The sequence below is a fragment of the Gallinula chloropus genome, assembly GCF_964237585.1.
Source record: "Gallinula chloropus genome assembly, chromosome: 23".
NCBI lineage: Eukaryota > Metazoa > Chordata > Aves > Gruiformes > Rallidae > Gallinula > Gallinula chloropus.
In genome coordinates, this window is record NC_140108.1 from 8,080,198 (window position 1) to 8,196,822 (window position 116,625).

Below are 116,625 nucleotides of genomic sequence, written 5' to 3' on the forward strand. Positions count from 1 at the left end.
GCCAAAAAGATACACTAATTGCACTGAAGTAGGTGCCACAATTACCGAAGCTCATTAAGATGTGAATATACACCAGCCATTCACAATCAAAAACAAGAGGGGAAGAAAGGAACAGCAACAAAATGGGATAAAGAAAAGATGCCATCGATTGCTGATACTGAACAATCCCAGGAGATTCTTTTGTTTGGTTTTTGTGGGGTGGGGGTTTTTTGTATTTTTTGTTTTGTTTTGTTACTTTTTCTGCAACACAATTGCAAACCAGGAGGGTGTGACATGCAAGACAGTCAAGTTTCTTCCATTAAGTGTTCGACAAGGACCAAACTGTCCACCCACCCCCAAAACAAGCCCCCCGCCCGCCCCCCCAAGCCCTTCCCCAAGCAGAGTCTGAAGGCACTTCCTCTCACATGATGTCAACAAAGAATTCACAAGGGTTGCCCATAGCCTTCTGGAAGGACTGCCGGCTCCCCGTCAGCTCTGGAGGAACAGAGCCCAGTTCCCTCACGGGGGGCCCGCCGGGGGGTCCGCTCGTCCCGTAGACTTTGGAGCCCAGCTTGGGGAGGTTGTAGAGGGGGGGCACTCCTGGTGGCCCGTAAGAATGATGGCTGTGGTGGCTTCTCTCGCTGTGGGTGGCAGAGACGTGGCTCCGGTGGCTGAGCTGGCTGACAGGCCTCTCCCGACGCACGACGCTGGCGCCGCCGCCGCTGCGGGCAGTGTGGTCAGACTCGCTGCCGCTGCCCGCCGACTTGCGGTCCTTCTCTCTGCCAAGGGCCCTCCTGCTGTTCTCGCTGTTGCTTCGGTTCGAGCCGCTGCTTTTGCTTCCTAAAGCCCACGAGTGAAAAGGGGACAGACAGAGAAAAGGAGAGTCAGCCCACGTCTGCGCCAGCTCCTACCGAGACCCCCAGATCCGGGGCATGACCATCGGAATGGCGACAGGGATGACAGGACCAGGCCGGGACGTGCTGTCGGTGGCTGATGGGGCTTAGCAATGGCGATCGGTAGCTGACAAGGTTGTGCCATGCACAGGTACACGTAGACACCCCAGAGCTCGCACAGTGAAAGCAGCAGCTAGCCTGAAAGCCATCTGCTCCGCTGCCGCCCCGCTGACGGGGAGGGGGAGGAGCAAGAACAGAAGGAAGAAGCAGGCATTTGGGGTTTGACTCAGGCAAACGAGGTTCCATCTAATTGTAACTGTCTGGCTTTGGTATCTTCTACTGGCAAACAGTTTTGCACAAAGAAACTTGTTTGCCTTCCCAACCATCCTTGGTCCCAGTGGGCACGCTCATTCCCAGGGCTGAATCACCTGAGGTTAACAGATGTCCTTTCGCTGGCTTCAGGGGGTAGAGGAGTTTAAAATTCATCACTACAGGACTCTCTAGCTGGGTAAGTCTTCAAAAAAGTTACTTGTTGAACTGCTCTACAATGAATCAGCATCACACAGGATGTTCCCAGCAAAGGCTGCTGAATCAACGCACCAAAACAAGGGCTGCTGCTGGTGTGAAGCTGAGCTGCTGCTACAGACAAGGTCACTGAACTTTGGAACTGATTTTACAGGCAAGTTGAAGGCTGTGCACTGCCACCACAGGAGGCCAGGACGATGTCAGGAGACATTTCCAAGTCAATTATTCTTTTTAAAAGCCCAACAAGCCAACCCACCAAACACCTCATGAAGCTCATGCCATCTGAGTGCAAGACTGTCTCCCCAAAAAGGATCCCCAGCCGGTGGATCTGGGCACCAGCTTGTGAGTCTGACTGAGCCACTGAGTCGCCGGGGTCACTGAAAAAACGATTCTGAGCTGCTCCTTTCTTCAGCTACAGGCGACCATCACCTTCTGCCTGCTCCTGCTGATGTTTACAGCAGGCAAAGAGAAGAGACAGGAAAACTAGGCTGACCTGGCACGTACGGTGGGAAGGCTGGATGTCCCTGCACAGTGCAAGAAAAGCTGGGCACAGATGGGAAACACAGAATACAAAATCACTGGACTTGAAGTTAGTATTCTGAGCCTGGGACTCGGGAGTTGCACTTGCTGATCATTACCCCTATCAGCTCTTCTCTGCTCTGGGAAAATCCGTGTTCTGCTTTGTGCATCAAGTTTCTTCCATCTATAAACAGAGATACTAACTTGGGTTCAGCTGCCTCCATCAAATACTACAAAGATTCATTAAGGCAGAGCCTGTTGAAGAGGGAAGGTGTTCCCTGAGCTGCCATCTCAAATGTTTCATAGCAATCTTGTAAAGACAAGAGAGGAGAAAATACTTGTTAGCAGGTTGACCATTACAGCCTTTGTTCCAAAGAGCAACACTTATTATCTCCTGGAAGCACCTCTGTAAGCTCTCCAGTGTGACACACTGCTCACAGTGGACGAAAATCAACGTTTTATTTTAACCCTTCTGCAGCTAATATGCCTCTGCCTTTATCTCATGATGTGTTTTGATGTCATCCATCCAATCCCTGAAACCTTACTGGAAGTCCTTACTCCTTGCTGCAACCTCCCCATACTCAAGAAGTTATTGCCAGTTCCACAGCTTGTAGCTGAGTAAAGATCATGCAGGGGAGGAAGCAAGCTGCACTGCGATTCTCTGATTCTGTGACTCTTCCTCAAGCCTTTAAAAATCACCTAAGCCCTGGGTACCATAGGCAGGGACAGACCATGCAGCTCAGATGAAGTAAGCAGCAACCTGAACTGGAAGAGAGCCCTAAACAGAACTGCAACGTCACACACGACTTCGCTAGGTCTTCCTTGCCAGAACATCCTTCCAGCCTGTCTTGACCCCAATCTTGGGATTTTGTCTGTAACCACCTACTGCATTCATCTCAAAACCATGGGACATTCAATGGGCTCTGGAGCTGCACTCTTACTCACCAGATGAATTCACAGTGACAGTCTGACATCACATGTAAAAGAGACACTTCACAAGAACTCCAACTCTAACACTCCTTACTGAGTGTGACCAAGTGCTCAAGTGTCTTTCAGTAAGTAAGCAGTGGAAGGGCACTGGTAACATCAATCCAATCCATGTGGATTACCTCAGACTAATAAATTAGGAGCTGGGATTATTTATTTCATGAAGAGCAGTGAGGAAACTGGTGCTAGGATGTTCCCACCTGAGCTGACAGTACAGTATCTGATGCCATCCCTCTGTAGCTGCTGCAGCACAGTCACACAGGGGCAGACAGGTTGATATGCTAATGCCACAGCTACTGGACTACTGTGCACTGAGACAGGTTGAGTGTCCAAGACAATTAAAAAGAAAAAAAAGGGGGGGGAATAAAAAAAAGAAAAAACCAGCTAAACATTTGGGTCACAAGAGTCTAAATGATCATGCTGTGAATTCAGTATTATTATGGAGGCATTTGAAGCTTACCAATCCCCTAGAGTCAGCCATTCCTCTATGAATCCTTCAGTCTAATGCTTGCTCAGAACAAAACAATGGAATAACAGTTACAAAACAAGAAACAACACAGAAGTGTAGTTTCCAAAAGCAGAACAAGGAAAGCGCTGAAACCCTTCAAAGCTGAACACCTCAGCACCTTTCATAAGGCTCTCTAGCCAGTCAAACAGGTTGCATGGATAAAATACCATCCCTTTCCTATTCCTGCAGCAGAGAGTTAATATTCTACTGCCCACAGAACAGGCTGCCAAAAAAAAAAAATCATCCCATTCTTCCCAGCACAATCACTGTGTGGTTCTAAAACCTTTGGAACCACTGTGAGCTTCCTCACAGACAGGTCTGATTTTCAACTAAGGTGAGAAGCAATAGTGCTAAAATTGTGTACAAAGTTCCTGTTAGGAAATTCTTTTGTGCAATTTTTCAAAATCTAAAAGAGGAAGAAGTTATGTCTGAGTTACTGGGTGTTTACTACAAGAGAAAGAGGGAAAAATCCCTCACCCTTTATTTACTGGCAGCATTTCCAAATGCAAAAGTCACTCTGGAAGTGATTTTTTAAAAAATTAAAATCCCTACAGCCAAAAAATTACATAATTTTTAGTTAAGTTTTAAAAAAGAGCCATTAAATCAACCTAGGGCAGGAAAGGAGGAGGTCAGGTTTTTAATCCATGCAGTATTACCTTTTATTCCCATCATGTATTACAAAAGAGACTCTCCTCCTTGTGAGTAGTGTTTCAGCCCTGTAAAACATCTGACTGGCCACCTCATGCTTGTCTCACAAGCAGGGAGTGATTTGAATGAAGTGAAAGCTCAGAGCACCTTGGTTCTGATCCCTGTTCCACCACCGGCCAACTTCTAGCAGTATCAAGGACTGCAGCCCCACTGACCCATAACAGGGGGGCAAGAGTTTATCTGCTTTACCAGGGTGGACAATTGAGTTGTCAGTGTTGTCCTGATCAGCAATATCTAAGCAGGTTTACCACATGGTGCTGTTGGGTAGGAAAGCAGGTGCCCATGTCACCACGGACATGGCAAACAGCTTGGCTCCAGTCCCCTACTGATGTTTTCCAGGGGGTTGAGAACTACAGTGTAGCTACAAACAGCACATACTCTACTCTGTTCTACTGGCCTGGTTGCAACATCCCTGGCAGTTTGGATACAGAGCTGAAAGGCTAACCCACTCCATCACAAACAGCTTCAGTAAGTGCGGTCGCATCAAATCCATGCAGGAAGCATCCAAACCACAGGACAGGAGCACAGACAGTACGAAGGGACTCAAGCAAATGGTCAGGGATAATGACAGCTGTAGGAGAGAATACCAGACAGACCATCTTACCTTCACTTTGCTGGCTCCCTGCACTGCCACTACCATAGCTAAAGCCTGGGTCTTGGTACGCTGGTGGGAAACACGGAGGGGGCAGAGAATACTGGTAGGGGTATCCTTGGCCTAACGGCCAGGCAGCAGCAGGATGTGGAAGTGGAGCAAGAGTATCCTGATCCGAGGCTCCGCTAGAACCATTGTTAAGGTTCAGTGCAGCCATATCTGGAAAAGAGAGGAAAGGTGAAGTCTCTGTTCTTCCCCAGCAGCTGACTCCTGCATATTAACAACGACTGACACAGTACCTAGTGTGGGCAGGGACTAGAGGGACTGAGCCCCCAGAGTTCACTCAAAACATCACACACATCAATACGCATCACTGAGCACCAAGGTACCTCTGCAGCATTTCCCTATGTCAAGGAGGAACCATCCTGATTTTACAGGCTGGAAACACAGTGTGACTGACAAGCAGGGAGTCTGGAGCATCACCAGAAATAAATCCTGCTCTCTCCAGTCTCAGTGATGAGTCTGGAGAGAATCTACTTGATGAGTTCATTCTTCTCTTCCAAGTGGTCTAACTGCTTGATCTAACAGGAAATGTCAACCACTTGTCAGGCAAACTCAGAATAACGCCCTGTTCTGAAACACCCACTTGTGAAATCCCACAGGACGCCCTGGGTGCATCCTGCCAGCACAGAAGACGGAACACGTGCAGCTTTGCCCTTCACCCACAGGGAACTTACTGCCACAGAGGTCTCCAAAGACATAATAGCACTGTTCAGAGAAGGTGATTTTATTCACAGTGTGCCTGAGGTAGCCGTGTTTCAGCATGCTGCTGGCGTACTTTCTAGCCTCCCGTCGGTCTTTGAAGCCTTCCACGTGTGTGTAAAGCCAGTCAACCACATCTGCTCCTAAAATGAGGACAGGAAGAGGAGACACGAGACAATCCCAGCAAAACTGATCTTTTTTGGTTTTCTAATCTTCACATTTAGCACACAGCCCATTGGTACTACCCTGCCAGGTACAGAGCACTGGTGTAAGCATGGAGCAACCTTGCTGCAAAGAGCTTAAAAGGTTTTTTTCACCCCTCATCCTAACTGCTAACACAGTTACCACCAACCATCAATAAAGCCAGCCAAGAATTATCTTGCATCCAGCTGAACACTACATTATAGTGACACCAAATCCACAGAGAAAAACTTAGATTGTTCAACCCCTTGAGAAGTGATTAGGAAAGCAATCTTCCTCAAGAGGCAAGCGGTACATTGTCAAATGGCCTGGGTTCCAGTAACCACAGCCTGGACTGAGCAATGTCAGCACAGCTCAGGTCACGACAGTCAGAATCAAAGGCAGACTAGTTGTGGTAATTTTAAATGAAATTAAGATGCTTTCTTAAGGTTGTGTGGTTGTCTGGAACTGGAATTACAACTGAAGGGAATTGAAGAGGTCACAGATAAGGAAAAAAACAAATATTCATACAAAGAAAGTCCTTCAGCCTATTCCAAACCACCCCTGCCCGCCCCCGCAGCGTTCTCCCATCAGCTTACCTATCACTGCATTGGAGATGGTAATTTTTAACCACATCCTGTCCCGGATTTCAAGGCCTGAGTCTGGCAGCTGCATAACCTTGACAATAGTAGCCATGTCACTCTTCACAGTTAAGGGCGATTCTTCTAACTCTAAAAGGAAGAAAGGTGACATGCTTCTTTGAAACACACCCAGTCGGAAAAGAACTTCTCAGCTCCCAGTCTGGATGGAACGTTTCCAGAGCAGCTTCACCAACAGGTGGGGAAAAACCCCAGAGGTCCCCAGTGCACTCCCATCAATGGCATTATTTACAGCATCTGGACCAGTTCTTCAGCCTGCACTCAGTGCCACCAGTTTAGTCCCCAAGATGCTGAGTCCCCAGGTGTGACAAACCAGCCACACATCAGCACTGCACCCTCCAGCCCGAGGAGTCCCAGGACACTTTGGTTTGCCACTAAGAGCTCCTGCCCACACACCGTTCAGCACACTGTATGCAGAGCTCTGCAGGACAGGGGTTTTCACTCATTCTTTAACTTTTTGGGTTAGCTGTCAGCAATAGTACCCATCTGCATGGAGAGAGGGGAGGGTCATGGCTCAATCCACGTCCATTTGTGCTTTTAAGATTTGGACATCAGTGTAACTGGTGAGAATTGAAATTAGAAAAGAAAGGTGACATCATCAGGACAAAGGCTAGCCATTTCTTTCCAGGATCTCAGTGATGGCAGCCTTACAAGTGAACAATTCCCTTCACCCAGCATTGTTTTGCCCCACATCTTTCTTGCAGAACACTTAAAAACCTCCTCAGCAGCCACCACTGCTCCCCTGATACCTCACACTCTCTCAGGGGCACAGCTGCCCCACCACAGGCTTCGTATTTTCCTGATCAATTTTTGTAATAAAACCAGAGCAACGGGGCTGAGACTCACCCTGCTGAAGTGAGGTGCCCACTGCAGGAGTCTAGCTCCTCTAGAAGCTCCTTCTCCACCATATGCAGGGGCAATCCAATATTGAAAGCCCAGTGGTGTGAATCTGGGTCCAGCAGCCTACCAGCCTTCTTGTGACAGCTGGGCAGAACTCCACCATCCTGTCTATACACAGGAGGGCTATGTTCTTAGGAGACAGCACCCAGGCCTCTTACCTGCTCCCATCTTCTCAGGCCCAGAAAATTCATGTGGAGCATGTGTCCTGTGTTTGGAGCTCAGGTCCTTCCCTAGCAGGAATTCAGAAGCCCTCCTCCCCTCCCTTCTCCCAGTTCCCCCTATCACCCACCTTTCAAAACCACAAGGGAGCTGATTTTGCCCTTTCCCAACCCAAAATTTTGATAAAAGATACAAGCATGAAACAATGAAATCTGAAAATGCTTCTTTCAACACATGCACTGCAAATACTCATGAAAATACCCCAGCCCATCTCTGCACGTGGTTTCAGCATTTATAAAGTTGGAATAAACGCTGTCATTTTGCTTTTGCTTTAAAAGTTAGTTTGGTTAGTGGCAAAAAAGCAACATGTTTGTTTGGGGAGAGAGAAAAAAAACAAACCAACATTCAAGTAAAGTATGTGGGGAGCAATAAATTGGATTTGCTTGGAGACCTGTGACTGGCATTTAAAGAGCAACATCGGCCACATATCACTATCTTCATGGTCTGCTAAGTTACTGTATGAATATGAAAAATTCCAAGATGGATCTAAAGTGCACCCAGTTTGGTTTGAACTCAGTCAGCTGTGGGTCTGACTGCCCATGAGAGATCCTGGTAGTAAGAGAGGTGTATGCTCCAGGAAAACAAAGTCCTATCCCATGTAATACCACCCCTGGCCTGCATCCTTAGCTGACTGAGGAAGTACATGGAGCCCACACCAACACAGTGAGGGTGAGGGAGCCCTGGGACAGGCTGCCCAGGGGGTGTGGAGTCTCCTTCTCTGGAGAGATTCTGGACGCCGCCCTGTGCAATATGAGCTGGGGAGCTGCTTTGGCAGGGGGTTGGACCCAATGAGCTCTCCAGGTCCCTTCCAACCCCTGGGATTCTGTTATTCTGTGAAAGAAGGCTGAATTCTAACCCTCATTTCACGTGGGAAATTATGTTTGGTTTTCCTTGCCCAATAAACTTTAACAGTATAAAAGAGCACAGAAGGCAGCCAGTGAATATCAGCAAAGATTTCCTAAATGATACACTAACATTACTACCCAGTGACATCTATCTGTAGTAAATGATTTGAATTTATAGAGAAAGAGTCGAACGTGAGGAGGAAGCTCTCAGGTTGATCTGAGGGGATAAAGCTGGGAGACCTGCCTTCTGACTTTAAAAGGGTCCAGAAGCCCGAACGGGAACCCTGGCAGAACACCACTGTGTTAACTTCTGACCTCTGGGATAAGGTTTTATGCTCCCCACAAGCACCACACACGTAAAGCATTCGAGTTGTGTGGCGGCTGTCGCTTCCACGGTGCTCGTGGCTGGGGTGGGGCTGTGCACAGCTCTGCACTGCTGGCACCGAGCAGAAGACGCCTGCCCTGTGCTGGCCGCAGTGTGACTTACTTTCCGAATCGGGAATTGAGCTTGTTAGTGAGGAGCTGGTAGATGTGGTGATGCTCATGGAGGGGCTCATACCGTAACGGGGGTACGCTCCCGTCATGGCTGTGGTATGAGAGATCCACGCTGCAGGGTCAATTGGCCTCACTGGTTCAGCTGCAAAACAGTCAGAGAGGGGGAAAAAGACAAAGGGAATCAGGTTTGCAGTAAGCACAGAGACTCAGAGTAAGGACTGTTTTGGAGGTGCACAAGCCCTTTCCATTCTGACTGCACAACTGAGATAGCCCCAGCATGACTGCAATGGTCTTGAAAAATACAGACAAGATACATAAAGCCCATCTGAAGAGCCTGGTATCAGAGACGAGGGAGAAGTACTCTCGGAGCTTAAGGGGAGCCCCACAGCAAGGGATTTTTAATGCTGGGAATACAACTCAATTGTCCCCACAACCTGGATTACTACTTTTCTTCTGAATTACAGTGGCTGTTCCATTGCCTTGAAAGATGGTTCTTAAACCCAGAAATTATGTAGAAGAGCTCTGCCTGTATTAGGTAGTTCCTCAAAATATCCCACACATTACTGTCACCAGTTTGGCCAACAAGAGCTATGCTGCCAGGGGTAAGAACAGATGCACCTTCACTGAGGAAGGGACAAACTGCTACACAAGCTCTCTCTGCAGCAAATCTGAGATGTGTGATTTGTGGAATTTTGATTATTCTTGGTTTTCCTAAGGACTTTGCTGAGTGAGCGAGTCTGCACGAGGCTACTGCATCAATTCAACGGACAATGCTATCCTGGTCTTCCCAGGACCGGCAACAAGCTGGTTCCAGTATCCTATACAGAGCACTTACCAGTAGGAGGCAGCTGTGTCTGAGACATGAGCACAGACCTTTTACAGCTATTGTAACGTTTATTCAGCCAGAATTTTAGAACCAGATCATTTTCAAGAGGTTTTATGGAAATTAAACAGTTGCTTACTTCAAATTTTAAAAATACTCAGTTTTCATTCTTTCTAAGAAGTGGACATGTGGCAAACACCTAAGTATAGTTATCCTCCAAACTCTATCAGTTGAAAGGCTAAGATTATAGGGATATACCCACCAGAAAATTAAGAGTTTGATCCAAACCATGTGAATCAAAAGAAAAACTCCCATGAATTCAGTGGGCACTGGAGTCTCAGAAAGATAATCTTAAAGCCCCACCTCCTGAACTGAAAAGCAAACACCACAACCAAACTTGTAGAGAACAGAAATCTGTTAGATGCCAAACTAGCTGAAAATATCCTGGACCCTGAGGGCTCCACTGGAACCCAGCAAAGAACAGAAATACGTACTCACCCCTGGGGATGGTGAAATAACTCCTGGGAGTAGGGTCCCAGCATTTGGCTACTGTTAGGCTGATAGGTCTAGGAAGAAAGAAAACAAGTAAGGGTGATTCTTAACTTGCCCTACAGAAGTTGTAGCTGCAACAATGAACTCTCTGAAGCAAACTTATCCCTGTCCAACGTTTGCCAAGTAAATTCTGAGGATATTTTTGAGATACCTGTCCAAGTATTTACAGTGTGAACCAGTATCAGGATGGTTCTGGCTTTGCAGAGATCACGAGCACTACTGGTGAAATCTGTTGAGTGATGCTCACTCTTGTGATACTAAACTGCTCATCCTATAAACAAATAGTGCTCCTGAAACCAGGCAACACCCAGTTTGTGTTGGCTTTGTCTGGTACACTGGAACCAGTCTCACCTACTCATCACTCACTCTGAGAAGTTCAGCAGTCACACTGGTTGCTTACTGAGATCAAAATGGTGATTTTCTCCAGGGTTTAGCCAATTCCAGTCACTCCATATGGAGGGTAAACAGCAAGAGAGTTTGTAAGATGCTCACCCTGGTTTGGAGACGATCTCCCGCAAAACCCGCACTGCATCGTCATTGCTCATGTTCTCAAAATTGACATCATTCACCTGAAACGTCCCAGAAAGCAGAGGTCAGGCTTTGCAACAGGAAAGGTAAAGCCATTTCATTGCTTCTTTCTGGTTTTATTTGCCCTGTAACTGTTTCCATTCCATAGGGCAGCTGCAGAAACACTGTTTCTCAGATCAGATCACTGAGATTGACAGATGTCAGTGCTGGCAGCCTCTGACGTGTCTCCCAGCACCAATCAATTCTCTTAACTGGTTACTGAGAGCTGGTGGGACGACTGAGCTGAGTCACCAAGGCACAAGCCAGCAGCACGTATTTCTGGACACGGACCAACCTGCAGAAGCATGTCTCCTGGTTCAATTCGGCCATCTGCTGCCACAGCCCCTCCTTTCATAATAGAGCCAATGTATATGCCACCATCACCCCGGTCATTGCTCTGTCCTACAATGCTGATTCCCAGGAAGTTATACTTTTCTATACAGATAGAAAGTGGAGGGTAGGGGGAAGGAAAAAGCAAACAAGGTGATTTGAATGGTAATGAAGAGCAAACACCAGGCTAATTCAGTCTTGAAAAATCCATTCTCTCAATACATCAGCTGGGCCATGTTTGACATACAAATATCTCAGTCACCCCTTGATATGCCCATTCAGGGAAAGGCAGCAGGGAAACAGTGCTAAAGACATTGCTTTTTCATACAGGACACTGGAAAGTTACAGTAAAAAAAAAACAATCAGCGAGAGAAACACCACTGAAAAGACCTGTCTACACCCTGAAATTAGGCACCCAACCAGCATTAGGCAATTTTTTCCACACGTCAGAGTGACAAGAATTTGGTGCTACTGAAAGGTGCTGAATTGGCAGTCCTGCACGTTTCTATCTGGCTAAGCAATGAAAGGCCTGAGCAGCCAAAACGAAACCTCCAGTGCCCTTCTACTCTTAGCCTATCAACATCTGACCCCTTACCATTCCTAGAAATACAAGCAGAGCTCCACATCCCAGAGCTCCATCTCCTTCCTGGTGAAGGGGGAAGAATATTGGATTTGTTCCTGCAAAGGGCTCAGAACTATCCAGCACTGAAGCAGGAATCCAGGCACAGCCAACAGAGTAGCAACTCGCAGCTGACGTTCCCTCTAGTTCAGCTAGCATCCTTTCAAATCAAGCAACTTTCTACTGGCTCCAAAGGCTTCTACACTATGACAAAATACATCTATATCACTGGAAATTCATCATACAAAACAGTGCTTATTTTCTTACCCATGTTGAGTGTGACAGTGATGATATTTAAGGACATGGTAGAATCAGTGATGCTGCTGAACGAAGATGACTGCAAAACACAACAGAAAATCCTCAAGGTTTTAAATGGCTCAGAAGAAGACAATAAAATAGCTATTGAGGATTAATTCATCAGGGTCTAATTAATAGGTTTCCGTTTGGAAGGCATCCTGAAACCATTGTGACCACCTCAAACTTACTCTTCATTTAGAATCTGTAAAGAAAAAGTCTGAACACAACCCCTGCTTTCTCCAGAGATTTGTTTACAAACACACAGAGCAAGTTCCTGTATTTGTGCTGCCCAGCTACATGGCTGACAGGCACACATTTACATACACAAGTGCTGTGTAGTGTGAATGAGAACACCACAGCTCCTCCCTGAGGAGGAGTGAATAGCACATGATGCTTCAGGAAGTGAGAAGATGAACACTCCACCCCCCTCCAAATGAAATACCAATGTGCTCATCAAGTATCTTCTAAAACATTACTCCAGTTCTTGTGATAATATGCATGTGTACTCATTCTTTACTCTGTGAAGACTAGTAACTATAGGAGAACAGAATGGTTACTTCAAGAAGTACATCATTTGGACCATCCTCATCCTGCTACCATATGGCTGGCACAGAAAAGGGCAAGAGGAAAGTCCTGTGATTGTCAATAAATGTGGGGGTCTCCTTTCAGCAGAATGCAAATCTCAGCAATTTATATCTAACACCACAGACCCCCACTGCCCACATCAGGCAGTATCAGGCTGTCTTGCAGACGGTCTTAAAAGAGACAGGAAGTGCAGACAGGGAGAGGAGAGTCTTGACTCCAGTGCTGTTTGTCCTTCAAACGTCAAGAGATTTAGTCCAGGGCAGTCTGGAGCCAAAAGGAGCCTTTCCAACAGGTTCAAAAGGCACACATCTGTTCTGGAGCCTTTCCTAATTCACATGCTGCACTCAAAATCATGGTTCACCTCCTTGGAAAATGATGCTGCCAACCTTACCCTGTCAATCTGCCGCATCCTTTGTTTCCTCCTCCTGCGTTTGTGCTTCCGTATGAGCCGGGATGAAGTGCTTTGCTCAGTGGAGCTACTCAACCTGAGGGAAATTGAGAGCAGGTGTCACATGAGGCTGAACCATTTGCATTTCTCTGCACCCTGCCAAAACCAGGCTGATTCCCAGAAACACAGGAGAGAGTACATCACAGAGACGCCATCAGCTTACAACATGTTGCTGAATTGCTGCTCAGTCCTAGTGTGTGCTGGATCTAGGAGCACAGAGAAGATAGCAGCCATCCCACAGTGTGGATTAAAGAGTATAGTTTACTGGCTTTGCTTTCTTCTGGGAGCAGGACTGAATGCAGCCCACATCTCAACAGGCATGTATCACCCTGATTTAGCCACCCCAAGGTCAGAGGTAGCCATCCTGCACACCTTTACAGGTAAACACACACTGTAACAACAGCTGTACCCTACACAATGACTTTAATCTCTGCTCTGAGAGCAACAGGCAGCCTGGAGAATCTCTTAATAGTATTTCTGAGAGTCTTGCCATGGAGCTGTCACCTGCTGCTGCTGTCTGACCTGTTAACAGGAACTTAACCTTGGGCTTGAATTCCATGAAATAATGTAGCAGTTGACAACAGCTCAGTGACACAGGAACAGTGTATGTGATTTATCCTTTAGGTAAATCTAGCTTTATTTTGCTGTGAGTTTTTTTAGTCTCTTCAAACTTGTAGAATGTACCTGAATGTATCACATTCTACATGTAAATCCTCAGATTTAGGAGTGTCAGTGACCCAATCGTTCTCATTTTACAGACAGTTGACTGAAACACAGAACAAGATAAACAGATTTGGCCAAATTAATTTCAGGAGCCTGGAACAAAGCTGTACCAGTACCAGTACCAGTGTAACACCACAGAGACATCTCTATTATGTTAAGAATGGCAAAAAGAAGACAAAGCAATGCTTAATCAAGGTTTAAAAAACTCCAGCCCTACACAACACAAGTAACAGACACAACAAAAACAGTGCCAGCCTTTCTCCCCAGTCTCCATGACTCCCCCTCCCTTCAGAGACCTAGAAGCATGCAGGAATGCTCCAATACCTTGAGCAAAGCTTGGTACCAGCAAGCTCAGAAAGCAGCTTGCTGTCATGAGATTACAGCCCCCAGCACTGGGAAACCCACCTTGCACAGAGTACATGTGCTCCAGCCAAGCACACTGAGCTGGGTATCGCAGGGGATGAGACTGTGCTGAGGGTGTGAAGCTCCTGACATTCTCTTTAAGTTCCCAAAAGTATTTCAGGCATGTTAACCTCACACACTCCTTTCTCCCCTCCCAGCAAGGCAAATGAATTCCAAGAGCCAAGAGGTGGTATTTTCAAAAGAGATCAAACCCATGATAATTCTGGATCTGTGAAAACAGCTCACAGCACCTGGCTTGCTGAGGCTTTACCTTTGCAACAAGAGAAATAGAGAGGGCTCTCAGATGCAGGGCTCCCAAAACTGGACTTACCCAACATTCACTACTCTTTCTGGCAGTACTGGCAAAGACTGACACCGAAATCTCCTCTTACATTTTACTACCAATATCTTCCTCTCTCCTTACTACCTCTCTGATTTAATTCTCCTCTGGAACACCTCATTAGCAGGATTCAGCTAAAGCTTACCAGCACACAGAGTTCAGGAGAGCCTGAAGAAAGACAAGGCATGTTGCTCGCAGCACAGTGAACCTGCCCTCTGTTTGCCAAGGGCAGCAGAAAGAAAAGAGACAAAAGAACAGAGAAGCCTGGACACAAGTCAGGCAACAAGATGCCTTCAAAGGCTGTGAGAGAGATGTCAGCACCCTTCCTCCACTGAGCAGGAATCCAACGCTCCCACTGGCAAACCAGCCGTCTCCTCACAGGCTCTGTTCCCTGCTGTGGGCACAACAGGAGGTGTGAAAGCCCAGCTCTCCCACGTGATGAGACGACTTGCTGCTGGTTTTGAAGAGCTGAGCTAGTCCACAACAGAAAGGACAAAACCCTCAATATTTTATCTGTCCTTTTGGCTACTACAACCACACTTCAAAGTCTCTCTCAGCACCCAGGCAATTGGTTTCCACTGTCTGCACACAGATTTCACCTGCTGCCACATCACATGATATGGCTTTGTCTGGGTGTGCATCCCTCAGGGAGCATGCAGCACTTCCTCTCACCACAGTTTGAGAGTGGCATCTTCCAGTGGTTACCATGGATAAAAGAATTCATTGAATTCCTACATGTCATTTCATTTATTCAGTTTCCCATCACTATGTCCCTGAAAGGGACAATTTCTCTGGCCAACATTGCCTGCTGTAAAAAGCAATTTCAATTTAGCTCCATTCATACAGCAGAGAAAGGAAACTGAAACCAAAACTACCCTGAAAGCAGGAGATCCCAATGGGAATTCACCCACTAGCAAAGTTCTTCCTCCACTTCCCAGACAAGGGGTGTTTTACCTGGGTACAAGTTACTGAGAGTAGGGGTGGGAACTGGAGAGTTTCAGCAGAAGATTCTCTTATTTCTAAGGAATTTAGTTCTTTAGAAAAGCCACAGATCAGGTGTAGTTCAAGAGGACAGGCAGTATTTCAGAGAACTAACTACTCAGAGCTAAAACAGCCTCTCCCATCAGCTGCACAAAACTGATGGTCAGACAGCACTGTAGAAGCATTTTTGATGCTGAAACATCGGCTCCTACACAGATAAACACTAGAAAGTGTCACTTATGGCACTGAAGGTACCATCAGCTCATTCAATTCAGGTTTCTTACCCCTTCTGGGGAAGCAGAACAATGACTTAAATCACCTTCATCAGCCTACATGTATGGAGAAGGCAAGACAGCTTGTTTCAGCGAGACCCCCACCCTGTGTGAGAGCAAGTTTCAGGGTCTCTAGAGTTTCTGAAGGAGGAGTCAAGCCTGTATCTGCCTGTGAAACACTTCATTTCTTTCTGTGATTTCTTTTCAATCCATAGCTTTAATGTATCCTCTCTGAATCACTCACAAACCCTGTGTAACTCATCCTAGGAGTATCAGGATACTAAATAGCAACTCAAACCATGGGTAATATTTTCATCTCTGGAGTATCCCCAACAAATGAGTAAAAGTTAATGCTACAACTTGATGGGCAAAACAAGAATCAGCTTTTGCAAAAAAACAAAGTGCAAAGATGAAAAGCAAACCCAGAATCACAGCTACCAATTTCCCCCACCAGCTACTGGCCAACCCCTGCCTGCACTTCTAACAGAGTAAAGAATCCCACAGCAGAATTTTAAAAAAGAGTAACAATAATTTGTCCAATCTACATTCTGGAAAATGTAGATTACATCCATTACATGCTGGAAAAAAGGTAATAATTTGGATAATGAAAGCTTATCTGCATAGACTGAAAAGAACTAATGAACTAAAAGAACTTCTTATATGATAAATAAATGTAATAAATGTTTTAGTTACATTGAACTGAGAATAATAATTACAAGTTGCTGGCAATAATCCCACAGCTACAGATGCCCTATCTGCTGGACCCTTCTTTGCCTGACAGAACCCAGAAATAAGCCTGTTACTGCAGCATTTGCCATCACTCTGTACTCAAAATACCCACTGCCTGCAAGTAACACGGATGCTCCACTGTGTCATCCCCTGCAAACAAAGGAAATAAATTGCTGCACTCACACTACTGAAGGGTTCTGTCCTGTAACATCTGTGAACAGATTCATTCCCTGACACAAAATCCCTATTGTTTCTTTCAAACTGAACACCCCAGACCTGCCCTGGGCTGGAAGCCAACCAGCTCCTCTGCACTGCTCCAAGCTAAGCACAAACCAAACCAGCGTCAAACACCCGCTGCTGGAAAAGCATCCTCAGCCTCGCAGCCCCTTCACGTCCAAGACAGTAACATCTTCACAGCTGAGCTCTCTCAGTGATCTCCTCCTCATACAACCTCCTTTACAGCGCAGGTTCCAGCACCAGAGCTCATCAGGTGTTACCAAACAAACTTACCCCTCCAAGCTGCTGTTCCCCGGGCCGCTGTCCCCAGCCGATCCAGAGCATGCTCGATTTTCTATCTGCCTCTAAAGAAAACTTCTCCCTGCCAGCACAATCTCTCATCTGCTTGAGAACATCATCCCAGAAGACAACAGCATACCTTGGAGCATTCCAGCTAGCTGTTCTTCCTGATGAGCTGGCCTGGCAGCTATTCCCCGTGCCAAAAGCTCCTGCCCTAGCCTGGAAAGGAAAAGGCTGCGCAGCAGCTTCCAAGAGTCTCTTTCTCCTCAGGTCAGACACAGGAAGCTTTGCTGTGTTAATATAGAAAGATTTAGCTGGGTCTAGTATTATGTGCTTCTGTGGCCACCCTGACTGTGCTAATCCTGCTCTACCACATATCTTGCTGCCATGGAAATGATTACTTTATTTACAAGAAAGAAAATCAGTTGTGGGGTTGTTGTTGGTCTTCTATGGGGCTGATTTTCTAGGGAGGGAAGGAGGGTTAGAAGCCCTAAAGGCTCTAGGAAGGTTTTGAGTGCAGGCAGGTTAATTACTGATCTTGCCAACCCTTGAAGTGGATGATGTATGTGGAGTACAAAGGATCCAGAAGGCCAATTTTTTGTATCTTCAGGTGTTGGCAACATCACTGTAACAGCAACATAAGTTCCTGACTCTAACTCAGGACCAGATCTTAAATGTTCCTTTAGTTACCCTTTCAACCCTTTGGAAACATCCAGCCTTTAAACACAGTGAGAAGGAACTGCTGTTCTTCAACAGGTTTTCAAGCTGCAACTAACTGCAAGACCAAATAGATCCCCTGAGTTCAGCAAGCTAATCATCTGCTTGTAAACACAGCAAACGTTTGAGTGTCCCCAGGACTAGTTGTTCTTTGCTGTTTCCATCCTGCCAAGAATTTAAAAACATCACATTGCCCTGTTTTGCTTTAGCCACAGATCTCTGTGAACAGAGATCTCTAATCTTCTTGTTCTCTGCCAATTAATAGAAATCTGCAGTGGGTTTTCATAGTTCATTTGGATGAACAACAGCTCAGACAGTGTTCAGAGAATGCTGGCACTGCAGCCAGGAAAGGCAGGAATATTTGGATTGATTTTTACATCTTTAGAAGTAGGCATTCTGAATTGGCTTGTAAAGCTTTTACTGAACAACAACAACAGTATCTTCAGATATTAACAAGGATGTCTTGGAGAGCTTTTTTCCTTTTTTTAAATTTTTTTTTGCAAAAAGAAAGTAATAATTCACATTCTCTCTGTCTACACAAAAAGAAAAAAAATAATTAAGCCATCATAAATATATGGCACTGCAGCCTGCCTGTGCAATAGCATTAACTTTGATGAATTCCTGCACTGCTCATAGGGCTCAGACTCTGCAATTACACTGGAACTCATTTACAATTCAGATTTAGTCAAGTGCATACTTATTAGGCATCTGTGCTGAAGGTATTTTGTTACAATACTCACAGCATTACTTTATAAATAGGTAAAGTTGCACATTGCTTTGATCACTCTTGCCATTAAAAGGAAAGAACAGGAACAGAATTTTTCTCCTAATTGGAATAGTGGCTACAGGCAGCCTGGACAGCGACCCCAATAACTCGCTGTTTCTCAGAGCAGTGATTATACATAACAACCTGGTGCTAGTGATGAATTACAAGTGCTCAGATCATATGCAGCAGGAAAAAAACAAAAGGAAGGAAAATTTAAACATGAAAAAAGGAGGAGGAGGGTGAGGGAAAAGAAAAGATACAAATCTTCTTGTCTGCCAGTCAGCATGTTTCAGGAAAGCCCAGAAATACAGTCAAGTGGCTGGGAAACAGACACAAACAGTATTTAACAGCTCAGTCACTGTGGCAGTGCCCTACCTGCTTGTGTTGTCGTCATCATCTGAGTCAATGAAGCTGCTGGATTCCAGCTCACTGCTCATCATGGTGGAAGAGCTGTCATACCCAGGAGGGTGCTCACGGTGCCTGTCCAGTTTCGGGTGCCCGTTGATCCGAGGGACTGTGAAACAAACGGAGTAGGGCCAGGTGAAGAGCAGGGAGCAAGTGGCACTGTGAGTAGCACGACATTCACTGACAGCACAGACACCTCTGCTGGAGGATCCTTGTGCTCTCTGCAGAACCTGGTTCCACCCAACAGCTGAAAGGCTGCGTTCTGGCTGGCCCACCTGCCTCCCCAGCTTTTTCCACAGAAATAGCAGCACAAACGGGAGCTCTAATGGTATCAGAACATCCATCAGAATGGCCATGGGAAGGTTACAACAAGAGGAAAAAGCAGCAGAACACAATTTGAGTTTGGTATGGATAGGCTTTACACAACATTCCTAGGTGACCTGTATGAATATCTCACCCATAACACCCCCTGTCCCTTGACCTGTGTTGCACATTCCTGTCTCCATACCCACACCACCTCATCTGGGCAATACAGACACCACAGTCCCCTTGTCGTGACCACTCCACACACCTAAGATGCTTCAGAACTTTTTCTTACTAATCCCTGGCTGTGCAAATGTTGTCAGACACACTGAACATCATTTACATGAAGGCAGCAGTGATTCATCTTTTTTAGAGAGTTTCTGGATTTTTAGAGAGTTTCTGGATTTTCCTCTGTAAAGCAAAGTCCTCTGCCAGCTTCCCTTCAGGGACCTCTCATTAGAATACCCATAACCTGCAAGTGCTCTATGTTGCCAAGTGCACTCCTTTCCCTGAAGAAAGGAAGGCCCAGCTTGGGAAGGCACTTTGTCAAAAAAAAAACCCAAGTAATCCATCCTGCAGAGTCTCTGAATGTTCATCCCCAGATAGTCACCCACACTTTAAAAAAACCTTTCTATGAACCCCAAAAACCTTTGTATGAACCCCAAAAACCTTTCTATGAACCCAATTTTTTCAAAATCTCTTTCATCTATAACAAAATCATGGGGAAAAAAGGAGAAGGGAAAAGAGATCCAGACTCCAAAGTTTAGAAAACTGCACTTTTCAGGAAATTAAGACAGAGAGTTCTGGTTTTTAAGGCTTGCAGCAGATAATCTAGAAGGGATGGAAGTCAAAACATCAGCCATGGAGAAAACTGACTTACATTTCTCCATTTGAAAAATCTCTTCTTTTCCACTGCTCTGCTTGGTTTTGCCTGCACTCCTCTGCTGTTCAAGCACTTGCACCTTCTAACAGGAATCCCATCCATGTTGTGTGATAACGCTGATTTAATTTGGAGAAGCTGACACTAAACAGAGCCCTGATATTAAAAACAAGCCCCTGTCAAAAGCAGCTTTCCCAGCTCGATCATTTTTCTACCCATCCAATGACCTGCATTTTATCCCCATTTAACTGGTATAAACAGGAAGGAAGTTTTGGCAGCATGCTTCTCCCATCAGAGAGACTTTATTTACATTTGGCTTTGATTATTATTAAATATACAGCCCAGAAGGTTGCCAGCATGATTTTGCAATCCTTCTCTGCCCAACTAGCCTGTTGATGCAGGTGGGGAGGGGAAGGAGGGCACCTCTGGACATCAGTGAGTGGGCTGTCTCAAGTGCTCAACAGAAATCACCAGTCCCATCTCCCCCAGCCAGGTTATGACTGTCAGACAGTTCAGATTCTTCCTTTCATCCCAAGCGGGTGCTTTATGAGCAGACTGCTCTTCTGCTGACTTCAGGCAATTCAGAGCCATTTGCCCAATATCTGCAATAGATAAAACTCTGTCTCTAACTCAGCTGATGGGTTTTTCATGTCTCTAACCACTGGACATCACGGTCAGCAGTTGCATGTTGTTTCAGTACTAGTAAGAAGCTCCCCAAATCTGAACTGGCTTCCTGCTGCCATCCTGAATGACTGTTCCCATGCTGTTTCTAAGCAATCTTCCTTCAAAATCTACCTTTACATTTATGGCACTAAAGGATAAGGTAATTCAGCTGTCACCCAGCTTTTGTAGCTTCTGTGCAATGCCACAAGGACTGCAGCATCTCAGCTGCTCTCAAGGTTCTGCCAAACATTTCAGAAACAGTTTCTTTGACTGGGTCTTCAGAACAAACACAAATCAAATACATTCTGGCATTCATCTCTTAGGGTAGGGCATTTAAAAGAGATGATCCTTCCAAGCAGCATTACAAAAAACCTTTTCCACATTTCCCTGAGAGTTTCCCAGTCACCTTTCTTGCCAGTTGTTCCTCACAAGCCTAAGGAATTAGGACAAATGCAAGATGATGATACTTTGTGTGTAAATGAGCGTTTGCTTTCAGTCTCATTAATGGCATAAGGCTTAACATTACCAAGGTCTCAGCATTCTCATGCGGCGTTACCACAGATGCTGTGTTACCAAACAGGCTAAATTAGTACCTCAAATGCTAAATTTAAAGCAGATTTACCATATTTGTTCAAGATTCTGACCTGAGCTCTTCAATAAGTAAATGTTCTCTAACATCATCCTCGTTGGTTTCATCATGTAACTTGCACAGTGTCCTGGTGTTTTGGATTACTTGGGTACGAGTGAATCACTGTGATTTAACCAGTCTCTATGAAGTTTTAATGCTTCATAGTGAAGAGCATTTTGAAAGCAGGAAAGTTCACCATCTCTAGGGTTGAAGTAATCTCCTTGCACCCCATCTTCCCCCACGCTGTGGCTGCCTTCAGCCACACAGAAAACACTCTGAACCTTCCCCCATCACAACTCTTTATCCAGGCAGGGCCAAGCCAGTTCTCTGCTGTCCCGGAGCCGTGCCGGCAGTGTGATCCCTCACCAGCCCCCACCCACCCCCAGGCAGCACAGGGACCCACGGGCGGTACTCACAGTCCTGTGGGGCTGCAGCCCAGCTCCCTGCTCTCTCTGCCCCCAGAGCAAGCAAGCCACACAAAAGGAGGCCACTGCATCCACGGGCTCCTGCAGTTACCTCCGCTGCATGCAGGCATCAACCATGGAGTTCTTCCAGCAAGGCTGGAAACCACTCAGAGAAGCAAAACCCTCCCAGTGAATCAGTGAATGAATGCCTGCCTGCCCTCAGGGGGGTGGGCAAGCTACATCTGCTCCTTGAACAGCTTGGGACAAGTCACTCTAGCGGAAACAAGGCTGTCCTTAAAATCAAACAAGTAAAAAGGGCAGCCCTACTGACACAGAATCTGGAGTTGCAGAGCATCATGTCTCCAGGATACAAAGAAAACACAAAGCAGGTGGTTTAGGACTGTCATGAGAGATTGTGGAGATGGACCAGACAGAATAAGCCAAAAAAATCTTTGTTCCCTCCCATCCCAGTCTAACAGGGAAGGGAAGCAAATTTCTCACATGTAAAGCACTGCCAAGGAAATCAGCTTGCAGCAGCAGGCATCATACACCACTTGGAAGCCAAAAACCAGATTGAAATGGCATTTTATATGGTCTTATACATACACAGTCTGTCTGCCTGTCATGCCTCCACTGGACATGAATTCTGCTGCCTGCAGCAGGACTGTACCTGCAACACTGCAGTCGGCTCCCAACGCTGTATCAGCTGAAATCTGCTGTTTAAGCCCATTACAAACAGCCAAAGCAACAGTCAAAACACTGCTACCACAGAGTTACCCCAGGGAACGGAGAGGTTCTTGTATCTGCACTTCCTGAAACACAGTTTCTACGTTTTTCTCTGTGTGTCAGACCCAGTCCCACTACAGACGTGCAAAGGAAAGACCCCAGCAAAGAACAAACCTGCATCTAAATACCCTTTCTTTCTATTTTCTCCTTTAACTCTTAACTTTTCTGCAGTGATTTATCAAATATAAATGTTATTATATTATTACAATAATTAAATTTATTAAACAGATATTTTTCAAGGCTTCTGGTTAGCAATCTGTTGCCCTACTTGTGTTAATTACAACTGCAATTTATGGCTCTTCTGATATAATTCAATATCAACCAAAACCAGAAGGGAATTGTTCTTTGAGCACTGCAAAAGGTTCGTTTCATTGTTCCCCTAAAAGCCAGCACACAGCTGGGTGCAGCTGGAACTGGCCTGGGGGGACAGACTGAGGTGCAGAGAAGGGCTTCTAGAGGCACTGATAGCTGCATCCGTATTCTAGACAGCCCAACTAAAATACCCCTGGTATTAATGCCTCCTGTTTACCTTCTTTTTTCCCAGCTATATCTTCTCTGTTTAAATTTTAAGCAGGAAAAATGGGTTCAGCTTCACACGTTTCCTGCCTGACCTACATCTGCTTTCACAGACAGGCTCCTGCGCCAGAGCTCCCGCTCCAATAGGGAAAAGCAGCTTTTCCAGTATGCAAATATACTTCAATTTTAACCATATTTTATAATTCCACACAGCACCTGGTGGCCTTGAATTCGCAGAAAAGGTTTCCTGTGTAATTAAGGTGTGCATTTAAATCCATAAAGCATTTGTACTCTCTCTGCCCAATTCAAATTCCTTTTCTGAAGTTTCCCTGATCAAGGCAATATTGGTGGGGGGTGGGGAGTGAGAACCATTGTTGTAATTGAGCAAGTACATTCAGAGAATCACAGGATGTTAGGAGTTGGAAGGGACCTTGAAAGATCATGAAGTCCAACCCCCCTGCCAGAGCAGGATCACCCAGACTAAATCCCACAGGACACATCCAGGCGGGTTTGAATGTCTCCAGAGAAGGAGACTCCACAACCATGGTTTTATATACACATAATCAATATTTATATAAATAGGTCTATATTCACAAACCTTGCTTATAAGGGCTTTAGTCATAAACTACTCCCAGGTACCCAGGTCCTTGGTCTCAGTGAGACTCCTTCTCTGCTCTGCTCCAACGCCCGTCCCACTAACAGCCGGGGCCCTTCTGCCCCGACCCCCGCTCCCCCTTGTTCCTCAGAGGGCAACAGGGTTCCCTGAGACTTCTGACACAAGCCTTGCAACGTGTCACACAGGTTAGAATAAAGCATAGCCTGGGAGGTTCAAATACGTCCTCCTTGACTTTTATCAAGTGCTGAGTAAGCCCTGCCCGAGGGACAGGAGCACATCCAAGCACTACCCCAAGCAGGCCCGGAGAGCGGGAAGAGCAGAGCCCCGTCTGCGCGGGGAAGGCGGGAAGAGGTTTCCCTGACACTGCAGAGAGAGGTGAGAGTGTCTCAAGAAGCCACAGCCAAGCCCCCAGTTCAGAGAAAACCCAGCAGAGCCTCCAGTCCCACCAATGCAGCAAGGCTGTGGCAACACTAACAGGAGAGGTGTTGCAGGTTCCCAGTGAGACTGGTGGCCCCGTCTGCGCAGCGCGCGGCTGCGTGCAGAGCGCGGTCACTGCCACGCAGGCAGGGAGGTGACGAGCATTAACTGTCCACTCGTGCTTGATGCTTGTGCCCACCCGCCTGCTGTACCCCCACATCCTGACCTGCCTGGTGCGCAAAGCCACAGACCACAACCAGCATCACCCCTGCAGCAGCAGCTGGAAATCTCCAACACCTCTTTGCAAGCGCTCTGGGGATGCACACGTGAGCCCATGGGAAGGGCACGGGTCATTACCCAGCATTCTTCAGCTGCCTGCACAATAGTTAAGTTCACCCCCCAGTGTTGAAGCACCAATGTCAACACTTGACATCTGCAGACTTGTCAGAAACCGAGCAGGAGCTATAAAACATTCTTCAATGCCAAAGAAAACTCGTCCCTTAATTACCTCCCTAATTAGAGCATCCCCAGCCCCCCTTCCCACTCCCCCTCAGGAATCAGACACCGGAGTTTTGTTCAGGCAGCAAGGGGTCCCATGGACATGTGCATGCAGACCTCCCCCGTTCCTAATTAAGATCCTCACTCTACTTGCACGTATTAAGACTTTGTCAACTTCTGTTGCTCTACGAGAGCAAGCAGAGCTCTGACACACTGACAGCTCCACTCTCTCACACTCGTTTTATAGGAAGCTGACGCCAGGGACAGACTTGCTACTAATTAGTGTGAAAGGTGATCAAGAAAAGACATATTCCCCGATTCATACAAACCCCTCTTTGCATACAAAACCTCTTACAAAAAAAATCATCTCCACAATGTAATTATCATTATACCTTAAACTACATACATACACATGTACACAGAGAAATCACCATCCATGCTCATCTCTGCTTGATCCACCACTGTTTCCCCAGCTTTACTGTGCATCCATGGATGAGGATCAGCATGTGTGTAAGATGGGAACTACATCCCTTCCTAAAGCTGTGGTTTAGGAAACACAGGGAAGATAACACACAAGGACTCCACTGCTATGCAGAACACTGGGGCAATGAAGATGGGTTTGTGGGTCTAACCCCTAATGAGAAGGAATAAGAAGTTACCTACTACTAATGGTACCTGTGTTAATTCAGTACTGAATATTATTTTAGTCTTTCTGAAAGATAAACCATTTGGGAGATAAAATTCTCATCTGTTCATGGTGGAGCTGTGCAGTGGGGGACTGGAGGGCATTTAATTGAAAACCAGTGGCTAACTTTAACAGGAGCTTCTGCCATGCTCTGAAAGCAGCAGTGGTCCCTCAATGCCAGGCTGGCAGGGGAGAGGTTTTTCTGCACAGCCCACAGTTGGAATTCTGCTTTTCTACTTTGGGATATTTCCATTTTACCTGCATTCCCAACAGACCCTTGGGTTTTGCTTCCCTTCCCTTCCCTGGGCTTCCCCCGAGTCAGAATGAGAACCTCACTCACTTAAGCCTCCCAGTTCCACAGTGGAACAAGCTTGCTTGGCCCACACAGGTTTTAGCTCCAGGTGTCTGCATCTGTGCATACTGTTTTATCTTGTGGAACCAGTACCTCTTGCCCTTCACCAAGTATCCTGGGATATCCTCATTGTCAGGGTGGGGGTAATTCTTTGTCATTCACCTTAAACTGATGCTGAGCTCAGTTACACTCCGTGGTACATGTCCCTGCACTGCTTGGGTAGCTGGCAATACTCTTTATGTATGTTTTGGCTACTCTGTGTAGTAACACCTATAGGACAAACCCGTGAGTAATGCAGAGCTCCAATGAAGAACCCTCTTCCTGCCTCTGTGATCTACTGGAGCTGTAATTTTGGTATTATTTAAACAAGTCTGTACAGGAGAAGATCAAACACTAACTGTTCAGCTACCACTGTTTCATAAGGACAAGTGAGCACGCAGCTTCTGCCCCGAAACAGCTGCGAACCAGGCGCCCCAACCTTCCTGCCCTTCCTCCACCCCCCTTGTCCCATGACTGCTCCCCCATTTCACATCCAGCTGTGCTCCACACAAAGACGACATGAAGACTCATGAAAACAATGACTCTGCTGATGTGTGACCATTGTTAGGAGGAGGCCTCAAAACTCTTCTCCAGAATAGGGGATGTTTCACTTCTTTCAACCTTGTTAAGTGGCAGCTCAGGGTAGGGTGCTGAACTGTGCACTTCAGAGACACACATCAACTGAGAAGAACACACTGGTGGTTTTGTGTCTTCAAATAAAACTTCATTACAACCACAGAAACACTATGGATACTGAATTATAATTATTTTCAGATCACTAAGGTGGCAGAAACTCCTGTGCTCAACCAGCACCACACAAGCACATCAGACTATAGTCCCAGACAAACCATTCAACACCAGCTGCTCTGCCCAAATATCCACAACAAGACACACTGGCACCAGTTTAAACTCACGTTAGACACAAATCACCTTTTAACAGTCTTCCAGTAACAAGTTTTGAACACGACACTATTAGAAGATTCTGCCTCTTTCTGTGATTTCCCAGAGGAATCTGCAGCCAGGATCGTGCAAAGACAGCTCTCTGCTCCACCCACTGAGTAATCTTCCTTCACTCTGAGTCAGTTACAAGCTGGAAGGGTTAAATCAAGAGAGAGACACCTGCTTCTAACCCACAGTGTATATATGACTTCTGGTTTTCTAACTGGAGGCAAGTACTTCAGTGGGTGGAGGTGCGAATAAAGCCTCTGATGGCATCTCTTGGGCCCAAGTATTCCATATTCTGGACCATTTTAAACTCAATGGGTGGCACCTATTAATTCTTAATTAAGCCTGGAAATTCTTGTCTGGCAACAAATGAAAAAAACAAGCTGACTTTGATGTACAGACTAGAAGCAAGAGATGAAGTTGCAGAGTTTGTATGTGTACTCTAGGTGTATTTATCTATAAAAGGAGATGCTCGAGCCCTCGTGCTGCAGTTATACCAGCATGAAACACCACCATTGATCCAAGCCCACAGAAATCAACAGAAATTATTTCAAAGGATTTTGGCTCAGGTCTTGCAATGTGAAACTACTGAGACTCTCAAATTGTCTATGCTGCAAACTCCCACACATTGTATAGATAACATGTCCTACCTTTAATGAGCCAACGGGGAGAATGGAAGCAGCCTAGCCATGACAGCACAGAGCTCAGCATTGGGCTGGTTTTGACTCTCCAAGTTAATCATCTTTTAATACTACAGAAAGGTCTGTACACAGTCAAAAATCATCTCTCTGCCAACTTCACTGTAGGTTGCCCAGACTGCTTAGAAAACGCTGAGCTTCAAAGGGTTTCAAAGCAATTATCAAATTACTCCATTAAAATAATAATAATAGTCCCTGAAAGCACACAAGAATGCAGACACACTTCTCCTCTGCGGGATTCACGCAGAAGAAGTTGTTGCTCTGACACATTATCAGAAAAATCCTTCTCTGAGACTCAAATGGGACTCACCCTCCTCATGTCCCTCGCGGTTCCTCCGTCGGTGTCGGTCCCGCCGGTGGCTGATGACTGACTCTGTTCCTGTCTCATTGTCCAGCCCGTCCCGGCTGCTGGCAGCGTTGGGGCTGTTTGAGAACAAAAAGGAACAAACAGTGGAGTCATCTCTTTTGGGTTTTTCTTTCTGATAAAAAGCAGTTGCAATCTGAGCATGTTGGTTTAGAAGCCAGAAAGCTGTTCCACAGATCAGCTGCAGTTTTGCTGCAGCACTGTAAGCTCCAGGTCCCTTCCACATGTCCTCAACTGTTTGAAAGCTGCACCTCATTAGTGCTGTGCTGGCATCTCTGTAAGGCCCAGTGAAGGACCACTGTGAGCATGTGAGCTTTGGGAAAAAGCAGAAAGATCTTGATGATGATCTCAGTGGCCAGATTTCTTCCACTCTGCTTTTTTGAGGGCTCTGCTGAGAGTCACTTTCTCACTACTACAGCTAGCCAGAACAAAAGGTTTCCAAGAGGAGCAGAGAGTTTCTCCCCATGGTTTGGGGCCATTTTCTGGGATGAATCTAAACCAACAGCAATGATGGCTCCACACTTCATCTTCCACACGCTGAGGAAGGGCCACTTCTCAGTTCACATAAACCAGACTGGATTCCAATAGACAAGTGAAGCCTGCTAGCCAAGAGCAGTGGCTGGGACAGAGCACACTGAATATGTAACACTGCTTATTTGCAACCATCTGTTTCAAAATCTCTGCTGAGATAAAAAAGATCAGTCATGTTAAAAGCTGAGTTGGCTGAAGGAAAGGGGAAGATGGAGATGCTCTTTTCCCCCTCCTGACCAGAACTGACTTGGCTATTTAGTTTTCCCCTCAGACTCAGGCTCCTTTATGTATCTCTGCTGTTCTTCCAGTCAAGAAGGTACCTCAAAGTGCTCACTTGGAAAGAAGAGAGAAAAACCTCTTGGAGTCCTGGCAAAGGCCACAGCTCATGTTAACAGACTAAACTGGGGAAAGTGAGCCAAAGCTCCTGAAAATATAGCAGGACACGATCAGTGAAAGATTTTCCTTACAAACTCACTGGCCATACTCCTCCTCTCTGTCCCACAAGTGCCACCCAGTTATAAAGGAGTCCCAATTCACCCCCTGCACCTGTTACTTATGCCTGACACATCCTCCTTATGCACACAGAGTGTCCTGGAATTCCAGGAGGCTGGAGCACACCACCACACACCTTTCACAAGGGCACTAGGCTACCAATGATCTAACCAACTGGTCCCCTGGGCTTCTGTGCAGCTGGAGGCAGAATTGGGGTGTGTGTAGGCACACCATACAGTGTGACACTGCAGAGGGCTGCTGAAAAGCTGTTGCACACCCACACACTTTGCACTAGTGAAATGCACTGACATGCCCACGAGAGACATGAGGAAACCGAGGCTGTTGTTCAAGGAAGCCACTGGCTGCACATTTCAAGCCCTAAAGAAGCCAACAAAACCCAGGGATGTATTTAAGTGTCATCAGTGTATCTGCATTTCGTGCTTCGGTCCAGTGCAACTGAAAAGGGAAGGAGGGTGACAGTTCCCTACGGTGACCCTGGGAGGCTCCCGGACACCTCAGCAGCACCATCTGGTGACTACTGCGGATACCTGCGGCTGCTGACTCACCTACACCGGGCGGTCTGGACCCTAAGGGAGGGTGCAAAGGGAACGTCACGCTGAGCTGTTTCCTCTCTCATGGCTGAGCCAATTCACCTCACTGTTCAGCGCAGTCCCCCAAGAGCTGTGTAAGAAAGGTAGCTCAGAGGTCACTATTCTCAACCCACTCACACGCCTCCACCACTCAACCAGGAGCAGCCTCATCCATTCAGATAAACATGGATTTGGCAACCACTAAACAGCAGCAGTGGAGCACGAAATACAGGGTGAACTTCAGGACCCTCATCAAGGAGGAAAAAAAGCAAGTGTTCTTTGGATCTAATCAGAGATGAAGCAAAATATCAGTGTTGTCAGGCAGCTAGTTGGGATTACCTGTTCACCCCTGAGAGCAGCTCAACTTGCTTAGTTTATCCAAGAGAAACAAGTAATTTCAAAATACCTTGGATGCTTTATTGCTTGGAAACTGTAAACCTACAGAGGGTGTGTTTTAAAATGAAATTCTGTTTCACTCTTAGAATTAATGGCTTCATGCAAGTTAACTGAGATACTCTGCTTGTGCTAAGGAAATAAACTCAGGTCATCAGTAGAGTCTCTTCTGGGTTGAGAAATACAACAGAAAAAGACACCACAAAACGTTAAGACATTTACCTGTAATGAGAAGAATCAAAAAAGGCATTAGAGAGAGAATAGGTTTTAGCCCAGAAGACCTCTTCACAAGCCAAACTGTCTACCACAGTTTAAACAAAACAGAAAAAAAGGAGTGGGGGAGAGAGAGAAGGAAGGTGGTTTATCTAAGAACAAGAGCACAAGCCAGAAAGCACAACCTCCAGGGTTGCTACTGCTGACTCAGCACGACCTGCCTACGTTACTTCAGCCCTTCAAGGATTCCCAGATTTGCCCTGTCATCTGAAGATACCATCAGCTGCAGCACTGCACTGACTGACAGCAAGCAGACACAAGGTGTTTACAGCCCTGGGGGAGACTGCAGGTGCACCAGCAGCACACAGCTCCCGTCACATGGGTCTGAGTACACAGAGATACCTGCAGTGAGTGGTTCCCCAAACACAGCCCTGTCCCTAACCTACAGTGGGATTACTTCTTTCACATGAAGTTTACTGTGCAGCTGTCACACGCAGGTGTTGGTCAAGAAGACAAAGAACTAGTCCTGTTGGTGTGCCACGTGACTGTGCTGTACAGGCCTCTCCCAGTGCACAGAGCACAGCTCATGAACGCAGGAGGGCAGCACAGCCCCTGCAAGGCACACAGACAGCAGCTCCACAGACTTCTGTACCCTCTAGAAGGCATTCATCTGCAGGAGACTCATACACAACACTGCGGGCCCTTCCAGGTGATAGGCACCACAGGTAAAAGCTGGAACTGGAAAGGTGCTGCCCTCACTAAAAGGCATCTTTCCTTGCTGGAGCTGAAATGCTCTGAGAGGTGGGGGAGCCACCATCCCTGGAGGTATTCAAAACACATGCAGCTGTGGCACTCCAGGACATGGTTCAGTTGACACGGTGGGACTGGGTAGACAGCTGGACTTTGTATCTTAGAGGTCTTTTCCAACCTCAAAGATTCAGTAGTTCTATAAAGCAATGGACACAGGGAAATCAAGACTCTGGTTCCTTTCTCCAAACACACACTGAGACCACAGGTAGAACCAGATCCTGGTTTAAATCCTCCCTGTGCAAATTCAGACAGTCTCCAAGAAAATGAGGGCATTCTGAGGAAATACACAGGCTCTGCACACCTAACAGGAATAACAGGGCTACCATGGAATCAGATGGCTCCCAGCCTGGCTACCCACAGCCTGGCTACTCGCAGCCCAAGCTGCTACCTTCAGCGTGCAGTGGCTTCATTCCTTATGTATGTTTTAGCTCCTGATACCAGTGTTGTGCTGGCTCTGCACACTACATAATTATACATAACGAGCAATAAAAGGTTGTCATCCATACACTATGAAAAGCATGTTGGACTCTACTAAACTCTTCCACAGTGGGTCTCAAAACGAGGTATTTAGGATACATATATCATTGTTAGAATAAGAGATGTATTCTATACAGGGTTTTTGTCTTCACATCCCCCTTTTAATTCCTCAGTTCTAATAAGTATATTATTTTTCTAACAATAAATAGCTGGTTTGCAGCAGCAAGGAGAAAGGTGGGGTAGAGAGAGACAGATACTGTACTTTTTGGTTTAAAATATATTTTAAAAGACAACTGGTGCTTACTGGAAGGATGGAGGCCGGGAGTCTCCAATGCCACCTGTTCTCTCAATGGGAGGTGGAAGGTCGGTGTGGCTCTCGGTGCACTGGGAGCCTGTGTCAGAGTGGGAGCTTTCAGCCAGGACCAGCTGCCAACAGAAAGAAGAGAGTTACACACAGCCCTGCAGCCTCAGCACCCCGACGTGGGGTGTGCACTGATACTGTGTGATCTGAGGGGAACTAGAGCAAAGGTGTGTGCTTGGTGCCCAGCTGCAAGGTACAACTCAGGTAACACTCAATCTGAACACATCCCCAGGCAGGACACACACAAAGCTCCTCACAAGCACAACTCATTTTCTCCTCTCAGAACAAACGAGCACACCAGGCAGGGGGTGTGTGTGTGTGTGTGTGTGTGCTTGTGACTCAGCACCACAGAGCCTCCTAAGCACACAGGGCATCCGTGTTCCTAGCAAAAGGCATGCAGGCTGCAAGGCTGCACACTCAGCCTGGTGACAAAACCAAAAGGAAGAGGTGAAATCTGACAGTGTGACACCCCAAACATGGTGTGACTTTGTACACAGAGACCATCAAACCCCCCATCTGGTCTGCACCAATGACCACATCTCAGAGTTGTTACCCATCTGAATTACAACCAAAACCCCTGACTTGAACTAGTGACCTAGAAGTAAAAAGGTGTTTGTATATCCTACTGCTACTCCCCTGAGACACCTCACGACACAACAAGGTCTCACCTTCCCTCTATTTCCAGCTGTGGAAGAACTAGCCCTGTAGAAGATATTCTAACCATAATTAGTTAATTTATCAGGGAATAATTCTAACATAATCATCAGATAGATGCCAGCTGTTAAAGAAGGGGATGGAGAAGGAGAGGGAACAGGATAGGAGGGGACTGGTGTTCAGGATGCAGTGTATTACTCCATAAACAGGAGAAGGCAAACACACACAGCCTGGCAAAAAGGAACTGCCTGAAGACAAAACACTTCCCCAGCACCACATGGAGCCCACTGCATTATTCAAACTCTCTTATCACCAAAGCAAGAGCAGCAGAGGAAACACTGAAGGGAAAAATAACACAAGCTTCCTAATAACTTGGTAATTAAGGTTTCTTTCTTTCAGGTGGGGAAGTTAGCAGGAGATGTTTGGAAAGCATGTTGGCATTAGGGAGATGCAAGAACGTCTCTGAGCTTGGCTCATCCCCTGAGGAGTCTCTGCACAAGGCCTTTCACTAACAAAATCAAACCAAGGCACAAAAATGAAGAGAAGAAGAGCACAAAGATGACACTGTGTGTAATGCACCCCCTCACACTGGAAACTGGACAGAGCTGTGCAAACAGCACCTGGCCTGAGCTCTCTGGAAGCAGCAAAACATGTTCCTCCTTTCTGCTGACAGCAACACCTCTCAAAGATGTGCTTGGTACGAAGTCAGGGATGAGCCAACAAGACAAATCCTTTCCAGATTTCAGGATATATTCTCTTTGGTACTTTGCTGCTCCTGGAAGAAGAAGTCTTGGTGAGCAGACCCCATTACCAAGCCATGCCCACCACACCGACTGAGGCTCCACATCATCTCTGGAGCCTTGCTGAGCAGAAGCAAAATCCACAGCAGCAAAACTCACCCCCTTCTGTGAATATTGTCCCTGGGCTGTGACTTCCTGATGGATAAAGCACTGGGTACCCTCTCTGTATTGACCATCAGTGGGATTAGGGTCACAAGCAGCCTCAGGCTGTGCCATTACCATCAAAAAGGGAGGAGGGCAGCAGAAATTCCCCACACTGACCTTCCAGCCACATTCAGGAAACAGCATGTTTTAAACTTCAATCACTTCACTACCAGATATAGAGAACCTGGGATACATCCAGAGTCAAGAAAACAGAGCAGCACTATTCCTGTTTCCAGGATTTGTTGCACTAGAGAAGAAACCCTGCAGAAGATGACAGCACACACAGCAGGATTCTTGACTGCACTGGCCTGCTGACCCTTCCCAAATGCCAAAAGCATCAGAAAGGCAGCACAGGACACAACACTGGAGCACTGGACTCGGCTGGGGCTTCACCGTGATGTAGCAGCCATGGCTCTCACCAGGCACCTCACAAAATGCCTTCAACCTGGGGAAGGTGTGATGGTGACTGCAGAAAAGGAACAACTGGGGGCTGAGGGGGGGTTTTCACTTGTCAGAATTCACGTCACTGCCCTGCTAGACGTGTGGGCAGGCAGGACTGCTCCCCCCTTTGCCATGCTGGCTGCGAGCTCCTCATTTCCTCCAACGAGTGACTCTGACTCATTAAGTGTCCTATCAGCAGTAAGATAAATTGCATTCTTTTCTTTGACAAGCTATGGCAGGAACAAACCCCTCCAATGCTGCACCACGGAGCAGATCACACACCACTGGGCTGACACATGACAGACTCCTCACCCTGCTCCCCTGGGAGAAGCCGCCGTAACCCCGCTCCCCGGGCAGCCGCCAGCGCTGGTAACTGCATTTCACCCCTCAAGCTCCCCATGCAGTGGTGAATGGCAACAGCACTTTGATCGACCTCTTATCTGTGCTGGCACTGGGAGCACAGCTGTGGGCTGTGGAACTGCTGCTGGCTTCCACCCACCCAAAGGGCTGCATTGCCATGGGAAATGGGGACATCACCTGCGTGCTGCACGTGGAGGAAGTTCAAATGAAGGTGTGTGGAACTACCTGACTCTTGATTCAGTTCACTCCATGATGCTGAATGCTGTTTGCTTTTCTCAAGTGAGGTCCTTCACCACTGAACCTCTCCCCAGACGCAGAGGGAGCCCATCAGTCCTGCCATGTTAGGCAAGAACCTTACGTTCTTCAGCATCCCCAGTGATTCCCACACAGCCACCTCCAATTCCTGACAGGCAACAGTGTGCTGTGCAGGTGAACTATGCTGCCACAGCAAAACATGCAGCCTACTCATGCTGCTTCCCTTTTCCCAGCACCACCAGCACCTGCTGGGAACAGATACCTTGGAACTCATTTGCAGAAGTGTTTGGTCCTCACTGCTCACCTCAGCAACCAGACCTCCAGTCCAGAGTCCCACTGCAGGCACAGAAGCAACCTTCACACCAGTCCATTCTGCAGGTTATAAGCAAATTCAAGCAATGGGAGAGCAGTTAGTGGGAAGATGGCCAGGCTCTCTAATGCAAGCAAGACTTGAGCTCCCCAGTCTGAGCCAAGCAGTGACATCGAGCCAGTGAATGTTTATGGTGTCAGGAGAAACCTCTTCTTCAGTTACTGCTACTGATCTCCAGTGAGCCCTTGGATCAACCATTTCACCTCTCTGTAGCTTTATTTCCCTTTCCCCCCACACCCCATTTGCTTATGCTTTTCACCTAATTACAGCCAGGAATGCCCTTCATGGCACTCAGCACACAGCAGAACATCTTCAGCTCACCAGGCATTAGCATTAAGCCAGCTCAAGGCATCTGGCTGGTGAGCATTCATGGCTGAAGGCACCAGACAAGAACCTGCCTAGGAAGGGAAAAGAAGGAACACTAGTACTCTCTGCTTCCATATTCTCACCTGGCTGAATATTTATTAGCCTCCCAGCATGAAAACTACAATATTGAAATTCTCACTCCTAGTGAGAGCAGCAGCAGTTCTTGGTATTCCTCTTGGCTCAGGGAGAGGTGAGGGGACTGGTCACAGTAATTAAAGAAACACCCCAAAAGAGCCATTGGTGGTTTTGACAGTAACTTCAGAACAGCCATGCACATCTAAAAGCTGAAAGCAATTATTTCCTGTAAAGTCAGAGGCATCTCAAATCCCAAGTCAAGGCTTCAGGGACAGGGACCGTTCCCCACAGGAAGGCTGCTGCTGAAGGACCAACTGCCCAAAAGGACCTGCTGACACGGCCCTTTATTCCACCAGGAATCCTGTCCAAGGCAACAGGACTCCACATGAGGTTTAGCTGAGTAACAAGAACTTATCTGTGCAGATAGATTAGGCTTCCCCCTTTTTTCCTGCTGAAAATTACCGCTCATTTGCCTGGGGTTTGCTCCAGCCACAGTCCATGGATACTCAGAGAATACAGGATGAAGGTGATAAAATCAGAAGCAGCAGCAGCCTCAGAAGAATAACTTTAAGAAAAGTGTGACTGCCAGGTAAAGGGTGACCTTCAGTGTTCAGAGACAGACAGATGCAGACTGGGTTTCAAAATAAAACCTGTCAATTCTGTATGTGACTTTATCATCCAGCACCTGCTCTCATTTTAGAAAAGGCATTGTATCTTCCTGAAGTCAGCACCTCAGGTCACTCCCAGGTTCTGCTAAGCTCTGGAGTATTTGTTTATGGCACAGTATAGCAGGCTAGCTGTGAGAAGTTCAATTTCACTCACTGACACTTTGTAGCAAGAAATCTCTAAACACAGGATTACCTGTCTCTTGGAGAATGGTTGGAGTAAAAATGGGAAGGAAAACAAAGGATCTGCAAGCCTACAGTCCAGGTCTCACACTTCCAGGTTTTTTTAGCAGGTTAAGTGTTTTTCTGAGAGCTTACATGTTCCTCACCCCAGTTAACACCAGGTCCCTGTGTGCAACACAGCTATGGGAAGGCCTGGGTTGAGCATACCTGCTCCTGTAAAAGACAGCAAGTACTTCTGCCACATCACTAATGATGCAAGATTTCCTTACCAGCCCTCCCTCCACCTGGTGCTGATCACTCAGAAACAGGATGGCACCTTTCAATTAAAACCTGGATTCAATCTGAGAATTCTTGTGCACATCAAACCACAGCCACCCAACACTACTGGAGCAAAGAGAAGACTGTAAAATCAGAGAGCTCTGCAGCCTCCTCATGCAGCACATTGCTTCCTCTTTTCTTCAAGTCCCCCATCCTTCACATTAACTGGTTTGCTTCCTCCCCATCCCTTTCTCATATTGACCCTAGTACTCCAGCACTGCTGCCCCTTAGAGGGGTTTCCTTCTCTCATACAAGGACTCCAAACCTCCCCTAATAACTCCTGCAGGTACCTTACAGCTTAGGAATGTTTTCAGTGATCCCACCTCCCTTCTTTATAAGCTCTGAACGTGATGGGGAAAGATCTACATCACAACATCGTGCTAATATCCTCTTTGCTTTGGGTCAGGCTTCATGCACAGCTCTCTCTTTTCTCCTGTGTGATAATTCAGTCTATCAGCAGATCAATGAGGGTATAAATCATCTGGGAAGAGAAGAAACAGGTCCTGAAATCAGTTCATGTTATAGGTAAGAAAGGAACAAAACTGTTTCTGTGGATTTCCATTCCCTGTGCTGAGCAGCAGCAATACACTCTGCAAAGATCATTTAACGACCCTGGAGCTCCTGTGTTGCCTTCTATGGGAGAAGAATAAATGGCTCTACCCAACAATTTTAATTGCAACTGCAAATACAGCATCTGAAAAGCCAACACACAAACAGCACGAGCATTATCTGTTGGCACTGGGATAACAGAGAAGGGAAAACCCAAGGAGACAGCCTGACACAGGGCTCTGACATCACTGCTAGCCAATGGGAAAGACTGCACATTCCCACAGCCTGGCAGGGAATCGTTCCCAGATGTTGCAAAGCCTTCCTAAAAAACCCAGATAACAGCCAGCCCACCCTGTGCAAACTGCTGCTCCCAGCTGGCAGCCACCCCGAGCCAATTCTGTCCACGTTCCCAGTTTCCACTGGGAAGGCTGTCCCTGAGCCCTGCAGAGACACCACAAAGACACTCTGAGCTTCCACAAAAAGCCTGAGGGTAACGTGTTCTCTTCCATATTTGCCCAGATTGCCTGGTCAGGACCTGAACCTGAAAATTCAAAAATGAGCAAACAATTCTGCTCAGGTAAGTGGTCCCAGAGAACTCCAATTATACCCTGAGAAAACCACCCCCTGTGCTCTCTGTGTCTGTGTGTGTCTCAGCACAAGGGGCACGTGGATCAGCTGCTTTTGGCAGAAGATGTTTCTGTAAATTAGTTTATTGTAATAAGCACTAGATGAAAAATTCTGCCACACAATTAATGCTGGTCTCTAGAATTGGTGAAAAACCTTAAAGTCAACCACTGAAAAGCAATCTAGTGAGCTGTCCTAAATTATTTAGCCCTAAAAAACAAAACCAAACCAAAACACCAACAAACCCCACAAAAATACCCACCCTGAAATCAAAAGGACAGGATCTAAGATGCAGAGGGGAAAAAACCAAGCAGGGCACAGGAGGGATGGGGAGGATGTTTACACAGCTAATGAGAAGCAGTGATTTTAATTCAATACTAATCTAGCTGTACACTGAGTTCCCAGGGCAGCAAAAACAAGCACCAACTAAAGACCTGCAGATCCTCCCCTGAACATTTCCCCCTGTGGAAATCAGTCCTGCATATGACACCAAGATCAAAGTTCTTACCTGTGACAAATAGAAGGATTCAAATGTTATTAAACCAGATGAAAATCTCAAATTTCTAAATGCCAGTCATCATGTAAACTTCAAAGTAGCCACTGCATCAGTCAAGAGGGGTGTGGGGGAGCAGACAGCTGAGCTACACTGTGTGTGGGTAACGCTCCACTTTGAAATACGTGGTCCTGATGTGGAATACAGGCACAGACACTGCAGCACATGCAGTGGGGACAACAATTACCACAGATGGTTCCCTGACAAAAACCCAAGCTGGCTGCTACCAGCTGATACACAGTTTGTAACACAAAGAAAAGCTCTGGCCCCTCCTGAAAAAAACCAAACACTAAACAAACCTGAAAAGGGAAGAGCCCTACCCAAAACAGAGTTTGTCCTAAATGTGAAGACCAACTTTGCTAGCCTTGAAAAATATGTATGCAATTATCTGTTAGGTTCCAGTGAATAAGATATTAAAGGGTTCAAAACTGTGAGCAATTAACTTACAGTACGATTTACATAAAACTCCTCCAGTAATTAGCAGCAAATAGAAGCAGATAAGCACTGCAATTTTATGGGTGTTAGTGTGGAAACAGTCATTTGCAATTCATAACGCAGGTCAGATGCGGTGTTTCAGCTGCAGAAGGTGCAGTCTGTGATTCCCAAGAGCAATAAATCCAATCCAAACTGGTGGGATACGTAGGAAAGAGGCTAAATCCTTTGAAGCAAGCTATCCATCCATCTATCTATCCATCCATCTATCCATCCATCCATCTATCTATCCTACCTGCACCAAAACATGCTGCCTCTGCCTCAGCTGAAATCGATGGTTGATAATGCATTACATCATATGCTGCTGAGCAGCAGTCTGAAGAGCCTGTGTTGGTAAAGCACTCACAAAAGGCTCTACAGCACTAATTCTCTGAAACAATTAATTTGAGCATCTAAATTCTGTTTTCCATCTTTGCAGTAGCACCATTCCCACTGTGAGCGACTTGGCTACAGACTCAGACTGAACTGATTTTTGTGTGCTAAGTTCCTGGGTTGGCATTAAGAATAAAAACTATTTCACTCTTTATCATTGAAACAGCATTAATTCACCTAAGGAAGAAAAGCAAATTGAACTCGTTCTTCTCCTGAAGACATAAGAGATGAGGGAGGGTCTGTGTTCTGGTTTGGGAAAACCAGGCTCATCCCCATATTGACCATCAATGGCAGCTGAGGAACTGCCTCACTCTTATCATTAAAGAGGATGATGGAAAAGCTCCAAAAAAAGCAGGGAACCCTTCCACAGCATCACAGACTAATAACTGACATTGCACCAGACCTCTGGACATTGCCTAGTCCAACCTGCTCAGAGCAGGCTCAGTGACAGCCAGCTGCTAAGGACCTCCTTCAGTCAGGTGTTGGGTATCTCCAAGAACGAAGACTGTGTGACAACCTGGGGTTTGCCAGCCTCAGAGTGAAACACTTTGGGTTTCTAAATGTGTGAATGGAAATGCCTTTGACTCAGTGTGTGCCTGCTGTCTCTTGTCCTCTCACTGGTGCTGGGGAGCAATCTGGCCCTGCCTTGCCTACTCCCCCATCAGGTATTGATACACATTGGTATGATTTCCCCAAGCCTTCTCTTCTTGAAGTTAAACAGTCCTGCACTTAGACATGTCCTCAGCAGTGCTGAGCAGAGAGGATTACCTCTGCCAAAGACCTGGCACTGCTCTTCCCGATGCAGCCCCGGATGCTTCTGACCTTCTCCGCTGCAAAGGCCCATCCCTGGCTTACAAGCCACTTGCTGTCCACCAGGACGCCCATGAAAGGTTCAATAAAATAAAGTGTTATGGATTTTAAAAAGCTGCTTTCAACTCAGACTTGCCTATACACTCATTCTAAAAAACTGGAGAGAGGGAAGGTTTTAAGGTGAAGTAAACAGACTATGAGATACCTGCTGCCACTTGCAGGCCTTCTACGTGACCTTGAAGGAAAGAAGAAACTCCCATAAAAGTTTCTGTCTCTCAGTTCCACCCATAATGTGGATAAAGCAAATAATGGTGACATTCAAAGAAAATACCAGACTGAGGTCTCTGGATCGGCAACCGTGTGTCCCGCTGTGCACACAGACAGTGCTCAGCACAGGGGATGAAAAGGGAGCTGATCTCCACTGCAGCCTCCAAGCAAAACTGCACTCTTAAAAATAGGAATGGGTGGGAAGATTGGAAACAAGGCACCAGTCCTTGGAGCAACGATTCTGCCTTTGGAAAGCAGCCAGTAACCTATACTGGAACAGGAATCACAAAAAACTGAATTAATTCTTAAAATGAATTTCAGAAATTGTACTGTTTCTCTGAATTTAAAATAGTAACAGCCACAGAATTAAAACATAACATTTAACTCGTGTGTGTGTGTATGTATCTGTCCTTGTGCTGATCTTACTCTTCTTTCTATTCTCCTGGTTTTCAGTTGGAAAACAGAAAAGGTGTATATTTTCATCTTTCATATTATTTCAGAAGCTGGGAAAATAATTCACCTCCCCACCCGAGATCAAACGCCCTTGGGTTTCTGGTTTGGAGAGGGAAGGAGGAAGATGTTAAAGAACTGGGATGTAAAAGCAAATTAAATGATCCACATCCTTATTCATGTGGAATAGTTTAGGGTCAGGGGGTTGTTTTTGCTTAAACTCCAGGAACACTGGCCCTTGTTGGAACAACCCGAGTCCCACTTTGCTGCAGAGAAGAGCCCAAATCATTCGCAGGGTTGAAATGAATCACCAGTGTTTGGAATCACAGATGCAGAGGAACTAAAGCAGAAAGACAAAAACAAACAGTACCACACTCCTGAATGCACTGGGAAGGAGACCCAGTGCAGGGACACAGAAGGCAATCCAAGTACCAGCCTGCTGTTTGAATTAATATTTATCAGTTCAGCAGCACGGGAGGAAAGGGAAGAATCAGGGAGGGAATGACACTTAGGAGCAAACACGGTGCAAGCCTTACATTCTGAGAGGGAGGAAAGGGGTTCTCAGGATCAATTTGCTCTCCTGATAAGAGCTACTATTCATTTCTCCCCTCTGCTTTTAGAACAGATGCTGCTCTCATGCTATGGCAACGTAAATGACATCTTCCTAGCCTGGTTTTATTTGAAGCTTTCGGGATGCTCTCTTCAGCTTGTTAATTACACATGAAATCCCTTTCTGTGCAATCCATTCCCACACTGTCAGCACACCATGCCACAGCCTGCAGTGATCCTTGGACTGAAGACAAAACCAGCACCACCAGCATTCACAGCTCAAGCCTACCCTGAAAGCAGCACACAGAGCAGCACTGAGCCCTGCTCTCCTCTCCAGCCCCCCAAAGGAGCAGGGACCTCGTACCACACTGGTGGCCATCAGCACAGACACTCAGCCACGACTTGGGCAAGTTAACACCACCCTAATATTTAGTTCTCACACAAGAATGGCCATAAGACAAAACACTCATTAAGAAACAACATTGTGCTTCGTCCCAGGGCGCTCTAGGAGGACGGTTGGGTCTCAAAGACCTTGGCTTGTTTCATTATTTGTTTCAACATTAATTTTATTCCCCAGTGCCAGAGATTTTATTCTGGAAAATGAGTATTTCTTTTGACAACCAATTTACTCCTCCATGGAGCAAAACATATGGGGATCTTCCTTTCTTTGTGAAGGCAAGTGACAGATCCCTGATGTGTTCATTCCTTTCCCCAGCACCTCAGATTTGTATCAGAGTAACTCTGGGTTGAAACACTCACTGATCTTCAGACCAAGGTATCCAGTTGCCTAACACCCACTGCTGGGTGGAAGCACACTGTTCTACTGTTTGACCAACAGCTCTGAAAGTCACACTACTGGCTATCAGTCAGCTACTGCTGCTGAGTGAAGAGGTTGGAGCACAAAGGCCAAAAACAAAGGATGGAGGTCCTACCAGAAAAAAGTAGTTTTTCCTTCTGAATGCATTTCCCAGAGACAAAACAGCCAATTAAGAGAGTACAGACTTAAGGGCAAACATTTTCCCAATTTTTAAGACCTCCATTTACTACAAAATCTACTAAGTGTTTAATATTCTGCAGACATTTGGGTGTGTAGGAGGACTAAAGTCAAGTCATGCATTAGAGAGCTATGAGCTTGACTCATACTAGTTTCAACAACAGCCAAGTAAATGTTTTCACAAGTCCAGCCTTATTTCGTGAGGTTTTACACCATTCTTGCAGAGCTGCCAACCAGATTCAGGGGTATTTAGGAAGCAAGGAAGAGAGACAACAGTGGGAATGAAAAGACAACACAACATGTTACTGACATTAAAGGTTTCATGTCTAAACCACCTTTTCAGCCCTGCACACATCTGTGGACTTCACTCTAAATTTTGAAATAGATTACTTAAAGGATGCCACAGATATACTGAAAAACTAACCTCTCCTTCCATGTAATTTGAGATTCAAGACACTTCTAAAGATCAGGATCCATGTACCAGCTGCCCTGCTGTATCAAACAACATACAGAGAGACGTGAGCAACGTACCCAGGACACCACTCTTCCGTTGAAGCAAGGTAACTTTGCATTGTCGTCTGAGATCTCCTCCTTTACCACCCTGGGGAAAGAAAACAAAACACAACAGGAAGAAAAATCAAGAGCTTGAAATCACATCAGGTCACAAGGGACAGTGGTTTTCTTAAGTGGTCCAGAAAAAAATACAGATTTTTACTAAAATGTTGGTATCAGCAACTCTTCTATGCTTAAAGAATACGTGACTACTAGAACAAAGGCAGCAAGTAAAAGCAGAGACCAGAGCAGTGCCTTTCCAGACAGCCACCCCAAACTGCTTGGCACAAACAGGCACTTTTCCCACTTTGGAGTTCTCCATCTCACCACAATCTTTAAAGATCTGATGGTGATTCCCATCCCAGTGTGCTGTGCAGGCTCAGTGTCACAGACCACAGATCCATCAGCAAAGAAAGGACTATTACCTCCATCTCCTAGGCTGCATTTGGAGCCAGGATACAGCACCTTCCCCACACTGAAGAGTTGTGGGCAGAACTCAGGTGGTCAGAAGCACAAGTCTGAGTTCCTTCCCCCAGCCCTTGCCTTTTTAAACAGATCAATGCCATACAGCCTTCAGCTTGATGCCATCCTGAAGGCTTCTTGATAACAACCTTAATGCAGAACTCAAACCCTGATAATTAAGGGGAATAAGATCAGCAACTTGTTTTACTAGAATAAGGATTTTCAGTATTTTTTTATTCTGAAGACACAGTGACTTGGTATCTCAGAATCAGTGTTTCTTTCAACAGTTTAAGACTGATCATAGCCAAATATAACTGACACAACTATTAAGAGAACAGAAATGCTCCATTTCATTGGAGTTAATGCCAAGCCTCTGATTCAGCAGCAACTGAAATGTTTCTGTTCTTCCAACAAGCCAGTCATAACCACACAGATATATATTTATAGCTACAAAAAAAAGATATTCTGAATTCTTCAAAGGATTCAGTGCTCAGTCATCCTCCTGGAAAGTAAACTGATCGCAGTTTAGGTCAGCAAGATCTTTATCAGGTCTGCTGGAGGCAAAGTGACTCTCCAGTTCTCCTGGAACTCCTGGACCAAGCAGCTTGCAGAGGTGAGCACATCCCAGAAAGCCTCCAAAATCCCACCCAGGGTCTGGAAACAATGGCACTGTTGATTACACCAGAATCACTCTGGGATTCATCCAGATGAAAAAAGCAGGTTGAAAACCAACTAGTGGTGCAGTACTACCAGGAGTAATTACTTACTGCCCTAAGCACTCTGCAACAAGCCCCCAGCGAGGCAGCTTCTAACACTACAAAGCACTTACTAATGTCATCTTTCAGTGGGACACTTCAGACCATGCTTGTAGGACTGCTGCTTGGACCTGGAGGGTCCTGCAACAACACACTCCCCTCCTGGACACCAGGCCAGGACCTCTCAGAACACGGGTTACTGTCTTCACAGACACAGGCATTGCTGGTGGCTTCTGAAGAGACCACCAAATGAGGCATTTTAAAGGTGTCACCTTTTCAGAAACCAGCCTGAGTGGTGGTTTAGTTTGCAACCTGGGCTTCATGCATAGTTTACATGCAGAACCAGTGAACTCTGCTAACCCTGAAGCCCTGACTGCAGGATCTGGTACAACAGCTTCACTGCTGGAGTGCAGCAGTTTCAGTGGAGAGATGCAGCTCTGAGCCAGTGCTACGATGGGCTCTTTCTGGCTGATGATGATCCACATGACAGGACAGAAATGGTCCATGCCATCCCTTCACCCCCCAATCAGACATGAATCCCTTCTGCCTAGAAAGCAGACCTTAAGGACAAGCTTCCATCTGAAAGCTTTTTTTATTTGATCTGCAAATTGGAGCAAACTCCAAACCCATCATCTGGCAGAGGCAAGGCAGCCCCAGGCAGGGCAGCACAGAGCACCCCACACTACCCCACACCCCTATGCAGCAATCACTGCAACCTGAAGCCCTGCTCAAACCTCCCCTGAAATGCTCCTGCAGCCTTCCCTGTACCCTGAGTCCTGGGCACTCTTCTAACCCTACAGGCAAGGGCTGGAGCAGGGCTGAGAGGCAAGCATCCCAACACTCACCTCATTCCCCTTTCAGGCAGCCTCATGTCCAGAAATACTTCCACACAGCACAGCAAGTTTGCAGGTCATTTCAACCCATTTTAGTCTCTTATTCAACAAGTAGCAGTCCAGGACAGAGGGAATTCACTTGATCCATAGTACTCTATTTGTCACAACGCTCACAAGCCCATAGCACCCTTTAAATTCAGAGCCCTGCTCTCCCAGTTCTGCCTAGACCCAATTAAACCATGGCTCTACAGCAGCCCAGACCGACAAAGTACTTCTGCCAAGTCCTGGGAGTCACCTGTCCTGTAAAGGTTTTGTTTCTTCACTGTGAGCTAGGGGTATTCACAACCTTGGCTGCCCAGGTCAGGGAGAACTGGCCAAGGAGTTTGGTGGGGTTTGGGTATGGTTTGGTTGGGGTTTATAACATACAGGTTGAAGGTACAGAGCAAACTAATAGAAAAATCACTCAACTGCAAAACCATCAGGTTTGCTCTAAACCATGAGGCTTTACTACTACACGTTGGTGTCAATACTCAAGACCTTATTTTTACTGCCCAAGGGCTCCACCCAGAATTGGGCACCTTTTGAACAAGGCACTGTACAAACACAAGGAAAGGTCTTCTGGCTTGATACGGGTAGAGAGGAGAGAGGGTGGGATGTCAGACAGCAGATTCCTAACAGAAAGAGGTTTCTGGCCTCAAATGCCTACACAGGGGGACAGGCACAATTTGGCTTTGGCAATCTCTAAGCTTTAAAAAAGCCAACCTGAAGTCTAGTTAAACTCAATAAAAATCTGTGGTTCCACAACCACATTTTCCTTTATTTATGTTTTTGTCTTTCTTGTTGCTGTGGAAAAAACCACAATAACCACAAAGCAACTGACTCTGCATGGAACAGTGTCATGGTAAGAGGGAGAAAAACACTGGCTAGGAAGGAGAAGAGAGCAAATGGACAAAACGTTTCTTTCCAACTTGCTTTTGGAAAATTAGGAATAAATAACACCACCACTAGTACCTGCATTTCCACATTTTAATCCACTTTTCAAAGAAGGATAAATCCACTTTTAAAGAAGGAAAGAACATTCTCTTCTTTCTCCACCATTACTTGCACTGTTAATGGTTACCAGTACAATATTAGGCAGCCTTCACCCCTTGTATATTACTGGAAAGATAAATGTGTTAAAATATTCATTTAACTCCATATGCATCTGTCCTCCCTTCACCTTCTGACAACAGGAAATTATGAGCAAACTCCTTTAAATCAACAGATAGTCAATGTTTTAAAAACCTCTGACAGTTCAATGAGACTCTCAGACCTGTAAATCTGGAGCTGCAAAGTGTGTGTGCAGGCAGGATTTCAACATCTGCACGGGTGTCCAGCCCCAGTGCAGTCAAATATTACCTTCTGTGTTTCGGAGAGCCTTGGATAGAACACTTACTCAGCAAAGATCCAATTGCAGGATCAGCAAATAAAGATGCTGCAATCATTTTATCTTGACAGCTGCATGTTTGAAGAGACAGTATTTCCCCTGCCCCCATAAGAAAATGCTGCACCCCAGAAGCCATATGCAGGAGGCTCTGCATCCAGCTCTAAGATTTAGCAAAATTCAAGCATTAAATGCATAGAGATGATGAGGTTTCCTCCAGAGCAAAGGCTTGGGGGTCTTTAAAAGTGACACAGGCAGTCAGGATATCCCTGCAATACTGCACAGACTGGTTCTGGCTGTCCTCGTGATGGAAAACCAGCTCGCTGAAGTCACCACTTGCAAATCAACACACCATCACAGCACCAGCCTTCTGCTGCAGCTGAAGGGAACAACTTTCAGATCTGTTGCAACTTGAACTACTAAATACAGCCTTGAGCTATGAGGCAAGAGAATGACAGACTGTAATTCCCAGCTTGCTTTGGGTAGCAATCAACAGTGCCAAGAACATCAAAGACAGCAGCAGCCACTAATTTCAAGTATCACTGGTTTACAAATCATTATTTGTAGTAAAGACACAGCTCCTTTCACTTCTCAGGAAGGGGAAGCAACAGAGAGAAGGGAAGAAAGGAATATAAATGGTTGCAGCCATATGCTCCAGTCTGAGGACAACTCTGTATTCTTTTGCTCTACAGGAACTTAGAACAAGGGCAGAGGGAGCCCCAAACTGCTGCCTGCTTTTGAAACACACTCCATCCACCAGGAACTAATATGCACAGCAGCTTTAGACCAGGGTCTTAACACCCCAAGTAGTGGGTTCACAACCAAGACCCAACTCAAGCTAAAATGGCAATGAAGATGAGATGATGTGTTTGATCTGCCAGAGACCTACTGAGGTGAAAAGTCTATAGGTACTGGATGTGGTCCACTGTGGAGATCTGACACTGGTGCTGTCACATGCAGTCATGGATGGAGCTACAGTTTGATAACAAGAACACTGACCACCTGATACCAAGGAGCACATCCCCTGCTCTCACAGTTAACGCTGCCCTTCACAAGAGGGGCTATTTGCTTCCTAGGTCCCATCCTTCCTCCTGCCAACACTGTGCCTCTGCAGCTGCTGGAACACACGCTGTCTAATCCAGCACACACATCTTCTGCTCACCCAGCTTATGAGCCACTCTGGGTCAGAGAAGAGAGCAAATAAACACCTACACAGACAGAGCTGTTTACAAAGCTGCCTCTCCATGCACACCAAAGGTTACAGAGCTGCTCAGCCACTTCCAGGTACCTCAGGTCACAACAGCTCCCAGCAGCAGATCTACCCCAAATGAACCCGCTGTGTTCCAGCCACACACCATCCTCCACTGCAAAAGGGAGGGAGGGGAGACTCTGCCAGCACACTAATAATTTAGACAGAGGTTTTGCTTCAACGTTCAGAGACACGTAACATTTTCCTCTTTGTGGGACTCCAGAAAAACATTAGTGCACGAGATATTACATCTTTTAATGTAATTAAATGCAGATTAATCTAGATCCTTTAGTTCATCCTTCAAATCCATCTACCAGGTAAAATAACAACAGAGAGGAGCAACCCACCCCAGGTCATACATCACGGACACCCCCAACCACCTGCTCCACACTGACAGCAAGACCCCTGCAATCAAACCCCAGATCAATACAGTCTTCACTTAGAAGGAGTATGTGCAAAAAAGGGTGGGGATGTGTGGGGAAGGGAACGGGGGAATAGTTTTCAGAAGTTCACATCCTCTGCTTTATTTGACTTAGAGGAGATTTAAGAACTAATTACTAAATGAAACAATCACTGCTGGTAACAGCCCCTCCTTCCTCTCGCTTCCTGGAATTGTGTCTGGATCCTCTGACTTTGCTTCCACCCTACTCTGCACAAATAGGTATTTGTGCATTTATCAAACACAGTCTTGTTCACCCTCCTGCACCTCACCTGTTTCTGTGACCAGTTTATACTCCTGGTTACCCTCCAGTATCCTGACTTCTCCTCTTCCTCCACACAGGGTTTTAGCCCCAAGACCAAGGACTGTTGAGGCTTACCCTCACTCTCATCTCTCTGCCAAGCTCTTTGCTGCCTCAGAATATATGCTGACTCCATACTAAGAAAACCAAGTGAACCCCACAAACCTCTAATGACTCTCTGATTCATAAGCATTTAGGCAAGTGGGTATTAACCGCTGGGTCTGACAGTGTTGCGTGCACTTGCACTTTGATTGCATCATGCACACCCCAAGAGCCTTTGTCTCCAGAATGAGCAAGATGATTTTTTTCTCTCTACTCAAAAAAATGAGGCTAACAAGGAAATCCTCCTTTGCTTGATTCACCAGCTGCAGCCCCAATCCTCTGAGGCCACAGATATGGGAAATGCAGGGTTGGCACAGCAGTGTGACCCCTACAGATTCATTCCAGGTTCATGTGTACCGTGCCACAGCGCGTGCATCATGACATATTTATGCACAAGATTAATCCCACCTTGTCACTGTGGTCATAGTCATGTCTTTTCTTAACTCATCCTTATTGTCCTTTGCTGATGGGAAGACAAGGGAAGGGGAGACAAGCTCCATCCACTACTTTCTGTAACTTGCTTAAAGATCCTTAGAGAGAAGGTGAAGTAATTAAGCTATTTTTTCTGTGCAGCTCTTCAACAACTCCTGTCACCACAAAGGCAGATCAGAGATTATTCAGATGTTAGTTTTGAATCCCAGAGTCATGCAGGTTGGAAGAGAAATCAAGGGGTCATCTAGTCCAGCCTTGTCCTCACAGCAGGTTTAAGATGTTCAGGGCCACATCCAATTAAGACTTGAGTACCTTGAAGGATGGAGCTTCCACAAGCTCTTTGGGCAACTTTATTCTATTTATGAGCATCAGTTTTCAAATAAAATCTGTCTAAATTAGTAAAAGTATAAGCAATCATAAATCCACATCTGCAAGGAGTTAATACTAAGGGAAGCTATTTGTAAGATTCTACTAACCACTCTGGCAGATTCTCAGCTCATTCAAAAGCAACTCTTGCTTTGGAAGCTCCCAACTTCCACTGTGGTTTGACAGATATCTGCACACTGGACTAGCAGTCAGAACTACAGTAGTAATATTAAGCTCCACAGATACTAGCTGCTCCAGAGAAACTCTCCTGACCAAAATGTCCATTGAAAAAAAGGAAACAAAAAAGAAACAAAAATATTTACAGGTCTTCAGGAAGAGCCCTTTCAGAGTAAGATCCAGTCTTGTTAAACTACCCCAGCATCTTGCCTGGCAATATCACACCAAACTTCCATCTAGAACATCAACATCTCTGTAGATCAGACTGCTTACTAACAGTACAAAAGCAAATGACAGGGAACAGCCATTTTTAGGAAAACCCAGGTAAATAAAGAGCTGTGGTTCCTCTGAGGACAGCTGAAATTGCAGAATGCACACAGCAAACCCAGCAGCACACAGCTGACACGCTCAGAAAGGGAGAAACCTCTCACCCTCTGATCGCATGACAAATTGCAGCTCCATGACTGGAATCCAAGGCTGCAGCTCTAAAAATAGTCTTTCTGAAGCCGATTACCACTTCTGCTTGAATCTTTAATGCAGAATTGAAACTTTGGGCTTTCTGCAGCTGAGGTCACAACACAGAGAGCCTTGAGCCACCCTTCGCCCTTGGAGCAGTGAATGAGAATACAGCCACCCACTGGATTTACAGGCAAGGCTTGGCGAGCATGTAATGTTTATTCTGGAGGTAAGAAAGAAGGGAGGAGGAGAGAAATCCTTTTGCTGAGCAGATAGACACCATAATGCCGTGCAGCACAGAAGGGCTCTGCTCAACACAAAGGACCAGCAGGCTCCTGTGATGCACAAAAGCCTCAGATCTCTCCTGCACCCCACTGAGCTGCTGAGCAGCAAAGCTGCTGCAGCACTGAGGCAAACCTGCCCTGCCCCTCTAGGGAAGGTTCATGCCAATCACTCCTCAACATCCCACAGAGCCAGAGTGGAACCAGCGTTCTCCTTTTTAGGTTGTTATTCATAAACAAGACTGACAGAGCTTTGCTTTTCCATATATGCACTTTTGCATGCCAACTCCCACATAAACCTGTCAAAAAGGAATAGGAACATGCTACCCACAATTACACTAGAAACGACACACCCAACACTGGAACAAAACGCTCTTCAAAAACAGGTATCCAGCTTCAGTGCAGGCAAGAGCTGTCCTGGCAGGATGGCTCAGCATCACCTGCACAGGTTCAGCCACACCAGCTCAGTGGCCCTTCACATAAAGCCGGTTGTGAAAGCCGCTCTCACGATGGCCCCAGGCCAACCTCTTGTCCCTCCCCCATGCACACTCGCTCCTTCTTACAGGTTCTATAGAAATAACATCAAGAAACTGCATCGTGTGTAAGAAATTCACCTCCTCCTGCACAGATCCCAAGTGCATCCAGAAACACGTTCTCTTCACTTCTGTGATCAGTTGCTACTCTCTGCCACATGTTATGAATAACACTTACAAATCTAAACACACAGCCTCAGTGATTCTGTCTGCAATTAACAGCTAATGCTCCTGTATGTTTATACACCAGTTATATCCTCTGCTGCATCTGATCTTCATCACCACACTCAACACTGTTGCCCACATCACTGCCTCTCCCCTGCTTCCTCCACCTGCGCTCCCCGAGGCACAGCCCGCGGTCTGTCACACCCGCCTTCCACAACAGCAGGGATCACTCGAGCTGCGGGGAAAGTTTTGGCACTTAGGCCCTGTACCAGACACTGACCTAAGCTAAGGCAGATGAAGGAAGAGCTACTGCATCCCCTGGGACAGAATCAGCCTGAATCTGCCCTTCTCAAACATTGTTGGGGCCTGGAACAGGCTGCCCAGGGAGGGGGTTGAGTCACCTTCCCTGGATGTGTTTAATAAAAGGGCAGATGAGGTACTTAGAGATCTGGTTTAGCACAGGACAGGAATGGTTGGACTTGATGATCTTAAAGGTCTTTTCCAACCTGGTGATTCTGTGATAAAGCTTCACTTTTCCTTGCAATGAGCTGTGACTCAAGGACAGCTACATTGGTTCAGGCTCCACTCCAGCACCAACCCACCGTATGACCTTGAGGACATCCCTTGGCCTATGACAACCCCTCCCCTACAAGAAAATTATGGAACCTTCACGTTTTTAAGTTCATTGACAACTACTTAAAGAGCCATCTGAGCAGCAGAAAGCCTCATTACTTGGTTAGAGAAGTCCAGAGCTCTGCTTGAGCACAGTCCCTGCACACGAATCCAAGAAGAACAACAGCAGCATGTGAGAGGGAGGAAAGCAGAGATTACCAGCATTACAGCTGCCTCAACTGGGAACAGGGGAATTCTGATCTACAGCAATCCAGTTTAGCCATCTGCATCACACTCAAAACACTTTTAATGGCCTATCAGTTGTTACCAAGCACAACAGCCTGACGCAGTGACTCACACTAAAAGGTTCCACGTGTTGTGAACCAACTGGTACTTGGGCTCCCAGCCCAGATCTGTCTCATCCTTCCATTTCAGCCAGGTGCAGCCCAGTCCGACTTGTGCTGGGCTGCAGCCCCTCACTACAACTCCTTCCCAGTATCTCAAAATATCCAAATGTAGTGCAATCCACAGTATCTATGAGGAATGGCCTCCAATCATGTATTTTAACAGTCAGTTATAAATATTTTTAAGAGCAATGGCACATAGGGAATACAATCTGTTTCTCTGCTCCTTAATGAACAGTATTTCAGAGGTTGTGCAGATGCTTAAGGTGCAATAATCCCACTAAAACACAACCATTTATGGCATTATATCTCGTTACCTATCGAAAGCAGTCTATTTTGATATTAGCACTGGTAGCCCCAATTGTGCATAGTGTTGTCCTCTACTCCATGATGAGCTACCCTAGCATTACTCTTAATTTCATGCACAGAGAAGCCAAGTAAATGATTGACTTTTAGAGTCTTAAGACCTTAGCATTTCTTTTCATCAGTATCATCTACTTGCTCAGAAAAGGCTCAGGCTAGATCTGGCCAAACTGCTCACAAGCAGCAAAGCACTGTAGCCACACTGACAGCCTTCCATCTTTTCTATTATTTCCCTTTTTCCTCTACCCCCTCATGTTATTTAGTAAATTATTTATGTGACTATATTACAGTCTCATAGGTGTTAATGAATCTATTCTTGCAACTCTCCCAAGGGACAGACACTTGTCATCAGCTCTGCCATAAAGTCCCAACACAAAGGGACAAGGTCAGCGTATTTGTGACCTAAACCCAGATTTCCACATCCCAGTCCAATGTCTTAGTTATAAACCAATAAATATTAACAGGCCACACAAAATTAAATAATTCTCAAAAACAATCTAGGAAAAACACCTTAAAAAGAGAGGCTTGTGCCAGCAGCAAGTTGGTTGTGGAATGCCCATCTGAAACACTGGCTCTGATTTTGGCTTCCCCAGGGTGCAATTATCTTCAAACCTCCGGAGCAGGACACTCAAAACAGCACTTAAGAGATGACATTCACTCAAAGTCAAGGCAGAGATGCAGCCTGTTGAAAATGAAAGCCTCTGCAGGCTGAAGTCAGGTCACGACCTCGCACACTGAGCGCTACATACCAATGCATTGAGATGTTGTGGTTTCTATCGCGCAGCCCAAGCCCCATTCTCCAGCCAGTTCTGAAGTGAGAACCCACGGGCCAGGTTCCTGATGCTTTTAGCAGATCATCAAGAGCTCTCTCCTCACTGAGGAACAGCAAGAGAGGCTGCACAATTTGTAAGGTTAGTGGCCCCTCCACCTACCACACGCTACCAAGAAGCTCTCTGGTTCTGTGCAAAGGGAATGCTGAATTTGGTACAGCCTCCCTCAGCACAGACTGACTGAAATACACATCAGTGCACAAAAAGCATCACTTTGCAGCCACTGCTGTTGGACCTCCAGCCAGAAGTGTGGGTATCTCAGCTTGAGCCTGAAATTCAGCTGCTTGGTACTGAAATGGACAAAGGAGCACTCCAAGGTACTAAATCCAAGTTAGTTTTAACACTGCTAGGTCACACAGCAGTGTGTCACACAAATGTAGAGTCCCCGGGTTACACATGGGACTCTGGTACTTCCTCAGGCTTCCAGACCACACCTCAGCCCAAGCTGCCCCACATTATATCACTGGCTTCCCACACTAAGAGGATTCAAACTAAGACAGGGACACTTTTTGCTGTCACACATCCAAAATGGCACACAGACAGCCCCTCAGCCCATGGCTCTTACCTATAGAAAACTCAACTGGCAGGGTCTGAGTACTCTGATGGGTGACAGCAGGAGACATAAGCTACAGCCAGATGCAGCAGCATCCCTCTGTCAGCAGTGAGGACCGATCAGTAGCTGAATCAAGGGCTGGTTACCAGGTCACTCTGAAGAATCACTGCACCCAGAGCCAATGGCTGCTGGGGTTACAAAAGTGTGGAACTCAAGTAGACACTGAGTACAAGACATCTGACAAGCTGAGCAGCAGAAAGGACCCAGCTGAAAAGGTAATGATTTCAGAATAAGGGTGGAACTACAGGGCGATGCACCCATACAGCCAGCAGAAAGAGCCCAGCAGAACTGAGTCGGAGCACTGCCGTCCACTGATGGGTCTGATCCAACATTCATCAACATCCTCAAATTCCAAACACTTCAGTTTTGAAGGTGAAAGTCACTCCCAAGCTGAACATAAGAAGAAACACTCCATTCCAACTGACTCAGCCTTAAATGATGTATCAGCTTCAGCACAGGGGTGGATATGACATAGGCAGAGCTAGCTGATAAAGGGGGATCATCTGGAGGAAGGGCACAGTAAATTATTCAGAAGGATGTTATGAAGACATAAGGAGTGATATCCAGACCATTGTTTCCTAGGTCTTTTCCAAAATCCCAGAAAGCTACTACGCAACAACCCGTAACTCTTACTCAAAACACTGACCCCCAGTAAGAACTGAGCCCACAGGCAGCAGATGTTTCTTATCCTTGTGCATTTGCACACATCTCCCAGTGGCCAAGCACCCACGCAGCGATTTGTGCCCCGAGTTAAGACCCTGTTTCATAGCAAGATTAATAGTAATTCTGCAACTTAGGGGCTCTTTGGGGACTATTTTCAGCAGAAAGGCTGACATTTACATGCAACACACCACAGCCACACAAAGAGGCCACAAGAACAGCCCTTGTTTCTCCGCACCACGCAGACATGACAACCCCAACACATCACATGCAGCTATTAAAACAAGTAAACCAGGCGACTAACCCTCAGCAGCACGATGAGGGGTTTGGGCTGAAGCAACCCAAAGTCACATGCTCTCATTCACAGAGCATTGCCAGCATGCCTCATCTGCATTACTACATGACAAGCAATCCATCTGCAACACCCCCCATCGTGCACCATAACTTTATAAATCCATTCTCTGTCCTAAAGGGAGAAGATACAGGTGCACAGAAGCAGGGTACTTCCATCTCAGAGCAATCCAACTGCTGTCACTGATAACGCTGGCATGGTCACACACAAACCAGAGCACTTTGCTCTTTCCACTACCATTACTCTGGCATTAGTGGCACCAGCACAATCTCACAGCATGTGGTAATATACATAAGCAACACATGCCCTTAAAAATGTGACGCCAGTTTATCATTTCTTCACTCAAACACCATTTTAAAGCTAACCACATTTTCATCCAAAAGCAATCTCTGAATGTCAATGCATGATATAACAAAAATCCCAGATACAGTCAGGTCCTCACTGTAGTAACTCTGTGTATTAATTCTGCGGAAAATTAGATGTCCACCCTCAGCACGTGCTACTTTAAGAAGATGTGTGTCCATTTTGCTGATAAAACAAGGAAGAGGAAAAGATCTTCCTTTAAGATTGTGAAGGACAGGTGTGATGACCCTGGCTGAGCTGTCCTTCAAGAGTAAATTCCAGAGCAGTGAACTCCAGGAACAAGCCAAAGGACTATGCCTGTAACCCTAACCCCACATATTCCTTTCAATATGGAACTAAGCCCCTTCCTGGACAGCTCCACTAAACACCTGGAGTGAAACCCCTCGAGACAGCAGGGAACGACACACTGCTGGGAAAAGTGTCCCCCTCTTTTCTTCTGGTCACAATGACTTTAAGTCCTTCACAAGGAAAGCAAAGAAAGAAACAAGTCCAACACACAGAGCATTTTTCCTAATCAACTCCAAGTAAAGTGAGTTTATTTCTACCATTCTAAGTAACCACTGTATATGGCAGCAACTCCAGAACCCTCATTACAGCAATTCGTTCCCAGTGAAGGTGTCACACAACCACGACAGATACTGCCAAACACCACAGAACAAGAAATGCTAAACATACATGAGAGCAGTCCAGATAGGAATCAATTCTTACCCTCTGTGAAACGTTCCTTTTGTGCTCTCTTAAAAGTACCTCATTATGATAATAAAGCTGGGTCAAAAAATAGCCACAAGTGTTAATCAATACCCCACAGAAATATGTTTTACAGACAGGTTAAAGTAACTGCTAACAAAGAGATGAACAGCAGTGTAGTTACATGAGAAATAACCGTATTACCCAGCAGTGGCCACAGTTCTCCAAGACTCCAGATACCTGAGGAGAAAAGCAGCTATTCATAAATTTATTTAGTATGGTCCCTACGCAGAAACCTCAAACACTTATTATAGATAATATCTCTCTCCCCCTAGGTTATTTGTCTAGACATATTTTAATTAAACAGCATAATTCTGGTCACTGATGTGGTGAAAATTATTTAGTTTATTTTAATGAGGTCTTTTGGTCTGCACTGCTCCAGCTTCCAGAAGCATAACTCACAGCCCATGACAAGTTACACATACGTTGTAATGGATGTGATAGCACCTATTGCCTCCAGCCCTACAGAAAACACAGGCACAAAGGTGGAGACTGCAATCTGTTTACCTTCAAAGCACATGCAAAATGGCAAGTCTCCCACAGAATTACACAGAAAACCCAAGAAGACCACGTATCCTTTTCATTCTGCTCCTGTGGGAAGCCACCGGAAGCCTTCTCTTGTCAGTCCTTAGAAAGGGCACAGAGATGGGTTTGCTGCACGTTCCCAGACCCTCCTCAAGTCTCAAAGGCCACCCAGGAGGGGTCTAACACGAACCCACTCCATGGCTGTGTCAGCCACTCAACCCATGGCCTGGACAGTCTCTGGGGACAAAGTATTTTGGTGTTCAGATCACAAGATAAAGCTGTCACTGCCCAAACTCCTTTGAAGGTTAGCTCCCATGAGGAACAACATGCTACTGGTGCAGGGGAAGCACAGCCCCAGCCTGCTAACGCTTCCCTGGAACAGCATCCCTGGGACAAACTCCCAACATAATGAAAAGCTGAGATCAGATCTCTGACATTCAGACCTAAATTCCACCCACATTTCAACTTCAAAGGACAACTGGACCTACAAGTTTATTTAGGCACTGAAAGAGATCTCCAGCTTGTCACAAAATCCCAAGCCAGGTACAAATGAAGGAACAGGTAGTCTTTGGATCCATGTCTATATGGGATGGGGATCAGTCTTTAAAGACTGTCACCATGATAAGTCAAAAAATGTTGTTTTCACCTTCATGTTGAAGGTCTCACTTTTGTACGATACAGGCTTTTGAGTTTATAAAGAAGTATTTCTAGCAATTCTTGTTCAGTGCATCTTTCCAAGACTGTACAGCAGTACTGCAGGACACAGACTCAAAAAAACCCCAAACAAAAGAGCGGCTGCAATGAGAAGAGCCCACAATGCTGTATTTCACCATTTCCTCACGCCCATCACAGCCCTTCCCATCCCATCACCAAGCCCTTGATCCTCATTAATACAGCAAGAAGCATTTCCCAACAGCTCTTAAGGACATTAATTTAAGGAAAAAATCAATTAGGTAGGTCTAAACCACGGAAGCACTCTGTTAAGGTGCCCTTCACAAGACCAGGCACAGGCTGCCAAGAGCCGAGATGCCTGCACTAAGAACTGGTGCTCCTCCACACACTGCACAGCGGTGACTATTACCCAGCCACCCTGAACAGACAGCTCGGGAGGGGCCCCTATTTACACAGGAGGTACAGCCTTTCTACCTGCCCAGCTCTGCCTGTTTGGTTCCCCACCTCCCACTCCTTAGGAGTCATTTCAGCAATCTAAGAGGCTGCTCAGAGAAACAACCCGGATAAAAGGTGTTCAGATTTTAAGCATCACAGGGAGAGAACTGAACCTTTTCCATATGCAAAGGGAGAAGCAGCAAAATGCAAACCCTTCATCCCAAACCTGCCCAGGCCCAAGCACATTTGACTTCTAAATGAGCAGGTTTAAGTACAGAATTCAGCAGAACCTCTGCCTTAACTTATGGGTGTATTAGTGAGGAAGGGAGGGGGGAAACAGGGCCCAACTGCTTTTTTGTTGTTGTTGTTATTTAAGCAGCATTTAAAGCCCTCTGAAATGGAAAGCAGACTCATTATCCTGGCACCATACAGAATGAGATAAGCCTTCTGCAGGGAAAACTACCATCTGAAACACCAGATGAAAGACTTACTGCATCTTTTCAAGCTGATGGTAAGTTGAGGCAGAAAACTGAGTGGCAGGGTTGGCAACTGCACTCAGGTCTTCCAAGGGCTGGGTAATCCCCTTAGCCACAGACAGTCTTCTGATGAGTCTCTGTCACTCTTATGAGTGTGGCATTTCACCAGGAACTGAGCATGACAAAATGCAAGCAATGTCCATTCAGAGGAAACTCCCATTTTTAATGTGTAACGAGTAGTCCCCCTTGCCTTCATTACCTTCATTTTCCAAACTTCACTGAGAAGATTGCTGCAGTGCTTGCAAGCAGCACTCTGACATGCTGTTGGTTCCCCTGGATCTGGTGATTCGCTTGTCCTCACTGGATGACGTGCACACACACCCCTCTGGTTGTGCTTAGCAGCTTGTTGTACATCCTGCAGCAACACAGCTCTTGGGGGATCTAACAGTGCTCACAACTCTTATCTATTCCGGCTGCAGAACACCTCATGGGGACATCTGTATCTCCCACAGGTTTCAGACTGGCAAATACCACTCCAGGTAGCACTATCTTTTAAATTGAACATCCTGGACCTTGCAGGAGGTTTGTACATACTGACACTGGACAGGGTGTCCCAGAGGTGCTGCCAGAAGCACCATAATTGGCAGCCTTTAAGCTTCACTAATACATAACCTGACTCCCTGGGGAACTCGGCACACGAACTCTGGAAAGCCACATCTCCTGGGTGCAGGGCACAGCTGCTTCACCATGCCAAATGGTGCCCACAATAGATTCTGACTGGCTGCATGCACTGTCATGTGTCATGCAACATCGCCAGGGAGTGGTTGATGAACACACTGGTCACCCCAAAAAGAAGGCTCAGTTTGAAATTTGGGAAGAAACGACAAGTTCTTCCTATAGCTAGAGTTGTTAGGGTTGTACCATCCACCTTTCATCAAGTTCAGTATTTTCCTGCCATAGGAACTCCTCAATCCATTGGGCCTCTGATGAAGAGGCATGTCCTGGCCCCACTTGTACAGCTGAGATTTCTAACCCCCTTCCCCAAGGAACAGGCAGGGCTCCAGGAACAACCTTTACTGGAAAGGCAGATCCAGCCAGACTCTGTGTTTATATTAGGCTGCCTAATACTCAGCTTGGGACACACAGCAGGACTGCAAAAGATTGATTCCAAATCCTATTAGAGAAGCAAAAGCTGTTTGCCATATCAAGTTCAAACTAACTTGAAGTGGCCAAATTCACACCATAGTGCCCACAAACACCAAAATCATGAATGCCAACTGGGCTACAATCCACAAGTGAAAGCAGCTTTTTTACAGGTCAGACTTTCAAGTGACTCAACACCAACAGACGATAACCCTGGCACAGATAAGCTGTGAAGTTTGATTTTGCTGCTGGTTTTGTTACAAGCAGAGAGTGGCTGAACAGCTCCAACTCCAGCATCCCACACCACAAATCCGGAACAGCTCCTTGAGCTTTCCAAATCCTGTTTTTGCAGAAGGACACGGATAGCATCTCTCAAGAGTAAAACCCCACTTTGTCATTTCCTAATTCCGATTTCATTGAGACATATATCCTGCTGTTTGGCAAAGCCAGATAAGAAGAGACCCAATCCCAGTGGCTCTGTAATCTGCCCGTTCTCCTATTACAGCAGAGTTCCTATCTTCACTCATTTTCTGTCAGAGACTAGTGAAGACCAGCAGCTCTGTAACTGCAGCAGTTCCCAATGGTTAATCCAACCAACCAGAGGCTGATTTCTTAATTAGTGATCTCTGGAGTCTAAAGAGAGAAAAAGAAGCTATTAAAAGGAGATAGCATGGATGGGGGCGGGGGGATGAACTTTGGAACATCGACTAGTTGTCTAATTTTGCCCAAAGACACCCAGTACCTTATCCACAAGCAAAGCTCTAGCTGTTGCTTTTAAAACCAGTATCCAGCCAGCCACAAAAAATCCTTTTAGAAGTCAGTCTGTCTCATGGGGAAATCAGAAATACACATTAAGCAGCTATCTCTTCTACAGAATCTTAAAGTGGGCTAACAGTTTAAGATACCCTGGCAGAATCTCAGGTATATATTTTAACACAGGTATTACCTTCTGACCGTGTCCTGAGTCACTATTTTCAGAAGGAAATCCATCCATAAGAAAACACAGCAACAAAAGGAGGCACTGTCAGGCTCTCAGAACCCATCGCTGCTTTCCTCTGCCCTGGCAGCCACGGCTCCCCAGGAGCACGGAGCCCCCGCCCCTGGAGACACAGCTTCTTTTGATAACACAGGTTTAAGGAAGGTGCAGCTGTTGCATCCTGCCTCCACCAAACCCTCTGCAGAATGCTGTCTGACACCTGCACTTACAGCTTCGCACTTGGGAGAACGACTCCTGTCAGCAAAGGAGTACTGCATTTCCAAGAGCTGGTTTTATTCTGCATTTCACTTTCAGTATTTGTTATCCTTAGAGAAAAGAATGCTTTAGGGTTTCAGGAGCTGACACATCTGCACGTCTCTATTGTTTTTATTTATTTTCCCTGGCTACTTTAAGTAAAATGAAAATATTGTCAAGAACAAGAATATACGAATGTGAGAAATCAGCAGCCTTGGCAAGGAAAAGTAGAAGTAGTTCCACGACTACATAAAATAAGGTTTTAAGAGCTAATGCAAGTTTTAAGAGCCAGGTTTCTGTGAGCAGCTAGAGACAGCTGGTAACATTTAGTAGTGTGCCTTTCATGGAGTAAAGGACTCGACCATGTGCCAGTAGTGCAGTTGACTTCACACACATCTACAACTTATACCCAAATGCCTGAGATTTAAAGGACAAAATGAAATTGTTCAAAAGGAAATATTTGAGGCAAACTCTCAGAACAAATACTGAAAATCAGAAACACGTGTACTCAACATGTGCAGCACTGGACACTTGTCTGCACCACACAGCCTTTTTTAGCTGCACAGGGGACTGCTAAGTTGAGGACAATGTGACATCAAGTGTCCTCTGAGGACAAACCAGCAGAGGTGTTGACTGGAGTCAATCAGAGGAGACTCTCCAGGACAGAGAAAAGAAAAACTAAACAGTCAACTCAAAGAAAGACTGAATGGACTCAGAACCCTGGAGAATGAAACGTTCCATCCATCCAACACGCAAGGACAGCCAACACCTTCCAATCCTTCAAGCCCCAGAGGACCCAAACAGACACATTTCCAGAGACAGATTCAGCTTTCGCCTGTCTGTCGAGGCAAAGGATGGTGCTGGTCTGTCTACCACTGAATTCCCAGTCACTGGATGCTGAACTGACTGCTCAAACAATGCAACATGCACAGCATTGCTTTCCAACCTAGAAGCCCACCCAAAAGCCACCATCACCTCACCTAACTGGACCCCTAAGGTCATGAACGTTCAGGAGAGTGTCCCACGTGCATTTCCTTTGGGTATGACATCGCTCCAGAGAAATCAAACATACAGAGCTCTAACTGTGATAGACAGAGACAGGCTGTCAAAACCCACCACATCCAGAAGCAACCACTGGAAGCAACCTTTACTGGGTTTGCCAGGCTTGGCTAGTGTCATGGTTTCACTGTGAATTTGCTCCAGTATACCCCAGGCCACTGTCCCAGACCATGGGCACACCAAGTGATTATAATTTCTACTCACTCATTTTCTAGTAGGTGTATTCCATGTAAGGAAAAAAGCAAAGTTCTCCCTTAGAAAGGATGGAACGTTACACCTGAAGGGATTTCTTTGACATTTTGCTACTTTGGAGCATTAGGAAGGGATGTATTTCAGTTTAGTGCATCAGTGTTTAACCAGATTGCAAACTTTTAATATTCCTGAGAGATGATCCAGAACTGGTACAATACAGTAATCCTACCCTTGCCCCTAAATAGGTTAGGCTGTACTTTAGTCTAGATTCCCTAGACTGCCCTCACCCAGCTTTGCTAGTGCTCAACAGCTACCACTGGAAATAACAGCACAATGGAACTTCTTTACCTGAGATGAGAAAAATAAGTGTATTTACTCCAGTCACTTTATTGACATGCTCACACCTATCATATCTGTGTCACCATCACCATTACCAGTCTGAAAAAGCTTTTAGTAAATAGGAGCTGATTTGTGAGCATAGGAAAAGGTTCTTCTACCTAGCACTTCCCTTCCTCCGTGGCTATCAGGAGGAGGAATGCAAGAGAACAGAGCCTCCTAACACCTTCAACATCCATGAGCCCCTCCTGTCAGGAATGAAAATCCCAGTTCTCTTTGCACTGCCTGGCTTTAATCAAACTAAAGTCAGCTTGGCACTACAAATGCAAAGCTGCCCTGCAGCAAAGGATAACTCACAGTAGCATTATCTGCAATTCACTGGCTTACTGTTAATTTGGTATGAACGGGAGGGTGGGGGGAGTGTTAGCAAAGACAAAAATAAGCAGATGACAAATTTGCTTATTAACCACACTGAATAAGGGATGTATTTAAAAAAAATGTAAGGAGGGAGGGGGGATGAAAAGCAGGATGTGAAAGGAGGAGGAGCTGAAACACACAGCTAATGTCAACCATGAACCGCAACCCCTGCTGAGACAATCTGAAAGACAGGAGAGGCAGGCTTGTAACATGAATTATTCCATTTCTCCAGTTCAGATGCATCTATCCAATTTCCATTCACCCTACAGGGAATTCTTCCAAGTTAGAGACCCGAACCAGCACCCCCTCTGCACTGAGAGCCTCCCTTACCTTCACCCACAGTTACAGGGACCCACGGTGCAGGAGCCACGTGAAACACCAGGGAAGTGCCAGCAGCGCTCCAGCTGCAGCTCCAGCACACAGGCTGCAGGGACATCGCTTGGCTGAGCTTTATTCCAAGTACTCAGAGCTCTCTGGAAGGCACACTCTGTACCATTTCAGGACTGGTTTCTAGTACCACTGAAGCCAGTGAGGATTTTTGCCTAGACTGAAGCAAGGAACTGGTCAAGCCTGTCTCCAAGCACTGCACCTGCTCAACAGCCTCAAATGACTACGTATCCCCCACGTTCCCCCATGACATCACAAATCCATCCTCTCCCTTGAATTCAACAGTTTAACTGGCACCTCAAGTTAGAAACAACATAGTTGGTCCAGACATTTCTAAATACTCACCCATATCTTGCTGTCCCTTGCTACCACAGTGCAGCTTTCTCCCTCAGTGAGAGCAAAATGCCATTAGGGTCAGGCACATCTTTGCCTATTTTATTTCAAATAAAGAAAAAGTTGGTCATGCATCCAGAACTCTCTCCTTGTCTCTATACACAGCAAGTCTTCGGGCTCAATTAGTTTTGTTCCATTTTCAGTACCTTTTTACAGTTTAGGTCTATAATTAAAATAGGTCAGAAAGTACAATTGGAAATAAACATCTTTAAAAAAGCAGCCCCAAAAAGTCTTGCAAACCCACTCTGTCAGTCTTTCGTTTCTTCCTGCATTGGCAGAATGGCAAATTATTTCTATTTATTCATAGAACTTTAAGAATTCAACCACAATAGTAAATTCAATGGAAAATATGATGTGGGTACAAATGGAACAATCACTGAAGCTGGTCATTGCAAAGAACTTTTATTAGTGACTGCCAAAAAGCAAAGAGAAGGGAGGGGAGAAAGAGCCTCTCTGCAACTCAGTGAAACAAAAGGAAAGAGAAATCTGATAAGAAGCCATGCATTTACACTGGTGTGCTTCTCTACATGAAAACTCAGCATTTATGCTAGTCTGCAGCAAGCCAGGTTTGCTCTGATCTGGAAGTTTTTACAAATCAGAAGTGAAACCTGAAAATAAAAGATCCTATTTACTAGTTTCCTAGGCAGGTAACTTAAATTAACCTAGGCACAAGCTGAGCTGGTTGTAATGTCAGGGACTAGATCATTCACTTGAGGTCAAAGACAGAGTAGCTGGAAGAGGGAAGATTGAACTCAGACCACAGATCCCAAACCAGTGCCTCAACCTACACAGTCATTCTGCTCTTCACACTCAGGGGGAAGGCAGAGAGAAGTCATTCCAATATTGTGGGTTTCAGATATTTTAAGGCAATTTTCACACCTAAGAGCTCTGTTACTTATATCCTTTCTGTTCCTCTTGACCTGTATGTGATGAAGGCTTAGTTTTAACAGCCCAAGAGTTGTTCAAACAGCAGCTCTTGTACAGCTGGTAATAAAGTGTATTTGCTGCTTGCTTACTAAGGGTGTCCCAAGTGCATCTACTTCCACAGCTCAGAGCTCAGAAATGCAGAGGCGGGTTAGAAGTGAATGGAAATCCGGACGCTCCCTTTCCAGGCAGCTCCTCACACGCTGCTGAGCAGCCTCCAGAGCACTGCCTCTTCCAAGAGCACAGATCCCTTAGAAACAGAATTACCCAAACCCAGCAGCTTTCCAGAGCACTGGATGGACTCCAGACCCCAGTCATTACAGCTGAGAGTGGCAGTTGGTGGGAAAATGCTGTCCTTGTAAGACCTGCGGGGCCTCGGTACCTAAATCCCTTACCACAGCCCTGCCAAGTCCGGTCGGCCATCAGTCCCATTCCAGTCAGTACCCAACAGATTCACCTTCATATCACAGTCACCCTCTGCCTGTGGCAGACACAGGCACGTTCCCCTTGCAAACCACAAGTTCTCAGACTGACCAGGCATGCATTGTCTTCACCGACTGCACCACTGCCCTCCAAAGCCAAGCATGTCGATCCTCACTCCACCTGCTTGGCAGTAACTTTAAAAAAGACAGATGCTTTCTTCTGCAGAAATCATGACACAGGCAGAAGTAAACCCAACAGCAGGCGACCCACAGCAAGCCAGTGGCAGAAGGTGAAGGGGTTCTTCCTATCCTCAAGCGTTTCCCTCCAGTAACTGAGTGCACTACATAATGTTCTGCATGCTTTCAAGTTCCTCCCAAATGATTTTCATACTTCTGTCTTACCAGGGCCACTGAAATAACCAAAAACGATCATTATTCCCTCAGTTACTTACATTTCACATGGAAATAAGCCACAGCAGAATCACAGGGCAACTATTTAGGTCGATCCTTCCTCAAGCACTGTAAATTCCTCTGTATTTGCTCAGCAGCTTGTCTCCACTGATTAAACTGTACAGCAGCGACTGGCAGACAAGCCTCCAGCAGTCTTGTTTGAGAACTGGGACCCCAAAACGGCATCAGCAAAATCACCAGTGACATCCTTCCCCAACACATTCATTAAGCCACGAGTTTGTGCTTAATTAATTTAGAAAAGGGCATTCCAGTGGCAGGCCAATCCACATGTCCTTCGTTAAAAGGCCAGCAGTGACCAGACAGAAGCAGCAGATGCTGTGCACCACAGCTTTTCCTGCATGTATGCTTAAAATCTCCTCTTAGGTCTGATGCTGAAACAGAGCTGAAGGGTAACAGAAGCTGCAGATCATCCCACATGCCCCTGCTCACTACCTCCACAGTGATACTCGTGAAGAACTCACCCATCCACGTTAGTGGGGTTGACAGGAGGACGCTGGCTCATGCCCAGACGTGTGTTTTCCTTCAGTCAGCACAAGAGGAGGGCTGCACTTCTGAAGCAGAGCTTTCAGGACCCAGCTCACTGGTTTTTATTGACTCTAAAGCTCAGCTCCAAAGAGTCAACTGAGCTGAACTGGCCACGACCAACCACTCTTCCCTCAAACCCATACATTCTCAGCGTTCCCTCCTCTCAAAGGAAAGTCTCCAAATCTAGGCTCATTTATATACTGTTAAGTATTTATACCCAAACTCTAGGGTCTTAAGAGCTTAGAGCATTTCAAGCTGTTTTCAGAAGTGCTTGCAATCCCACCAAAGGGACCCTAAGGAAGCAATTCCATCCAAACAGCTTTTGGTATCCAGCAAAACCTGGATAAATATACTGGTTGGAAGAGTCTGTTGCAAAGCCCATCAGAATTAAATATTAACTATTTCTGGGTACCATTGAGGGGTCTGAAACAGTCCCCTGTTGGGAACTATGAGGAAGACAAACAGTACAGAACACCTGTGTAAGCACACTGCTATGTAAGAGTAGATTTGCTTCTGAGATTTAAGTTAAATAATAAGCATTCAAGTGGTTGACTAAATTAGGGTTTAAAAGGTCTGAGTGTCACCAGTTTCCACAAGCTCTATGAACTGATGCTTGGATAGCACAGCAAAGGGGCCTTAGGAACTGCCCCTGCTCCCAGCCCTACCTGGCCACAGAGACATTCAGTCAGACCCACAAAGATCACCCAGCTCCAAACACACAACTATTTCTGTTACTGCAAAGAGGTAAACATCAAATGAAGCAGCAGCAGTGAAAAACAAACAGGCTCCTGAAGTACCAGATACCTTTGAAAGAAAGCCCAAAGATGACCAAGCAGTTCATCTCCATGATCTCTGTTTGTCAGGCAGAGATGTACAAGGCTGGGAATTCTGGATTTTTCAGCACAGGTGGGAGTGTATTTTCACTACACTGTGTTCTCACACAGACACACACACAGACAAAAAATCAGACAGAAACAGCCTGCAAAAATAAAGATGGTTAAGGATATCCTTTTCTTCCCTGTAGAAACAAGGATGAGTAAAAAATGGCCTATGTATTTTCCTAAAACACTGTATTTCTACTAGACAAGGCAGTTGTCCACCCACAAACAGATGCAGGTTTTGGTCCAAGTGCTATCTTTCACCTCAAGGTTATTATGATGTTTCAGAAAACAAAAAAAAATAGCATCTAAAGGACCTTCTCAGGAGACAGCTGGATGCTGCTCCTAGAAGTGCAGGTATTCTGGAGAGCAGACAGGACCTCTTCGTTTTTCTCTCCAGAAGATCATCTTTCTGCCAGTTTTTGGAGGGTGTGTAAGGAGAGGAATGTTGTTTTGTGTACAGTCTGAAAGTAAAAAAGGGTCAGGAAAAAGTGGGAGCTGCCATGAACTCAGAGGGGAGAAAAAACATCAGATGTTGCTACCAACAGATGCTGCTTCCTTCTGAATATCTCTTATCCATTTGCCTCTTTTAGGCACATTGATTTTCAGGCCAACTAAAATCACAATGAGAAAATATCTTCCAAAATACTTTAACTGGCTATTGATGGGCTGCAGCTCACACAGGTCTGCACCACCTAGGAGATTTCAGCATGTTTGAAGCTAACCTAAGGTTAGCTCTGTATCACAGCACTGTGTGGCAGGGAAGGCTTACAACTATGATCATGCGAACAGAGAGCTGATTCTTTCTCAGCTCTGCTTTTTCACATGGTCCATTGCACCAGGGAGGAAAAACCATGCCAAAGCAATTCCAGAGAGCACTTATCTGGTACAACTTCAAGTCAGTCTTCACAAGATTACTTTGGACAATACAGGTATATGCTTAGAGACTGAGGATCAAGACAGACTGAGTGTGGTACTACTGAGAAAGGACATTTTTACAACTTTCCTACATTTTATGGTCAGTACCATACTCTTAAACAGGCCTTTTGATTCAATTACTATTAGGTTTCCAACTGCAATAGTAGCTTTCTGAGCTGAACTAACAACGCAGACCAACTGAAAAGCAACATTACCTGCACTCATTGCTAAATCTGAACAGAAGAAAAATAAGGCCAAACAAAACCCCCAACCTGTCTTGGAATGCTTGGGTAAGTGAGGCCAGACTGCACATCTGAACACTAATGGTGAGATTTTCAGGAATGGTTTGTCTCCAACTTCACTGGAAGTAGAGTTAGACCTATCTAAATGACTGTGAAAACACAATACATTTTGCTGGGATGAGAAAAACAGATGAGTTTAATCATCTGTCCAGATTCAGCACTCCAACCAAGTGAAGAAAAGCAATCACAGATTAAGCAAACAGTAAAACTGATAGTGGAGACTGTCAGGAATGCTTCACTCCTCTAAATTTTCCCAATCCACCTACTCAGTGTATCTTGTCTGAAAACAGTCAGTTCCTTGGAACAGAGGCTGTGCACACTACATCTTGCAAAATTCCTAACAAATAGCTGTGCCTGAACTGAATTCTGTTTTTCTCATTAGCTGCATGTGGAGGGATCTCAAACTGGTGGCTACTGGAGGCCACAGAACTCTCACATTTACTCGAGACTACCAGAGAGCAGGATTCGTTTGCAGACCACACATGCACCCCGTGCAGGACTGTATTAATTACTGCCATGGAATAACACAATTAAGAGTGCATCAAGCAAACATTTAGCCAAAGGCAAAGCAGCTGTTTTCTTTATAAATAACAAGACTACCTACAGGACCAAGTAATATTAACCTCTCTGGATTCAGTGCTGTGTTCGTTTTTATCAGAGCCCATTCACCCCATCTCCATTACTCTGCACAGTCAAACGACCCAAAACATTCCAACAGAGGGTTGGAAACAGCACAGCTTGCTCCTTACACAGCAGCCTGGGTCCTGTCAGCACAAGGGCACAGCTACACTTTAAGGAACAAAGGATAAATTAGGTTTATCTGTAGCAGCCAGTCACTGAAAGGACACTGTCACTTTTTCAAGGCTTCTTCTCAGTTCTCTCTGGGTGTTTCAGTTTGTAGGGTCCAGCACTGCTTCAGTTAGTGTGGATGTCAACACAAAAGAACTAATCAGAAGTTACTCACTCACCTTGGGATTGTCTGGTGGACAGAGGAAGGACAAACACTGCCTTTAGCCCCAGTACTCACAGAACAGATGGTCACATCACATGGAAATGCCAAGCCATCTTCCTTTTCCCACACTGACAATAGGAATTAAACTCTTCCAAGTACTGCCTTTACTCAGCAAGTTAGTACTTGTCACTTCACTTCCTCTTTCTTAATTTCTTTCCAAATAAAATCCAGAAATCTCTGCATTTTAAAGAACCAAAAAGCTAGCCAGAACAAACTGCAATAGTACCCACGTGGAGAGTTGCACTGGATGAGTTGGCACCATCAACTGCAACCATCAGCTGATTATACTGCATGTTCCCCTCCCATAACATGAGGTGCATGGAGAGGTACACACCTGCTAAGGAAGAGGATCAGGGTTTAACGTCTTGAACATGCTTGATTGTATACAGGACTGGCCTCCAATGCTGCTGATAGCACTGCTCCTTTCTAGCTCACCATAAACACAGGGGAGGGAAAAACCCCCATCTCTGTCTTGTGTAAGTTTTAAGGAAATTTAAAATAAAGAGGCTTGCCACTCTGCAAACAGCAGCTGAAATCCCCAAGTTATTTAACACGAAATGAGATGGAATAGAATCTTCACATTCCCCTGTAAACACAGCTCACTGCTGTAATTGCCAGTAATCATCCTACACATTTACCCAGGAGATGTTAAAATTGGACCGAGTAGCAACACAACAGTGGACTTGCTATTCATTCAACAGAAACATTAACAAACTGGGCCCCTACAAAGAATTTTAATAGCAAATCAGATCCCTGCCAGTACCAAGGCATTCAGAATTGCAAAGGAGAGACAAACTGTAATATGAAGTGAGTTACTCGAGGTCTAGTGTGTTCTGAAGGCAAATATCAGCTGCAGAAAGGCACAGATAGATACCCTTTCCCCATGTCTATTTACAAGGAATGACTGACACAGAGCAGAGAGTGAGAATTAGTCAGAACTTAAAGAGGTGAAAAACAAAACACCATTTAAAAGAATTTCACATAGTGATGAAGGCAGAAAATCTCCTATAGATCATCTTGAGTACAACCACCACCAGTCTAATCAGCCAAATACCCAGGAACCCAAACTGCTGTGAAAAATAAGAGAGAAAGGAAGTAACTTTTATTATCAGGACATCCAAACTGAGACATGTCCTGATTCCTAATGAAGATAAAGGCCAGAGGAACAGGGAGAGAATTCTAGCAGCAACACCAGGTACAGAAAAATCACATTCTGTGTTTCATAAACACCACCCTGTCAACCTTTCCACCCAGCACTGCAGCACAACAGCTGAAATAAATGGTTGGTGCTCCTGAACGATTCTCTGAAAGTACTAATCAGTGGTGATTGACCAGGCTGCTCATAGTCATGGTAACACCTACCAGGCTGCAGTTAAAGCCCAATCTCAAATGCAAGCATGAACAAGGCTTGAAGGTAAGCAGCATCCAAGTGAAGGGAGCCTGCTGTACTGATCTCAAATATAGCATGGAAATCTTTACAGGCTTTAATACTGCATGTTAATTAATTCCTCAGTTCACAGTTTTAATCTATTCCATTGCTATTTATGGTTGGTTTCAGAGTGCTGAATGCGGATCTCCTCCTGGTGCATCTGGATCTCCTCCTGGTTGCCTGTTCACTCTCCTGTGGCAAGCCAGAACGGTGACAATCTTTTAAATATATATATATAATTAAATAAATTCCATTTAATTCAACCTATTTCACTGGCAAATTTTAATTAGAGCTAGAGCCAACCCACAGATAAGTTGCTGAACTTGAATCCTGTAGCGGTGGCTGATGTTCCCCACAGCAGCACAGGCTCTGTGTGTGTGTATCCATCCTTAAGCCAAAACAACTCTACCTGAGCACTGGGGAAAAAAAAGACTCACAAGACTGTGCACACACTATGTGGAGGAGTTCATTAAATGAACAGTAGTAAACTTGTTTTTCTAACTTGTCCCACTGCAGATCACTAGCCACAGGAAGCAGACCAAACCTAATGTATCCCTTTAGCATGTTTTCATAGCATTAGCTTTTAATAAATATAACATACTCCACCCTCAGAACAGAGCAGTCCTCAGGTTCCAGCAGAAAAAGTGGTTGTTTTAAATATTTAGATTGCATTACAGTTGGGACACTAAAATAAGCAGTGGCTTGTACTGCAGACAGCTATCAGAATCAGCCTGGCACACTATGCACAAGCTGACCTAGCATGGCTGCAAAGTCCGAGCTGAGAGCTCTGTCAGGCCAGTGTTCCTGCACATACTGTTATTATTGGTACCAATAGTGCTTTCTCATGTCAGCAAACAGAAAAGCACCCCAGTGACAGGTCCTGTATAAACACAAGTAATAAGATGCAGAGTCTCCAGAAGGTTTCCAAGTTCCAGCAGAGAAACTGTGGAAAAGCCAGGGGAAATCAAGGCTATTCTCAAGCACCTACCACAGCCCTTGGTTCAGCTCTACTCCTCAGTGGGTGCAAGTACCTCACTGAGTCCAAGCCTGTATCTGTAGCTAAATACAGTGTATTTCTCTTTCCCAAGTCCCAATTCAGAGCTTTAACTACACAACTATCCACGTGCTTCCAGGAGGTTAAGAGTACTCCCACCTTTCTGCAGGTATTAATGAACTCTCCCTTCCAGTCTCAAGAATTCTCCTTCCCCCTGAATGTCTTTATGTGGTTGCTGCTGATCCAGATACTCAAGTCTACACCCTGCTCTTGGCATTCTCTATTTCCAGAATATTACTCCAGATTTATTTGACTGATCCTAGCTGAAACTTGGGTCTTTACTCCTGAGCTCCTCCAAGGTTTCTGCAATGTTTAGAGGATCTGAGTGTGCAAACAGACCATACAGAGTAAAATGAAAGCTGGAAAGAACCTTGACCAACCTCCTGTACTGTCAAGTCAGAGGCAGCATTCTAAGTCATTAGCTGTCTCAGAGAGATAATAAAAATCCAAGCATTTTTCTCAACTCAATCTACTAATTTTTTTGAGGAAATCCTTCATTAAGAAGCATTCTCATCCCACCACAAGTTACACATTCAAACTAGTACTGCATTGTTCATGTGACAGAACAGTTCAGCTGGAAACTGGCTCAAAATTCAGTGCATTTTGGAGAAAGGCTCTCAGTGACTTCACCAGGTTTTGGATCAGTCCCAAATAGACCTTCAGGGCTGCCTCACACCCTGCTGCAGCCTCCCAGAGCAAAGCTGGCAGCAGCAGACAAGGAGGGTCATGAATCTTAGCCATGGGCTGTAACATACCTTGCATTCATTTTCTTGGTCACCCATGCTTGTTTACATTGCAGGGAACAGCTGTCCCAGTGTGACCTGAAGACAACTCTATTACACAATCATTCCTTCCTAGCCTACAGACAGGCAAACCTGGCCAAAAAGGGTACAGGATAAAAAATAAAATTAAAAAAAAAAATCTTTAAAAGAAGCCCATTTGTTCACCATCTGTTCAACCACACTTGCCATCCAAAAGGTATTTTCAGTAAACATGGCACAGGAATTTGCAAAGGTCTATACAGTAAATTGTGTGGCTGCATTACCAGTTGAAGCCTCAACCTTTTTTAACCCTGTGACCAAGAAACTCTTGGCTTATTTTCAGCCTAACTGTATCTCAGATCCCTGAGTATCTGCTAGCTGATGAAACTGTTTGAGAGAACAGAGAAAACACAGAGGGTTAACAGAGAAAGGACACACAGCTTCAGGAAACCTGCTCAAAATAATTCTACCCTTGGGGAACTACTTCCTTACTGATTTGTCCTTCCCCAAAACACCCTGTTCCCTCAATCACACTGAGGGTACGAGAGACTAAACAGGGAGGAACCAGAGATGCACGTGGGAAAACAAGCACACAGAGGGAGATTCTGCATGGTTGCTTTGTAGAAATAATCTTGCCTGTATTTCAAGGCTAGAAGCTGCACTGCACACTCTGCTGCCCATCAGTCAGGTCAGTAACGTGGACATTGTCTTGAATTCCAGCTGCTCTCTAGACCCTCACACCCAGCTCACATTTAGATCCTGCACTCTGTGCAGTATTCCTGAAACTTTCCATTTATACCCTAAATTACTTGCCAGAGCGTTGATCACAGCATTTGCCTCAACGTCACCTTGCCTAGTTCTGATCCATGCACTCTGGGTATCAATCCTTGTCACAGAGCTGCAAAGATCATTTTCCTAAACTGTTATTTTTAGCACATGTCCCCTCTGCACATTAGTCTACCAGCTCCATGTTTTCTGATGCAAGTATGAACCACTTGCCTTCATTCTGTTTCAAAAAAGACAAACTCCTACCTGTAACTGCCCTATATCAGCCTCTGTCACCTGCTTGTTCAGCTTTCAAACAAGTATGGAGGTAGGCATCCTTTCATGCTGCTCTTTAGTCTTGAGAGGATCTCCTTAAAAACACCAGCAAAAATACCTCATTAAAATCTTTGTTGCAATAACTACCAAAAAAACCCAACCCCATCAGCACAACCCCAGCCCAGAACTATGGTTTTACTACTACATTGCACAGCAGAGTTCCCCTGAAAGGCAGAATCCTACCTGCAAGGTGGGTTTGGCCAGTGTGCTGCCTGATCTCTGAATAAGGATGGAAACAGGTTTCTAAGCACAGAACTCAGCCCAAAACTCTTCCCTTGAGCTCAGTTAGCTCAACCTCTGCAGCACCTGACTGGCAGAAAGCAGGCAGAAATAAAGCTTCCATGGTTTTGTCCAACATTCCTTTGCTTGCTGGATTGCTACAATTACATTTAATGAGAGCAGAATTCTGCAAATACAACCTGCAGAGCAGCTGGGGTTTAAATTATACATGTCCAGTGCCCAAATGGCACTCCAAGCATCAATTCCCTAAGCCTCATTTATAAATAGGCAACTCCTACTTTCATTTGTCCCCATGAAAAGTATTTTGAGGGTGGTTTTTATTTAATAACTTGTCTCTTAAAGCTTTTCAAATTAAGAAGATCTTCTGCATCTCCATTGATGCTTGCCAATTAGGACTCCCATTTCTCAGTCAGGACTCCTCTTAGGACATGGGTGAGAACAGAGATGGCATGGTGTGTCCATGAGAAGACTCAGGACAGTGCTTATCTTGTTTGTCTTCTATCAAAAATTGCTGCCCTCAAACCATAATCCCAATCCCAAACCAGACTCCTACCACTTTAAATCCCAATTACTTGCTAGTTTGCAATACACTGAGTACCAAGAAAATCAAAACAGCTGCACCTAAAAGTAGAGTTTAAAAGGAAGTTCTTTTGCTGATACCAAAGGAATGCCTAAAAAGCCACTCCTCAAAGTACTCCCTAAAGAAGTGCAATCAAAAGAGTATTAGTTCACACAATGGAAAGAATGAGGAGTTGAACCTCACCCAGAAGGATGGCAGAACAGACACACTGGGTATTCAAGGGATAAAGATTGCAGGGCTGAAGATTGGCTTGCCTTTCCTCTCCTGCAGCACAACAGACACCCTCACCAGCTCCTGCCCCAATGGCATCTTGGCTGGACAGAGCCAAGGAAGCCAGAGCAACGCAGGACAGAGTAGAATTATCAGTATGAGCTTTGTACAGGCCACTTGCTCTGAGTCTCTCCTGCTCTAATCATGTCAGAGCACAGCATCTTATTCTTACCAGAGATGAAAGAGCAGCATGGAGTCTCAAACTAGATTATTGTACAGCAAAATTAAGACAGGTAATTTATGGGAATGCCTGGGATTGATAGTGGTTTCCAATAAAAGCTCTGGAAATGCCAAATATTTATGGACAGATAGGAATTCCTCTTATAGGATCTGTCACACAGAATCAATGTGAATCACTGAGATCCAACACAGTTTATGCAGCTGTCAGACCTTCAGTCGTGACAGCCCAGGCATCGCTAACTACAGCTTCATTTTTAGCTGTATTCATTATTTATCATTTTTCAATCATCAAAGAATGGGCTAAATTGCATTACACATCACTGCAAGGATGTGTGTGGCTGTAATCTTATAATCCCCAGTACCAGTGATCGGAAGTGACCTCTGAGCTCTTCCCCTGAGAGGAAAGAAGCTGTAGGCAACTCAGCAAGTTGATGACACAGCTGCTTGTCTACAAAACACTTATCACAACATCACCTTTTCTAAATTTCACTGCTAACAGGTACTATCACATGAACGGCTCTGATCCTGCACCGTCCCTGCTCAGTTTTCCACCAACTAGAATAAAAATAGAAGCTACAAAGCACCTCCATGGGGTGAGGGCTGAAGTCAGAACACAGGCAGACATCCTGCACCCTAAAAACAACGTATGTAAGGATGGAGTGGGCAGGAAAGCCTGGGCTTTCAGAATAAGGACAGGCTCATCCCACCAGGAGTTAGCACAGAAGGCACCCCTACCAATGAAAGGGCACGGGAAAAGGGGTTTTTACGTCACAGCCACACTGCCAGGGAAATCAAGATGGAAGTGTCTGCTCCTGCACCTTCTGGGAAGCAGTGCTGAAGGCAGGCTGGTGACCCAGCACAGGGACACAACACTCAACTGCTTAATCTCCTAACACAGCCCGGTAGGGCTCCACATCCCAACCCCAACCCCCCTCAATCCTCAGCAGCCCTATCTTCCACGGCTGGCAGCAACTCCACACCCCCACCGTTCCTGAGCACCATTATCCATGACACGACTGCAGGATCCAGGAAAGGCTGGGCCCTAATTACAACAGCATGTGCAGCCTTGCGAAGTCAGTTCCCGATCGCTGCCTTCCCAAGGAGGCTCCGCTTCTCCGGGAAAACACTGGCTTTCCTGACACAGGCAGTACTCTCACTCCAGCAGGACTGACAATGGCCCTGCCAAGCAGCACTCCCCGTGCCCAATCCCAGCCCCACACACCTCAAAGGCCAGAGCTGAACAGCACCAGGGTTAAACCCAAAACCTTGCTGCAGTCTAAGCCCAAGTACCACGTACAGAGCACACAGAAAGGAGCTGCTTTGGAGGGCGTTTTCAGGCACGCAGAGTAGACATTAGAAGCACAACAATTAGTGGCAAATGCCTCTATAACTACCTATTGGTAACAATTTTAAGTCAGCCTGAGGACAAGATGATGAAAAAAGCCCACATTTGCTATCAACACAGACAAGATTCATAAAAACTTTCTTCTAATTCCTTATTTTTGTCAAGTATTTGGGTTTCAGGGGAACAAAAATTTGGTTGTCAAAAGAAAAAGGAAACAAAAATCTGACTGACAGCCTATGAGCCTGCAAGAGTCCCTCATCTACAGAGTTACCTCTGGCTGCCTCCAGACAACACAGTGCTGCCCTAATGCACTCAGGAGTGGTATTCAAGACATTGTTTGAGAGAGATGGAATAGACAGGTCCCGTCCTCCTCATCCACCTGCAGCCCTTCATCTTCCAGCATCCCCATTTCTAACACAATGCAAGAACAACAGGCAATTTCACCCCAGTTTTGAGACTAACACAAGAATCCACCACAGGGTTTACATGACTAACTCCATAACCTGCTCCAAGATCAAGAATGGCCCAAATCTGTTAGAGATGCTCAACATGCCTCAGCAGTTCATCTTTTCCAGTTCTAAATTTCTGAAGCAGTGGGAATCAACACATGTGCTGCCCCAACAAACCTAACGTCCTTTACCGAGGTTGCACCACAAAGATCTAGAGCTTGGATTTACAGGACAACTGCAGGGTATGTGTCCCTGTCCCTGGAGGGTGAAGGAGAAAAATTTATGAACAATTTCAAAGACCTTATTTTGAAAACAAACAGTTTGGATAGTTGTTTCCCAGAAGAATGTTTCCACAATCCAGAAAAACAAGCAGGTAATACATGAACCCTCCTACAGCAACAGGCCAATACTAACAACTCGCCACATAAGAAACACGTGTCAACAAACAATATCCACATCCCACCATGGATAAAAACACAATTAACATTAAAGGCTTCAGGTGTCACGGGGCAGAAAGAGGCTACACAACATGCAGAAGGACGCCTGGGATTATCGATTTCACCAAACACCAAATCCACACCTCAACCATGGCGCTAAGCCAGGGCAGTGTAAATGTCATAGAATCACAGAATCCCAGCCTGATCCTTGGAAGGGACCCCAAGGGTCCCAGAGCTCCAACCCCCTGCCACAGGCAAGGCCACCAACCTCCAGGCCTGGAGCTACACAAGGTTGCCCAGGGCCCCATCCAACCTGGCCTTGAACACCCCCAGGGATGGGGCACCCACCCCCTCTCTGGGCAGCCCCTTCCAGCCCCTCACCACTCTCTCTGCAAAGAACTTCCCCCAAGTTTCCAGCAAACCTGCTCTCTTTCTTACTGGCAAGGCATTTAAGTACTTAAGACTGTCTTGCCAGTGACAGATGCATGTACAAAGAGAGTGATTTGCTACAAAAGGATTAGTCCATCCTGAAAGTGACCGTCTGGCAACCCCCAAATGGGGTTTTATTGGTTTCAATAAGCCGGGGGCAGCAACCGCATCTGTGTGCGGAGACTGCAGCCGTGTCAGCCACCTCCTCGCTCCGGCCAGAAACGCGGCCCTCACCATCACAAAGGTCGTTTGAAAGTCTGGCCCTTGCCTCGGCTGCGAGCCGGAGGCCCCGCCGCGGCCAGCCGGACACGCACCCGCCGAAGAGCCTTCGGACCACCGGCCGGACACCCTGCGGGTGCCAACGCCGCAGACCCAGAGGCGCAATCCCGGTTTTCAGACCGATATTTCGGCACCCGCTTCACCTTCCTGCCAGCGCATCCGCCGCCTGACCCTCCCGGCCCTGGCGAGGCGCTTCTGGCTGCCCCAAGCCCGGCGGCCTCGCCCCGCACGGTGACAGCTGCTGCCGGCGGCCGCTGCCCCGCGACAGGCTCCGGCCCGGCGGGGAGCGGCCGAGGGCTCCCGGCCCAGACGCGGCCCGGCGCGCCGGGCAGGCAGCGGGGGCGGGCAGCCACCGAAGCACCGGCCGACAGGCCTCCTGGCCTCGGGGGTAACGCGGCGGGGGCTGTCAGCTCCCGGCCGGGCGCCGGGCTGGCGACCCGCAAGGCTCCTGCCGGCAGCCGGCGGGGCGAGGGCGGCGACGGCAGCGCCGACCCCGCGCCCGGGGGAGAGGGGAGAGCCGGGCCGGGCCGGGCCGGCCGGGCCGCCATGTTAGCGGCGGCACTCACGGCTTCCCTCGGGTACCGGCGGCTGCCGCCCGGGCCTAGCGCCGAGCGGGCGGCGCGGGGCGGCGGGCAGGGCCGCGCCCGGCGGCGGCTCCGGGCCTCGCAGGCGGGGGCTGCAGCGGAGCTCCCCGGGCCGGCGCCGCCGGCGAAGCAGGTGTCTCCCGCCCGGGGCCGAGGGAGGCTTAGAGACCTCCCCTCGGCTGTCAGCGGGACGGGGCGCAGGGGGGAGAGGAGGGGCAGGGTCCCCCGCCCGCCGCCCCCCGCTCCCGGCACTCGCGGCCCCCGCCGGCCCGCAGCCGCTCACCCGAAGTCCTGGTCCATGGACTTGAAGAAGAACTTGTAGCTGTGCACGGGCCGGTTGCTGAGGACATTTTTGAAATCGGCCAGAGTGACTTTCTCCGGCGGGACGGGCAGCTTCACCAGGTAGGGAGTCTCCTCCTCGTCTATGTGGTAGATGATCTTGGTCTCCGCCATGGGAGAGGGGGAGCGGGGAGCAGCGGGCAGCCGGCCCGGGCCTCCGCCGCCGCTCGGCTCCTCTCACGGCCTCCGGCCCAGAGCCGCCCCCGACAGGAAGGGAGCTCCCAGCGCCCGGCGCAGGGGCTCCTCGGCCGGGACTGCGCTCCCTGCACTGCTCTCTAGCTGCCCGACCCGGGAACGGCAGCCCGCCGCCGCCCGCCCCGCCTGCATCCTCCGGCCGCCGCTCGCCGCCCCCCGGCCGCGCTCGGCAGCGGCCGCCGCGACCCCCCGTCCCCGCGCCGGCGGAGCAGCGGGTGGGGTGGGCGGGCGGCGGGGGCGCGGGGCGGCCGGGCTGGGCGCCCTCCTCCCGCCACCGCCGCTCTGCCCGCGGGCCAGCCGCGCGCCCGCACGTCGCCCCCTGCCGGCGCGGCGGCACCACAGCCCGCAAGAGCGCGGCGGGGAGCGCTGGGCGCGCTACGCTACGGTACGGGGGGGCCCGGCCAGGCACGGCCCGGCACTGGCAGAGACGGTCCGGCCCGATATAGCACGGCCCGGCCAGGCACGGCCCGCGCCGGCCTCCCCGTCGCTCCGCCCCGCCCGCGGCCGCCGCCTCAGCAGCGTCCCGGCCGCCGGTAACGCGGGAGCCGCGCCGGCCGGCGGAGGGGAGCGGCCCCGGGAGCCAGCGCCAGGCACGGCCCGGCCCGGCCCGGCGGCATCACCGCCTGCTGCCCGCGCTTCCCGCCTGCTGCCCGCGCTTCCTGTGTGCTTCCCAACGCTTCCGGCCTGCTGCCCGGCGCTTCCCGCCTGCTTCCCGGCGCTTCCCGCCTGCTTCCCGGCGCTTCCCGCCTGCTTCCCAGCGCTTCCCGCCTGCTCCCCGGCGCTTCCCGCCTGCTTCCCGGTGCTTCCCGCCTGCTCCCCGCGCTTCCCGCCTGCTAGCCGTGCCACTCGGAGGCCACAGGCGGTGCAGATGTGCCCGAAACCCGATGGATGGCACCCATCAGCCAGGGAAGATGCCTTGCAGACTGGGCCCCAGAGACACAAACCCCAGCAGCAGGACCAATCTTTATATCCCTTTGCTTACGTACATTCTGCAAAATCACCTGGTTTAAAAACAAAAGGGGAAACGGATTCTGGACTTGCAGCACTGGGGGGATGTACCAGCAGCTGGTGTCTGGCTGAGCCACACAGAACCTGTTCACAGCCTCCTGTCTGCCCGTGTAAACACTCCACACCACGTGCAGGCTGCCAGCATGGTGAAAAGGCAGTGGTGCAGCTGCCCTTGTCTCTGGGACAGACTCCACCTCGCTCTACCGACTGCCACAGGCAAGAGGAGATCGCTGCAGAGTGAGAACTGGACAGGGAAATGATCCAAAAAGAGAAGATAGAACTGCAACCACGCAGTTTGGATGTGCTTCACGTGAAGATGCTGCAGACTGGCTCCCAGCCTGGCCCGTGCCAGCAGGGTGCAATCCCAGCCAGTTTACACTGCTCGTGGATCTGGGCTAAAAGATCCACACGTGATTTTTCCTTTTGTTCTTCCTCTCCTTGCAGCCGACCTCGGGCACAGCCAGGCTGCTGCAGACCCGTTCAGTGGCTCACCAGAAATTCAAGACATCAAACACTAGAGGGAAGCAGAACCCTTGCAGTCCAGCAATCTGCTCCCAGCCTGCTGGGCAAAGCTCCCCAGGACTTTCATTGCTGCGGGATTCAAATACACGTAGCCCTGTGGGGAAACGACAAGGGGCATTTTCAGTGACGCTTCCAAACGAAAAAGGGACATTTATTGAGGAATGTGCATTACAGAGCGATACTGTCCTGCAGGGCTGCAGGAAGGAGACACTATGCACCTCATAGGGGAGGGGAAAAGAGGAGACTGGATGGCAACATCAGTGTTGATGGTGCTCCACAGGGACTGCTAAAAAGAAATTAGAAGAATGCAATGGAAAACATTAACCAACGTTGTTGGCAGATGCACACAACTTATGGGATTCATAAGAATGAAGAGTGTCTCCTCCAATTCCAGTCTCTTTTTGTCCAACTTGAGTCTATTGATGACTGTTCTGTTACTGCTACCTAAAGTCTGCCCATCTCCATGTGACCCTGTAGTGATGGAAGAGTTATCACCATGAGTAAACTCTGTTTCTGTCCTCTCAAGGTCTCCCAGCAACAGCAAACCTCAAGTGCAAATCGGATACTCGTGAAGGATGGCATCAGCCTCCCTGCCCTGGCTGCAGAAACGCTGCAGGCACCTGCCTCAGAACCCAGCTGGGCTTTAAAGCAACGGTCAGAACAGTGGAGACTGCTCTGCAAAGACATGAACTGGTAATCCAAAGGGCAACAGCTTGAGCACTTCACATCACTGAGTGACAGCAAGCTGCTGTTGATGAAGTGCCTTCTTCTCCATCACGGGTTGGCTGTAGATGGGTCTTCAGAGGGAAATTTTCAGGAGACCCTCTGGTGTCTGAGCAAAGGGCTCTGGCTGTGGAGGGAAGAAGTGATGCCTTCCAGGCAAGGCTCCCTCTTTGCTGAGCTACACACCATGTGTTGGGTTGGAACACTGGAACATGAAATCACAGCCTCCCACACTTTTTCCTGGAGTCATCTTAGTGCCAGTCATGGAGAACCAGTGGAGCAGATGGGATAGACTCTGGAAGGGCTTCACTGTTACCATGTCCAGAGAGCCCCAGTGGACCAGCAGAAAGGAACAGGGCATAAAGCATTCATGACACCCAGCACTACCCAAGGCTGTGCAGTAAGACCTCACTCTTCAGTGCAGCTGCCTGTTTTGCCAGCTCCTCCACGTGTACAGTCCCTCTGGATTAAAGAGGGAACCAGGCAGTTTGTACACATACAGCATCAGGAAAATACCAATATTGGATTTTTTTCTTAAAGCAAACCCCCTTCCACTCAAGCTCCACATTCCCCTAACAAAGAGAGAAAACCAATCCCACACATGTCACCTCAGCCCAGCAAACTGGTGGCATCTTTGGCTCCCAGCATCCACAGTGCAATTTAAAGATTATCATTTTTAATGGCATGGTGCTCTAGTTTGCCTGTGGCATTTGAAAGGAAAAAAAAAAAGAAGGTCAAAGTAAATCTTAGAAGAATGCTGTTGAGTCAGATATTCCCACTGGGACTGGCACCAACTTCAGGATGATCTCACTTTGCCCAAAGTATCTTTTTTTTCAGTTCTCATTTGGCTTCTCACTAAGAAGAATCTCACAGGTTACAGCAAAGACTGATCAGTAATGTCCCACAACAGTACAAGACAGGGCACCCTGCATGAGATCTATACTGTACATGGCCCCTGACTTCACCTGAGCCCAGTAGGAAGGAACTACTCCCCATGCACTGCTCACTGCCTTCATCTCCCACTCTTTTTAACCTATTTGTTGTTTTCTTCCCTCTGATTATCTGAGAAAGCACAAACAGCCATCAACAGGGCGATTCACTCCAGAGCAGAGCTGGTATGGAATGGCAGAAGACTGGCAGCAGTATGACTCCCAGCCACATAAGAGAGAAGATAATGCTTTCTCCAGAGCTAGACAAGCTGGTCAGTATTCTCAGTGTCACTTGTTAGTTGCATGTCCTGCTTTCATCCTTCAAATCCCTGCACCTGCACCCTGCACTGCCCATCCTCACAGCAATACAAACCCCTCTCCACCAGTGTCCCTGGAAGAACCCTGTCACACCAGCTGGGATACTACTCAGTGGGTGGCAGCCCTCCAAGAGCAGAATGTGCAGCAGGAACTCTGCAAGGTGTTAGTTCTGCAAGGAAAAGAGGAATGTAGGCTGGGAGTGAAGTCTAAAACTGTGCAGTTAACTATTCCAGCAGGACATGTTATCTTCCCTTCTGGACCTGCAGAATTATGTATTTTTAAGGAGCTGCCAGCCTTCACCTCTGGTAGATGGTTCAAACTCCATCGACAGCTGCAGATCTGTTGATTATACAACACTTTTGGAGAGCTGAAACTTGTCTGCAGGCCTCATGACCAAATGAATGGATGATATCCCATGTGAAAACCATACTGAAATCACTGGAATAACTTCTTGCAGCCAATATGCACTTTATCAAGCACTTCAGGATACCCTGAGATGAAACACTGCACAGCTATTGGAGAGAATTAGCTAATGCTGGCTAATAGCTTAGACAGCATCTCCAACAAGCAAGAAAGAAAATCAGCCTTAACTTGAAACTCCATTATATTCTCCTTTATTTCTTAAATGCCAGGAGAGTTACACAACAATGGTAAATGGTAAAAGTAACAATAATGAAAATGAATTCTGTTACAGCAAAGGAAAAACCCAGGCTTTATGAAAAAGTCCTCCTCAGGCTTGAGAGGAAGCAGAGAGTGCACAGAGCTCAGAAGAGGAGGCTCTAGTTCTAGTCTCAGTGTTAACCCTTCTGAGGTCACTGCCACGCACCCTTTCCCACAATGTAAGGGCTTCCATTCCATGCAGCACCCTGGAAGAGACACTCATTTCTCTGCCCTCACTGAGCTAGGGTAATCACTGAGAAATTACTGGTGTAAAAATATTTGGGGCTACTATTAACTAACTGATCATAAGAGGCATGTCTTGGGAAACCAAGGAGACCATGGTGAGGCACAGTCTGCCAAGAGCCTGCAGAGGTAAAGAACTCTGTTCAGATGCAAAATGCCATCAGTACAGTGAGAACATGAGGAGCTCAGGCAAAGCACATTGGAAGTGCTACAGAGACCTTACCTGTGGGGGTCTGGTCAATGGGTATCAATAGCTGAAGGGTGGGACACAGGGGGCCATGGGCAGCCTCTGCTCAGTGTCTGTGGGGACAGGACAAGGGGCGATGGAAACTCTCTGTCCCTTGTTAGGGAAAGAAAGGCTGAGGTGAGGGAGAACCTGCTGGAACTGCACTGAGTCTGTGTCAGACTGGGAACAACAGTGGTCCTGCCCCAGGCCTCGTGGTTAATTGCAAGTCAAACCTCCTAATTTTGGCGTGCAAGGTCAGCCCTGCAGACTTCATGCCAGCATCACAGACTGTCAGAGTACAAAGTGTGTGTGTCAAGGACCTACATGGCTGCTCACCCGTCTTTAAGGGCAGATGGCCTTTGATAACCCCTCTGTGTTAACAAACCAACCTCTCAGTTTAGTGTTCAGTTTTCTTTCACTCCTTTTTCAACCACTTGAAAACACAACTGGCTGTTCAGCCAGCTCTGCCTCATCTCTTTCAGCCAGCATCTTAACATACTAAATTACACACTGGATGCAGCAGGATGCTTTAGAAAGCCACTGTTCTGCTTATCACACAATCACACAATGCAGGCCTCTCCTGCAGAAATAAGGGCCATAATCTCACCCTGCACTCCCATCTTGATCAGTTTAGGGTTATACTGACATGTCTGACCAATACCAAACTCAAACCAGTGATCAAAGTAAGGATGAGGAACTCATAAAACTCTTCCTAGTGCCTGTTTCAAAGAACATTTTTTCCCCTTAAGCTATTTTGCAGCCTAGAAGTCATATAAAACATTTAAATGCCTCTGGAGTTTATGAGTAACCCCACTTTGAGCTGGTGTCTGTATGAGCTGTGCTAAGCAATTTGAACTGGCGAGTAAAGATCTCCAACCTTTGACTCACAGACATGAAAGGGAGGGAGAAGGACATTAATGACAATTGCTTGAGACTGTGCCACCCTGATGGAATAACCAGCACAGCCTTGTGCACCTGCAGGAATGCAGCTTGGCTCCCAGTCGGGTCCAGCCACAGAAGGGCTGTCTGCTTTGGGGGAAGGGAAGGCAGAGAGGGACGTGGACCCAACCCCAGAGCCTCCTCTCCACCAGCCATGGGTCTGCTCAGTCTGAGCACTTTGAGAGCTGAATTGCAAATCACAGAACCAGAGAGCAGGGAAAAGACTAAGGAAAATAAAAGATAAGGATCTGCCCAGGTTAGGAAGGCTTACCCCCACCTCTACTGCTATACTCTATTATTAATACTCTTACTATTTGAAGGCATTGAAAATAAGGGTCCCCAGTATATTCTTTAACATACTCTAACAGAGAGAAGTGGTAATTAATACCTGTTAAAAATGACATGGTCTACTTTCCACTCCCATAACAAGTGTGCATGGAAGTACTGACATCTGAGCCTCTGAACAGACAGTATGCCCTGTCACACAGCAGCAGAGATCAGCGGTGGTTCTGGGAGGAGGGAGAAGGGGTCTGAAACAGGATTTAGATGCCTAATGCCTATGTCATTAGCCATACAAGACACCCCAAGCTTGACCAAACGTGCCCCTATTAGACAGCAATGATGTGTTCCTGGATAAGTGGCAATGGTGGCCAAAACAGCTGCCAAGACACACACCATGCTAGGCAGCAGGTCACATTCCCAGCTCTTTAGCTGCTTTCCTTGGATCACAGCTACTTCACTGCTTGCAAAGACCCCAGAGTTCCCTGCTCCCAGAAGAAATCCAGGCTGAGATACAGTTGCAAGCAGAGAAGTACTTCAAGCCTGAAACCACACTCTCACCCTCACAGCAGTTCCACACAAGCTCCTCTTCATGCTTCCCCCACTCACAGCATCCTGGAGACTCCACCCCAGCTCCGTTCAGTCACCATGTCCATGTGCAATCCCTCCCTCTGCCATTCTCTTCAGACCACCAGAGAGCAGGCTGGCAGCCTCCAGCATGACACAACAACACAAACCACTGTCATCACACTCACAACAGCAGGAAAGACCTTTCTTCTGTGCCCCAAGGACCAGAATATCCCACAGAATATCCCACGTAGTCAGAGGAGCTGTGTAGAGCTGTTAATACTCCCTGGATTTCCTGATGCTTTAACATGCTTTGGTTACCACACTGAATGACTGACTGACTTCCAATTTTGGACATCCCCATGTGACACACTGTTCAGATGTAGAAGACCCCTTCAGCCCACAGCCCCACTGTCTCAGGTGTCTGCTCTCAAAAGCAATGCCAGAATCCACCAGATTGGACACACCTCCATCCCTGACTCCCCTTCTGTCACCCTGGCCCATGAAAATTGCTGATGGGCTATTTAACAGTGTCTTGTTCCTCATGAGAAGCTGTTCCTTTTAACAACCTGTCTACCTGCACTATAATCATACCTTTGTTTGATGTGATGGGCACACAAGCTCTCTGTGGCCTGGATCCACCCAAGGACTGCAGGAAAATCACGTCCCAGGTTCCACACAGGAATTTAGCCCTCTCCATAATCTTTCTGGTTCTGATCTAACTGAGACTGGTCTCACAGCTCTGTAACTCCATCAACTTCAGCCCAAAGTGCTCAAGCACTGAAATAAAAACAAATCAACAAACAAGCTTAGAGTGAGAGATACTGAGTTAGGCTTGCAGAGCTCTTCAGAGCTGATCCCAACCTTACCCCTGGTCATCTGTGTGCTGCCCTTTCCCCTGTAAAATGAGGATACTGACATTCCCCCATTCCTATAATGGGGTATTTAAATTGTTGTTTGGGAAGGGGTGTATGCTGTACTGGAATACATGAAGTGCTACATGACAGTACTGCTCCTCCTGATTTATGTCAGGCTATGAGAGATAACAATCAGGCCTTGCTGTTATTTCCCTGATGAATGCACTCCATGGAAAACTGCCTGATATAATGATGGCTCAAGAGTAGTGATGCAGGTTGGTTTATTTAAAGCAGTAACACCAAAGCAAAAGGTCTGCTGATTCAGCTCATAAAAATCATTGATGCATAAAACCAACAATAATATCAGAAAGAAAAGGGGAATGGAGGACTAGGAGAGTAGAAAAGGCAACCCAAACCCATCATAAGTGCACACAAGACAGTTGGTCTAACTCTTTCAAGAAGCATTTGCAAATACCCTTGTGCTTAGTGGGGAGAGAGGCTGAAAAATCTATGTTAAGTTGACAGACATGGCATTAAGGAAAGGCATCTCTTCCATTTATTTGATTGAAGCTTCTGGTCCAGCCAGCAGCTTGGGAACATCTTCATTTACAATATTCCTTCCTGAAATCTGAAAGCAAATTGAAATGGAGATCAGTATGTGCAGAGATTTCCAACCATCCACAGCAGCACACGTGATACAGACGTAGCTATACAGTGACAAGTGACCATTTGTAGTCAACCACATCCCCAACATCATCTAGAGCCCACTAAGAGATATCCTGTGTATAAATTATTGCACAGATGATCTTTGCAGAACAGCAGCAAAAATATAATGAGATTCTATCAAGAGCAGCAGGTCTAAGGCAACCCATGGACTCTCCAGACCACTCCCTTCTTGATACCCTTTCAGTCACATTTATTACATTCTCAATTCATAGAAGAGGAGTCATGGAACATAACTTCTAACTTGACATAAATGTGACTCTACAAACTGAGGCATAATACTCAGGATTAATACTGCATAAACAAAAGGAGGTTCAGCCCCTAGGGAAGGAGAGCTATTTGCTTTTATTGGATGAAGTAAGTGACTGCCATTACTTTTAAATGAATTCAACTCAAAACACTCTTTTCTGCACAGTGTTTTCTTCTCAAACACCATGCCAGGACATTTTTGAGATCTCTCTCTCTGGGGTTACAGCACAGAATGGATGATTCCAGCCCTGCAAGGCATTCTTTTTCCAATAAAGCAAAATTTTACTTGTGCCATGCCAGAAGTTTTTAAAAGCCTAATAACTACTTGCATCTTGTGGCTCCATGATGAAAGGCTAGGAAGGGAACTAGCTTCTCATTCCTGCTGTCATTTGTCATGGTGTTTATCATTCCTCATTCGGCTGTGGCTTGGTCAGCTCTCTGCTAAACTGTGTTCTTCCCTCCTCCCTCCTCCAACCCATCAGCAGGTTCCTACAGCCACCAATTAGGGAGAAGCAGGTCACTATTACCTTTGTCTAAATCAATGTTCTTTGCTGGGAAGCTTCTGGCATGCTCAGCCTTCTCCTTCAGGATGTTGTTTTTGTAATCTGTGCAGGGGAGGAGTGTAATTCAGACAGCCATCAGAACATTAACAGAAAACAGCTCTACAGGCAGGCAAGGCAGACGTGATCAGTCCTTCCCTGAAGAACTCCAGGCCTGGCATCTCCAGATCTCTAGGAGCAACTCGTGGTGTTACTCAGCCACTCAGCAGGAAAAGGAAAGCTGCTGTGTCTCAATTTTTTGCCCCTGGCACTGATCAGTTATGCATACTTCAATTTCCTGCTCCTCATAAGTACCACGGATTCTTCCAGCAAGCTCTGGATTATCTATGCAAAGCTCACCAGAAGGTGACTTATTAGAAGTTATTCAAAGAATTCGCTCACAGGGGAGCTGAGACACACAGAGAAGAACATGTACTTGCTGCTGTCCTGGTCTGCAACGCACCCTCTGCAATTCCTGTGCTCCCTACTACATGTTTTGTATCTACCTCTTCTCTACTGGGGCCCCTACTGCAGTTCTGTAGCTTGGGGCCCTGAAGTCTCTCAGTTTATTCTTTTGAAGGTTGTACCTTTACTGGAGATGTGTGAAGGAAGAAAAGAGGGATGGGCCCAACTGTTTCCTGGTTTATCAGCACATTCCCTGGCATACAGCAAGCTGCAGCAGGTATGAACCTGGTGTGAGGAGGAGTCTTCAGGAATCTCAGGGTAGTGTAGACAGGAGGATCAGTTTTGCTTTACAGGAACCTGCACTGAGTCCAAGCAAGGAGACACCCCCATCAATTACTGCACCTTCAAGCCCTAGTAAGGAGCAGCACCCATCTTCAAGAATGTCCTAACAGTCCTACATATCCCAACAAAAATAGTTTCACAGATCACCAGTAAAATGAGCTTCTCTCCCCTCTTTTCACTGTGGTCCATGTTACCCTGAGTTCCAGTGGGGTTTGTATTTTCTCTCTTTTATATTCTAGAAACTCTCTTCAATCAACCTCTCATTGAACTCCAAAGGCAGGACTGCCCATTCCAGCTGCAATTCCTCTGCTTGCACTTACTGCTGCCTGAGACTCTCAAAGATGCTGTTTGTAATCAGGAGGTTAAGTGATTTCAAAATGGGCACCCAAGCACCTTTAGAAATCCTCAGTTATAACGAGTCTTGACCTGCTTTGAAGAACAGTTGCTAGTTGATACATACCCAGCCTGATGTCTTCACTTTTGTACTGAGTCAGATCTGTTGTGTCAACTGTAAATTCTTTAAGGTTTACATCCTTCCTGAAAGAGGAATAACAGTGAAAAATGGGATTGTCACATCCTTTAATAACTGGCTTCTTTCACACCTCTTAGCAGTAATTTTTCTAATGCTACTTCACTGGAGTATTTATTTGCCATATAGCTGGAGAGAAGTTGAAAAAGATCCATAGATCTCATGCTCTATAATAAAACAAAGTACACAAGTGCACAAAAATACACAAAGTAGAGTTGCCAGTAGATGTGCATTACCCCTTCAGCACTAACTCCTCACAGAAACATGATCTGTCAATCAGTTCCCAGAGCATAACGAGGAAATGCAGCTGCCAAGTCAGGCCTACAAACCATTCTCTCCTTCCATACCTTAACAACACAGAATTTGCTCCCTGATTAACAAGCATTATGCAAGTGTGCATTCTCAGGAACGTTAGGCTAATAATGACCAGAGTGTGAAGCTGGGAAAGAACTGGTGCAAAGCAATGAACCACCTCCATCGAGCAGCCTATGCTTCACATGGCTGTACAAGTACTAACCAGACCCCCAGCTGTTTAGGCTCTTGATGCCAGCTGAAGGTTGGGACCCAGAAGTTCACTTTGATGTATTCCTGCATAGGTGGCAGACCCTGTAAGCATACTTACTCTCCGTATTTCTTCACGTTGTATTCGTAACCTGAACAGGGAGAGGAAACAGAATGAGCCATCGTACCCAGTCCAACCACCCTCCCAGCCAACTGTACCACCCAGACCCTATTCACAGTGCTCCTTGCTGGGATGCTCACAACGCTCCCTTTCACAATCCCTTCAATGTACCAGAATTCATGTGTGTACCACTGCCAAGAGCTTCCCTTCCCTTTCCTCACCAGCTTCCCAGTGATTTTCCCAAATCTATGGATGACCAGCCACTAGAACCTACAGTAATTGCCATATTTCATTTCTTCCTCCCACTTATTACAAAACCCACACCTGCCACCTTTAGTATGCTGGCACTGCACTTGCCTTCATCACCTGCTACAGACCTGGTGTTCATCAGCCTCCTGTGTGCCAGGTGTCCAACCACACCCCTGTCTCACCCCACCCTGCAAGCAGGGATGACTTCAGGCTCCCTTTTTCCATCCAAAGACAAGGGCATGTGGGCCCCCTGCTATAAATTAATACCAATTACGAAGAGCAACTATCTAGCAGGTCTGATTTCCCCCTCCCTGACAACAGAGCATCTCTGCAAATCGAGGCCTGAAAAGTTTTACACTGCACTAATGAACCTCTCTTGGCATCAGCACCTGCAAAGGCTCCCACTGCACAGGCTGCTGGTCTCCAGAAAGGGACCACTGCCTTCAGCAGAATCTGTCTGCAGAATCAGCCCTCCTGCTGTGCTTCCCCTGTAGCACCCCAGGCCTGGTCTCTCCTCAGCCTCACCTCGCTGCCGGCGCTTGCGGGTGACGAGCACAGCGATGATGAGGAGGACGAGGAAGAGCAGCAGGGTGGCCAGGACGTAGCCCAGCTGCTGGAAGAAGTGCACCCGGCTCTCAGGGATGATGACGTTGATCACGTTGTGGCCCCTGACCACGTTTGGGTCTGAAGGCAGAGGGAAAGGAGAACAGGCTGGTAACTGGCACTGGCACCCAAAGCAAGGCAGCTCACACAGGCCCGTCGTGGAACTGAGAAGCATGTTCAGCAAGAAGCTCTGGTGCTGCACGAAGGGCAAACAGCTGCCCAGTTTCCAGCAGACTGCACCTCTGTCAGAGGAAGAGGAGCCTGTGCTCTTCACAAGACCTTTATACATGAACTATTAGCAGTGACTGCAGCACACCCCCCACTGCTGCCTGTATCAGCAGTTCCTGTTGCCTGCAGAGGGGAGGGCCAGGAGCAGCCACGCAGGACAGCCCCAGGTCTGCTCTGCAGGGTAACACAACCCTCCTCTGGGCCCTGCACAGCACACACCACGCTGCTCCGGCTCCAGACAGCTCCAGTATGAAGCAGCCCCTCCCTGCCAAGGGTTGTAATTTACAGAGTGGGAGGAATTTTCAATGCCAAAGAATGAGTTTCCTTTTAAATAAAATTAAAAGAATCTATAAAATAAATAAAATAAAAGGCCACAAAGAAAAGCCAAGATTCCATTCCCCTTGTGGGTGCAGCAGCGTTTCAGCTCAGCAGCACAGGGAAGTGTAACTCAACACTCTCACATGGAACATTTCTGTAGATCTCAAATAAATAGGTCAACGTTTTTTACACATATAAAGAGGAAGCAGCTTGCAATAGTCAGAGGAGCAGATAGATCCAGCCCAGGCACACAGAGCAAACCTTTAAGGCATGCTTGTGCTGGGGGAGGCTTTTCTCCTCAAAGCAGGGCTGAAGGCAGTACCTTCTGCCCCTCACAGAGCACCATGTGGAGCTCCAGCCTGCCACTCTCTCAGGATCTTAACCCTGAACATCAGTCAGGGGGAACAGAGCAAAAGGTGGGGGGAAATATCCCCAAACTCACAGCACCATGTAAAAGATGTGCTCTCATGTGAGAAGTGTTGGACCCACTGGCGAAGTGACTGGTTCCAGTTTGGTGGGTAGTTTGTTTCCAGCATTAAAAAACACCAATAATAAAAACCAGTTAAGACAACTGTGACACTCTGAAACCAGAGATGGTCTCTGCAAACACTAGCAGCAGTCCTGGAAAAATCAAGAGGACGTAGCACATGCTGTGTTCTGGTAGCCCAGCGCTCCACTCCAGCACCACTCCACTTCTCACTGGCACAGCTAGGTGCTGTGTGCTGGCTGCAGTGCTGAAGCTCAGTGAGTGTTTTTCACCACTGCTAAGCTAAAAAAGGACTAAACCAGAAAAGCCACTTGCAAAGCTGCAAATGGTGTATGTGACAGGGCTACTTCAACAAATGGACCGTGAAGGGCAAATGGTAGCCACTGGAGCAGCTGTGGAGCCAGAAGGCAGCAAACATCCATCAATGCCTCTCTGCCTGGCTTTCTGCTTTCCACAGCACTGCAAGATCGGGTAGGAACTGAGCTAGAATTCAGCCAGCACTGAAGGGGTTGCTGTAATGACACTGGGAACAGGTAGCTGATAACTTTGGGTCTCCTTGGCTGATTCAATCAAGTGATACTAAAAATACTTGTTGCACCAGTGTTTTGACAAAGCATCACTGGTGGACTTCCAAGTGCATCCCCAGTAGAATACATCCCATTTGATAACTGGGGAAACAGAGGTACAGAGCGACAGATGATTCAATCACAGCCTGTAGGTGAATGGCAGCACCTAAGATTCTATTGCCAAGGTAAGAGACTCTCCTCCTTATCCCAGTGCTACATCAGAATTTAGCTGAGGTGATGAAGGTTTATTATGTGACCACAATCTGATCTTCCAGTAGGTCTCAGCATGGCATGCTTGTCTGCCTCCCATTCACTCACTTGAGCTGGTTTAACTACTGGAAAATAAGCTTCAACATTTTGGGGAGGGGGGAAGAGAACAGCCATGCCTTTACACGCCTTTACCAGGGGATCAAGGGTCAGATTTTTCTGCTGGGAAAAGTGGGAGAGCTATTTTATACAGAGGGTATGTGGCCCATTTTCTTGCCAGGCTGGCAAAGGATTGAGAATAGTTCAGCAATAAGCATGAGACACAACAGATGCCATTCTTCAATCACTTGCTCCAAAGCAAACGCAGAGTGAAGTGCAGAGTTAGTTCACATACACCACATTTACACAGCTGAGACCCAGAGCAGGATTGAGCTCAGACTTATATTCAAACCAGGATGAAGTTTCCTGTCTGGAAAGGGCTCCAGGCCTTGGAGCTAAGCCAGAAACTATAGCTGCTTGCTGAAAAACCTCACTGCTTTGCTTTTGTTATCTCCTGATGTGTCATTTTGGCTTTATGTTCTATCCCCAGAAGAGTTCTGTGCAGCTCTTCACAGAATGGGGCAGTATCTGAGCCTTTCCTGCTACACACAAGCAGGGCATGTCCCAGCAGGCTCCCCACCAGCAGTGGGCTGGAAAAGGGCTCTCTGGATGTCCCAGCTTCTTTCACATTCCCACCAGCTCAGCACATTTTTGCCTGTGGTGCCCTCAGACCAGCTGAGCAGAGGGCACAAAGCTCTTCTAAGATTGCTCTTTTTGACCATGAAGGTGACTTTTCTCATGAAGTGAAGTTCCTCCAGCACTGAGGGCACTTCTGCCACATTAAGACATCCCCTGCACCTTAAATTACTTGTAGGCTCCAACTTCTGAGCAGGTAGGTAACTATTCAGTAACAACCAGGACAGCATCCAAGAAAGAGAGGAATACATTCCTGGGTGGAAACTGTGAAAACAAGATCTAGTTTCCATCTGCACAGTGTGATCTGGATAGGGCTCAAGGGCATTTGTCAGTCCTGGTCTCCATGTCAGTTCAGCCCCACCAGTCACCTCTCTTCAGTAGTGTCCTGGTTTTCTGGACAACAGCCTTAGTCCCAGGAGGGAGGTTTAGGTTCCTGACACTTGCAAAAGCCAATTGCTAGAGAAGAATAGAGCTGTTTAAAAATGCATGAAGCATGTCAAAATTGTGTATTAAGCAGCCAATAAATATTAAACCACAATGAATATTTTAAATGTAAATCAGGCACCATACCCAAGAAGACTTTAAAAAAATATTAAACTTGGGATTTTGATTTTATTTTTCTGCCTGAACTAAGCATGATGGGTTTGAGTTTGGACAGGTTGTCAGATGAGAGCTCACTGCAGTGGAAAATGTGAAAATTGGTTTAAGAGAAAAAAAAATAAAGCTGAAGGGTGGAGGAAAATTCCTGGTGCTTGATTCTGCAGTCTGGCACCCTGCACAGCTTAGAGCCCTGTGCAGAGGGGAGAGTAACACTTCTCATCTACACCAGTGAGAACAGTGGCATGTTGTAACAGCAAAGCCTGAGTAAAAATCAACCCCTGTCCCACACTTTCCCCTGTTCCATCAAAGCAATCAGGAGAGGGAGGCTGGTAGGAAAACAGCTTGTCTGCTTTAGGGCATGTCAGCATTGCAACAGGCTAAATAACTGGCCTGGAGCAAAGAAAACAGAAGCTGGATATGATGTCACTACAGCACTGCACGCAGGGTTGTTACCCCTGATGGGTGGGACACTCCACTTTTGGGGCAGCACAGTGGTAACCAGCTCTAGTGGACCCTCACCAGCATCTCTGGGCACGTGGCTCCAGATGCCCCAATGTCATGGAAATACCCCAGAATTGACCAAACCTGTACATTAGAGCCACATACTGGTAGTGAGGGAGGCAAGACCTCACCTCCTCTTCTAATCCTAAGGGCTCAACAGTGAGAAACCTCCACAGAGGAAACCTCAGCGTTGCTGTAGGTGGCACCTTTACTTCAGTGGTGTCTATGGTCCTTCTGCAGGGCAGAGGTTTGCCTGGACCAGGCTCCCTGCTGCTGGCACTGAGTGATCCCTGCAGACCCCTGTGGAGGACCAGCAAAGGCAAGGACGTTTTGGCATCTGGAGCAAAGGCCTCCCGAGGTGATGATGGGGACTAATGTATCATATTCCTGTCCCATGGCTCTCTATAGAGCTCAGAGGTGCAACCACAGCCATTACCTCTTCCTCAATCAGGAGATCCCCTTCCAGAGGCCACTTACCTATGGCTGGGGCGACGTTGTGAGTTGTGAGGTTCACCACCTTCTTCTCCCTGGCTGGCTCCGTCACAAAGACCCGGTAGATCCTGCGCTCGTGCAGCCCGCAGTAGTGGTGGTGCAAGTGGCAGGAGTAAGTCCCTTCGTCTGCACTTTCCAGCCCCGAAATCCGCAGGGAAAAGTCTCCCAGGGCAAAGGCCGTGTCGGTGATGTTCATCTTCTGCCGAACGAAGAGGGGCCCGTAGGAGCGGCGCTCGCCCGAGGCGTACAGGTCGATGAGGCGGTCGGCGCGGTCGTGGGGCACCCCGGGGGGCTGCCGGTCCCAGTGCACCACCTGCTGCTCCTCTTCACTGTGCCGCTCGGTCCAGATGTGGTTCCGGTTGACACAGGGCAGCGTCACCGTGCTGCCCTCCAGAGCAACCACCACGGGCTTGTCGTCGTCCCAGTACTGGGTTGCATCCTCAGCTGCGGAGGGAACAGCCCAAGTTGTGCCAGCCCAGCACGTGGGTCTTTACAAGCTCTCCCTGTGGTTAAGGGCACCTCTGCACAGGTAAGATGCTCTCAGACCCTGCAATGCGCTAACACATCCCCTCCACAGAGCCTGCAGTGCTGTAGCAGTGTGCCTTGTTCACATTCACTGCAGCAGTTTGTGGAGAAATGCACCCTTACCTTCCACACCCCTGGTCAGTGCAGTAAGCCAGACCACCTTCCCTTAGAACAGAGTTAATCTCTTGCTTCAGAAAGCAGGAAGCATATTCTCTCTACAGACTAAGAACAGAAAGAGAGCTACAGATTTCATCTTCAATACGCTGTATCCCAATTCTCCAAGCAGGAAATGCTCTTCTACCCACAAATGCCCTAATTACTGGAGGAGTTTGAGAGGAACAATTTTGTATTTTGCTCCTGAAAAGGAATAGCAGCAGAATCAAAACACAGATGAGAGAGAGATCGGGGCTCTCAGGCCTGCCTGGATGTTTTTACTGCATAGAAGCTGGGAGAACAGCAGCAGAGGAGCTGCACTTCTCTACTATCCCAGCAGCTCAACAGCTTCCCAGCACAATCAGGCCCAGCAGCTTCACTTGCACATTGTACAGAGTTGGATTTAAATTACATGGTAGTAACACACGTGTGGCATGGGTGGCACATGCTGCTGTTGCCAACAGCACTTAGAAGTTTGCTTTTAGAGCTGGAGTTTAGGTGTGGTAACTTGAGGAGGCTTTTAAACTACAGGCTTCTCTGTGTAAGCTCACCAGGCAATGTAGAAGGCAGATCTTTGTGGCTAACCCAACCCATGATGGGTTGTTACCAGGGACATTCTGCTGCTGGAGGAGTAAAGGGACAGTTAGCTAATTGGGCTGCCCAGAGTAAACATTCAGACAGGCTCCAGGCATTGTTTGGCACATGCCAAGAAAGGAGAGATGTTCATAAAAACACACACTGAGTGAAATAGTTCTGAGGCTGTGGGAGTCTGATGGCAAACAGCATAGTGAGCACCACCATCTCCAGTGTTTTCCAAGCCTCCTGTGGCATCTGTACCCTGAACCTGCTCCTCAGAAGGCGCAGGTGAAACCCTGCACCCACACTGCTCTTCTCTGACACAAGCCCAACAGCGTGCAAGACACGAATCACCATACAAGCCCCACTGTGAACTCAACAGTCCTGGTGGCCACTGGACTGCAGCTGGCAGACCAGGTCCCTGGCAGAAGGGAACAACAACCTGCCCCCCACACCTACCTTTCTTGGTGATAACTAGCTGGATTTTCACAGTTTCATATAAGTGGCAGTAGTGATGGTGAAGATTACAGGAATAGATGCCTTCATCACTCTCTGCAACATCTAGTGCAAAGGGGAAGAGAGAAGTTGAATGTTTTATGCTGAGACAAGAACAACTTTTGTCATTTATACTGTTTCCCAAACACAGACATGGGTGCAAGAAGGCCTTCATGTAAGCTCCTTCTAACCCATCCTTAGCACCAGGGTGAGCTAAACAGAGGACCATCATCTCACCTAGTGTAATATTTGTTTTATTTGCTCCTGTGTGGAATGCATTGATATTAACAGGAGGAAACAGAAAGCAAGGTCAGTTTAGCTAAGAGCTGGCACAGGAAGAATGACACTCTTGGGTTTATTGTTCAGGAACTGAACTACAGTTAGAGGTCCACAAGAAGCCCAAGTGACTTTCAGGCAGTGAGCTGTTAGCAATTCTCTTAACATGAGGCTGCTACAAGAGGAAATAAACCACTATTGCCTGTGCTTCAAAAATCCTCACAAGGCTGATGCTTCTTTACAGAGAATGCTCTGCAAAATAGTAATTTTCACTGACAGCCACGGAGCTCATTTAGTACTGAATCCTCTATTCTGCAGCACAGGGAGAGAAGATGCTGGTCACTACCTTTGATCACCAAAGAGAAGTTGCCATCTGTAAATGCATTCTGGGGCATTAATATCCTCCCTTGGTTGTAGGAGCTGTACACACGCTGGTCTCCAGCTGAGTACATGTCACACAGCCTCTCCATCTTGTTGTCTCCATAGTAGGTGCTGTACACATCCCAGTGCACGACACGCTGGCGGTCGTTCAGCCGGTCCTGGGTCCACACCATGCGGTAGCTCTTGCAGGGCAGGACAGCCTGTGACCCCAGAGCAGCACTGATGTTTAACACTGACACCACCACACTGTCAGGGTTTGAGGCATCAGCTGGTACTGAGAACAAACAACAGAGTTATCAGATTAATGATGTGTGAAGAAGGCACAAGGGTGGGACTCAGACCTGTCCTGGAATCTCTGCACACCTCCCACCCAAAAGAAGGTAACTTTCAAGGCCAGCATAGAGTTCTTTCTCAGAAAAATGCATGAAATGTGGAGAAAGCCACATAAACCCACTGATTTTAGCCAGTGAAAGTCCTGTCTATGATGTCTATCAGGATAACAGATTTGAACTGTCCCACCCACCCTTCCAGCCTAATCAAACCTCATGGAATCCAGAGTTTGTGCCTGTGGAAGTCAGAGATGAGACCCCCACTGCAGGGAACAGTAACAGAACCAAAGCCACCACTCACCTGAGTATGAACAAACAGAACCTGTCAAAGCAGAAAAAAAAAAAGTTACTGATGGCAAAAGGAAGAAAAAAGCTACACACAGACTCATGGTCAGCAGCCACCTCCTCTGTGATACCCATCCATCCCTCCCTTCTCTGACAAAGTCCTTAACATGCATCTCGCTGTTAAGGCCAGAAGCTCCAACCTTTGATGGTCCCTGCTGAAGCAGACACTGTAGGACCAAAGCAAATGACAGTCCCTGGCCCAGCACGCTGAAGCTCAAGAGCAATGTGGGACACCCTTAGTCTCAACTGGATTTCCTACAGCCCAAGTCCTGAACCCCTGTCACTTCTAGCCACAGAGGTTTATTCAGACAGAAGGTATCTCTGTCAGTGCATCCCCCCCAAACTGTCTGAAAGGCCTCTTCTGCTCAAGAGGAAACTATTTAACAGATGTGTAGGACAAAACCCAAGGAGGCAGCAGCAGGCAGGGGAAGGGAGGCACCAATAGTATCTCAGGATCTGATCATGGGTCCTGTGTAAATAAAAAGGCACCAGCAGAACCAGACAGGCAAGAACAGTTCATAGAGGGACAGAATAGTTTGGGCTGGAAGAGACCTTCAAAGGTCTTTCTTACAAGCCCCCTTGGAGTACTGAATGCCCACAATAAGGTCTCCCCAGAGCCTTCTCTTCTCCAGGCTGAGCCACCCCAACTCTCTCAGCCTGTCTCCAGAGCAGAGGTGCTGCAGCCCTCAGATCACTGAAGTGTTCTGGACAGAACTGCAACTCTCTCCAATTCAAGTGACTCAGATCTATGCAGGAAGAACTTTGCAAGAAATGAGCTCCTGCCTTTGTTTCTGCATCTCTCTGGCCCAATCCCTCCTGCTTCTTTGTGTAGGAGGGGTCCAGGAGGTCTCCTGGCATCAGGCTTTCAAAGCACGATTCAGATTCCCAACACAATGACATCATTCATCTCTCTAACCAGTCAAGCCCAAGTGGCTTCCAACAAGATCATTAGATGTCTTGTGCTGCTAATGTCACAGGCACAATGTCATCCAGACAAAGGCTGGATTTTTTTTTCAGCCCTGGAATTTATGCATTTCAAAAGGGAATAAATTAACTCCAGACTGGGGCTGTTTTAACCACACCCCCAGTGCAGGGCTGAGAATAATCTCTATTTCTTTTCCTGTTCCTATCACAAGTGACACCAGAGAAGAAAAGTGAGCAGCACTGGCTGCAGAACTGCCACTTCAAACACACTCCAAATGCAGCTTATATTTTTATACATTTATAGCTCAACATCACAAGTTAAAAAATAAATCTCAGACAAAGTTCTGTACTGTCTGGATGGCAAGGGCATCACACACAGGAGGTTACAGTTTCATCTTTTCATGGTCTCTCCTAATACACTGCAAAACACCTGATGGTACAATATAAACTGCCAACCTGTCTCCAGAAGCCAGGGCTCAGATGTAGCTTAGAACACCAAAGGAATGACACAGAGTCTTCTGCTGCCCCAAATCAGACTTCTCCAGAAGAAACTGGTCTCTCCTGTGACTGGACAAGCAGCTCTCAGCACAACAGCACCCACATGCATCAGTGTGACAGAGCAGCACCCGTGTGTCCCCATGGGTGACACGTGGCCAGGGAACACCAGTGTCAGGACAGGACGGGTGATCTGCGTGCTAGGAGTGGTGTGCAGGCTGGCTGGCTGCAGAGCCAGGGCTTCCAGAGCCCTGAGTTCCTGCTCATTAAGAGCACACTGATTTGGTGCTACAGAAACATGCTCTCTTGGCTCTGGGACAGGAATGCATTGACTTTTCTCCCTTCCTCTTGCAAGTTAATGTGAAAAACATTGAGCCCAAAAGCAGCAGCATAAATCTAACAACTGAGAGAAGTATCCACCTCAGCCTTCCAGCACTCTGCTCAGCAGCTCCAGGCTGACAGCAGCACTAACCCCTAGTCTGTCTCTTGTAGCTGGTGCTGCTGGCATGTAAAGACCACCCAGGTCCTCACGCCATCCCACCCCAGGTCCCTCTGCCAGGCTAGGCTGCTGGAGCCATCAGTGACAAGCACCACACTCCAGCACAGCTCTGTACAAAAGGAAGCAGTGACACTGGCTGTAAGATAACAAAAGCTGATGCCCTGCAAGTTTCCACAGCTCTGTGTGACAGCACTCTTGCTTACTTGACAATTACACCCCAGGGTCTTTCTAGATCTGCCCCTCACTGCCCAGGAGGTGTTGCTTGCTGTTGGGAAGAGCCTGTTGATACCTTGCCTGTATTTTACCAGATGGCTGTTTGGACTTGCCAGGTGTTGCTGCACAAAGCTGAGCAGCCCAGGGCTGCAGGGACACTGTGCATTAGAACAAGACCCATCCAAGACAAGGCATAGTTAAGTAGTACATCAGAGTTCAGCACAGAGGGGAGACAGGGAAGAGAAAGGGGTTTTCACTGCTGGTCTGTGCACACTCACAAGTAGATTCTGGACAGAAACTCCAGCTCCAAGTGTGCCAGGGGGTATCATTCATAACCTCAGACAAAGCAGCAGGTGACAACACCAAAAGGACAGTGGCAGAGTGGCCAGGAAGTTCCAGAAGGGAAAGAAAGCACCAGTCTTCCCAAGAGACACTGGACCTCCACAAGTCAAAAAAGGAAGAACTGGTTGTTCTGAGTCCCCAGCAATGCTGGAATCTGCACACATACATCAGGTCATGGCTGGGACTCAAACTCATTTGAGATGGCTGTACATGAGATCACTGAGAAACCTAAGGAATCTGGAATGTCTCCCATGTCTCATATGCCTGGAGACAATGCAAGTTAAAACAACTGACCTCCAATAACCTGGACATAGAGCAGCAGTTAAAGAAGGAATAAGCCTTTTTCTCTTTTCAGGCTCCTCCCTCTGCTATGAGACCCAGCTCTGCTATTTGAGACAAGCAAACAAGGCAAGTCCCCCAGCCACGCTTTGAAAGGTTCCTGTTTGTGGAACAGCAGCTACTGAACAAAGGCAGAGATAAATCTATAACCCAGCAAAACTGACAGCTCAGGAGCTACAGGATTGGGGTAAATAACCTGGAAGCAGTTATTTTGGTGATTCACACCTCCCAACCTGCAGCTGGAAAAATCAAGGAGTATGTATGCATCTAGTGAAAGCTCAGACTGGAGTAATCACAGGACTCCAGAGCCTGGAGCTTCAAACTCATCAATACCCTAACAGCTGCCACAAGAACTCACTGTGCCTTTCATTTCAAAATTTCAAATCCCCTGTGATGGTTCATCACTTTGACCTCTCTCTGTGCAATGTACCCAGAAAGAGAACCCAACAAAAAGACATCTCTGTGTCCTCTGACATGTTCTGTGCTGGCTCAGCACGCCCCTCGGCAGGATCCCAGAGATAGTCTGTTGGTCTCACAATATAGGAAGAGGAAAGCAGCCTGCAAAAGTGTTTCCTAATCTCCTGTAAAAGCCAGAGCCAGCTCTTACTTCTTGAATCCCATCCACTTCTCAAGTTAAAAATTAAGCCACAAAAACTGCAGGCAAACTAGAAGAGTGAGCCTCAGGCTCTGAAAGGCACCACACATAATCTGACCTGGCCAGGCAGTGTCCTTGGAGCAGCTCAAGTGGGAAACAGCCCCCTGGATCCCACCTGAACAGCATCACCACTGCTGGCACAGGGTGATAGAAAGCACACTGCCACGTGCTACTGAAACCACTACACCCCTGTGCCATACTGGAGGATGGAAACACTACCAGTGGAGGAAAGGGAACTGCAAATACCGTCAGTGGTAGGGTGCCAAGTGGCACCCACTCCACAGGACACGGCAGCACCAGCTCTGCCTGGGAGCTCAGCACAAGCTGCAAGGAGCGTTGCTGCTGCCGTCAGCAGAGCGAGGACGAGCTACCTGCAGCACTGCCTGGCCACACAGCCCTCATCACTCAAGGCCAGGTCCTAGCAGCAGGCAGGAAAGCAAACTAAGAAGTCACTGGAGAAGTGGGTGTCATAACCCCCACATGTGGGGGCTAAAACAGCCGCCTGTGGGGTTGGCACTCTGCTTGCCTGAGTATGCTCAGCTCATTATTCCTTCTCACGATTTCTCTAGTACCTCTTGGTCTGCCTCAGTCTCCTTTTTTCTTCTGCAAAAGGAATCAGCATCACCTTTGCATGATGGGACACAGAGGATGGTCTAGTCCTAGACAAAGGACATGTTCTTCATGAAATGAGTACGTGTCAGATTCCTTATTTCTCCCTCAAATCCCATTGTCTGCGCAGGGATTTAATGGTCTCTGTAGAGCTGTTACACAATCCCTGCAAAAACAGCAGCCTGTGCTACCACACTATTTCCAAATACTTCTGGAGAATGGCAGTGGCTCTCCAGGGAGCTGGCCTGGCATCTGAGAGCCCACCCTGGCTTCTGATGCACGGGCACCAAGGTGACAGCTGTGCAAATGAGCTCCACTCTCTTCTTTATTAAACCCACTGACCAGTGACCAGCAACAACATCTGGGCCCATCTCAAGAAGCAAGGAGGGAGAGTGTGAGAAATACCCTTCCACCTGGACATCTCCCATTCACCACCACAAGCCTGGGGCTGCAAGACTAAGCTTAAAGTAACAGAGTTTCCCTTACAAACCGAACTGAAGGTCAAGCCAGGCTTTGAACTGGGCTATTATAGAAGTCTGTGTTTGGTTATATTTAAAGGCTTCCTGGGATAGCTTTCTCAGCAAGTCTCCTTTCCTAAAGGACATCAGGACAAGAGAGCCCTTAACCCCCCTCCAATCCCGACAGTCCCGACACCACGCTGCAGGTAGGGACCTGCCCACGAATCAGCAAACAGCAAGAATGTGCTGCCTCAGCAGAAAGGAGAGAGCCTTCTGCCTGCACATGGAACTGCAGGTTGGCCAGTGCACAGTCAGGAGCCCTCAGAGCTGCCTCAGCGTCCTCGCAGGCGGCTCGGACACCCGCTCAGCTCCGTGGCTTGGTGCTGGCTGCAGGCCCACAGAATGGTTTGTCCAGCCATTCCAAACACAGAGCTGTTCCTCCCTGCAAGGCATTAACACTTGAGGGTGTGGTTCCTCCCCAGAAGGGATCATCTCAGCAAAACCAGATTCCCTCCCTTCTCCCCTCCCCGTCCCCACTCGTTAGTGTGGGGAGAGCAGGACAGACAAACATCAGGGCTGCCTGGCAGAGGGACAGGTCTCTCTCCCAAACACACCTGAAAAACCTACAGTCAGAGATCATCCATCCTGTGGTGGGACACTGTGGGCTCTACCCAGCTCCCCACTGCTCTGTAGCAGCCCAACCTGCTATTCCTGCCCCCGCTGCTCCCCCAGCTCTGCCAACCTGATAAACCACCCTGGGGAGTAGCTGGACTGGTTGGTGCTTCTGAAATAGAGCATGTGGCCCCTCCTCCTTTGCCAGGTTATCCCACCCTCACCCAGTAGTTTTCTGAGCCACTTTAACCCTTCTGCCCCAGTCACTGATCCCATGTGTTGCTGATCTCCAGGCTTTGCCTGGAGGCATTGCAAATCCAGGGATGATGTGCTGGCATGGAAATAAAGAGGTTAATTAGGGACCAGAGAGAGAGCTCTTCAGCTTGCTCCATCCATGTACTGAGGAATGTTGAGAGACTCAGCAGCTAATCACAGCCTTTCATTAACAGGGCTGTGAAGAGCAGGCTGGGGGTGTCACCAGCCCCCCAAAACCTTCAGCTCTGCACCTTCCACAGTCAGCACCCTGAGTGATGTCCCTCCACACTGTTCCTAGAGCTGTAACTCCTCCTGGCTCACCGGTGCCTTCCTCACAGCCCCAAGCACTCTAAGTGTGCAGTTGCTGAGGTTTTGCAATTAATCCTCAAATCTCCTGCTATCCAAGCCTTACCAGGGTCCCTCTGTTCAGCTTGGGGACAGGCTCTCAGGACCCTGAATCTACACTCGGCTCCTACAGAAAACTCAGTGATGGAGGAAAAGGTACAAGTCATTCTGTTACTGGAAGCTCATCAGGCTTAGTCCTCACCTCTTTCTTGCACCTTACACAGAAGTGAATTCCTATGTCTTGGTATGCTGACAGGATAAAATAACCCCAAAACACAACCAATAAACCACTTGAATTTTTTCCTCCATCCCCCCCCCCCACACACACACACACAGACACACACACACACAGAGCTGCTTCTGCCTCATCAAAAGCATAAAATAACCTCAGATCATGTGAATCTAACTATGCAAGCTTTGCTGCACTCACTCTAAAGCTTATTGTTTTTTGAATTTGCTGATTTAAGTAACTGGTAGGGAAAAGCCCATTGTCCAAACATGCTGAATGGAGTGCAGCTTACACAAGCTCCAACGTCTCACCATCCTCTCTCCTTTCCTCTCCAAAAAGCACGAGAAATCCACGACTCCCTCCCCTCACAGATGGAAACACAGCTAAAGGAACCTGCAGAAAACATCTTACAGAGATAACAGTTGAAAATCATCTAGCTAACCTCCAGCCCCCTGCCCTGCAGCCCAGAGACACACGTAACACCATGCGATCAGCTAGGAGCTTACTTTGCTGGAGCAAAATCTGCCACAGAAGGAGTTTTGCCAGTTGCTCCATTTCTTCAGCTTCTCTGTGTTTTCCTCCCGCTTGAAAAACAAGTTGAAGACTTTTTTAAACTACTTTCTTTTTTTTTTTGTTTGGTAACTGGAAAACACTATGACCTCATCAGTTTACATCCAGAAACTGTGGACAGCAGCTCAGACTCTGCAGAGTTACTCCACCTCCAACCTCCAGCTCCCCACCTCCCCTCGCTGCTCTCCCCCTGCACTCACACTCCACCTCCTTCCTTTCCCCAACGCTTTCTGCACAATTACAACAAACACCCACTCTTCTCTTTCCCCTCCCTCTTGGGACCTTCTGATCTGCCCCAGGCTTTGATGTAAAAGTTCTGTTGGGTAAAGCTGGTCCCACACAGCTCTGGGCTGTAGAAACAATCCTTCTCCCTCCCCCTAGGGATGGAACTAATTTTCCCCCGTGCTTTACTTGATCCAGCTGTTCCTTCCTTTGTTTGACACTCGTCCAGCTGTCTGCTTGAGACTGGATTTATTCTGCTGCCTTCAGTGGCTTTTTGATCTCTGTCTCCTCACATGGTTTTATTTCAAGCCCCAGCCTCAGAAGGCAACCTAGCAAACAACGTGTAGCCCATCCTGTGATTTGTGAAGCAGGGGCTCACAGCAGCTACTACAAAAGGATAATAAGGACAAAGACCAAACCTGTGGGGACATGGGGCTGCACAGCCAGCAGAGCCAGCAAGCCCAGAGCACAGTGGAGCAGGGACCAGGCTTTCCATCCATCACAGGCACCCTGCATCAGAATTAGAACTTCTGCTTTCAACCCAGAACTGAACCACACTGGGAGCTGCTTAGCTGGAACCAGGACAGAGAGCCACCACGGTGCAGGGAGCTCAGCCACAGCAGACCTGAGCCACCACAGTGCAGGGACCTCAACCACAGCAGACCTGACACACCACTGCTCTACTACCAGCCCTGGCAGCAAACGACACAGCACAGCATCAAGCTGTGCCTGGCTTCTCATCAGCCTGTGCTCAGGGGACAGACAGTTCAATTACACTAGCCAGTTCCTAAAGCCTGCACTGATGTGTTCACTGTGTTTACATAACCCACTTTACAGTGTCCATGAGATCAGGACTATTAACCATGATTGTTTTCAGTAACCAACAATGACAGAGACCAGAGAAAGAAGCACTGAACTCAAACTCCAAACACTGCTTCACAACAGAAATCCTACACAGCCCTTTGTGTAAACACTCACAGACCAGTCCAAGTTGCCTCAGTTTGCATCTGCAGGACAGAGACATCATCTTTTTTTTCCAGTCTAGGGGGTAACTTCTTCAGATGCTGTGGGATGCTCAGAGGGAACAGACTCCTCAAAATAGCAGGGCTAACCAAGTGTGGAATAAAATCATGCCTGCCACTCTTCAAACAGTTGAAACTTTACCAGCCTAACCTGAAGAGGGTTCTACCTTCACAAGCAGTGGGAACAGGCTGCTGGCTGGCCCTGCTTGGATTTTTCTGTCTGATATTTTTCTGTACCATCTAGTATACCAGAAGATAAATGTCCTCTACCCCAGAGGGGACTGTGTTGCAGGAAAGAGGAGGACACTATAATTATAACAAAAACATAAATAAACATCAAAATAATTATATTCTGCAACAAGGAACACTTTGGAAATGTCCAGATTAAAGGATATCAGAACCTAGTCAAGCATCCTGTCTCTAGCGGCAGACAGGACCAGACACTTCTAAAGAAATTCCAAGAAACTTGAGCTATTATTATTGTTATTAAATAATCTGACCATGAAAACAGCCTGTTGATTCCAGCAGGCTTTTCCACTGTCCAAACCAGCTCCAGATAACTGCTGGTTCATGTCCAGTGAAAAGTTCTGAAACAATCTTCAGATAAGAACCCCAGAAAACTTCACTGCAAACTTCAGCTCTGCCATTTATACTGAGAGGGGAAGTTTGTGGGTAACTAGACACAGAGAATCCCTCAATCCAAGTTCCCATTCATCAGCTGAGCTATGTCAATAGCCTGGATGTTCACACATCCAGCTCAAATGTAACCCTAAGCCCAGCACGTAGGCTTTTCTTTGCCAGCCTCAGCTACCTGTGTCAGCCCAGCCCCAGGACCACCTGCACACACAGGCTGCTGCTGCGCCGGGTCCCCAGCCGAGAACCTGCTGCCAGCCTCCCAGGCATCCCCACAGCACCAGTGCTGAGCTGCAGCAGCTGAGGGGCTGGCCTGCTGCTGGGCCAGGAGTCTAATGGAAGTCCTGTTGCCTCTGTCAGGCCAGGGAGCCAGACACAAGGCTCCAATCTGACAGCCTGTTGTTCAGCTGCGTCATCAGAGTCTGGAAAACGTTTGGCTGGGAGGCAAGAAGCTGCTCCCAGTGCACAGACAGCAAATGCAGCACCCACTGCTTCCCTAGGTGCCTCCCAGCCACAGGCAGAACCTTCCAGGCTGCAATTCCAGGCTGACTTTTCCACCTCTCTGCCTCCTGGCACTGCAGAGGTTACTGGCTGCTCCTGCCTGCCTGCTGGGACGGACACAGCGCGCTGTGGTTGCTGCTGTCATGAACTGGCTATTTCCTGACTGAAAGAAGCCAGCTGAAGTCTCCTGAAGAAAACCACTCACTGGAAGGAAAGAACAACAACTTCTCTGGGGTTCACAGTGAGAGGGGTAGAAGGAGGCTAACTCACAGATCTCTGCCTTCTCCTCACCCCGCAGTTCTGCACAGCCTCTGGTCGCCACTGGCTTCATAGAGCTTTGCTAGTCCAAAAGGCTCTGGGAAAGGCAGTGATGCCAACACCTGGCCCAGCCAGCACCTGAGTGAACGTTTAACCACATTCTCCATGGAAGGCAGCCTGTGCAGTGTCCCCTTGCCTTCCTCCTTGCTTCTTGTTTTGAGTACCAATACCCAAAACACCTCTGGGAGGGTATTGGTACCCAAAACAAGAATCATCCCTTAACTGCATGTACAGCTGCCTACCCTGACCACACACCCAGCCCAAAGGAAGCAACTCCAGCCATGCAAGAGAGAGGAACCCACCAGAACACGTGTGTTTGCTTCCTGCAGCACCTGCCATCCTCATCACAGGTCAGGCTGGCAGGGAGAAGGCAGCTCCCATGTCTCCCATTTCCCCTATTTCAGATATGAAATAGATGGTGACATGAAATGCTGGTGACTTGGGTGGAAAAAGCCCTGACAGACCAGGGCTCACAAGATCAATCAGCTTGTGGGAAACAATAATGTGTCAGCCACAGCTGCCAGGAAGTTTCCTCTTCCCAATCTCTTCTGGTTTAACATTTCTGTTTTCCATGGCTGCAGGCTGCACTGAAAGACCTCCCAGTAATCTGAATTGAAGACCACCAGTCTAGAGAAACAGCAAGTACCAGATCAGAAAGGTCTGATGCCATGAGGTACCCTCCATCCCTGCATTGCAATTCTGAGAACCATTAACCCTGGGAAGCAGGACTGGAAGTGGCCCTGTCTGCCACATTTTCACAGCTATAGTGATATGCAATGTACTAAAAAGGAATGCCAGGATTAATGCTCTATCAACACAAAGACACAAATTACAGTACAAAGTCTAACATACAGGATTTGTCAACACTCCCTGCTTATTACAAATAACTTCTTTAGATCTTCTTTAAATACAAGACTCCTAGCACTCTGCCCTGATCAAAGGAAAGGAGAGCATACCTGCCTAGGAGGAGAAGCAAGGATAATTCCTAGAACTGAATAGTAGTAGGGAATGCCACAGCTTGGGAATAAAGGTGCTAATTAATAGGTACAGCAGCAGAGGCAGCAAGGATCCTGTGAAGCCAAAAACATAAGCAGAACTAGAGCTTTGCATGGAAACAGCAAGAGAGGAAAGAGCAGTGGTACTGCAGGTGGGGGGTAATGTACACTGACACCACTCATCTTCTACTGGGAATTGCTCAAATAACCCTTGTCACACCAGCACTGTGATCAACCTGCACTGCTCAGAGGGATAAATAGGCACCCATTTTCACTCTCCCTTTCTAGGGAAGGTCTGGTGTGGGTAGGGGCAGCCTCCAGATCTGCCTGCTGATGGAAAAGAGCAGAGTGGCACAGAACCACATGAATCCCCAGAAGGTATGTGTTTCCCAGGAGGCTTCATTGGGTTGCAAAGTTTTTCACATTAAAATAAATCTTTCAGCTGCAATGAATGCCACCAGCAAGCCTGAAATAATCCAACTTGCAGGAAGAGCTGTGAACTAAAAGGACAGAACTAAAACCCAACCACAATAGCAGGGCTCCCAAGTGCAGCCTGTCATTATTGCAGTGATGTAACTAGCCCTGTACCTCTTACAGATCCAGCATTACAATGTTTGCTCCCTAACCACAAATGCTAAAGCTGCTGCTTTGCCTTCTCTGAAGAGCATATTCAGAATGACAAGTTGAGGGTCTGGGCAGATGTTTTTCTGCTTTGTTTTATTTCACTGGAGTCCACAGCGATCACCAGCCTGTTATGCATTCACCAAACCAGCAGCTGAGGCAAATACACATGCCTGGTACATGAGAACAGCAGATCTCTGACACCCTTCACACTTGGTACATATAAAACAGCATCATGGCAACAGTTTGTAATACCCCAGGGACAAGCTGCTTCCAGCAAAGCGAAAGGTGAAGCCCCCAAACCCAGCCCACCGTGGCAGTCACTGCCCCAGTCTAAGCCATGCCATGCCCAAGGACTCCTGAAGCAACAGAAGAGCTTTTTCATCTACTGTATGACACACTGAAATCCTCTGAGGAGCAGCTGAGGGAGCTGGGGGTGTTCAGCCTGGAGAAGAGGAGGCTGAGGGGAGACCTTCTCCCCACCTCCCCTGCCCTGCCAGGAGGGTGCAGAGAGGTGGGCGATGGTCTCTGCAGCCAGGGGACAGGAGATGGGACAAGGGGCAATGGGCTCAAGCTGCCCCAGGGCAGGGTCAGAGCAGATGTGAGGGAAAAGTTCTTCCCTGGCAGAGTTGTGGGGCTGTGGCACAGGCTGCCCAGGGAGGGGCTGAGTCACTGACCCTGGGGGTGTTTAACAGAAGGGAGATGAGGTGCTCAGGGATCTGGTTTAGCACAGGACAGTTGGACTCGATGGTCTTAAAGGTCTTTTCCAACCCTGTGATTCTGTGAACTTTGCAGTTTGCCTGGCAGAGACTTAGATACACACAAATGAGGAGTTAAACTGCAGACTGCTCTCTTATTGAGGCCCTTAACATGCATGTGTGTGTGTGTGTTCTTTGCACACTGCTGTCCTCCTGACAGGCCAGGGAGCTCAGTCAGCACCCTGTGCCGCAGGGCGTCTGTAGGGCTCAGCGGTTCCCATCGCCTCGCAGCTCTGGATGGCACTGATTTAAACACCCCCTCTTGCTGGAAAGCAGTCAGCTCCAGATTCCTGGGATTCATCTCCAAGCCATTAATAGAAACCACTTACAAAAACAGAGAAATTGCCCAGGAAACCAACACAGATTATTTTCTTTTCCAGCCTGAAGATTACTTTTCCAAGATAAAAACGAGTTTTGGAACTGGTTCCACAGCATGGAATCCACAAAGTGGGGATCAGGGTGGGGAGAAAAGCCAAACGGATTTGTGTGCCCCAGAAATCCTCAGGCAGATACTTAGAGGTATAAATCAGGAAGCTTATCCCAACTACCACAGACCTGTGTCAGTTTACACCTGCTAGGAACCTTCCTCATGAAACCTCCTGTCCCACAGATCCCCATTGTTGTGAACCAGCATCAAACGCCACATTGTTCCAAATAAGCACCTGAATCTGATGCAGTTTGGGCGAGTTTTAAGTGAGTTAAATCCCAACAGATCAATAAACATACTGAGGTGGTTTTGTGGGGGGTTTAGAATGGCATTTGAGCACAACCTCCTCAATCTCAGCAGGTAAAGACTTTGTCTAGTGTACCTGGTCAAGGGAACAAGCCTCTACCTCCCCTACTAGTTTCTTTCAAACTCGTTTTTAGTTCACAAACCTTAATTGAGGTTTAAACCTACAGTCCCCTGTACTATAGCAGTGCCCATGATTAAAGCTAAAGGATGTGACAGTAATAACACACTGTGATGTTCTATCACAGAAACAGAATTCCATGTGTGAAGCCAGCATCTTCTGAAAGTATCAAAATTATTATTGTATTTCATGATATCCAGAGACAGGAACCATTGTCAGGATCCCTTTGTGAGAGAGAAGGTACCTGCAGAAGCAAAGTCCTCACCCTAAAAAACCACTGGCCAAAAAATATAAGAAATAGGGTGAAAAAAATATCCAAGCAGCAAGAAAATCAGGAATGGAAATAGAGACACAGACAACACTGCCACCCAGAAACCAGGTGTAAATTATAGTTTTCTCTTAAGCTTAGTATCTTTGGCATAGACCAAACATGTAAAAATAAAGGGAATTTGCAAAATCAGTTCTCTAGAAAAATAATTTTTAGTCAAAAAAAGAGAGCTAACTTTAAGGAGCTTGCCATGCTTGTTTCCATTAAAATGTCTAAAAACAGATACCCTGAAAGCAAACCTAGATGCTGCTTCCTCACTCGTGTTTCCAAGGGTCTTTTTACTGGTGGCATCACTCTGTTTACTTGCTCCACATAGGCAAAGCTTTATACACAGCACAGGCAGCTCCTCATAGGAAAAGTTCATAGTCTAAACAGACAGGAGCAGGAGGGAGGCATACAACACAAACGGAAATGACTCACCCAGATTCACACAGCAGATGAGTGGCAGAATCATGAACACAGCCCCAGCCAGCTGTGCATCAGCCTACTGGAACTTTCCTCCCCAGACTATGCTGCCTCTGTCCTTTGGGGAGCGTGGAGAGCTGCAGCACTCTGTGGAGACTCACACTGGCCTGTTGCATCCTTCTTGTGTCTCTGATTTTTCAGTATTCTGATTTCCTCAGGCAAACAGGAGTCATTGCAACCTGCTGCTTCTTTTCAGGAGGCCACAGTGAAATTATATTTTCTAAATTTTATGTTGTTGTAATTTAAACTAAGGGCTTATCTTCTGTGTGTTCTGAGAGCCAGGGGTATCTCAGCACACAGAATGTAAAAAAGGAAAAAAGCAGGTATGAGCTTAAAATCACTGCATGAAGGTTCCTGAGGGGATGGAAAATGGATTGAATTGGAGCTACCATCAATCACAACTTCAGGAGTTGGCTCTGTGCATGTATATTCATCTGTAAATCTTCCTCTGAAGTCCACAGTAGCAGCCAGTAACCGTGTGCTGCTGGGAAGCAAGGGGATTTTTTTCAGGACTGCTGACAAGCTACCGCTTCCAACTGAGTGGCCCCAAAACGTCTAGATCTGTACAGACAAGTGATCCTTCCAAATTAACTTCTGAATATCAAGTGCCTGAGATAAAAGGTGTCCAACCTATGACATGGGACTGACTCACCCCCACAGGACCCGTGGTTCTGTAGCATCTTTGCCCTTTGAAGCCCACAGTGGAACCACGAGGCTCCCCTGGAGGGGACAGATCCCCAGCCCTGCTCCAAGTTGGCAGATGGGAGACAGCACTGAGATTCAGGAGGAAATTATTGAGGGATCAAATCACCACTTTGAACATCTACTCAGCCAGTGTGTTTGTGTTAAGAAATGTGAGGGAAGGCAGCAGCTCAGACCTGTGACATTCCACCTGGCTGTTATCCAGCCTACTCATCCACTTTCTAAATTCCAGAGAAAGAGGCACCAGGCAGGCAGACCAGGGTTGGCAACACTCCTCTCTAAAGACAAAGCCTGGCTTTGCACACTGCATCCTGAATCTCAAGGACATTTACACTGAAGTTGTTAATCCCACACAAGGAAGGTAAATTCTGAGGAAGACAGGGGAGCAGTAACTGCACCATGGGCCACTGAGGAGCAGCATCCCAAATCCTGCATGGCTGCCCAGTACTCCTACTTGCTCTCACACCCCTTGAGCATGCCTAGCAGCCTGGCCACAGCACACCCAGAATCCTGTTCCTTCCATTCCCACCACCAGCAGGACATAGGAGCCAAGTCTCTGGCTGTACTGCCACATCTTGATGATGGGATGCTCATCAACACAAGGCTGACAGGCCAGACACATACCAAGAAGCCCTGAGCTTTCCCCTCTCCTCTCTGGCCCGCTGAGGAATGCTGATGCATTGTACTTGCCCTAAACTTGAAGCTGGAAATTTCCCCTCACACACAGGCAGCAATAGGTCAGGTTCCTCTGCCATGGGACAAGCTGAAGCCACAAGGACACACCACTGGTTATTTCTGTGAAGAACCAATGTGTTCTGAGTGCTCAGGGAGCAGGCAGTTAGCTGAGAGATGGCATGTTGTGTCCCCTTTCTGACCACCAGCATTGTGCCTCAAACCACATCTTTTGGTCTCTCTGTCCATGGGAACAGTCTCCTGGTACTAGGAGCTTTTGAAGGGAAGCTCCACTCCTCACACTAATTGCAGCTCATCTGTTGTACACGCCTAAGATAATTAAGCAGTGGGATTCCAGGCACAGCATCTTGAGATCAGAAATGACTGGGAAAGAGTAAAAAAATGAATAGTTTGACTCTGAAAAGGGTGCTCAAAGGCTGCTTCCCAGAGAGTTTTATTATTTACGTGTCATTTGATTTAAAATAAAACCACTTTGACTGCAAGGAGGTTGCTTTCTGTAATCCAATATAATCTTGCTGCCAAATTTAGACACACAAACATGGAGCCTGGCCAACTTGGTCTCTTGAACACCAAAGGCAAAAGGGAAAATAAGCTGCTCACATCAAATGTATCACACCCCTTCAGTGCATCTTACAGGACACTGACCTTAAGGGAAAGAAACGATCATTCAATAGGATCCAGCCAAAGCTGTGAGAACAGGGATGGTGATTTTGACTGACTCCAGGCTGGAATACACAGCAGACAAACTGGGTTTCCCCTTGTTGATGTTAGGCTTTTAACAATAGCCATCTAGAACAAAGAGAACAACTTCCCCTTGGCTCAGCAGAGCAGATCTCATTCCTCTCTCCAAGGATATACCAGAAACCCCACTACTAGTGTTAGTACTAGTGCACAAAGCCAATGCAGTACTGCACACTCTGCCACCAGTACAAGGGAGAAGTGTTCAAATCACTTACACCCAGCAGTCCTGCTCCAGAAGTTGCTGAAAGCTACATAATGTGTATTATGATTTGCTCTCCTTTCTGCTCCCCAGCTCCACTTCATAATCAGAAATCACTCAGAGAGGAGGTCTTGCACCCAAGGCACAGATAACAAGGTTGGTATTTTCTGCTCATTTTCTCTTCACAGTCTCAGTTTTCTGCATAAACTACTGAAGAAAACCTTTCTGTTCTTCCAAGGGCTACAACCCTCTTCCCTTCCCCCAGGGATGGATGATGTTATCAGGAAGTAGGACACCTTTAGCTCTGTCCTACCTTCCAACACACCCACAGCAGAAGTTGTTAGAGATGGCAGGATGCCAGCAATAATACAGGCTGTTCTCCCACATCACAAAGACAGCACAGTTAGGCACTGGGAGTTCTCTGGAGGATGCCCATTCCGACCTAGGGAAAGCAACAGAAACAATCACATGCAGCAGCATCTTCTGGGCAGTAACTGAAACAAGATGAACAGTCAGGGAAACCAAATCCAGGCCTGCTCAGCCTGGGTGACCCAATCACAGAGTCTGCCTTCGGGATGTACCTGCTGATTCTGCTGCTGAACAGACTCCAGCTGGCTGCTCCCTAAGGAACTGGCTGCTCACTGCTGACAGCAGCAAAAGCCCTTTCTCAGTAGAGGAAACAGCTCTGACTCAGAAGCACCCAGGGAGCAGAGCTGGTGAGTAACCTGGTGCTGTTTACAGACTCACACTGCTGACTACAACTGGTGGAGTTTCAGCTTTTTCCCTTTGGCAGGTTCTTCTACAACTCTTCAAGTTTAACCAGTTCCTTGCTGGCTGGTGGTAAAGCTCAGCCAGAAGCACCCTGCCATGAATGGTTAATGCCCTTAAAATAAACCTAATTCCAAGCTACTAGCTTTTTACCTGATGTGCTGACTCTTTGCTCAGGACTCCATGTTCCTGTCTTAACACCAATCACTTTGCAAGTGGTTACAGGACTCCAAAGTGCTGGTATCTGCTGAGAGGCTCCAGCAGCACTGAGTCTTCTCCAGACCTAGACATATCAAAGGCAATGACACTTCCTCAGCAGAAGACTTGCCTGATCAGCACCAAGTCTTGTTCATTGAGCAAGTGAAAAAGCTTGGTTTAATTCAATATTTCATGTTATTTTTCTGCTTTAAAGCAAAACATAGCCACATTTCCTAGGGAAACAAGGCACACACAGGTACCTGATCCCTCTGTCCATTCAGCCTCCTCCTTTCTTCCAGCTATTTGAAAACACAACAGCCAATTTCAGCAACATTCCAGAGTAGAGGACAAACCTCATAGTTTTGTAGTAGCCTAATAGAGCAAAGATACATTAGTATCCATGCAGTGAGCAGGACTAAAAAATTCATCCTTATTTCAAGGAATGAAACAAAAGTGACATTATTGGATGGTCTTAAATTCTCTCACAGAACAACTTCTTTCAGTTCTGTTCCTCTGTTTTACAGGGAAAGGCAAGCAAGAACCAATACCTCCACAGGAAAGCCTGCACACTGTTTGCTTAACTCTAGCTCAGATGTCTACAAGAGCTACACTGACTCGTTTTTATTATTAATTTTTTTTAATCTTAAAAATCAGTAGGAAAAGCAAATCCCACTTCTCCAAAGCATTTCAGTTCTGCAGATGCAATGCTCCAAGTTAAGCAGAGTGCTGTTATTTCTGGAGAGGAACCGACCAGGCTCAGCCCAAGAGAACCCCAACCAGGATGTTTTCACAGTCAGAAGAGAGATGCCAACAGCAGCACAGCATGAATGGTGAAAAGAAAAGATGTGATTTTGGTTATCCACAGGTGCTGCTTGCAAGATCAGTAAGGTCACTTCAGCCAGATTTTCAGCTGGTGTAAACAAGCAGAGGTTATTAACTTTGGAATACACAGACTGGGGTTCACACCCACTGAAGTAGAGCTTCATGTCTTGAGGAGCACCAAGTGAGAGCTACTGAAGCCAATGTACACACACCAGCTCATCCTGGGTTACACTTGGGAGCTTTTAATATGCAGGAGCCCCAGTTATGATGGGTGTTAGCCTACCAGTGTCAAGGTATGTATTGTTTCTGCTCAGGCATTACTGGGCACTGGCACTCAGGTAACAGCAGGAACAAGGTTCTATTTGGTCCCTGAAAGGTGTGTTTAGTACACCAGATGCTCATAAACATTCCCTGACCTGAGCTGACATGTAGTCCTTTTAAGACTGGTCTTGGGCTCACTAGTGGAAGAAGGAACAACAGCTCCCACAACACAGACATAAAAGGGATTTGGGCTTCTGGTTCCAGAGTCATGGTGTAGAGAGAAATCCTCCTGCAGCAGCAAAGGAGAGGGCATCACTCTGGACCCTCCCTCTGATGTAAAAACAACCCCAAACCAAACCAAAAAACCCAACCAACAACAACAACAAAACCCCCCACAAAAAACAACCAACCACCACCCCCTCCAAAAACCCAACCAAACACCCCAAACCCCACACTCAGAACCCCCCAGGCTCTTACACTCACTACCTATCAGAAGCCAATGCAGCACCACCATGAAGAACCTCTACATTTCCTTCTACAACTGGGTGCAGCCAGGTTTACTGAGCACCCCACAGCCCATCCTCAGCACTTCAACACACACGTCTGCTCCCAGGAAATCATAGCTGAAAACACTGAACAAACTCTTTCAGTCTGGACCCTTTCAAGGTGACAGCCCACAGGTGACAGCCCACCAGGTGACAGCCCACCAGCCTAACAAAATCTGACTGTCTGGGGAATGCCAACAGAAATATTTTTCCAGGCTCCTCATGCTTTAGCATTCAAGGACACCCAAACCTTTTGCAAGTGTCCAACCAGCCCCAATTCAGATGGGTGTTCTCCTTCAGCGTAAGCTCTCTGGTCCCACAACAACCTATGCAGCTCCTGGTTTGAATCAGCTTCAGGTCTGGTCCCATGAACTGCAGAAGCCATCATTACATTCCACTCCATTTCCTCTCCACATGATTCCTACCAGGACAGCTTGCAAACTGTCCTTCCCTCGGTGCCAAGGACAGCATGGAGAGGGCACCCCTGAGCCCAGCCTCATTGCCTGCATGACCTCAGGGCTGCTTTAACAGCTACCAGACTGTCCAGCACGCTTTTGTAGGGTAAGAGCAAGATTTCCAAAGGACAGGAACATCTTCTATTGACTGCTAGACTTTCCCTTTTCCAATGACTAACTCAATGTTGAACAGAATTAATTGGAAGTGAGTCAAAACCACAGCACACAATTACTAAGAAGCCTGAAGCTGGATCAAATGGCTGCTGCACAGAGCTACAAATCTCTTCCCTAGACTCAGAGGTGCTATGGTTAACTGCTGCTTGTGCACAGAGATTAAGCCAAATTGCAAACCTGCTGCAATTTACACACACTTTAAATGTTTCCACTCACATGGGGTTCAATCCTCTCCACCAAAGGGACTTTCTTGGCTTCCTCACTTGCCCAGGACTGACAGCTCAGTGTGGTTGCTATCTCTACAAAAGGTAATTGAAATTTTCTACTCCTCATCAGCATCACACACATCTGCTAAAAATCTCTTGTCATTACTGACACTGCACCTCTACCACTGCAGACCACTGAGCAGTGGTCTGCCTACACATGATCATTGTAAAGGTCAAACCTTTCTTGTTTGCATCCCTTTGGTGTTGGTTTTTCTAATAACCACATATTCAAATGCACATAGAACTACACATTTACTAAGTGTGCAGGCACCTTGGTACACACAGATTTTGGAGAGCAACAGCCACTCATAGCAAAGCTTTGGGGAGAATAAATCCTGTGCTCGTGCTCCCCCTATGGAACAATCGCTCCAGCTTTTGTCTCATTCTCTAACTTAGCAAGTGACAGACAAACACTGCATCCTGTGGCCAAGAGAGTTAAAGCACATTGACACATCTTAACCCTCTATTAACCCTAGATAGATCTATTATCTGATTAGTGCCATGTAAGACAGTCTTTGCAGTGTCTGCCACACAGAACACACAAACCCTGAGACTTGCTTTAAGGATCTCCAGCCAAAAGGAATACAGAGCTGCTGTGAGTGACAGTAACTGCCAGGGGTGGGTCACAGGCAACTTTATAAATTACACAGGAGTTCCAAATGTCTGTACATGGTTGTGTAATTATGTCTAATAGATGTAATGACTACTCTTGGCAGACTACAATTTGGAAGACTGGACAGCTTCTCAGAGAGCATAATATTTAACAAACTGCTTTGTGCAGCCTTGCAGTTCACCTCAGGTACCTAATAAAACATGATCGTTGCCATAGTACAAGAACTCATTTGTACTGGAACATCATGAGATGTTGAGTTATTATTCTCTTCAATTCCTACTATTTTAGTAACTCTTTCTAGTTCCTATCCCCCTGTAAAAACGAGTTGGAAAGCAAGCTGATGATGTTTAGCCAGGAAAACTGCATACAAAGCTCTCTGCCTGCATGATCCCAGCAGACATGAGTACAACGGGCTTCACTGAAATCCTGACAATAGGCTGAATCAAAGAGTCCTACTGGTCTTGGTTAGAAGCAACTGAAGCCTATTTAAAGCACCAAAAGGCTGGAAGAGCTTTTTGACTAAAAATT

At 47.0% G+C, this 116,625-nt stretch overlaps 2 protein-coding genes across 3 annotated transcripts; both read right to left on the reverse strand.

The window, feature by feature from the left end:
• Positions 1 to 383: 383 nt before the first annotated feature.
• Positions 384 to 77,649, reverse strand: DVL1 (dishevelled segment polarity protein 1). 2 transcript variants are annotated; one of them, XM_084274511.1, is made up of 15 exons: positions 77,405 to 77,649; positions 42,327 to 42,396; positions 31,448 to 31,569; positions 27,584 to 27,696; positions 18,814 to 18,952; positions 12,936 to 13,029; positions 11,930 to 11,999; positions 11,009 to 11,148; positions 10,639 to 10,715; positions 10,093 to 10,160; positions 8,836 to 8,913; positions 6,253 to 6,384; positions 5,449 to 5,616; positions 4,724 to 4,930; positions 384 to 819 (listed from the first exon to the last, which is right to left on the reverse strand). In XM_084274511.1, the coding sequence occupies exons 1-15, from the start codon at positions 77,572 to 77,574 to the stop codon at positions 401 to 403; spliced, it is 2,067 nt and encodes a 688-aa protein (XP_084130637.1). In that variant the 5' UTR covers positions 77,575 to 77,649; the 3' UTR covers positions 384 to 400. The 2 variants fall into 2 exon arrangements, with proteins under 2 accessions (XP_084130637.1, XP_084130636.1); XM_084274510.1 differs by having other exon boundaries at positions 8,764 to 8,913.
• Positions 77,650 to 85,528: 7,879 nt separating this feature from the next.
• On the reverse strand, positions 85,529 to 103,087 carry MXRA8 (matrix remodeling associated 8; the record flags this gene model as incomplete). The annotated part of the gene is made up of 10 exons (XM_084274588.1): positions 102,883 to 103,087; positions 96,358 to 96,378; positions 95,693 to 96,001; positions 95,035 to 95,136; positions 93,307 to 93,765; positions 89,110 to 89,268; positions 88,336 to 88,366; positions 87,645 to 87,721; positions 86,426 to 86,503; positions 85,529 to 85,554 (listed from the first exon to the last, which is right to left on the reverse strand). Exons 1-10 carry the CDS (start codon positions 102,929 to 102,931, stop codon positions 85,529 to 85,531), a joined length of 1,311 nt encoding a protein of 436 aa, XP_084130714.1. The 5' UTR covers positions 102,932 to 103,087.
• Positions 103,088 to 116,625: the final 13,538 nt, after the last annotated feature.

Bases quoted from the DNA above. Each gene is read 5' to 3' on its own strand.
- DVL1 (XM_084274510.1), bottom strand. From the start codon at position 77,574: ATGGCGGAGACCAAGATCATCTACCACATAGACGAGGAGGAGACTCCC. The intron at 42,397-77,404 runs GTGAGCGGCTGC...TTCTTTCCCCAG, and splicing joins TCCATGGACCAGGACTTCGG to GGTGGTAAAGGAGGAGATCT. The intron at 5,617-6,252 runs GTAAGCTGATGG...TCCTCATTTTAG, and splicing joins CATCTCCAATGCAGTGATAG to GAGCAGATGTGGTTGACTGG.